General features: G+C 42.8%; 3 protein-coding genes across 12 annotated transcripts; 2 read left to right on the forward strand and 1 right to left on the reverse strand.

Moving 5' to 3' along the window:
- The first annotated feature begins 10672 nt into the window (after positions 1-10672).
- On the forward strand, positions 10673-17488 carry SLC46A2 (solute carrier family 46 member 2). Of its 2 annotated transcripts, XM_005155050.2 has the most exons (4): positions 10673-11954; positions 13641-13724; positions 15327-15483; positions 16669-17488. In XM_005155050.2, exons 1-4 carry the CDS (start codon positions 10919-10921, stop codon positions 16724-16726), a joined length of 1335 nt encoding a protein of 444 aa, XP_005155107.1. In that variant the 5' UTR covers positions 10673-10918; the 3' UTR covers positions 16727-17488. The 2 variants fall into 2 exon arrangements, with proteins under 2 accessions (XP_005155107.1, XP_030910265.1); XM_031054405.1 differs by lacking the exon at positions 13641-13724.
- Positions 17489-22860: 5372 nt separating this feature from the next.
- SNX30 (sorting nexin family member 30) lies at positions 22861-66749 on the reverse strand. The gene is made up of 9 exons (XM_005154858.3): positions 66504-66749; positions 45550-45738; positions 41307-41417; positions 36304-36462; positions 33663-33858; positions 32235-32434; positions 27429-27515; positions 24494-24646; positions 22861-23378 (listed from the first exon to the last, which is right to left on the reverse strand). Exons 1-9 carry the CDS (start codon positions 66663-66665, stop codon positions 23319-23321), a joined length of 1317 nt encoding a protein of 438 aa, XP_005154915.1. The 5' UTR covers positions 66666-66749; the 3' UTR covers positions 22861-23318.
- A 9944-nt stretch (positions 66750-76693) lies between these two features.
- INIP (INTS3 and NABP interacting protein) lies at positions 76694-89980 on the forward strand. 9 transcript variants are annotated; one of them, XM_031054279.1, is made up of 9 exons: positions 76694-76783; positions 77217-77323; positions 77480-77582; positions 78136-78222; positions 80384-80475; positions 81671-81856; positions 84786-84888; positions 87708-87798; positions 89569-89980. In XM_031054279.1, exons 7-9 carry the CDS (start codon positions 84851-84853, stop codon positions 89662-89664), a joined length of 225 nt encoding a protein of 74 aa, XP_030910139.1. In that variant the 5' UTR covers positions 76694-76783; positions 77217-77323; positions 77480-77582; positions 78136-78222; positions 80384-80475; positions 81671-81856; positions 84786-84850; the 3' UTR covers positions 89665-89980. The 9 variants fall into 9 exon arrangements, with proteins under 9 accessions (XP_030910139.1, XP_030910140.1, XP_030910137.1 ...); XM_031054280.1 differs by lacking the exon at positions 77480-77582 and adding an exon at positions 82475-82631; XM_031054277.1 differs by lacking the exon at positions 77480-77582.
- Positions 89981-128184: the final 38204 nt, after the last annotated feature.

Consider the following 128184-nt stretch of genomic DNA (forward strand, 5'->3'; position numbering starts at 1 on the left):
GACTGAGATAGTTGGGCTTATTCAGCCTGGGGAAGAGAAGGCACTGAGGAGGCCTTAGAGCAGCTTCCAGTGCCTAAGGGGGAACTGCAGGAAATCTGGAGAGGGACTCTTTACAAGGGCTTGTAGTGACAGGACAAGGGGGAATGGCTTTATGCTGACAGAGGGGAGATTCTTTACTGTGAGGGTGCTGAGGCCCTGGCACAGGTTGCCCAGAGAAGCTGTGGCTGCCCCATCCCCCGCAGTGTTAAAGGCCAGGCTGAACAGAGCTTTCAGCAACCTGGTCTAGTGGAAGGTGTCCCTGCCCATGACAGGGGGTTTGGAACTGGATGAGCTTTAAGGTCCCTTCCAACCCAAACCATTCTGTGCTTCTGTGAACTCATGAGCTTCTCAGGGGGAAATAGATGGGGTGGGGACCCTAGAAAATGTTGCTGTGCTTAACATGCACAGTGCCCTATACTGCCCTATAAGGTCTCCACCTATACAAGCTTCTGGGGTGCACCAGACCTCCCAGGCAGTCCTTGCTGGAAATAATTGCAAACTCTGTTGCCTCAGCAGGCAGATTGGTGGAGGACTGTGGCTGGGGTATACAAAACATTTTGCATGGGGCTGTGCTGCAGTCTTGCTGTGGGAACTGTTGCTGACGGAAGGTGTGTGCAGGGCAGGGGGGAAGAATAGGAAGCTGGAAATACCTCCATGAAGTCAAGGTTTTCATGCTGGGCCGCAGCAGGCAAACCACAGGAATGCATTCTCCCTTGTAGTGTCGCTTATTATAAGAGGTTGTGGCTCAGAGTGGAGCAGTCTGCTTATGTACAAATGACCCCAGAAAGCACTTCTTCCTTTTGTAGCATCTGAGAAAGCTGAACTCTCTTGGCCTTACCTTAAAATGAGCATCAAGACCTCAAGCTGCAACTGAAACACAAGAAGCCATGAAAATGCTAGCAAAACCACATGGTTAATGATATAACCCTGGTGAAGCAGCACCCACACAAGGCTTCAAGTGTTGCAAATAGATAATCAGCAATTAGAAAGAAGAGCTCATGCCTCTGCAAAGCATCATCTCCATGGGGGAAGGTGGAGTTTCCTGATACACAGTGGCAATTGACTTCCTGGGCAGCTTCATCACCCCTGCAGATGCATTGTGTGGAGGAGGCTGAAAGTATTCAGCCCTACTTAATTGAGGTGAAAGAAGGAAGGTGGTAAAGTAGGGCTCTTGCTCACTCCCTGGTAAGGCTTGTTTGCTTCTAGGAGCATAGCTTTGGTGTACAGCAGTGGTCTAAATTGGATCTATTACACAGTATTACCCTTTCCCAATCCCTGCCATCTCCTCACCCTCTGGTGTTCCATTCTGGTGCTCTCTGCACCCAAACATGGCTGATTCTGGGCAGCAACACTGTATGGCTCCCATGAGCACAGGTATCTCACCTGCTCCTGCTGAGCCTCATAGGAAGGAGAAGACCCTTGATCAGACCAAGTCCCAGTCACAGGTCCATGATTGATGGCCACTGCAAGGCTCCATAAGCCCTAACCAGGCTCCCTTCCAGTCTGCTTTCCTCTCCTCAGGTACTTCACTGGATTTGAACCAAGGCCTGTGAAATAAACCATAAGTGGACCACATCCAAACGTACCAAATCACTTAGATACCTAAATACGTCTATTAACCTTGTCCTTTGAGGTCTATGCTGAGCTCAGCTGACCACTGAACTTGTGCTGATGCTCTACAAAATGATGAGGGTATGTTAGTGGGGTTGACTTGAAATGTTGTTGGAGGAGAGCCAGGTGAAACCAAAACCTTCTCTTGGTTGCATTACTCGTGCCAAAAAGGGGCATGATTACAGCTTTTATTTAATGCTGTTTTTGAGGAAAACAGCCAAGCTCCAGCCACAGAGCGCTGCAAAGAAGGCAGACTGAGCTTGTCTGAGATGAAGAGGGCTGTTCTTAAAGAGAAGGTTATTGCAAGTTATGGGACTTGATGTATAAAGAAAGTGAAAAATTCTGGTAGGAATGGAGGGAAAGCAATGCAGATCAGAGTGGAGTGGTATGAACAGTGGAAAACAGAAAGATTAATGGGAAAATCTCGCTGATGGGAATTTTTCATGCAGGGGGCCATTTCCTGAGCATATTCTGAAAATATGCTCAGACAGCATTTGAGCAGGGATGGAAGCTGTATGGCAAAAAGCATATTTAACCAAGCTGTCTGTAAATCTGCTGCCAGGTCCAGGCTATGGTGGTACAGGACAAGATTGAGATCAGCTGTCCTATTTGGCCACTGTTTACTGAGTCAGTCTTCAGCAGAAGGGAGTCAGGAAATAGCTGACTGACATCATTGCTCATGCACCCCATAATTTATTGACATGCAAACTCTTTGAGTTTATAAATTAAAAGATAAGTCAATATAGTCTGTCTAAGCTTTGCAGAATGTTTCCAAGGAATATATTACTCAGATGGTCCAGTATGAAAGGATCAAAACAGCATTTCAGTAAAGCCCAAAAGGGCTTTATTTTTCAAATCCTGTTTAATCTCTTGTTCCTTTCCTGTATAGAAGTATTAAATCAGTGTGGCTTTAAATGTCAGGGAGGTCACTCTCAGTTTGTGCTGTAGGCATCTGCCCTAGGCTGTGCCCTTGCAGAGGGTGCCTGAAAACTCATGGCCAGACATGACTGGTTAGATGGTAGCAGCTCCCACTGGCATCTTGAATGTGACATCCAGCACAAAATCCCAGAAAGTGATAGCCTCTGACCCTTGGAAAGTGGTAATGTGGAAGTCCATCACACGTGGCTATGAGAGGTATGAGCCCACATCACTTGTGTGTGGTTCAAGCTCTGCAGCCCTCATCTAAAGCAGAGCAAGCAAAGCAAGGTCTTCTGGAGGGAAGAGCATTCACTTGACATGGCCCTCAGCTGTGTCCTCTTGCTAACAACAGAGTGCCTCAGGTCCTGCAACCTGAAAGGAAGCTCCTCAGGGGCGAGCAGTCCCTTGGGAGATGACTGCAGCTGGAGTCCTCCTTTCAAGGGCATCATTGGCACTCCACTGGTGACTGAGGTGCACTGTGCAAAGCCATGCTGAAATGGGCAAAGCAGCTGGGAGATGTCCCCCACTGCCCATGCACAGTGTGCAGGAGGTATGAAGTCTCTGAGGAATTCGTCAGGGAGCACAGAGGTTGTAGTGGAAAAAAGCAGTGCTGCTCTCAACAAGTATGGGCAATTCTCAACGACACAACGGGACACAAAAGTGAAGTCTTGGCTCAGCAAAGCTTTGAACAGTGTGTGTGCTGAAATGAAGTGGTGAAATGGAGCAGCAAGAGAGTAGCAAACACCAGTACCAGCAGCTGTCTTGCCACACAGGTCAAAATTTACTATTGTATATTTATCCCTGTTTGTTAGACATTGAAGAACTGTGGCCTGGAAAAAGTTAGCAGCAACAATATTGCTGGAATGCTGCCTGAACTTTCTTTTTCCTTGGTACCTTTTACCAGATACCCCTCTTTAACTACCAAATTTCCTGCAGCTGGAACAGGACCCTTCAGAGAAAGAAGTTTAATGTCTAAATCACAATCATATCTCTTTATACACATACTGGAGTCCTAAGGATACACAAAATCTGCCAAAGTTGTTCATTCACTAGCTACCTGGGAGGGTGCTAGCTAAAATTCTCCTCAGTAACAGAGGGGATGCAGAGACCTGCACTGCCCTGTCTATTCTCCAGAGCCTGGAGCTTTCCCCAGGAGCACCTTGCCTGATGTAGAGCTGTGGGTCTCGGGAGCCCCAAACACAGCTTCCCTGTGTGTAAAGTGGAGGAGACACAACGGCATGGGGTTGCAGAGTCTCAGCAGCCCTTGCTGCTTTGCAGGGAGGGCTCCTCCAGCACCGGGGCTGCAGCTTGCCCACCCAGGCACACCTTTGCTCTCTCATGTGACCCCCACTGATGCCACGTTCCACTGGTATTTTGCAGCAAAGTGGATACAGACATGGTCCCACATAGCCTCCCAGCCACCCTCATGGAGGATGCTGGTGCCTTTCCCTCCTGTCCCAGGGACCTCTCTGCCCTGCCAGCTCCAAATGAGTGTCCCACCCTCAGGCTGCAACCTGGATGATTAGCCAGGTGTGGCTGCAGCACTTGTCAAAAACACAGGGCTGCCCCTGTTACCGTCTGCACCTCGTGATACCAGGTTGCCTCAAGCTCTCCGCTGGCGATGGGGACTTTCTGCAGTGAGCACAGTGAGAGGCACGGTCACACAACCACCGTGGGGAGTGGTCCCTGGAGGAGCTGCCTGGCGCTGAGCAGATGGTGCTCTGTAATCAGGGAGAGGGTTTGAGAGCTTGTTACTGAGTTTCTTGTGGCTTTCACTTCTGAGCTGCAGTGGTTCATAAACATCCTCCAGTGGAAGAGCTGCCACATGCAAATACAGAATGGCAAGGCTCCCAGATGTCACCGGAGTGTGCCGTAGCATCTGCAGCTTTCTGGGTTATGTATGCAGCTTCTTGTGGCTTTTAAACAAAAGACCTAAATGTCTTTAAAAGGATGTTGTGCAAAAAAAAAAAAAAAAAGCTTGGAAATGTTAAATACTCAAGTGACTAAAATCATAGTTAATCTTTCTTGCCAATTTCTGTGCTCAGGACCTAGCCCAGCAGAGTGAGCGGAAAGAGGCTGTGAGGAGCGAGTTGCCATCTAGCAGCATTGAGTGGGGTTGGATGTCACTGAGGCTTACTGCAGGTGGTGGCTTCATTGCTTGCTTTACCTGCCTTCCCAGCATACATTTAGCCATGCAGAGAGCTAACCTGGGATCTGCCAGGTGCAAACAGCTGGATGTTAAGGCAAGAATGCCTCCAGAAGAGCTAAAATTTAGAGAAATATTTTACTTCCCTCCTCTTCAGAGGAAGCACTACACTTTACACGAAGCACAAGGCAGAGTCTCCATTTTTAAGCATTTATGATGCTTTTGATTGTTTCCACATCTCACCCTGGGAAAAAAGGTGTATTTGTCTCTTTTCTCTCCCCTGTCCTCGTGTCCCCTGCCTGCTGCTGTTCCCACCTACATGGAACTACAAACTTACAGAGAGATACTCATTCCCTTTAATTGTACCTGTCAAGGGCTGAGTTGCCTGGCAAAGGTCTATCAGCCTAAAAAACATAGTGCTCCCTTTTCACTTGCTCTTCTTTTCTTCTTCCTCCCCCTTACTCCACAAGGATGGGTGGCTTACTGTCTCTTTTTCCTCCTTTATCTGGCACATTAACCTTTCCAATATTGTCTTTGTCTAGTCTTCCTCTGATTCATGTCCACCCTTAACACACAGTTCCTCTTCAATCTTACAAAGCCCAAGTCAAATTCACTCACACACTCCTACAGATCTTTCGTTCACCCTTGATGCTTTTCACAAATCTATTATTACTTAAATCTGTTTGTAGGCTTTTTGGTACCCATTCACCATTGCCACACAAGTTTCTATACTTACATTACAAATTAAACTGTGAAGTAGACAACAAAAAGTATTTCTAAATAGCTTTGGAGAGCACTTGATGGGGGGCAGGGTTTGGTTTTGAGCTGGTTTTTGTAGATTATTGACTGTAGCTCATCCAGTAGTGAAAATTTTTAATAGTAATATTTTGTTGCAGTTATTTAATTTTTCCAGACTATCCACTTTTGCCTTATTTAACACAGGATTGCTCAAGCTGTAGCTCTAGGACATTTGTTTCATCCCATTTCTCAAGTCCATGGCTGCCTGCACACTCTTGAACTTTGCAATGCCCCCACACCAAACCCATGTAGCATGACAACAATTTAAAAATACATTGATGTTAATGAAAAGGAGGATGTGCACACACAAAATCATTTGGCACAAGGCTTATCTAAGAACTACAGCAGGATTTGTTCTGTGCTAATTGGGCAGACACCAGGTATTGCAGGAAGGTTGTTTTCCTGGTTCCATGCGGAGGATTAATGTTAAGACACACAGTTAAGGCATACTGTCAGCACTATTAATTGCCTAAATTCCTCAAGCGAAGGAAAAATAGAAGCCAGGTCAGCAGAAAGCATGTGTCAAGGATGCTTTTGTCTTTCCAGCAGAGGGAGCAGCCCACAGGAGACTACAACCAGGTAAGCAGAAAACTCTGAAATGGGGAAAACAAACAAAACATTACATCTGTTGGTGGAAAAGTGGCAGCACAGGTTTCTGGTGCTGCCTGGTCAGCCACTGTCTGTCGCAAAGGAAACCGGGCAGCGCTGCTGTTTCCAGCCCTCCCATGCTCCCAGAGCAGGGCAGCCAGCTTCTTCTGGGGGAAGGCTGATGGACCTCCCCTACCCTGGCATGGGGTCACCCTTCCTCATGTGTTTCAGGCCAGCACACCCCATGGTCTCTCCCTGCAGCAGATTCATTCTCAAGCTTTTCTGCAGCCTGCACACTGCCCTGGGTTTTGCTTGTGTGGGGCAACACATGAGGCCTCAAGGCATGGAGGAGTGAGGCACCATATGCTCAGCCTGCTGATGGCTTGGGCTTCCTCATCCTCTCGTGAGCATATGAAAGTAGATGTTCCCATAGGTGATCTCAACATGTCTGGTGGTGCTGCACGTCCTGAATGCCAGACTGCTAGCCCAGGGGTCTCAGTGTATGAAACACTCCCAGCTACATCTGTTAAGGGCATGGTCCTGCATTTTATAACAGCAGTGTCATTCTACAGACACTGACACCAGCTCAGAGTTTCCTAACAGCCTGGAGGTTGCTTTACAGAGCCCCTGAAACAGGGCTGCTGAGGTGGCCTTTTATATACTGGCATAAGCATCTATCAGCAGCAGCTCTGGATCCCACAAGACAACAGCCCTGGACCAGGATGCTACATCCCTTTGGTAGTGCAGCAGCTGCTAGGAGTTGCTCCCCCTGTCCTCTGCACCCAGCTTTCTGTGCCACCTCCACTCTCCCTCTGTCTCCCCCAAGTTCTGCAAGCAGAATGACATGCCTTGTGAAGACAGGGACAATATATAATTAAATGCAGTCAGTGAGGAAGCCAGCCTCCCACACCACAGAGAGAAAGAGCATAGCTTGTCATTACAGTCTGTGGTCATTTCTGATGCAGGCATATTTTCTAAAGGAAAACAGGCCATCACTGAAATAGCTGCTTCTCCACAGTGTTTTCAACAAGCTCTCGCTCTCTCCAGTGCTGTAAGGTGACCACAGCTCCATCTGGGCTCAGAACTAGGCACTTCCCACTCCTCAGTCATGTTGCCCTGCACTGCCACTGCCACAAAGCCTCCATGTGCATCAGGATGATCAGCGTGTACCAAGGAGAAGGAGTATTTACAGAGTTCATTTACCACCTCAGAGGTGAAATGCCTTGCCACCCAGGGACTGTAAATCGTAGATCCCATCAGCAGGTTTAGGCAAGGGGGATGAAGAAGACTTATGCACCCCCGATGGATTGCAATCCTGAGTAGCAAAAGGACCTTTGCAGACAAACAGTCCTGGGGACCAAGCTTCGAAGTGCTGGTACGTGCCAAGGCTGACTGCCCCAGCATACTGACATCCCTACAGCAACCCTATTCAGACAGAAAAAGTGCTAGAACTATCATAAATAGTTAAAAAAAAAAGAAAAAAAACTAATACCACACAGGAATGTATAACATTGCCACAGGGAAACATTAAACACTTTGATTTGGCCAGGCTGACAAATGTACAAGAGCTGCTGAGACACGGAGCTGACCTGGTCTCTGATGGGCCCTAAGGCAAGACAACTCTAGAGAGGAATGCCCTAAAACAGTGTGTTCCTTTTCCAACAGGCTACACGAGTGTAATTTTGCTTTTAGAATAGACTCTGTGACCCAATGCCTGCATTTTTCTTAAATGTCAAGGGCCACTTTCATCAGGCTCTTAAGGTTCTACTGTGTTTATGCATCACCAGCATATTTTAAAGTGGATGTAAATATCCCTATAAATATTAGCAATTTGAGAACTGGGCCTCATGGAAAAGCTGATGCTAGAGAACAGTAATTCTGAAGTCCTTGTGGCATCAAATGAATATGCTATTCATGAAAAGTATTTTGCAGTTGGAAATATCCTGGAGCCTGTGTTAAACTCTTACTTTAGCACTAACTGTTCTGCATTTAATGACATGAAATTCTATCTTTCCACAAAACTAGCTCTAAAAAGCACACTTAATGTGAATGAACACTCAGAATATCCTGGAAACATGTAAGTAACTCACAGGATCACTAATGGCACTCAGCACAGGTCATTAGGTATCTAGGCCTGAATAGCATTAAGCATAAAATCATATCACCTAGTTGTCAGGAGTGTCAGATGAATAAGCCAGGCAGCCTGTGCATGCAACAAAAAGTGGAGGAAAAATATCCCTTATTTAAGAGCTGAGTAGATCTGCAATCTCAGTGCCTGTAATGTACCTCTGTACTCCAAGATAGCCAACATCCCAAACTGAAGCTTGAATGGGACAAAGTCGTGTATCTTTCCCTCTAATGCCTGGTGAATGAGAAAGGGCTCCCTGGGTGAAGAAAAACGTGGCATTTCCTTTGTTTGAGTTTATTGCTTAAACTGGTCATAGGCTGATACTGTGGGGTTTTCATTAAGGCTGTCTGGAATTTCCATCCTCTGGAAATATTCCAGGGTTTGTCCCACTTCTGAATAAAATCTGAAAGAAACTGGACACCTGCAGAAAATCTGGGGAAAAAAAAAAAGATAAAAAAAGCCAACTGTTGGAACACCCCATGTTACTGAATCATAGAACAGTTAGGGTTGGAAAGGACCTTAAGATCATCAAGTTCTAAGCCCCCCTGCCATCACCAGGGACACCTCACACTAAACCATGTCACCCAAGGCTTCATCCAACCTGGCCTTGAACACTGCCAGAGATGGAGCATTCACAACCTCCCTGGGCAACCCATTCCAGTGCCTCACCACCCTCACAGTAAAGAACTCTTTCCTTATAACCAATCTAAACCTCTGCTGTTTAAGTTTCAACCCGTTACCCCTTGTCCTATCACTGCAGTCCCTAATGAAGAGTCCCTCACCAGCATCCCTATAGGTCCCCTTCAAATACTGGAAGGCTGCTTCTCTTCTCCAGGCTGAACAGACCCAACTTTCTCAGCCTGTCTTCATATGGGAGGTGCTCCAGTCCCCTGATCATCCTCGTGGCCCTCCTCTGGACTCGTTCTAACAGTTCCATGTGCTTTTTATGTTGAGGACACCAGAACTGCACACAATACTCCAAGTGAAGTCTCACGAGAGCAGAGTAGAGGGGCAGGATCACCTCCTTTGACCTGCTGGTCACGCTCCTTTTGATGCAGCCCAGGATACGGTTGGCTTTATGGGCTGTGAGCACACACTGAAGCCGGCTCATGTTCATTTTCTCATCGACCAGCATGCCCAAGTCCTTCTCCGCAGGACTGCTCTGAATTTCCTTTTTGTTTCTGGAGTCTTTTAGCCTGACCAAAAACCAAATTCTCTGGTGAAACTGGAATTGTCCAGCAGCAAGTATTTCTAGCAGACTATTCCCCACTCCTTTCCCTGTTACTCATTGGAACTTCTTTTCCTTGCATTGAAATGTAAAAAAAAAAAAAAAAAAAAAAAAAAAAAAAAAAAAAAAATTATTGCACAACTGACCTAAGAATGAAAAAATAAAACTCTTGAGCCATGAGTACACAGGCATTGAGTAAATGTCACCTGAATCAATAGAGAGTGTAACAGATGGAGGCTTTAACATTGTTCTTGCAAATTAATCATTAATTTATTTTTTAAACTAATCATAAATCTTCCTAGAACAGACTGTTATTCTGCCTGTTATGATTTATTAAGCCAGTGCAGAATGAGATCATTACAATTTAAGTTAGCATTTCTGAGGCTGCCAAATATCCCCAAAGTATTTCCTGCAGCTGGGAATGCAAGCATCTTCCTTGGAGCTGGCAGCCTGCTTGCACCATATCCTGTTCCAGTCATACACAAGCACCCGGAGCCGGTTGGGGTGAGTCGCTTCTCTTGCCCTCCCCTGGGCAGCAGCAGTATCAGAGGCCGACTCCCAGGTTGCAAAGCTGCGTGCGGCACCAGCACTGCAGAGAGGCACAGCTGCCGGCCCCAGGGGTGGGTGCTCACGCCTCCAGCCTACAGCTCAGCTCAGATCACTGCGGTGCAGAGGCTGCCGCTGCCTCTGAATAAATTGGGACTTTTCTCCTTTCTCTTGGAAATTCCCACACTGCAAAGGCAAAGGACACAGCAGGCAGAGTGGCAGCTGCGGGAGGCAGGTTACCAAAACCAGGCTTTTTCAGTGTTAGTTTGGTTTTGGTGTAATTTCCTGAGTGAGTTATTGAAACAATGACATAATGGGCAGAGCGCAGCAACAGGGCAGACAGGACCACTTAGGAGCAAAACAGCCAACAACATGTTTGTGTAGAAGAAAGGAAAAAGAGCTTGTGATAAGGGCAATTCACTGATTACCTGAGCAGCCACTTGGAGACAGGTGAAGATGCCAAAAGGTGGGGGGAGGGGGAAAGGAATCCGAACCAAACAAACCCCAAACCACTCCAAATTGCAGCAATTACTTGGTCATTTTCACTTCCTAAATTGGGAGAGAGAAATTCCCCTGGGTCATCTGACCTCTGTTGAAACTACACCAGGAAGAGGAGCAGCAGCAGTTCCTGAGCGCAGGGCGTTCTCCAGCTGTACAAAAGCCTCTTGTCTGTGAGCCGGGGATCAGAGCAGCGCAGGGATGTGCTTGTGCGAGTGTGTGTAGCAAGTCGAGGTGCAGATATCGTGCCTGCCAGATCATCTCTTGCACAACTCTGATCCTGTGCAGCCCAGCTTTTGTTCTTCCCATTGCTGCTCCTCCCTAAGCATGCCTCCAGAGCAGAGCTTCTGAAGAGCCGTTTCCTCCTGCACATCTCCCTAAAAACAGCTCTTCCCAAGAAGAGGAGGTCGCCAGCAGCATGGTGGGGGTGGCCGTGATGAGGACGTGGATTGAGCCCGTGGTCGCAGGTTCCCAAGTGGCCAGCGCCTTCTACGACACAGCGCTGCTGCTGGTGGTGAAGAACTACTACAACCAGACCAACGTCACTGCTCCTTCCCATGCGCTGGAAGATGCTCAGCAAAAGGCTGTCTCTAACTTTTATATCATCTACAACCTTGTCCTGGGCCTGAGCCCACTGGTGTCAGCGTATGGCTTGTCCAAGCTGGGGGACAGGATACATCAGAAGATCCCCATCTGCTTCCCTCTTCTTGGCTACTTGGGTTCCAAAACTCTCCTGCTCCTCCTGATCCTGCTGGGCTGGCCAATAGAGGTGATGTACGGGGCTGCTGCCTTCAATGGGCTGATGGGCGGTTTCACCACGCTCTGGGCAGGTGTCATGGCTCTGGGATCCCTGGGCTCCTCTGAGATCAAAAGGTCCCTTCGGCTCATCATTATTGAGCTGGTGTATGGCCTCTCTGGCTTTCTAGGAAGCATGGCATCTGGCTACCTCTTTGTTGGCTTCAGTGACCGCTATCAACAGGGCACTGTGCTGGTGAGCTGCAGCATCGCTTGTTATGCTTTCTGCCTCCTCTATAGCACTTTTGTCCTGACAGTCCCCAAGCCAGAAGCTTCATGCCCAGCCAAACCCAAGAGTGCAGAGGAGATGGGCAGCCAGCAACCAGCCCACACAAAGAGCAGCAACTCCACTCCAGTATCCCCCTCAAAACTCATCCTCACCATGCTGTTTATGGCAGCAATCCTCTATAACTTTGCTGTGGTTGGTGCGATGAATGTACTCCCACTCTTCTTGCTCAGGGAGCCTTTAAGTTGGAATGCTGTGCAAATTGGACATGGCAATGCTGCTGGGTATGTGATCTTCATCACCAGCTTCCTAGGTGTATTTGTGTTCTCCAAATACCTGAAGGATATAACCATGATCATGATCGGAGTGGTATCCTTCAGTGCTGGCATCCTCATCATGGCCTTCGTTAGGTGGACATTCCTTTTCTACATTGGTGAGTCAAACAACCACTGACACAAGCAAGTGCATCCTGAGAAAAGGGTCATGGTGTTTCAGCATCGGAAGAAGGGCATTTGGTCTGCTTCACTGTGAGTTTCAGAGCAGGGAGCTAGGCAGATTATCACAGGAGCAGCACCCAAGAGGGCTTCAGTATTAGTCCCCTGTTCCCCCTCTTTGTACTCTGACACCAAACACCCTACAATATCCAGAGGAGGCATACACTCCTGCCAAGCTTAGTTTAAGGTTGATTGATTTGTAATTTGTCACTTAGTCATAGCCCAGATCAGAGCAGGAGAACAATGCTCACCCCACAGGGGAGTGGGAATTGTTGCTGACTATTGGTGCTAGTCAGACCACCCCACCGCATTAATCATAGAATAGTTAGGGTTGAAAAGGACATTAAGATCATCTAGTTCCAACCCCCCTGCCATGGGCAGGGACTTCCCACACTAGATCGTATCACCCAAGCACTTGCTTCTTGTGAGATAAAGCTTATGGCTACAACAGAATAAAACTGGCAAAAGTTTCCTATTAAACAAACATCCTAAGATGTGTTTTATTTTTGTTACATAAAGGCATTTATGCCTGATGGGAAACTTAATGGTGAAATATTGGAGCTACTCTAGCAACTAAATACTACAATAACGTAGCGTACAAATCTCAAACTGTGTATAAACATAGGGGACAGCATTCCACAACAAAAGAAAGGCAAGTTTGTATTTAGTAGGTAGCAGCTGCAGTGATGCAGAAAGCAAAATCCAAGAACTGCATCCACTGTGGCAAAGAGAGGGATAATTCATATCTAAAAGTGTATTGAGTGCTCTATGGCCTTGAGGTTTTTCTTCTAGAAACAGAAAAAGGTCTAAGATAAATGGCCTGAAGTGCTTTATCTGTCTGCCCCTACAGGGAATAAGAAATTGAAAATCAAAGTTATTCTAAAGGGAAAGATTGTATTTGTGTACTAAGACAAACAGTGAGCAAAATTTTCTAAGATATTTCGTTCATTTCAGCAATCAGGCTGGGGAAGAAATTATTACAAAAGAAAATTAAAAAAATTTAAAATGTTTTGTTGGTTTTTTTTAATATTTAAAGTCTATCATGAGCACACGCTGCTACACAGTGTGCAGAATGCTTGTTCCCTCCATTGCAGAAACACCTTGGTACACTAGACATGGACCAAGTCTTCACTGAGGCTGGTTTTCCTGACAGGAAGGTAATTCCAGCTCCCTAGAAGTTCCAACACTAGAGGAAGCCTAAAATACTGCAAGCCAGAAGCACCAAAATAGAAAACAGCTGTAGTGTGACAAGTGTTGTTCATGTCAAAGCCATGTAGCATGGGATGCTCTCTCTGCTAGTTAAGACTCAAATCATCAGTGTCTCTGTCTCAAAGGACAGTGCTACATTCCATCTACACTGGGATTTCAGGCTTAGACCGAGAGACTACAGCTGGTTTGGGCAAGGCACCTCTGCTGGTGGGAGCAATAGGTGGCTTACCCAGCATCGCTTGGATAGAGTGAGGACTTACACTCCTACCAAAGATCTGTACTTTTTTCTAGTACTCAAGGAACAAGAAAAAGTGCAGCAAAGGCTCTGCCCAAGCCGTAGACCCAAAAAGCAGTGGTGATTGTGTTGGAGACAAGAAGCAGGTACTGATGATAACCACATGGTCATTGCATTGCAGCACGGGCAGTGATGCTCTTTGCCCTCATCCCTTTACCAACTATCAGATCCATGTTATCCAAGCATATTGAAGGATCATCTTATGGTAAGTGCTTTGGTTGTCTTACCACTCAAAAACTTCAAATCCCTCCATTCAGCCTAAGGTACAAAGAGAGAGGTAAGTTATTGTTGCAATCTGTGTTCTGCGTAATAAAACCAGAACAGTTGGTACCACAAATGGGAAGGGAGGAGCAGAGAAACTTGCAGGACAAGATTGTCACATCTGAACTTCTTGTCCTTAGTTACATCATTTACCCACACAATTTTCAGCACATGTTTCTAAAGATGATTATCAGTGTACAGCTCAAAGGCAGGGAAAACACCAGAGGTACTGCTCAAAAACATAGTACTCCAGGGAAAAACAAGAGAAGCAAGGCATTGCGTTGCAGCACTGTGATACTTACACCATTTATATTTTACTTCTTCCAGCTTTGGAAAGGGTGGATTTCTTTCATCTTTTTTTTTTTTCAGTTATGCTCTCTAAACACATTTTCAAGTGCTTCCTGGAAATCTATTCCTGTCAGACTGTGATTTACCTAACGCAGGATAACTTTTGCATAAAAATCAGCCTTTATTGGTAAACAGGAGCATAAAAAATGCATTAGAAAACAGTAAAATATATGCATTTTACAACACTGTATTGAAGGCTACCATTTTCACCCGAATGAGCTGGATTTATACACAACAGACAGGATTAGCCGTACATTCAAATAAGACCTCAACCTCTGCTGCTCATGTCTCCTCCAAACATTGTTCCCACAGCAATCCTTTTCCCTTGTACCATATGAACACTATACTGCTCTGTCAATAAGTTAATTCCTCACTGTGCTCCATAGCAAACTCACCTACCCACCACACAGGTAGCAGCTCACACCCCAAATTAGTCATAGTTATTAGTCCTGACATTGTTTTTAAGCTCCACCTTGAGCCATGCAGGCTGCATCATATTACAGCAGTAGATCGGCTCTGGAGCTGGGCCATGCAGCAGAGCAGCCTCTGGTAGCAGGGCTGTCCCCTTCAGTGATGGCTGCTGCTGCTGTGCAGCTGCAAAAGGATGCCAGGGCAGCAAGCCCACTGTACAGCACTGACCTTGCTCCCAGCTTGCACATCCCAGCAGGATGGGTTACTTCACCTTCCCCCTTTTGCCACTACAGAAACAGAAGGGTGCATTTCAGCGCAAAAGCTGTTTTAACTAGAATTCACTTTTCTCTGTTCAAATCACACACACCTTCCCATTTCAGGCAATACTGCAACCCAGTGGACCACTATTCTGACTGAATGCAGAAGCAGACTCTGACTGAAATTTCTCCTGTCTCTCCTGTCCTGAACATGCTAGCCCAAAACTACTTTTCCACTTCATAGGGAAAGGAGCACTTACTGCCCAGCTTACTGCTGGTCTTCCAAGCAGTTACCTCTACATGTAGACTGAATAAGCAGACAGTTTGCTGGTTGAATCTTTCATCTTTCAGCCTAAAAGAAGGAAAAGGCACTAAATTCTGATCTCAAACAGAAGCAGAGACAAGCTCATGCCATCTGGTGCCTGTGAAGCAATGACCATATGGCTCTCCCACACAGTGGTGATCCAGAATTCATCAAGATGTATGGTGGTATTTTTCTCCCTGTAACAAGCCATGTTCTTGGTTTACAGGTAAAGTGTTTGTCCTGCTGCAGTTATCTTTAGTCACCACAGGAGTAGTGATATCTACAGTCTACAACAAGATCTATCAAAACACACTGAACTGGTACAGCGGCTTCTGTTTCATCTTGTCTTTTCTAGTTGGCTGCCTGACTCTTCTCCCTTTAAGGTAAGGAACAGGAAGGGTTTTGTCCAAAAGGACATGCTGTATTTTCTCAATGTTACCTGATTCTGCATCTAAAGTATATAACACATGTAGGATTTTTTTTTAAGTAAACTTAAAAGGAAAAAGAAAATTGGAAGAAATAAAAATTTGCAGAAATAAGTTGACAAATACCAACGAGATTCAAAGATTGAAACTTGCAAGTGATCTAGCCAATGCTGTTAGTTCTCTTTGTTTAATGTAACATGAATTGCTGTAGGAAGAATATTTAGCAGAGTTTAAGAGCTGATAATCCCAGGGGACAAACCCTTCACATGAATGTAATGCTTGGTATTACAAAAATAGTAATAAGTCAAATGAGGGAATAATCCTACACAAAGTAAAACATTCTTTCAAAAATCCATTACAGTTTTCTTACTCACTGTGGTAGAAAAGAATAATCTGAGTCTCCCTCAGGTGTTTCTTTCAAAGAGAAACCATTACATGGCAAAGGAAGCAGTCATTTCTCTGATACAGTGAATTTGCCCAAACGTGCAGCTACAGAGTAACTGATAGGTGAACTTCAGGAATAGGTATAAGTCTAAAGGCATGGTTAATACATGGTTTTATAAATATATACATATATATATGGTTAATGCATACTGACTTCAGTATTACCACTTAGGAAGAAAAAGCAATGCTACAAGGAAAGGTCCTACACCATCACTTCTGTTTTGTTTGGCTTTCTGGTCTTGTGAGCACATTTGACACCTGGTGGCAGAGGACTTGTGAAGTGGGGAAGGCTACTTCACACTCATCATTTCCCTGCCTCTGCTTTTCTCCTCATACTTTCCAGACGCAAAAGTGACTCCTTCCTTACCACAACCCTGCTGATCTAACAGCAAGTCACTGCTAGCTACTCAACTGCTTTTTAATACAGGCTCCAAACAGAAGTTCACACCATTATCAGCACAAACACATTACTAGGACTTGAAGTCCAAACGATGACAAATGTTGCCAATACCATTACTTGTACACAAGGCTGGCAGATCCTTCAGAGAAATCACATGAGCACTCAGCCAGCTACAGACATCACAGTGAATTTTAAACTAAAGAATTGATGGGAAAAAAAATAATAAAAAAATCAAACAGTAGTTTCAGAAAGCAGTTTTCCAGCTCTCTTGTGATCTGCATTTTCATTGCTCTTTACAGCATCGTGGCCATCAAACAACGTTCAACCACTGGCTCCCTTCAGATTCTGACCAACTGACAGAGGCTGTACCAGCTAAAGCTTCTTTTGGTGTTAATCAATTCTTCTACTTACCAAAATGGAAGACTTGCCAAGCATTAGTCACCACAGTTATCATGATGGGAAGCATCTCAATTTGTGTTTCCATTTCACAGCATGCCACAGGCTCTCAGCCACTGAGCTCACCCAGGACAAAGAAGTTTGCCTTGTTATTTCTGCAGTACATCATCTTACAGAGTACATGCACTGGCTATTGAACACCAGCAGTCTTCACAGCATTTCACTTTTCTGTTAGGCTGGTTAGCAATTATGCAGAGGGTAGAAATGAAAATGGCATTTCTAGATACATCATTCAGTATGGAAGGGGAAAGCAGAGGATCAATTTTTCATTAGTTCCTTCCCCATCTGTTTGTTAGGAAACCTCAGGGCTCTGTGCCTTCAGCTGATGAAGCAGGGGCCCACGTGCCACATGCACAGTTGTCAGCAGGACACACTTGTTCTCCGGCTGCTGCAGAAGATGTGTCAGCCTGGCCAATCAATGTTACACAGATTACTACACACAGAAACACCACTGTAAAAAACATTAAATGTAAAAAGACACTTTTAGTAATTCCCTACAATAAAACACTCTTGAACACCCCTGCTTTCTGGGAAATTGCCACACTGTTCTTGAGCAGTGCTTTAACACATCTCATGCAAGGACACCTATGACTCAAAAGCTGATACCAGCATTTCAACTCACACCACCTGGGTGTACTACTCTTATAACAGGTTAAGAACAGCTAAGTGCAGCACACTACTCCTATGGGCTTTACAGAGATGTAGAGACACTGGTACCAGATAATATTCAGTGTTAATTACCTGTGTTAGAAAAAGAAAATCTTTATACTGAGTTGAAATCCCTACCTATAGGAACCTCATACAATACAGCAATTTGTGTAAGCTGCTGGCAGCTAAATCAAAACATGATTCAAAAGACTGGCATGCTCCAGAGGTATCAGGGCTTAAATGATGTGTCTACTTACATACCAATTGAATTAACAAGGATTAAGTGCCTTCCAAGCTCCTGGACTAAGTAAATGCAAATTAAAAACCCTTCAGTAACTGAAATAATCTGAAAGCGAATCAGGCAGTTCAAGCCAGGGATGCAGCAAGCAGAAGTCAATTACTCATTATGCAACCCCTTATTCTGAGGAAGTCGCTGCCAATCCTGTCCCCCACCCCCCTCCATACACACACTTACAATCTTGCCTTAGCTCCAGCCATCACTTTCAAGTAATACCAGATGTAGCACAGGATCAGCAGTATAACTAGATTTTAAGGGAAGGGTACTTCTGCAGTAAGATAGTGAGCTGCCCAGCAAAGTAAGTACACACGTCACTGCAGTGGTGAAGGCTGCAAAAATGAAATTTTATTCTAGGTAAAGGAGTCATCTTTTAATACATTTACTGGTCCATTCCATTAAGTTAATTGAGGTAAACAAAACAGAGGTTTTTAAAAAAATGTACACACTAATAGAGAATTACAAACAGTTTTACCTCAAAGTGTTTTTCTCCATCAATACTAGTTCCATAGTAAACAATGCACAAAGTATATTTATACAGAGATATATGAAAGGGTATAGAAACATGCCAGCACCAGAAGGCAAGACAACATTTCCTAGCCTGCGAGTCTGAACAAGAGCACAGTTGCCAGATTTGGTCGAGTGCAGGAAACAAAAGCTTCCTTCCCATTTTTACACTGTTTACTAAGCTAATCCACACAGAGACAAGTCTTTTCACAGCTTCCATTGGTTTTCAATGGTATGAATGGTGACACTCTAGTTCCAGTGAGTGGGTTTACACAGGCTGGAAGAGGAAAAGTCTGGGCCATGAGCCAGCACTGGTCATCGTGGTCCCCAGTACTGACACCTTCAACAAGGAGGGGATGAGATCCACCTCCTCCACTCACAGCCATCTCACTTTCACTTGCACAGCCCAACTCTCCTAAGCTCAAGGAGGGACAGAGGGATGCAGGCACAGAGGAAAAAGAGAACATGGATGGTGCTGCTTTATTTTCATGTACTAAAGACAAAAGCCCTTTGGCTGTTTGCTATTGTAAGACTAACCCTCTTCAACTTATCTCCCTGTGCAGTGGGAATGTGGCACTGGCTTCAACCCTGCTGCTCGATCTGAAGGAATGGATTTTTATCCCAGTAGCAGATTTTAAGGAAATGGTTTAGCTTCAAAGCATAGATACCAAGGCCTGCAAAGTAGTCTAGGAGAGTGACTAGCCTTTAATATTTTAGCATGCCACTTAGGTAGGGTGATCTACTTACACCTTTTTGGAAAGTGTATTATTTTCTGCATAAGTACTGTGCCTTAGCCCTGCAACCTTAAAATCAGCCCAGTTCACTCGTACAAGTCAGATGCTCCAGCAAGACTATGAAGTGCTAAGCACAGTTTTAAATTTTGCTTGATTTCATACAGTTGGCTAAACAGCACTCCCAAAACATGCTGCCTGTTAGAATGCAACATTCACACTGCCAGAAGGCAAGTTTATTCTTGCGATCCCCAGTTTTACGTTATATAAAAAAAATTAATAAGATTTGGTAAGTAGTAGCAACTCCCCTTTCTCAAAAAAAAAAAAGACCCAATTTTCCCTATTTATTAGTTGCTGTAGTGAAAGTTAATATGCCAAGGGAAAGACAGCTCTACCTTCAGAATTTAAGAAGGCTGAATGAGTTAATTTAATGTATGCAGTTTTGTTCAGTGGTTTTCAGCACCAAGTTTTTAAACAGAATGCAACATTAATCATAAACAGGAAAATGGTGCAAGTTTTAACAAAAACATCTCCTGCTAAAACATTGAGCACTGGTAGACTGGGAGGGAATTCTTTCGTACCTTACTATCTGCAGGACCAATACCTGAAGAAACATGCATCACAAACTGGCTGTACAGAGCCACTGCTGGAAGACTATTTCATAGTACCTCCACATAACAGCCTCCATCACATGAACTTTGCAGATGCTTCTTCTCTACCACGTATCCCACTACTCTATCCTCAGCACAAGTGCCAGTGTGACAAAAATCCAAGTAGACTTCAGTGAAGAATCCATAGTTTACTCTCTACTACAGTTTACATTGGAAGAGTTTGTGTGTTTAGTTATACACCTATTACCTTTCAATTTTTCAAAGGATACCTGAAAAAGCTATGGTGTTTCAACACCTGTGTTTATTGCAAGAGTCAGAGCCTGATAAGGATACATATGAACAATGCACAGTTCATTACCAAGCATGAAAACAAGATCTCAGTGCCTGCTTCACTGTGCTGGTGACAGCTAAGAAACAAACATCCTAGAAATTGCACAGAAGTAACCAGGACAGGAGTGAATTTATAAGCATCCTCTGAGAGGGAACTTGGTCCAACTATGGATTACGAGTGAAACTGGGCTATTTTAAGGACTGTTGAATGACCCACATTACACAGACTCAGAGAAAAGGTCCAACTACATTTGACATAATTTTAGTGCATGTGTGCATGGTGACCTTAAGTGATTGCACACTTAAGAACTTACTCAAAAGGTGAAGCTCCTTCATTACACTCCTGCTTCCTTTTACCAACAACTTTTACTTTTCACATGCAAAGTTTGGGCCATCTAAAGGAGAGACACCTATCCTGTAAGGATTACAGGATAACTTGTCTGAGTTTTGCTAAGAGTTCAGACCTCAGCTTCCTACCAACAATAGGTTAAGTAAGTGCACTCTTTACAAGTGTCACTCTTTACATCTTACAGGAGTTTCCTGATGTTTTGTGGTTCTCCCATCCAGCACTGCTGCCCCAAAACTCAGTCAGGATCCTCCCTACACAGCCTCTCCCAGTTACCTAGTGAGCCTACAACAGTTCTTCGTAAGAGTATCCTCTATAGCCAAAACACCCACCACTACACTGCAGCAATTCTTGCAAAGAACTCCTCTTTCAAATACTAAGTTTTTACTTTCATTGTAGGGGCTTAAGAAGCTTTGGCACGTAAGAAATCCACATCGACCTGCAGGTACTACAGAGCTACATAATGCAACAGAAAAGTGCAAAGTATGCCTGCCTTTCAACAGCTTAGCCAGAACAGGATTTATTTGAAATCAAAACATGCTTTGGATGAGGACTAGTTTGAAAACCATACTGCAGGATCAGTGGCATTGGATTACAAAAAAAAAGAGACAATCTTCAACAGCTCCAGCCTCAGAAGTTACACATCAATTTGAGCTTCACTTGGTGCTCCCCACTGTCCATTATGCTTCTCATGAACAGCTATGATGTCACATATCACCACCATTTTTTCTACTCATCTTTCACTTTTTTTTTTAAAGGTGAATGGAAGACTTGTCTAAATATTAGTTCAAATTACATTTTGCTTCATTCCCAGTGATGTTTCAGAATCAACTACAAAATTACATTTACCACAAAGGAACCAGCTCAAAAAGGCATGTTGATCTTTGTGGGAAACAGGGAAGACTGTAACCCTGAAGGTCAGACTGTTAAAACAGTACAGAACTGCTTTTTTTTAGAATAGGAAGATTGAGGAAAACACCTGTTTTTACTGCTTCAAGATGTTCCTCTTAAGAACTTCCTTGCACAAGAGTAGTTTGTCATTCTGGACCTAACAGTAACTTAAAGGAGAGTTCTCATTTACAGCAAGTAAGTATATATTGACAAACTGTAAGCTTAAACCAGCAAGCATAGTTTAATATCACACAGTTGTCAATGAAGGCTAAGTCAAAAAGGAAGACCACTTAAAATGTCTTAAACTTGACTTTTGTGCCAACAGCATCTCATTAGCCTGAGAGCTACCACATTGCTGTAATACCTCATCTTGAGAGTTGCTATAAATCCATCAAGCTGAGCAGGGGAACTTCAGTTTTACTTGGTGTTTATGAAGGCATAAAGTCCAAATAGACCAGTACCTGGTAGGTTGTCAGAAGAGAACACAGCAGTTGTACATACTCAACTACCGCTATACTCTTCACAAGAATGTTGCCAGAGTTCAACTTATCACTCGAGGCTAGTAGTAAGCACTCAAGAGTTATTTATTCCCCCAAAATCCAAGTATTACATTGATATGAGCCCCAAGCTGCCTTACTTAGGATGGTTAAAAAGGATTTATCTACATGCTGTTAAATCAAGACTCTGGGAATCATGGCAGCATTCCAAAGGTCATTAACAAAAAGCAAGCATTTACTTGAGGTTGGACTGCAAGAGAAAGAGGAAAAAAAAAAAAAGGGTCTTGCAGAAGCAGTTACATTTCTAAAGGTCAATAAAAACTATTAAGAAAATAGATCTGTACCAAAAGTAGTTTTAAAAGACTTGCCATGTGGTTCAATAGACAAATATGAGCACTCTGTATCTAATAGGGTACCTATCTACCTCCACCAACCTGTTTAAGGCAAGTTTCACAGTCATGCATGGAGGAAGCAAGCATTTGACACTTTTTTGCTTCTGGGAGGAAAAAAAAAAAAAAAAGGGAACAACAAAAACCCAAAGCAACCACCAAACCAAAATAAAAAAAAACCAAACCAAACAAACAAAAAACCCCCCACAAACAAAACAAAAACAACAACAACAAAAAAAAAGGCCTGGGGAGAGAAGCAAAATTTACCTTTACTATAGCAGGCACCTTAAGTGACCAAGCCCAAAGTGGCTCTAGTTCAGGAAAAAACAAAACAAAAAAGAAACTAAACACACAAAAAGCCTCCACACCCCAAACATTTAAAGCACGGGCCAAGAGAATTCTACCATACAACCTCCAGTGCTAGCTTTAGAGAAAATACACTAAAGATTTGTTCTTTCTTCCACCATTGCCATAAGCCTTGAAAGGCAGCTGTTCAATACTCCCACAGCTAGGCCGATTCTGATCCCCAAGTCCATCACAAGTACACTTCAGCCAACTGACATTACTTCATAAGCACCAAGGTAAACAAAGATACTCAGAATAAACCAACAGCATGCCACACCCACAAAAAAACACAGTTCATGCTTGCATCACAGCAGGTGGTGTTGGTATGTTCTGTCCTGGACCAGCCCAACTCCCACACATTAAAGTCTCCAGAAACTTTTGGATCCAGAAGGATCATATAGGTGGTAACAAAACAGAAAATACTCATTTCCAGCCTTTCCCTGTCCATCAAAAAAAAAAAAAAAAAGGGATAAGGACTGGTTTGGGAGTAGTGTATCACAGGAATAATTATTATGTTGTGGGATTTTTATAAGCAAACTAAACAGAATAGTAATAAAGATGTCCTTTGGCACCTTGCAGTAGTATTTTCATCTTTTCAGTGTTCTATTCATCAGTTCCTTCCAGACTAGAGAGGTAAGTTTTATCAAGATCCCCATGGGCTTTCACTGTGAACCCCCAATCACTCCATAGGATAAAGAAGGAACCATTCAAGATAACTTAAAAAGATGAAAAATACCCCAGTTTAAACAGAAAGTGAGGAAAAAAATTAAACTAATTTCCAAAGCATCTGTTCCAGCTTAAGTGCAGCTGGCATTTCAGTTGACAAAAGGAGTCCTTCATACAGTTCCAGTATGTCTAGTGGTACTGAGTATAGAAGTGCTAGACTGTCCATGGAGGTGGTACTTATTTGGTCTCTGGCTTGTCTTGCAATAGTGGTATAACTGACTCCCACGCCGTAAGGCACTGAAGAAAGAAAGAAAGATTTAAAAATGGGTTATACATAAGTTCCTGTAATTTTTCACCAACCCTTCCAGACCAACAGAATGAAAGTTCAAGAAAGGCTAGCTATATCTTCATATGTTAATACAGAAGGAAAAGAAGTAAACCAATCTCAAACAGCAAGAAAGCATTCAGAAAGAACAGGTGCAGGTTCCAAACGAGAAAAACAAATCTAAGCTTTCCAAAGTCAACAGCTGGTCCAAGCCATTAAAAATCATCAGAATACCCACAATTTCCTAATATCAATCTATACTCTTTTAAACTGAAGAACATCACAGCTTTCAGCTAGGCAGACAAATTGTTTCTAGTACAAATTCACATCTTTGTGGTAAGACAGAAAAGTTTGTAAAGCACATACGGAAGAAAGCAATAGGCAAGAAGTTCAAGTATGTCACAATGCATAAGACTAGAAGGATTTAATATATCAATAGATCACTGGGCAGCACTGATATAGCAGGAAGGAAAACTAGGTTATCAGCATATGCAGTCAAATGTCAAAGCTCTTTCACTTAAAATAGTCTGACACTGAATCTCAGGCACACATGCACCAACTGAAAAAGTGCAGAGGCGCCTGACTAGGTATTTCCAGGACTCGCATACAAGGGACAAAACCATGCACAAAGTGACGGAGATTAGAACCATTTATGCATACCAGGTGTAATCTACAAATGGGTCCATGGATATACATTAACCCATGTACTTTGGATCCAAAAGGCAGAATCAAGAGATTTTCTAGTCTGGTATTATTACTAGAATATGCAATTTTGGTCTTTTCTGTCACCAGTACTGCTGCTCAGTAATTTGTTCAATGCAAGAATGAAGGCACCCAGGATGAAATGCTGTTACAGGCCTGCTTTGCAGGAAACTGCTAGCCTCACACTTGAGCATGACAAGCAACTCAGTAACTGATTACAGTAAGCTGCTGACAAAGAGCAGCTTCCACAGAACTAGAGAACTCATTTACATGTCCAAGATTCTTTTCTTCAAGACAGTGCAAATATTTCCTGAACAATTATCACCATCCTCTCAGAAGAATTTGAACTATTCTTAGTCCTTTGCCAATGCTAAGTGTCACATACCTTCTCGTAGTACTGGATGTTTTTATCTGCCATCCCCATGAGTAGCTGCCTAAAGTCTTGTCTTTTGTTGTTCTGCCATCTCTCCATATCTGCTTTCAGGTCGGCATTGAAACACTCCACTCTATCTTGACATTTCTCAACATCTGTGGGTACCTGCAGCAAAGAAAAAAAAAAAAAAGATTGAAACTGACATTGAGAATTCTAGGCTGCTGAATTATCTCAAATCTCACTGGGCAAAACTACAGAGGAAAGGGTAAATTAACAGTCCACAAGTTACCCTGAATTAAGTCAGTTATGACTGTAAGGAGAAAAGCCCCAGTTCCGTATTAGTGAGACTAGATTGCCTAATTTGTTCTCTGTTGTTTGAGGTAGGCAGTTGTGCCTGTCCGTTTCTAAGCTAGATATGAAGGCAGACTGAGAAAGAGTTTTCAAGAAGCACATAAAGAGGAAAACCATTTGGTGTAAGTGCTGGGCGCCTAGGCTGAGTTTCTAGCTCTCAAATGAATAGCTTGGCTACAGATCCAGTGCAAGTCTTCTCTCCTATTTCCCATTTACATTGCACTAGGCATTTTCCAATTTACACTATCAAATTGTTGTAGAAACAACAAACATCTAGGTTTCTCCAATGAGCTGAATAAGAAACCTCAGTGTTCTCTCTCAGCTGTAGTACACAAACAGCAGTGATCAGCTATGGCAGAATAAAATTCCTAAGTCTCGAGTTTCCACTTTTAACCTTACAGCCTGCCTGAAAACGATAAAATAAAATCAAAAGGCAAAGGATTTTGATTGTGGATGGGCTCATGGGCCTTTGGGCTCAACAGTGGACACACAATCAGTGTAAGAAATCTTGAAGGCCAGCCTATTGCAAGCCTAGGTAGAGATTTAAACAGATTATGACAGTAGTCACTAGCCCAAGACAGATGCACTTTTGGCCAAAGAAACTCGTGTTCTTTGCTTGTGTTTTAACTAGCATCATGTATATTACCAGGACAATTTAAAAATGTTTCTTCAAGAAGAAAAGCCATAAGCACCTTTCTTGCCCTTCTCACTGTGCTGCATAGTCCACACAGACAGGAAAAGCCTGTAAGGACATGCAGACTAAGCCCATAGTCTCAGAAAAGGAAACCCCGGTAGTCTAGCACCAACCAATATGAGGAATGAACTTCTGCTCTAGAAGCTGTGACTTGCACAGAAGCAAAAGTAGAATGAAGAACATTTTGCAGATGTTTGTAGTGGCTCCTCTGATACACTCTGATACTTTCAGGGAGCTCCCTTTTTCTCTAAGGGCCATGAAGGAAAGAAGGAAGAGGATGAACAGACTATGTAAGAAGCTTTTCATGTGTAATAGCATTGGAAGTTACAGGTGTAATACTACCTTGCATTTTGGCAAGGTACACATTTTAGGCAGAAACATATCAACTCTGGTTCTTCTCCAGATGTGGATTACAGCCAGTCACTGAAGTATTGCACTAACTCAGAGAAGGTCCTGCATCTCTTCTTGTTCAATAAAGCTGTGCTGAGACACAGGAAGCACCTGCTTTGTATTCATGGGATTTGAGTACCACTTGATTCACACAACCAGATCTACACTACAGGTAGCTTGGGGGTTCAGTAGCTACAGAATTCCCCTACTCTCTCTGAGCACTATATTTATGGCTATGGAATCCACTCTGCTGCAATTACAGATACGAAGCTCTCTCACAGGCTTCAGACAAGAACTACAAAGCCATTGGCTGGAACATTTAGAAGATACTTTTTTCAAGCCAAGTATGCCTTGCATCAGATTTATAAGTACTCTGCTATCTTAAAGGGAAAGGATAGACTTTCAAAAGTCATGAAGCCTGGAAGCAAAACCACACAATTAAGTTAGTTTGCAAGTGTTCTGCTTCTTCTGTCAAGATCTGAAACCACAACAAAAACATTATTAAAAAATAATAAATAAATAAAATCTTTCCCAGAGCCAGCTCTCCACCAGCTCAGGCTGAGAGTGCTGTACAAAAATTTAGAGATACAGGGACAACCCAGTGATCAGCAAATGGGTCACATATGCTCTAATCAAAGAGCAACAGCAATGAACTCCAGCTAAGTCTCCATAGGCATCACAAAAGCAGTGTCTGCACATGCACCAGTGCAATTCATGAATGTAAATACCTTTCTTCACAAAACAGTAGCTTCCCAGCACAGAATTTGCAACTCAGTAGCTTAAACAAAATTTTAAGGTAATTAACAGTTTTTAAGCACTTTATATCTCGTTTAAGGTTAATGAAAACTGAAGGGGAAGCAAAGATCCTCAAGCAAATGAAGGAACATAACCTGCTGTCATTGTTGGTTAGAGCTGCATTGAAATAAGGTGGGGCTCTTGCACACTGCTTCGTGCAGAAAGCAGGTGGCAGCACAAGCACACCAGTTTACAGCTTTGCTTCTACATGAAGTCCAGCTAAAAACTGTCATCCAGTAACATCTGCTGTATCTGTTCAGCATCAGACAGGAAGAGCTCCTGAGAAGGGACAAAATATGGAGTCTTCCACAGTCAAAACAGGTATCCTACAATACAGCTCAGCAGTGCCAGGGGTGGCACCTTAACTAACTGACATACTGCTAAATCACCACGGAACATTCTACCACTGCTTCGGTCCAGGTCACTGAACACTCCAACTGGTTCCTGGCTGTTATACCTGTGTTACACAGCTCAGAGACATCCTGCTCTGCATGGTGGAAGATCAGTTGTACAGAAGTTGCTAGACAGGTTATGTATGTTCATACCCAGGTCTTAATTTCACACTAGATGCCAACAACAAGCATCTATTCTGCCAAAAATTGCTTATCCTGAAAAAACGCTACTAAAGCCAGACGAAGCAAGTTCTGTTTCTCCATTCTTCTCATAGAGTAATGTAAGTGCAAGCTGTTTTTCAAGTCTTCATTTTAAAGTGCTAACCTTTGGGCGTTCCTCTTTTTTCAAGGCTACAGCTTCCAGTTTTGCTTCATACTCCGCTTGAACTTGGTCTCTCTTCTTCAACACATTCTAAGAGCAAGAGAAAAAGACAGCTGTGACAGGGATGCTCTCATTCCTTCCCTCCCCACCCTGCAAGAAATTGCAAAGCTTAAGTGCTAATTCAGACTAATGTCAGACTTCCATAGTTCTGTTGCCCTATTTTACAGTATTTATGGAGTACCTTTAAAACCCAAAGGGCACTTGCTCTCCAACAGCTGGGGGGTCAGATAAAACTCAACTTTTGGACAAGCAGGAAGCATGCACGATAAAAGCTGCCATATAACCATGAACATAACCCTAAGTAAATTCAGCTAATCAGTTGAATTATAATTAGCATGGAAAGGAAATAAACAAAAGCATCAAAGCTGTTGAGGACTAGTGCAAAGCTTCTGATATGCTCAAGCAGCTGACATTGTGGGCCACAGGACAGGAAGACCACCACAGAATGTATTACATCTCCCTTTTCACTTGCAAAGGACTTCTCAAAGTCCTTTATAGCAAGCTATTACATCCTTGTGTTAGAACAAAAGAAAGCTTTGCTTTTAGACCAGTTGGGAGTGGGGGAGGTTGGTTGTTGGTTTAGTTAATAATAATTATGAAAAGCAAAGTCTACATGAAAGACACTTAACTACCTACATGAATTTCCTAAGCAATAAACAGTTTATTGATTATATTTTCAGAACAGAACACAAAATATGCTACACTTCCACAAGCCAAGATCCCCACACTAAGGTTATGATATAGTCTTACAATTTAAAGATAAGCACAGAAATTAGTCTTTAAGAATTTACTACTAAAAAAATTAGCAGTTGTGTCAACAAGAGTGGGCAACTTCAGTCCTCATAAGGAAACAACTATTAAATTCTTGATAACTCCACTGATGCAAAGTCATTATTAAAAATGCTTAGATTAAAATTACTCAACACCTGCTGCTGAGGCACCTGTAAACATGAACTTGTCTTGCAGCCAACCTAGTCACTTCATACTTTGAGCCTTTCCTTTTGCCACCCAGATGCAATTATCCCATTAGGGCAACAGGAAGTAAGTAATCATTGTAGGTTTCAGACAAGTCTAGTAAAGCAGGACTAACATGCACTGCTGCTTACAGGAGTATCTGTTTAAGAGTATTTCTCAGAGCTCTAAGAGCCAATCTAGCCAAGATCTTTTTCCTAATTAAAGATATACAAAACCGGCATCTACTAGCCACCACCTTCCCCCTCCTCCTTCTTAAGCCAAGAGATGGTCACCAGTGCAGTTGCTCTGGAGATAGCAGACACTGCAATCAGTATCCTTACAAGCGTCAGTCCATGATAAATGGGAATGGCTGCCCATTCACAAAGCTGCTACTGGTTTAGGGAAGGAAAAAAAAAGGGGTAGGCAAAACTGAAAAATTCTCCTTCAACAGTTTAACCCTCCCTTTTGTCCCCAGAGGGATACAAGCAAGCACACCACTGGTCATGTTTGCCTGAAAACACACAACGTTCCTGTTATTTTTTGAATCTAAGCAACTATGTGGAATAGACTTTAGGTGATTGAGGTTACCAATGCAACAAAACCCTGAGGGATTTAGCAGGTATTTCTACTTCGTACAGCCTCTTGACCTTGAGTCAACTGGAATTTCTTCCCAGAAAAATAACCATCTCCAGCAACTGCACTCAGTCTTTAAGAGCCTGGAGACAGTGCAATAAGCTGGAGTGGCCAATGATTAACACAACAGTTATCAGCAGGCTAGATTCAAAAGGCTATTTCTCCTTAAGTGCTCAAGTCCATCCACTGTGGACCATTAACAGTACGCTTCTGAATATAGCCTTAAGTATCTACTAATGGCTGACCTGTAAGTGACAGAAAAATACTGCTTTCCCTTTGTGAAAGGTGGTGTTTCCTCTGATACCTCCAGGTAATCTCTTCTCAGCTGTAGATGCTAAAGCTTAGCATCCCTCTGAAAAGCTCCGTACCAAGTACCTCCAGGCTTAACACAGCCCATGCAAAACTTCTGCCAGTTAATGCCTCAGAGAGAAAAACAAATTTGACAAATAATTGGTAAAAAGTTGGAATAAATCAACACCGAGCAGAAAACACACACACATTTCAGATTTTTGGGGGACAGAACTAAACCACTGGTTTCTGCACAAGTACGGCAATTTGCTTTCAGTGAGGCCGGTCCTTCTCCATTTTGTATTTACTTGAAACATTTTACCTTGGCCCATATCTCTGAAGGAGCTTCAGGAGTTTGCCATCAGCTTCCTTTCTCAAACTGCAGTCCTATGCCATTTGCACACCACAGAGCTTCCTGCTATGACTAGCCCTCACAGAAAAATCCTTACTGTACTCCTTTACATACAGTTAGCTATTTATCTGCTGCTTGCTTTAAACATGCATTAAAAGTCTTGTCCAAGCACACAGCTGGGGATTGCATCACCTGATAAGCCTTTCTGGCAATGTTAAGCATTTAGAGTTCATATAACACTTTAATATCAGCACTGAATTATGTACAATGGAGCTCACCCTCTGCACTTGTCTCCCTGGGGAACACCAGTATAACAAAGAATGTGGTACCACACATTTGCTGACAAAGGCCCCACTGCAGCAGGGTTCTAGAAGTCCCTTGGCCATCTCACATATGGCCCATGTTTTAGACAATATCATCCTTAGACAATACCAACACACATTTAACTGGAGCTCACAATGCCAGCTTCTCCCCATTTCTGTAAATCTTTCAAATTAACCCCAAAATGGGGCTTCTCTGGAGTCAGTCTATATTTGTTTCAACCAGAAGTTGGTTCTTTGTCCAAGGGAAGTGCCTGTGTGCAGTTCTTTTGGGCTGTCCCCCTCAGGTGTAACAGTGCTCCTGAAGACACTAAGGTAGTCAGATTCATCACCAAAATAGTGGCAGTTCTTACTCAGAGACATTCACTCAGACAGAGACTGCTCTAGAGATCCAAGTTCCCATACCTATACCTATACCTAGGGTACACCATGCAACAGAGAAAACTATCAAGGTTGCACTGAACTTCTGGTGCCTAAAAAGACTTGCCTTCTATGAAATATCCTTTCCAAAAAGCTGTGCCCTGAAAGACCAAAACACTTCAATTTCACAAGCAGTCCCCTTAGCAGCTGATGAACAGGACTGCAATGCTAGTGAAGAGGACAGCCCTTTCAGCAGAAAGCCTCCTGTACTCCAAGAGTAGCCTTCTTTACAGTTACTCACTTCTATGTCAGGGAAGACAGTTCTGTAGCTGCTTACTGCAACAGACTGATATTTTCTAGAATAAGAAAATTGCACTTAGCATAACTCAAGATATTTCACTTTTCACATTTGGAAGGGAAGGAAAATAGGAAGAGTCTGCCTTGGCTAGCAATAGCTTTTATTCTTAACTTTCAGACACAGTAAAGCTAATGAAATGCCCAAGCAAGACATTAAGGGAGCATAACCCTTATCTGCTATTAACTGCTACTTCACAAGTACAACCCCTATTTTCTATATCCAGCCTGTTAGAGAGCATCAACACGATGAGTGTGTTCAATCTATGACCAGAGTAACTGACATGAGTGAATCCTTTAGCACACTAGAAAGTCAAATCAACATCTAAAAATTAAGCTAAAAAGCAACAGTTTCTTCAGCTGAAGAGTACTTCAGGCAGCTAAACACCACTTTAATGCCACAGAGAGGCAATAAATACTTGCAGCTACACTACCTGTTGGCTTGGAGACTGCACTTAGTGTCTCTGCTATCATCTGACACTAGGGCTTTTAGAATGGGACTATCCCTGTGGTAAATGGTGTTCAGCTGTCTGAAGTACCTCTTCAAATGAATAGACTGTTGCTTTTTAGCTTAAAAATATTCTTCCCCTACTACATTTGTGAAAAGCACCTCTCAACTCAGCTTGCCACTTTGGATGCCATCTCCAGTAGGCTGCAGTATTTGCAGCATCAAAGCCAGATGTTCTGAGCTAAAAGCTTTAACCATTAGCCTTATGCTCTGTTTAAGTACACATATGATGACCAGTCCTACAGAATAAGGCTAAGTATGAACACCCTGGATCAAGGCTTCCGGCTACAGCTCAGTTGTTCCAGCAATACTTGGGTGTTAATAGTCCTGTAAAGATAATACACCTTATTTATGCTGGGGCAATACCATGACTACAAAAGTAAAGAGTATATTCAGGGAATTAGAGCAAAACTTCCGCACAAATACTTAAGACAGAAGATGGGAGCCATACAACCAGGCATCTGAAGGTGGGAAAAGAAATATGCAAGTAAGTGTTTCAATTCTCAGTTTACAAAGTACAGGATAATTGAGAGATGACTACCATGTTCAGCCTGTAGATATACAACAGGCTATCAGATCTCTAAAGGAGTTCATATCATGACCTTTTAACAGCTGTTCCAAGGGGAAAGTCCTCAGAAGGATTTTTCTGTCAGTTTCCTAAAGGAGGACTGCTAATACATACTGAACTATGGTCTGTGTGCAGCCTAGCATTACTGATCTTAGCTTAACTGAATAGCAGAGCAGACAAATAATGCTACATGCATTATAATTCTATGGTGCATTATCTATCATGCAACACCCTGCTACTAAATGTGCCTGGTTTTATTTTGATTATTAAAACATCCTCCTAATGAATGTATTCTTTACTCCCCCCCTTTTTCTACCATCAACCTTTCTCACTGCTAGAAAGGATGAACTTGCTTATATAACATTCAGTGCAAACACAACCACTGTGTCTTTTGCCACGGGGCTCCCTTTACCTTCATCGACTCCGAGTACAATATATATTCCCTCAGTACAGGCAGGAAGTCTTCAGTCATGTCTTCACTAAGTTCTTCAAGAGCTGTGCAGCAATTCCCAATACAGGCAGACACCCCTTCCAGTGGCTCTGATAGCTCAACCTCCAGTCCTCCCCAGGTTGAATAAACAGGCCCATATTCTCGTAGTTCCACCAAGTATTCTGCAAGAGGCAGATGGAAAAGTAGATTAGCAGAGCAAAAGTGAGGCACAAGGATCTGCAAACACTCACACCATACAGCAAGCTTAGCAAACCTTAACTCCCCAAGGAGTCTTGTGTTGCACAACCATCGTAACAGACAAGAGTTCTATGGCTGCAGAGTTGACAGGTTGCCCTGGGTTCAGCAGTAGCAGTCATATTTTCTCCTCCTTGGTAGCTGGTGCAGCACTGTGTTTTGACTTTCGGCCTGGGAATGCTGCTGATAGCACCTATGTTTTTAGTTACTGCTCAAATGTTTGGTTTGTCCAAGGACTTTCTGAACCTCATGCTCTGCCAGGGAGGAGGGGAGGCTGGGAGGAAGGAGAGACAGGACACCTGACCCAGGCTAGCCAAAGAGGTATTCCATACCATACCACGTCATGCCCAGGATGTAGCCAAGAGTTACCCCAAAGGGCTGGTGCTCTGGGGGTAGGAGGAGGTATTGGTCGGTGCTCGGTCGGGCAGGGTGGGGTGAGTTATGGGTTGATGGGTGTTGAGGTGTTGTATTCTCTTCACTTGTTATTTTCTTTATCATTATTATTATTATTGGTAGTAGCAGTAGTGATTTGTGTTATACCTTAGTTATTAAACTGTTCTTATCTCAACCCATGGGAGCTACATTCTTTAGATTCTCCCCCCCCAGCTCTCCAGGAGTTGAGGAAGAAAGGGAGGGAGTGAGTGAACGAGCTGTGTGGCTGGGTTTAAATCATGACACAGCTCCAAGCTGTCTCCAGCTTAACTGACCATTCCTTCAAGCTTCCAATACAAAAGACACTTGCATCTGTGCAATAGCCAAAGTACATTTTCTTTTAAATACACACAAAACTTGACTTTGCTAAGACACATCTGTAAAGGTTATCTGAGTCTAGGAATTCCATCTGTACTCCTCCATATGGAATCTACAGGTTCTTCCCCTTCCGAAAGTTTTTCCAAAAATAACTCTAGTAAGAAAGTAGGTTGGTATAACATCAAAAGCGTTTTTCAAAGGTACATGGAGAGCTGTGCTAAGACAAGATACCATGTTAGGATTTGTGCCTGTTTTAAATCTGGAAAAGACATTAAATTTTGCTCTGTATGTGGCTCATTACAGGCCAGAAGCACAGACATTAGCTGACTCAGTCCTGCCATCAACCAGAGCAAGATACACAGCACTGAGACTGAAGCATTATGATAGAGCACCTTGTATCCTTACCCAACTGTTCTTTAATAATCCGCTGTGCTATTCTGTCAATGGTACCAAGCTTTAGAGAGAATGTGTCTAGATACTCCCCAATGGCTGCAAACTCCAGTGGTCGACTTCTTAATTTGTAGCCTCCTGTTACATATTTGACAGACTCCCCCATCTTTGACAGCAACGCCATTCCTTGTTTTTTGTAGGCATTAAGATCCTAGGAAGTTCAAACCAAACAGATTAGAAGTATTTTTCTTGCATGTTGAAGAATAATACAGTGAAGGACATTTCCCAGTCACAATCAAATCTTTTGAAGGCAAGACATTACATGTCACATGTAGCCTTGGATAAAACCTTACTTTGTACAAGTTGCACAGTTGAGCACAGTTTCAAGTCTCCCTCTAGATGGAGATAAGCTATCCAGGTGAAAGGTATAAAATGCATTATAAATAAGTGGTCCACCTTTCCACATGGCCAGATTTTCCCATGTTCCTGTACTGTCACAAAGGAAGTACCAACATTAACAGCTGTTTCCATGGAGTTCACACCATTCACTCACACATACTTTAAAGTCATAGCTCACTATACCAGTATTATGCAAATGCACCAGCTTGCTCTGATGACTTAGCTACATATTGCATGCCTATTTCATCAGCAGTCTCCTCACACCACTTGTGGGGCCAGATAGGAGGCAGGAGAAGATTGTACCCAGAAAAAAAGTACACCACCAGGCAGATGAGCACAGCTTTTCTGCAAGACAGACTACAGTTCGTGCTGGTCACATGTAGCCATGTTGCCTGCACAGAAAGCTTAAACTTCGTTGCCAACCCTTTAAACACTTGCATAAAATCATTCAGTCAACCTATGTTAGCAAGGCTGTATACCTAAAGTCTTCGAGGGATTTCATCTTGGGATCAAGGAAAAAAAAGAAAAAAAAACGAAATAAGTGTTTTTAGTAAAAATGCTGTCCTTTTTGCATTTCACTCCTTCCAGCAGGGGTCACTATTCAACACCTCAAAGACCTTTCAATTAGGTTGGTTATCCTTTGCAGCCCGAGGAAGGTTTTCAAACCAACCAGACCTGTAGAGGTCAAGAATCAAGGCACAGTATCACAGACTAGACTAAAAGCTTAAATGTTCTTTAAAAAAAGTACAAATGCCATGTTCAAAACATGTACTATGGTATTCTTTTCAAGTATTTATACGTAAGTCAAACATAGAATCATAGAAGAGTTACGGTTGGAAAGGACCATAAGATCATCTAGTTTCAACCCTCCTGCCTTGAGCAAGGATGCCTCACACATAAGCATGATTAGAAGAACCTGACATCTCAACAGCTACTATAATTTTGAATTATGTTTGCATTTAAATGCAGTAGTTCCTTGATTCTTGCCTTCCACCTTTCCTAAGCATTACCTGCAAGCAGGCATCAGAAAAAAATCCTTTAACCCACACAGCATTCTGGTGTGTTACTGGTCCAAACAGAAAACTTGAAAAAAGGTTGGTTTCTCTTTTTCAACCAGAAGGTGGTCTCACTACTTTATGCACTATCTGAATTCTGAAGTCCTAGCACACTGAACTGACACCTCACTGCTGCAACACAGTGCAGCAAGTTCCAACATTAAAAAGCCAGAAAGGCACATGTCCTTTTCCTTCAGCCTTCGTGGGTGTTCTGTGTTCTGAAGGTGAACCCTAGACAGAGCTGAGAATAAAGACCTTATCATTAATTTTACAGGGGTGTGAGGAAACAACTAGCCAGCTATGAAAGTTGCATCATGCTTTGACAGCTAAAAAGCAGAACAAAGCTATCTGACATTTAACTGTCAAGGTACTAAAATTCTGTATTTCTGGCTTGTTTCAGTGCTTAAGTTCACCACAGAGGGGAAATAAAAGGGAACTGAAGACTGAGCCTCACATTACCAGCATGAAGAGCACAAACTCACACTGAGTTCAAATTGTCACATTTGAGTAAAGTAGCTTAATGTGACATTGGAAAGATGTGCTTTTACAGCTCTCCTCACTTATCAATCAAACCCCAGCATGACTGTAGGTCCTTCTAGTCTTATTTAAAATGCAGATCAAAAGACACCCAAAGAAAATTGCACCATTGCTGGATGAGTCACGCAGAAGATGAGCATTATGTTATTGACTGAGAACAAACAAGAATGAGGTGTTCATGCTTAGTTTTGAGAGCAACAAGTGCAAACAGTACAGAAACACAGACAAGAAAAAAAGTCTTTTTCCTTTTTAAGGAAATTTGCAAACTTTTGTGCAAGAGGCATTTCTCCTTCTCCTTCCCCACTTCCCTCCTCCTAAAAAGACAATTTTACGAAGTCCACAGTTTTCTAAATTCTGAACCTCTCTTGTATCAGAGGAGTATGTTCTACACACAAGAATACAAAACAAGCAGGTCTGGAGAACTGAATCTGTACATCTGCAGATCACATCTGCATTCAAGCAAAGGGGACCCCCATAGAGCTGTCATGCAGAGGCATCTATCACATACACTATTCAGGGTCCCCAACAACTCTGATGTTTTAGGGGAAGTTCAGACCTGACATGTAATTTCATTAATACTTTTATACCTTCATTTCAAAAGAGACTGTAAAGGTGCCTGTCCTGATTCCCTTGTCAATGACTGTGTTTGAAAATTACTGGCTTACCTTGGCTGTGAGAAACACATTGAAGTGCTCATTGAAAGAAAGCACTGGGTGATCAGTTATTCTCTTCAAGAATTTGTCTAATGCTTTTCTCCTTGTTTCCACAAACTCTTCAGAAAAGCGATCGACAACACCCTTAACCACAAATTTCTCAGGAAGAGGCTGTCAGGGACAAGGAAAACACACAAGATTCAAAAGACAAAAAACTTGTTTCTGCTATTTGGAAATACACAAAGCAGTCAAACTCCAGTCTTAACAGGAACTGAAATGTTAGCTAACAGGAACCATAATATCAAATGGTCTGGCCTAATGCTAGCAATTCTACTAAATGGCTTCAACCAAGAGCCACACCAGTGAAGCCCACATAGTACTCCTACTAAGTACTTCTAGCACAGTTTAGGCTGTTCCTCCCTACTGCTATCCATATTCAAGCTCCAGCTCTGAAGGAGATGCCAGCAGAGCTGCACATTATTCACTACACAAATGCACACCCCTCAGTGCTGAAGCAAGGCTACTCAATACAGAAACACTCAAAACTTAGGAATTCTATTTATTCTTTTCCCCAGTTCTGAACAATTTAGAGCTCCTGGGACAGGGCCCTTCTGCAGAGGGCTGACAGTGATAGCACCACACTGTGCAAAGACAGACAGGCAGGCTTGATATGGCAAGTGGTGCAAGCTGGACCCTTCCTGAAGCACTTGCACACTTCATCATCTATCATAGCCAACATTCCTGAGCATGTCTGTGCAAGTGACAAAGTTCTGCCGACATAACTACTCTTTCATCTTACTCCTCTTTTGACCCCACCAGTTAATTCTTGCAGTTCTGCTTAACATGTAAGCCAAGTCTACCTCCAGACTTACTAGTTCTGCAGTCCTCATCTTACACTTTGACTCCAGACTTCAAATTACCTCTTCAGATGGAAAATAGCTATAAGCTTCAGCATGGTTAGGCTCAGCTTTACCACTAGATCTGATTTTGTTTAGCATTAGACAGCATGAGTTTTAAGATTAGTATCAGTTTTAAAATTGTGCTTTGCATTTTACTTTTGTGAAACAGTGCCCAGATAAATAATCTGCTTACTCTTAAACTAGCAACAACAGCCTTTTTCACCCAATTCAGGAATCAGGGTTCTTCACTGCAAAGTCTGTCACCTGAAATCTGTGGCAAAAATAATTCAAAGACTGAAAAAAAAAACCATTTTATATGCATATGCCTTTCCCACTGTACCCTATCTGATGTGGGATGTACATGAAGATTGAAGCTCCTAGAAAAACCACAGCTAGCAGGACTTAGCTGCAACACAGCTACATTCAGACCACTATATTTAGTGCTTACAATTTAAGACTTACATTATTATGCTTAGCAGAATAAGATATTCATTCTAGTTAGACCAGTTCTAAGTACACTCTAATTAGACTTCCTTAGAAGAATAATGCTTAGTGCAGTAGCCTTCAGGGAGGAAGAAACTTTCTTCCATGCTTTGTAAACTTTGGCTGGGAATGTACACTTGAAGAAGTCACAGAATCACAGAATCCCGAGGGTTGGAAGGGACCTCAAAAGATCATCTAGTCCAACCCCCCTGCAAGAGCAGGGTAACCTAGAGTACATCACACAGAAACTTGTCCAGGCGGCTCTTGAATAATTCCAACGTAGGAGACTCCACAACCTCCCTGGGCAACCTGTTCCAGTGCTCTGTCACTCTTACAGTAAAGAAGTTCTTCCTGATGTTCATGTGGAACCTCCTATGCTCCAGTTTACACCCATTCCTCCTTGTCCTATCACTGGATATCACTGAAAAAAGCCTAGCTCCATCATCCTGACACCCACCCTTTACATATTTGTAAACACTGATGAGGTCACCCCTCAGTCTCCTCCAAGCTAAAGAGACCCAGCTCCCTCAGCCTCTCCTCATAAGGGAGGTGTTCCACTCCTTTAATCATCCTTGTAGCCACTTGTCCTTGTAGTCCTTGTGCTGGACTCTTTCAAACAATTCCCTGTCCTTCTTGAACTGAGGGGCCCAGAACTGGATGCAATATTCCAGATGCAGCCTCACCAAGGCAGAGTAGAGGGGGAGGAGAACCTCTCTTGCCCTACTAACCACACCCTTCCTAATGCACCCTAGGATGCCATTGGTCTTCTTGGCCACAAGGGCACATTGCTGGCTCATGGTCATCCTCCTGTCCACCAGGACCCCCAGGTCCCTTTCCCCTTCACTCCTTTCCAGCAGGTCAACCCCCAACCTGTACTGGTACATGGGGTTGTTCTTCCCCAGATGCAGGACTCTACACTTGCCCTTGTTGAATTTCATCAAGTTTCTCCCTGCCCAACTCTCCAGCCTGTCCAGGTCTCGCTGAATGGCAGCACAGCCTTCTGGTGTGTCAGCCACTCCTCCCAGTTTAGTGTCATCAGTGAACTTGCTGAGGGTACACTCAGTTCCCTCATCCAGGTCATTGATGAAAATATTAAACAGCACTGGTCCCAGCACCGACCCCTGAGGGACTCCACTAGTCACAGACCTCCAGCTAGATTCTGCCCCATTGACCACAACTCTCTGCCTTCTTCCTTTTAACCAGTTCTTGATCCACCTCACTACCTGATCGGCAAGCCCACACTTTCTTAGCTTATCTATGAGAATGCTGTGGGAGACAGTATTAAATGCCTTACTGAAATCAAGAAAAACCACATCTACCGCTCTACCATCATTCCTCCACCTAGTCACTTCCTCATAGAAGGCTATAAGGTTGGTCAAACATGACTTCCCCTTCATAAAACCATGTTGGCTGTTCTTAATAACCCCCTCATCCTTGATATGCCTAGAGATGGAGTCAAGAATAAGTTGTTCCATCACCTTTCCAGGGACAGAGGTAAGGCTGACCGGTCTATAATTACCCTATAAGTCACTAGTGTAGCATCATATGTAGGAAGGACAAGGTGGAAGATTAAAAAACCCTAGTTCAAACAAACACATGCAAACTGGCACTGAAGAGTGACTTAAGTTTGAGTATTTGAGACCCGCAGAAGGGTTTGCCTCTATTAAAGAGGTTTTTGCCATTTAACCTGGTTTTAGCTATAGAAGTACAGTCTTCTACTTTTTAGGCCTTTGGAGGTCCATCCCAAGCAGTCAATACACACAGCTAGCAACAAAGAACCTGCTTTAAATGTGTGTTACTTATCTACTTTATAGTCTTCCAGCTTAATAGTCTATTTTTTCCTGAGGCAACTTGTGAGCAGAGTTCACTGCTGTCAGAAATGGTTTCCAGTAGCCAAACATTGTCATCCAATGACAAGATTCATGGCCCTCTTAGGCTTATGTTTCTCATCTAGAGAGAGATCTGAGTGCATTTTTACTGTTGTTTGAAAGAATAAACTAGAGTAAGTCTCAAGTAATTTAAAATTCATAAAAGTAAAAACCTGTAACCAAAGAGACAAGAAGGAACCTGTATTCAGTTAGTTTGATGTCCTAAGTGTAGGACTTATCATGACTCACTGCATTGAGAAGACACATTATTTGTTACAGATTTTAGGCGGTCATTACACCAACTACCTTTAGTTTGTATTCCCCATCTACTTCTAGCCAATAAAATACTTCAAAGATTCAGCAATCTCCCTGCCATACCACTGCAAGGAGGAGATTAATAGGAGATTCTGTAACTGCCAACTTGTGCATAGAAGATAAAAGAAGGCAGTGCATACTTATGCTTCCAGATTTTCTAGAAGGGAGGCACTTAAGAGATTGCCTTGCTCTGATCCAGTTTCATGTCCAGCATTGGAGATACTTGTGCCAAATTTGCCATTCTGTCCACAACAAATTCCAGTTTGATGCCCTGGCTGTGACTCACCTCCTTCTACTAGACTTTTATTTATTGCCTTTTAGCCTTCAGGCAGGAGTGGCAGCCTGTTAGTATGTATACTTAGGAATCTGCAGCTTAACCTCAATGGTTCCAGCTGTTCACAGAACAGACAGGGAGAAAAGAAGGTCTGGACAGCTAACACATAAATCTCATATCCCCTCCTTACCCCCTAAGCTCATTGTCTCTCCTCTTCTCCCTATCCTTCAGGAAATATATTTGCTCCCAGCTCATGGTGTCACATGTTTTTGTGAATTATTTTTTATCTTTGAGAGACTGAGCTATTATTCCACTTAGAGGCAAGTCCCAGAGTAATTAAGGACTTAAATAGCTCTCTACTCTGAATGGCATAACTGAATACTTCTCACACAGCACAGTCCTTGCTGCGAGAGGGAGAGAGCAGAGAGCTTGCCCATCTGGGTTTGGGGGAAAGTGTAAGGTATGCTAGCAGCATTGTTATTTCCTGACAATTCATCTCCTACAGGCCTTTTTGAATTTCTTCATTTAAAAGAGCTGACAGTGGTGATCTTCTACAGCATGAAAAGCAGGCTGCTGAAGATCAGTATCAACCTTCTATGACATAAGGTAGTCAGACTGCCAGCTTCAGCAACAAGCAGGGGTGCAGCAATCTAGCTAATAAGATTAACTAAATTTCTGCCTACTGAAGATATCCAACAGCTAGCCAGAAGCTAACATTTGCAAGTCTGTGCTATTAAATGTTAGCACAAATAGTTTTAAAAATACTCTTTAAAACCAACTCAAAAGCCCATCTTGAAAACTGAGACTAGGACCTGAAGTACCTGTGTGGCTTTTCATAAGTCTCAGATACCCAGAAATCTAGGCATAATAACTGTGCAAGCAGATAAGAATGTTCCATTTTTTGCCACAACAAATGTCATCACTGTGCACACTGTGCTAAAGGAGGCTGCCAAAGTTCACCTCTCAGGTGTGCCACCCAAGTCTAAGCTTTTTCAGTGAAGAATGGGGAAGCTCTTCCCACTTCATTAGAAACAAATGAATTACTGTATTTAAATCTAAATACTAGAAGATAACTGAGTACTGTGTTTAGACCTGAAGCGAGACATCATCAAAATATCACCCCTGGAAGAGAGATACAGAACTGCCCTTAATATCATATTCTTGCTTACTACCTACGGGAATGAGATGCGTTGGCTGTGACTCTTCCAGCTTGTTTCTCAACCAGTCAAAGTCTTGGTACCGCCGGCGGACAGAATACTCCGGCAAATCAAACTCTGCTCGTGTGGTCTGGAAAAGAACAACAGGATAAACTTAGCGTGCAACAAAACCTCTTGCTTCAGAGCTTAGCTGCAAACGTACAGCCATCACTGGCAAGGGCAAGGCCAGACAAGCTTTGCATAGGGACTCAATGCCCTAAGTACTGTTTGTAGCCACCATGAGAGAAAGATCCTCTGGCTTTTCGAGCAGTGCGAAGCCAGCAATAAGAAAAATGATTATTTGGAGCTGATCTGCTCCTCAAAATCTATTTGCACTTCATTACATGTTCTGCTCAGATAAACTTTATGGGAAGAGTCTGTAGAGAGGAGAGTACTGTGCACCATGTTAATCCCTTGGCAGTTACAAACTTGTGGGGAAGACTGTATGAAATCTTCATTGCAAGGATGTGACTACTTCAGCTACCAAGAATTAAACACAAAGATATTTAATGACTTGTTTATTCTATGATACGTATTAACCACAGGTGATAAAACGTTTCACCACTGCCCCATATTTCCAAAGTGACAGGCTTATTACACTCCTTTGAGGCTGAAAGTTGAGATCATAAGCCATTACTATGCTTGCCATAGACTGGTTTTGTTCTAGTTTTGGAGGAAGAAATAAGCTTATTTACATCAAGTTTGTGCATGCCTGATTAGAGATATCAGTACATTAACTTAAATTTTTAAAGTTTTAATTCCACAGGGCAAGCAGTTAAACCTGACATTTAAAGTTTGAGATGGAACATAAGCATGCACAGAAACTGCTGGCAAATGTTTTATCCATTCCTCAAACAGTCCATAGCCTGGCTGCATGAGGCTGCCCACAGAGCACATAGAGCAGCTGCCTAAAAGCTCTAATGAAACTGAGCCAATGAAGAGTCTCTGCTAAGGAGACTGTTGTTGTGATAGCCTTGATTGGCAGGTAAATGGCCCTTATTATATCCCACTGAGAAGCACAGATCACACAGAGACCTTCTTCATACTTAACCCAGAGCTACACTTAGTTACTTACAGCACCAAGACCATCTTGCAATGAAGGCGATGCTGCTGAGCCAGCACACGGTATGTAGAGCTCGGCATCAAATCCACTGTGTTCTGGGGAATGTACCAGCTTTCCTAGCTCTGAACTGGCACTGAGTCCAGCACTAAGTTTCTTTGCTACTCCCAGCCACTACAATCACCTGCTAAATTCCAGCAGAGATTTTGTATTTACTTTCAGACTGAGAGCAACAGCCACATATTTGGAGAAAGCCAAATAACAGCCTTTAAGTGCAATCCACCTCTTCACTCCCTCTCTGGGTGGTTCCAGCTCTTTAGTTACTGCACATTACTCCCACCAATCTCCCCACTGGGGATCCTGTATAGGTTCTATGCCAGAAACTTCTTTTTCGGGGGCTGCCAGCAAGCTTAACACACTGTCAACACAACAGTAGCCCTAGTATACTATAAACAGCATGCTAATGTGTTATTACCTGTTAAGTGGTGTGGTTTCTAGAAAAGGAAGACATAAAGAGACATAAAAGAAAAAATTCAAGTACACCTCCTCCTTTGACCTGCTAGCTATGGCAAGAGATACATGTGTTAGTCCACAGACTATCCAATGGAGCAGTTGTGTTTGTAGATGAGGGACTACCAACACCTAGATACTCAGTGCAGATTTGTACTTTACGCAGCTATACCTCAGAGTAACACCAGCTTATTTAACATGTTAAGAATGCCGCACTATAAATGAAACTTCTGAGGCTTCATATGAACCATTTTCAGTTGTTTTGATTAGGGTACTGAATGGCATTATGCTAGAACAACATAATTCACAGCCTGAGGCATACTGCAAGTTCTCTCCTCCCCGCCCCCTGTTATAGTGAAGAACCTTTCTAAAGAAAGAAAAAACGCACATCACAAAAACACGACTGTGGTCCGGTTACATTGCTCCCTACAGTGGTGTTTAGTCACAGCCACAAGCATACATCACAGCACTAGCAATTACATTTCCCTCTTCCACCTATTGATGCTGCTTTTCACAGCAGTGAAGTCTTCAGCGTAAATCATTCTAGGATCTAAGTTTATCCAAACCTTTAAGGTTTCAGTAGCATTCCTCAGTGAAGAAAAAGCAGTCATTCCTGTCTCCTCATGCAGAGCCAAAGAGACCCTTTCAGCCTCCTAAAGGTTTCAAATCCCTGTCACACAAGGCTATAAGGGAGGTGGTAGGAAGGTATGGCTTTACAATGAGTGGTGAGGGAGCTCCTTACAGCAAGCAAGGTCTGTTACAGAACCCTCACCTACAGTCTGGAGATGCAAGCATCACCACTCATCCTCACTGCTGTCTAGGATTACTGCTGCACAGCTTTTTTGCTACATTTAATTATTGCTTTCAGCTGCAGTGGCTGATTGGGCAATTAGCTTGGCACCAAAGAGGCCTTGTTTGTATGGCAAGAATGAGTCAGACCATTAATACTGTTAGCCTTCTAAACAGCCTTTTTTTTCTTTTTTTTTTATTTAACAACTGGCACTAGACCTGCTGACCCCACAGGTTAGCCAGGAGTTTAAGAAAATAATAACAGAAGTGAGGCTCTCATGGTGCCTGCTAATGATAAATTATACACTGCCTCACAACAATACTGTAATACTGTGATATCACAGACTTATGTGCTATAGTGGGATCTCTAATATCACAGACTTATGTGCTATGGTGGGATCTCTAAACAAGTATTATCAGGCAGGTAGATATGCAAAAGATATAAGTACAGGATGAGGGGATTTTTTTACTGTTGGGTAATAAATCTGATCTAAATACAGTAAATACCCCCTCTCTAGAGATCTGCTTTAAAAAGTGAACCCTTATACGATTCACAGATTTCCAAGCATAGGAACATTATTAGGGTATCAGTGTGTAAAATATTTTATTGTAACAGATTAATTGGGTCTCAAATTAAGGGAAAAGTCATTTCAGCCAATTTGACTGTGAAAAGTTCAATTGTATTTCATGCCTCCTATTCCTTCTGATTGTGTAACAGCTGAAGGCTGAGTTGCTATCAGTAGAAAAGTTTCCTCCAACACTTCTTAGCATTTTCTAGTATTCAAGATAAAACACTTCTTTCAAGGTTAAGACACTTAGAGCAACAAAGAACAACAGGCCTATGTTAAGTGTGCAGTAAGAGGTAGGTTCAATTTTAGGGAAATCATTTTCTCCAAAGTAGAACTTTGAAAAATTCCCCCCCCCCCCCCCCCCCCCCACCAAAATGTCTATCTGTGGTTTGTAAAACTTTCCTTGTCTCAGAGGAAAAACATTCTCTCCAGTATACAGTGCCACTCAAGTAGGCTAGAGGCATGTTGAACTATTGGGACAAGTGGATGAAGCATATTCGTAGTAAAGTTAGTGAACTCTTTTTGCCTTTTTAACTACAAATGCCCAAAATAGGTGTCAATGTCACCTCAGAGATGATGTTGATGAGAACGAGCTAGTTAACAGAAATTAATGTTCCAGCTGTGAGAATGGACTTTTCAGATTACTTTTCCTACTAGTGTAATGAAATTGCATTAATGAATGAACTACAACACATGCTGAAAAAAATATGCTAATTTCTTTGGGTAGACAGTACCATTCTTAGGCTACTTAGTTTTAGCAGCAGCTGTACAGCCTTCTGTACCAACAACTGCAAAGAAACTAGTTTACAGTTTAGGATCAAGATTATGATTTAGGTAAGTGGCAGATAGAGGAAGCATGGTAAACACTTAAAACAAGAAGCTTAAAGCATTTCAGAGAAGGGTAGACACAAAATGTGAGATGATTAACAATGAATCAACAAGGCACATTTCCCTTGAAGGGAGGTAACTCAAACCAGTTGAGTGTCAGATTACTTTATATGAACTTACAAGTTAATGAAAGAAACTGGCCTTGCAAGTTTACAAATAGTTCTGTTTAAAAGTCAGAGACAAAAATCTAAGTCAACACATTAAAAGTTTTGCATAGCTTCATATATTGAAGCAGTTAACATTTCTGCTGTGGCAAATCATAGCTGCAATGCATTCACAAGGCACTAAAAGACACTCAGTTCTTGTCCTTAACACAAAGACACACAGTGCAAGGGACATCTAGAAAATGTCCTAGAAACACTGTCCCAGAGAATAAAGTACTAGAAAAGTGGAATGTTGCTTTGTACCTTTGTTGTAACCCTGTATGTGATATATGTCTCCATGGTGCACACATGTTTTTTGGGATCATCAACAGTAACAAAGAGGTCTCTAGTTTCTGCATCCAAGTCATCATCCAGCTGCAGTCTGTTGAGGAGAGATGATGAGGAGGCTGGGCTAGAAGTGTCCACAGGTGTACCATTGGGTAGACTGAGATCCTGTACCAGAGAGAAATAAACAGCAGGTTTTTAATAAATGAACTGATTCACAGTAAAGCACAGTATTTTCAAAGATGCCACAGACAAGCTTCACTGATATTTCTTTATCAGGGCTATCTATTTCAGCACCTCCAAGGATCACCATTTTCTGGGACACCTGGTCAATCCCCTAAGGTTTGGGGTTTGAGTATTAGATTGTTCGTCTCTTCCTCAAATATAGAGAAAGCACATTATCACCATACCTCCTCGGCACAAACTAGTTTCTACTCATGACAAAGTAGAAGCATTGCTGAACCAACAGTTCCTAGTGAGACTGAACAAACTTAAGACTCTGAAAACAAAACAGCTAGGCAAATCAAGAGACCTACTTATCAGATAGGCTTCAGGCAAAGTTATCTGGAATGCAGCCTTCACTGCTGGACACTCCTATAGTAGTGGAAGAAGGATAATCACCTCGTCAAAGGCTTCCCATTCAGTCTATCAACTTTGAAACTTGTTGAGAGAAGTCAGACTTAATTGTCATCACTCCACTACAGGACAGTCACAGATCGTACACTCCAGCATCAGTGTGTATGAATATCTCCCTTTTGGAATCCTAAGGCTAACTGAAACACTGTTTTGTTTGGAGAGGTGCTCATTCCCACCCTTCCAAGTCCAAGATTGTCATTCAGTGCCTAAGGAAGACAGAGGCTAAAAGAACCAGCAAGTGGCTATTTTAGGAAGAGACACACAAGGGTTTGGAAAGTCTAATTCTTTGAAACTGACTCAGCAGAAGGGGAAAAAAAAACAAAAAGAAAGAAAAAATTAGAAAGCAAACAACAAATCAAACGTTTTATAGCCAACTTGGTACATTCCCACACCTTCCAGTCTCACACTTTGATCTATACCAACTACTCAACACAGCTAGTGATTACTCCACTTTGCATAAATGTATAAACATTTATACATGTTCTCTGATGCCATAGCAGAGGGAGCTGACAGCATGTGACAAGGTGTACAGCATGTAGGAACATCTGACAACGGTATTAGAAAGTCCCAAGATCCATGACTCTTGTCATAGAAGAGTTTTGTGTGTTTGTTTAACTAGTAGCACAAGAATATATTTATCCACAGTTTCCCTTGTAAGGACAAAAGTTCCTCTGCCAGACAAAGAAACATCACTACAGCTAAGTAGCATGTTAGTTTGAAGTGGCTTAGTTTTGGAATTTCTGCATAGCCCCAACTTCACATGGTCTTTAAATAGCTAGATGACATGTGTAATCTTAGCAAAACAATCCTGTTGAGGTTAAGATCCTCTTTGTCCATCAGTGCTCCTTATGCAGTTGTAGTTTTTGTTCCAGCTGGACATGGGTAGACCCTGTCTTCAAAGGAAGTCCTTTGTGCACAGGTTAAGAATTACAGGTGAGAGCTTCAAGTTAAAGCTACTCTGCCTTTGACAATGGTTAAGAACAAGGTTAAGTTCCTACAGTCTTCATCACAGGTGCATCATGTGAGTACTGGGATTTCATGGACAGCCCCGTTGCAATCCTGCAGAACTGTGGTAGTACTGCTGTTCACTTTGAAGACTGCCTTACAAAGCAGGGAGAATAACAAGTGTTTAGCCTAGGCATTTTGGGAAAGCTATGATCTAAACTAATATCTACTAACAGAGAGGTCAGATGCATTCTCTCAGCTAATGCTCAGAAGTGGCTGCCAACAGATGAGAGATTTCAGATTTAAATGGCAAGTGAGCAAGACATAGAAGGTAGGCACTCAAATGTTCTCTTCAGAGGGCAAAGAAGCAGGATGGGAATGGCACAGCTTGCCAGCTCACACATGAGTAAGACAGCTTGAAATACAAAAGCACCTGGCTCAGACTCAACATATCAGAAGCATGTACAACAGGAAGAAGCAATGCTACAATAACTCAGCAGATAAGGAGTTCTGTTGGAGTTACACAAACAGAATAGCAGAAGACAGGATAAGATTAGCAACAGGAGATGGCTTCAGAAAATCTGCAGTTCAGGTAGACAGGAGGATTTGCCTGAGCAGAGTAAAAAGCAAAGCAAACCCTGGGATGCTGCAGAAGCTGTAGACAAATCTGTTCCTGTTTCCAAAAGGAAAAGAGAGATCATCATTTCCCATGTGCAATAAGCATTAGTATAAGACAAGTTGTGCCAGAAATGCAGCCAAATTCTGAGCTTCCAGTATGGAAATAAATTAGCTTGCAGGAACAGTTTAAGCCTGGTTGCACAGAAGATCTGAAAAACTTGTAACAAAACCTTACAAAAGAGATTTTAAAGAATATGATGGAAACTGCTTAAAATATGAAAACTCTGTATCATCTGGAGGAAGCAAAGATGGAACTTGCAGCCACCAGCATAAAGTTAGCTGCTTTCCTCACCAACTCAGATGGTAGATTAACAGTATCATACTAGCATGTCTTGCACTCTTTAAAAAAGGCAGAGATTTATGAAGGCTGGAATCCACTTCAATCTGTTTGAGTGTGTTCTAGCAGAGGTTTGTGAAGGCTGAAATCCAATCTATCTGAGTGTGTTCTAGCAGTCATGGGTCCTGTGGAATTCCTGTGGAATGTTTCAGCCCTTAAAACAAAGGCTATAACAGCTTTGCCTCATTTGAGCCTTGGATATAATACCCCAAACCTAGATCAAGTGAAGCTCCTGGACAAACTCAGGCTAGGCACAGGAGGGCTGCTAGTAGGGGTGGGAGGGAAGGACAGAGGATGTGCACATTGAAAGTGCTACTGTGCTATACTGTCTCAGTTGTGATGGCAGAACCCTTACTGGCATTGTGCCTTGCTACTTATCTTGTTTTGAGTAGCTGAAGGCCAAGTTAGAAGTTAACTGTGTGTCCTTCTTAATGGGTGGAGGCTCCTACCTAGCTGCACAAGGAACAATGCTTATGACCACTGTACCTTCATTTAGCAGCAGGCAGAATCCATTTGCTGAAGTCTTTGCTACTGCTAGAAAAAGGCAGGCTTTGAAGTGTCACAGCAGATGGCCTAGCAATTGTAGTTGTTTCAGGCTGTAATCCTTTCAGCAGAGCACCTCCTAATCATGTTAACTGGCCCTGTCTTTCTTCTATGGGACTTGGGGGATTTTTTGCAGTGGTGAAGCAAGACTGCATTATCTTAATCTATCCTGCTTTTACCATAGAAAGAGGAGTATGTCCTGCAGAGCCTAGCAGGAAGGAGAACTATAGGCATCTGCATTTCTACCTGTTAGTATAGCTACATACCCACAAGCATGTGAAGTACTAACTAGTATTACTTGTGTTATATAAGAGCCTGACTTCAGTGCCAGAGATTCATGCATCAGCTTCACCTTTAGCACGTCTAGCATCTTCTCATCCACTGTCATTAAGCACCTATCTGCATTATCAGATACCAGCACAGTCCAACTTCCAGCACGTACTATCGCTCACAAAGCTCTTCACACAAGAAAAAAACCCGTTTGTCACAGCCTCTGTTTCTCTCAGAACATGCCGTGAACCTGAGCAGTCCCACAGCAGGGAGGAGGGGAGGCTGCTTCTGGCAGCCAGGCAGGTAGAACAGAGGACAAGTTCTGTCAAGACATTCTTCGAGCCTTAGAGAGTACCCATGAAGACTTCCTCAAGTTTCACAGCTATTTCTAAACAAAAGAGCAAAAAACCTTAGCCTCTGTCCCTCACCTCTTCAGGCCAGCCTCAAAGCTCTGTCACCAGCTCATGAAGCAGGACAGGTGAATTTCTAGCACAGTCAGTATCAAAACCCATAGCAGAAGCAATGCAACATTCAGACCTCCAGGTTCATGATCTACTGGTTAAATACTAGGCTTCTGTGCACAGCTGTACAATCACCTATAGACAGACTCCATGCATTCCTATCGGTTTTGCAGGATTCCTCAAGACATCCAAATTTATGGGTACATGAGATCAGATGACTCGATCAGCACATGTCTGGTATTTTACAGCACAGGGCAGCTACGAACTAACTCCCTATGTTGGAAATGCGTAAGCCCTGCCAACTATGCGGGCTGCTATCTGGTGAGGAAGCAGCTTCACATTCTTTTGTTGTATTAGGAAGTACGAGCACCTTGACAAGTTAGCTTACCCAGAAACAGATACTAAATCTATCAAGAAGTTCACTTCATTCCAGTTTAAAATCCATCTGAATTTTATGAACTAGAAGTCTACATGTGAGATGCAAAATGAGTTAGGAAGTTTCCAGCTGATGTCACCTTCTCACTCCTTCAATCTCTCAGGAGATTTTCCAAGGCTTTGGATTTGTGGAGCAGCTTGGATTCACATAAAGTAAAATCTCAGAAGCCTGGCATTCAGTCTTCTGGATAGCCACCTCCCCGAGTGCTTTCACAGCACAGAAAGCATCCAGGATTCAACCCTTTAAAGCTAAAAACTTCTAAAAATTCTGCAGGCATTGGTTTATTGTCAAGTGATGATCAGGCAATCTCCTGCTGAGTTACATGCAGCTAGACAATACTTCAGCTTCTACAATCAGAATGTTTTCACCTATCCTGCCTTAGCAAGCATACAGCTTAACCAGGCAGTTTTGATGTCTAAGCAGTAGTCCAGGCAGTGGAAGAGGTGGTTCAGCTGAGACTCACAGGCACAGATAAACTCGTTTCTGTGAAGGATCAGCCTGAAACCACCTGGTGTTGCAAGCACAAAGCTCTCATTCAACAAGTATTAGGTGACAGTAGGAGACATTAAGCAATACTGCTGTTCAGAGGCAAGTGAAGCACTTAACCCCACATATCCGTGCCTACCTCGAGGACCTTACAGCCAGGCCCACACCCCTACAGCCTCACTGCTTCCCTTCTGAAATTCAGAGTGTTGTACTACTCCCCTTGAGCTTCAAGGCATTCTGTTGCTTTCTGCCATCCATTTCCCAGAGAGACACAACCACAGATACAGTCATGTTGAGGGGACAATGATTCCACACAATGATTGCAGTTGACTTTTGGAGCAGCCTTACCTTTGTACCATCAGTACCCAACAATAAGCCACAACAGTACTGCTGCTGTGGTGACTAGGAAACTAAAGGGGTTTAGATTTAAATATTCCCAAAAACACTATGAAAGTTTGCATTAATTCTGCTTTCAAAGACCTGCTCGTAGCACCTCTCAGCTCATCCCAGCAGGTTTTGAAAGCAAGTTTTTTTGTTTATAGAGCTGTCACTGGCCTGTACACAGGTCAGCTCTGTGTATGCACAGAAAGTACCTTTGCATCCTCCAGTCCATCTAGAACAGTTCATCTGTCACTGACAGCACAGTATCCTACGAGAAGATCTCACTGAGCATCTGTATATTGAAATCCCAGTCTGCACAAAACAGTAATCCAAGACCAGCTGCAGAGAAATACCTACATTTCTCTTCATATGGAGAACAAGGGAAGAAAAGGTATTTGCTTCCCCTCATTATATGTTTAGTATTATTCTCTGTCAGGTATCAGCATCATACTTTGCTAATAGAGGTCAACTTTGCTCTTCTACACATATTTGAGACTTATGTGAGATGCTGCATGTCCTTTTCTCTTGCACATGTTTTTGGGCAGCTACTGTAAGTAAGTGAAGTGGGGATCCAGGCTGCAGAGAAGGGAGAATGCTCTGAACACAGAAGGGAAGACAGGCTGAGAATGCAGTTTCGCTCTACAAGATTTAAAAACAAACAAACAAACAAACAAACAAAAAAAAACAACATAAAACCAAAACACCACACATAAACAAAAACCCCACAGTTAAGCTCCAAACCCCTTAATTACTCCCAGGAGGAAGTACCATGTTTCTACATTGATCCACAAACAAGACAGTGCTAAGTTGTAGTTCAACAACTACAAGAATCAACTTCTAAGGAAGGACCTACCCTCCTGGGAAAGGGTAAGTAATCACATGTACACCAGCTCCTGACATCTATCTCCATTAATGGGAAAGAATATAGTATGCGTAGGCGTACTCATAGGGAACAAGATTATACCTCAAAAGAGGAGAGTGTTTTCCGCTATATTAATCATCTCAAATCAGACTGCAAGGTTGAGGTTATTTTAAGAGCCATATGGACCAAGCCCGAAGAAGTTTTTGCTCTTACCTAGAAATATGCCAGCAGTGGAAGGATAGTGGTGGTGGGTACTGAGGACCCAGTACTGTCCAGATCTTTTATTTCCCAGACATGGAGAGTATTATGCAGCAAGCCTGTGGGCCCTGCAGTGCTGGGCAGAAAGCCCTCAACTCTAATGGGACATGCATACCACTCCTAGCCCAAGCCACACCTCTGAAATTCCAGTAGTACCACTGGTATTCTGCACATCTAACCAAAAAGCCTCTAGATAAAGACTGGATCAGTTTGCTCTCCGGATATTTTAAACAGGTGTCAGAGTACAGCATACTGCCAAACTACAGGTTTGATGACTTTGTTCTGGTGTTCATCACAAACTAGCATTCCTGCTCTGTAGGTCAGAGTTGTCTGGAGATAGACTCCTCAGTATCCCTGAAAAAAAGTAAAAATTTCAGATACAGCAGCTGATTTAAGAGCATGAGGTTTAGTACTGCTCAAGACCTAACCTAACTTACACTTTTGCTTATAAAGGTATCATACTTGGAACAGTGTTTCTTTGCACTTTGGCTGGACACAGAAATACTGGAACAAGCTTCAAAAAGACTCTATATGACACAAGAACTTTCCAAGCCTTCTCATACAGGTCATGGCATTCCCATCTCTTTCCTGAGGCTAACAGCCAAGTTTCATAGGATGGATTATTTTACACTGTGGTTTGTTTTCCCGTAAGTCATCGTAGTTAAGCCAACCAGAGCAAGAATGTGGGCACAGAAGCGTTTCCTGCAAACAGGATTTTCAGGAAGAGCAATAAGCCATCTCCTACCTCTGTTGCTGAAGTCTTTGAGGACTCAGCTACAATACTGCTCACTTTCAGCCTTCCTGTGTATGGGGATAGAGGGGGGTGTCACTATAAGATGTCAAGACCACATAAGACCATCTGTTCATACAGTCTGGCTATATGTCTGTCTTCTCACAAAGTCCTTAAGAGGGTAGCCTCTTTTTGTAGTCTGGAATAGGAACTGTCACACTAAAGCTAGATGTGGTTCAGACTGCACTCTAAAAAATAAGGCTCATGAGAGGCATCTCACGATGTTTAATCTGATGTAATAAACAGTAATCAACCATTCTACTGTGCTATATTGTACCCAAAAGGTCAAAAGGCTTTTTTGCACTGTTTTGCACAGGAACATCACGTAACCCATTTTAATATGCTAAAGAGCACCTCATTAATGAAAAAGCCTTAACACACCCAGTATTTTGTTTAAAGCTCTATTTTCAGAACACGAGCTGTGACCTTCTAACTAGCAAAGCAGCAGCCAGGATTCAGACCATGAGCAGGAAAACTTGAATCGAGTATATGACTAGAAGTCATTCCCAATCCAAGAAGCCAGATTTACATCTGATTATAGATGGAACGGTTTAAGCTTCTTCAAACTCAGCTGCTTTCTCCTAGAGACATACAGCTTTGTGTTACAGCTCTGCAGAAATACTGAGCAACAGTTTTTTCTTGTTCACTCTCTAGAAAAGGGTTTAGCTGCATCACTTATCGAGGTATCCAGTATCATCACAGTGCCTATTTGGCTGAGATGATTTTGAAAGCAAACTGTAATTTTTAAATGTGAACAGATGTAAAATAATGGGGAGAAGCAGAGAGTAGAAACAAGAAGTAAACAAAGACAGAGAGCTGGAAAACACTGCAGTATCCTGGTTTCATTTAAACAAGCAAGAATATACTTCCATGCTGCACTACAATGTGGGTTTCCTTGTGCTCACTGTTTCAAATGAGTTGCATTAGCATTTCCCCACACAAGATCAGTGGAAGTTCCATGACAGCCAGTCAGACTGACAAAACATCACTGTGCAAGTAAGGCAGAGATGTTCAAAGGGAAAAACTCATGTCTTCATCTCAAAGCCTGGAAAAGCTGCAGCAGTGTGCTTTTGGAGGAGCTCTCCAGGTCAGTTTACTCAGGTGCAATTTAGTAGGTAGCCCTCCATCATATTTGCTGACAAACAAGAGATTTTCAGGTAGAAAGATATTTGTTCCCAGAGAGGTAAAATAACCAAAGTAAGAAAAACAAACAGAACAAAACAACAAAAAACTCCACACACTATGACCACTTCAGTCCCTCGCTTTAAGGAGCAAGTGAGGAAAAGCAGCCATGCAGTATTTCCTCATAGCTATAGAGATGGAAGGAAGAAACAAGACATAAGATGTATAGACTAATACATTTAGATGATCCTAGACAGCCACTGTGGCACAATACATATTTGGCACACATAGCTTCAAGTGCAGTATCATGGCTTGACTTCACGAATGAAGATTTCGGAAGGGCTTTACCCACACTTACTACAAGTGCACTGATGACTAAAAAAGCCGATGTGGGATAGGCAAATCCGGTTGCAAAAAGCACAGTGAAAGGTCTCCTTGGGTGGTATAGGCGTGGCGCAATTCTTTCTACCCTGTAGTTCTGCATGTGTTCTCAAAGGAGACAATGGCATTAGGTATAGTGTATCTCCAAGTCTCCCAATTGGAGGAGAAGGCAGATGGTAGTCAATACAGCCAAGGCTGAGGTATTGTTTCAGGGAGTCCTTATCTCTTCTTTGGGGCATTTATCTTGCAGCAATCGGTGGCAAGCTCACCGTAAAGCACAATCTTAGGGAGGCAGTGATCCTTCATCCTAGAGACCTGCCCTGCCCAGCACAGCTGCAATTTCAGCAATAAGGCCTCAATACTGGTGACCCCTTCCTGTTTAAGGACAGTAACATTTGACACAGTCAGTCCAATGGATGTTTAGACTTGTACAGAGGCAGCACTGATTGAAGCATTCAAGGAGTCACAGGTGATGGCAGTGGATAACCAATGATTCAGACCCATATAAAAGAGCAGACAGCACAATGGCTCTAATCTTTGTATTTTTCTTCATGTGTTTATTGCACCAGACTCTTTTATGGAGTTTTCTGAAGGCTCTATATGCCTTTGCTATTCTGTTGTCTATCTCTTTGTCAATTGTGGCATCCAAGGAAAGAATGCTTCCCAGATAGCTGAACTGACTTAAGCTCTGACTCGCCAATGGTAATGTGGGGATGATGATAATCTTCCTGTGATGCAGGTTGGGAGAGAACTACTGTCTTCTTCAAGCTGACCTCCAGCCCAAAAAGGCTCAGCCACTTCCACAAGGCAAGATGTTAAATGCTGCAGAACTGCTTCTGTGTGGGCAACAAGGGCAGCATCATCAGCAAAAAGCAGTTCACGTAGAAGATGATTAAAGGTCTTACTGTGGGCCTTCAGTCACCTTAGACTGAATAGGCTTTCATCGGTGCGATATTGAATATAAATGCCATTTTGTTCATCAAGGTCTACCATAGCCCTTTGGAGAATCACGGTGAAAAAGACTGTGAATTAAGTTGGTGCGAGAACTCAACCTTGTTTCATACCATTGGCTACTGGGAAGGGCTCAGAGAGTGCATTGCCATATCTGGCTTGGCTTTGCTGATCCTCATGTAACAGAATAATAATTTTGAGGAGCTTCGGGGGACAACCTAATTGTTCCAAGATGAGCCACAGGCCTTTTCTACTCACAGTGTCAAAAGCTTTGGTGAGGGCAACGAAAGTTACATAGAGCCCCTTATTCTGTTCTCTACACTTTTCTTGTAGTTGTCTGAGAACAAATATACTGACCCAGAAAAAAGCTTATCAGGAGACTGAAAATCAGCATGCAAATCCTGAAGAGACCAAGCTGACCACTGGTAATAAACAGTACTGATTACATTTTCATAGGGATTTTCTTTGCAATAACCCCAAACACAGCTTTGCCTTGGCAGCATTCAAGATTTCCCCTTGCAATTTGCCTTATTCTAGCATCTGAGCCTTGGGTGACATGATTTAGTGTGAGGTGTCCCTGCCCATGGCAGGCAGGTGGAAACTTGATGATCTTAAGGTCCTTTCCAACCCTAACTATTCTATGATCTAAAAAGCTACAGCAAAGGCGATAGTACTATGCAGGTAAGCATGGGTTTGAGTATTGTTTGGGTAGTTTATCACTTAACCATTGCGACATGTCAGCACTTTCACCACTAAGCTAGTCACAAGTAACTGTTGCTAGCACCATCCACAACACTGAGGGGGAAGAGGCTTCTCTGGCTTTGAGCAATACCTGCACTGCAGTATGCTCCTTCTCAAGGAACACCACATCATTCAAGCTCACTGGTAAAGTGAGGCCAACCAGGAAGACAAAGAGGCTCTTCAGAAAGATACAGCACGATTGCTTCCATTGAAGCAATGTTAAGGCAACAGTTTCCCATAAGGACAGGGCATTGAAACAATGTAGTAACGGCTTCTCCCATAAATGCAACAGAGAAGCTTCACCTCTTGCTACTATTTTGTCCTTGAGAGGCTAATAGCTGCTTTCAGATAGACAGCATTAGGTGGTTTAAAAAAAAAAAGCTTGCCTTTTCAGACTTAAATTCAGCTTGAAGCTGAAGCATAGACTAAATAAGAATCAGGTCTAAAGTATGTGCTTCAATGTGGTAAGCTATCTACCATTAATAACACTACAGACCACTGAAATTGTTATTTTCCAAGACAGGCAGAGAGGTTGTTAGTAGGGTGTCTGCTCCTTAATTTGAGGGTATCATCTAGAAGCAAGAAAATCCAGCCACTATTTGGGTTTTGCTCATTTTCCTGCAGTGAAGAGTACCACACATTTTTATGATGTCTTTGCTCCCATATACTAGTACTGCTCTCTTCAGACTAAGATACATAAACCCACAAACCTGAGTACAACAGAAGCCCATCTTCAGGGGTTAGAGACACCATCAATTTCATTTCCACAGTAACTCCTCACCTGCTGCTCATTGCTTTGTAAAACCTCTGATAGTGCTGCTCTCTGAAGGAATTTATGCTTTGAAGACCACTCTCAATACAGCTCTTGGCTGAACTCTTTCCTTGCTGTTGCACATCTTGGTTTTTTATTATTGCCTTTATTTTTGGAACAATTTCAGCTAGTTCCACTAACCTATGTCACCTACATGCTTATTCAGACAGAATGCTTCATGATTTCTGAACTACCTGGTTGATAATCAGTAGTTTTGCCATTATAGCATCACCTACAGCTGAAAGCAACACTTCTTTCCACCCCCTGCCCTCCCAATTCAGAAAATAAAACATGCCCCATAAATTCATCTGTCAATAACTCATCTAAATTGGGCTGGCATTGGAAATGCTAGCTCATTAAAAGAGTCACTACATTTGTTTCCCATCTTCATTTGGTCATTACACTGTTTCTAGCAGCTACCTCGCTGTCAGTGAACATTACCTGGAAGAGAAACAGATTCCCCATGGTATTTTGATGTTTTACTAAGCATAAATTGTTAATAAGAGCAAATTCACACAGCTTCTACTTCAGCGTCACAGCTGTCACCACCTCCAAGGCAGCATTTTCTGCCACCATTTCGTTGCAGCAGTGGGAGTAGTTTTCCCCAGACATAAAAGTACGGAATCTCAGCTGCACAACATCCTGGGCTCACAAACGCAAGTCAGCCGCAGCTAAAAAGTTCAGCATTTAACATCTTGCTCAAGGTCAGCAGAGTACAAGCCTCAGTGAAGTTACTTCTGATAATTACACAAGATCAAATGTTGTTTTTAACTGCTGTACTGCCTTCTGCATACTGAAGGAACACACAAGTTACAATCTCAGAGTTGCAGTTTAGGTGTTTCAAGTAGATTTTTATGTAGCAGCACCTAGTTAAGTCTCACATAAAAGCTTCTGTCTTGTCTCCTGGCTTACTTTACAGGCACCTAGTTAAGTCTCCCATAAAAGCTTGTCTTGTCTCCTGGCTTACTTTACAGAAACCAGTCTCTCCACTCAGATAATGAAGAGACTGGTTAATGTGACAGCCAGATGATCTGTTCGAGAAACCATGAGAGTAGTCCACAGTGCTAGAAGACACTGGAACAGTAGTTTGCACATCAGCCTAGGAACTAATGTCTCCCAGATCACAGTGTGTTAGTAGGAAATCCTCCATCTTTATCCTCTGTCCCTCTTATTAATAATTACAGGTAGGTACTGCCCAAGGCTTATCACAAACCCCTGAGGCACTAACAGGAGAATGATGTGCTCACAGAGCTTTAAAAAAAAAAAAAAAAAAAAGAGGTTCTTAATCTGGTTATTCCTTTCTCCCCATGAAGAAGCTCAGAGAACATCCAGCATCTCGGCTAGGCTTGAAGCATTCCAGCACAGGCAGTCCAGTGGATTCTTTCCGACCACCAAGCATAACTTTTTCCACCATGGCTGACAAGTTACTGCCAAGACTAACCCTTCTGAAAATCCGCTGAAGAACCAAGCTCTTCCACATACATTCTGAATATCTGGTTTTAACACTGTCTCATTAAGCATGAGGCAATCCTGCTGAAAAGATTATGAAAGCTTGAACACCACTTGAACACCAATCCCAACCTCCAAGTATACCACTCCCTCCATTATGCTGAAATAAGAACCACAGGTAATAATATTGTAGAAGCTGTGTTCAGTTTTACCAGATGGGAAGATTAAAAGAAAGCTAACGGTACTAAGACAGTTATGTTGATGCATGTGTTTGTCCCAAATAAAATGTTAACTGTCATTCATCTTGTTCAGAAGAGATGGGAACTGCCAATTCCAGAGAAACTCACTGTACTGGGAAGTTGCAGATCAAAGAGACCAGGTTTAGACATAAAAAAAACTGGTTCTACGACAGTACTAGAGCACCTACATTGTAAGATACCATTACAGAAATAGGATTTTGTTGGTAAGCATGCTTTAAATGAAGGTGAGCTCAACCATAGAATCATAGAACAGTTAGGGTTGGAAAGGACCTTAAGATCATCTAATTCCAATCCCCCTGCCATAGTCAGGGACAACTCACACTAAACCATATCACCCAAGGCTTCATCCAACCTGGCCTTGAACACTGCCAGGGATGGAGCATTCACAACCTCCCTGGGCAACCCATTCCAGTACCTCACCACATTAATGTGATGTTGTATGTGCTTCTACAACAAACCCTAGAGTGACTCACAAGCAGAAAGGAGAAAAGTGCTCTCTTCAATGAGATAGCATAGTATTAACCTATACGAGTGATATGAGTTTCAAAGATAAATTTGCTAGAGAAAGCAGTTCTAGTTACCAGAATTACAGAAGAGGAAATGGATTCAGCCAGCAGCTTTCTTGTGGGTAGAGCACTGATGGCAAACTGAAAGCCATGCTAGGTTCGAGTCCATTCTCTTAATTAGGAGACTACAAAAGAGCTGTTCATGTGTGCACACATACACAGTGCAACAGAAGAGACAGCACTTCCGTTAAACAAGACAACAACTAAGCTCAGCCGTCCAGAGGTGACGGTCCACTAATGAAACACGTAGCAGACTGCTTGTAACCAAAAGCAGTACCATGGTTCAGTAATTTAATGTATCTACCACGCAACATAACCTTGCCATTCAGTGCAGCCACTGGGAGAAAGACAATCACAGATTTCAAAAAAGCCAGGATAACAGCTTCATAAATGAGTGAATTCTGAAACAGTTAAAGAAGCAGGTCAAGCAAACTAGCAATGCTCCTGTCCTATGCGGAAAGCAATATTCCTGTGTCCTTCAAGCACTTCTGCAGGCAAAGACAGGGGATTACTGGAAAAAGCTTCATGTTAACAGGTTCTTATGGGCAGCCTGAATTACAGTTTTTGCTGGAGGTGACATCAATCTGAAGGTTTCTGAAGGGCATTGATGACAACTGCCTGGCACAGGTGACTGATAGGCTAATGAGGGAAAATGCTCTGCTGAATATTAGTCTTACAAAGAAGGAAGAACTGGTCGGAGATGTGAAGTCAGGGTCTGCCTCGGCCACAGAAGCATGAGCTTCTGGGAGCTCAGGATCCCAAGAGGAACCAGCAAAGCAAAGAGTGGGATTGCAACCCCAGACTTCCAGGGAACAGACTTTGGCCTGTTCAGGGATCTGCTAGGAGAAGCATCCAGGAAAAACAGTTGACTTTTAAGGAACACCTCTCCCATGTCAAAACTGGTGCATCCCAATAAGCAGAAAAATCAAGAAAAGGTGGCTAGAGAACCTGCATGCATGAACACAGAGCTCCTGCCTAACTCACAAAACAAAGCATAAGAAAATGAAGCAGCAGGCACAGTTGACCCAGAAGGAATACAGAGACACTGTCTGAGCATGCAGAGATGGATTCAGTGGTATGGAGCCCAGTCTGGCAAAGGATGACAACAGCTACAAAAAAGGTTTCTACAGAAACATCATCAGCAAAATACAGAGCAAGGAAAATGCAGGTATGACGGGGCAGATGATATGATGACAAAGGACACATGTAAAACAGAGGTACTTGGTGCTTTCTTAGCCTCGGTGTTTATTGAGATGACTAGCATTCAGGGATTGCAGGCCCCTGAGCCCAGTGAGAAAGTCAGGAAAAGGCAAACTTGCCATCAGTGAGGGAAGACCAGGTTAGGGAGCATTTCAATAAACTGGGCTGACATAAACCCATGATGAGACAGAGTTGCAAGTGCTGAGGGAGCTGGATGTTACTGTAATGCCACTTTCAACTATCTTGTCCTTACTATGGCAACAAAGGGAGATTCTCAAGGATTAGAAGAAACTAAGTGTCACTCCTGTCTTCAAGAAGGGGGATGCAGGGAACTACAGACAGGTCTGCCTTACCTCAATCCCTGGAAAGGTGATCAAGCAAATATTGTAAACTATTTCCAAAGGCACAAAAGACACGGTGATGAGAAGTCACCATGGACTTCGGGGAAGTCATGCTTAACCAACACCTGCTACGAAGAGATGACTCGCTGCTGGGCTCAAAGGGTTGTGATCCCACAGAAGCCAACTGGAAGGCAGTCACTAGTGGAGTACAGCAGCAGACATTAAGAGGGCCACAACTTTTTAACACCTTCATTAATGACCTAAATGATGGGATAGGCTACATCCTCAAAAACTGTGCTGAGGGTACAGAACTGGGCAGAATACTTGATACATCAGATGGTTGAGCTGCCATTCAGAGGGACCTCAACAGGCTGGAGAAATAGGCTGACAGTACCTCATGAAACTCAACCTGAGAAAATGCAAAGTCCTGCACTCAGCAGGAATAACTCCATGTAGCCACAGCATGTGCTGGGGACAGAAGGAAAAGAAACTCAAAAAAAACCCCACCAACCACAAAAAAAATCCACACCACACACCAGATACTGGCTGAAAGCTGATCATGAGCAAAGAATATGCCTCACAGCAAAGGAGATCAACAGCCTAGAAAGAAGAATGCTCAGGGAAGGTTTATATGGATAAATACTTAATGGAATGGTCTACAGAAGGTGGTGACTTACTCTTTTCAGTGGATCCAACAACAGAACAAATTGAAATATTGGAAGCCTCACTTACATGTGAGAAAGTAATTTTATTTTGCAGGTGACAGGATGCAGGAACAGGTTGCCCAGAGAGATATTCAAAAGCTTCACAGCACCCTGGGCAGCCTGCTCTAGCTAGCCCTGCTCTGAGCCAAAGGCTTGAACTAGAAGATATCCAGAGATGCCTTCCAACTTCAACTTCTCTGCGATTGTCAGTTGTGTTCCTGTAGATTGGAACCAAGATCTACCCATCCAGATTGACATTGCTTCACAAGTTCATCAACTTCAGTCCCTGACTTTCTGTAGCCCTCAGTCTCTCGCAAGATTGAGAATTTACCTCCAGCTTGCTTTAAAAGCAATACATGGTGTTGGTCCAACGGTTCTCATGTAGTCACAGAAGAGGTTTGTAGAAGTTCAGGCAGATCTATTTTAAGCTTTCGTATTATACTGCAAACTGGTTTCATCTGTGGGTGGATGAAGTTAAGAGCAATAATTATAAACTAGGAACCAAGGAGGCTGGAAGTAGCTCTCCAGACTCTTGGTATATTTTTTGTTGGAGAGCTGCCAGGCTCCCTTCCAGAATATAAGTGCTAGGTATCAGCACTCCAGCAAACACAACAAGTATAAATACTTGATCAAGTGCTAATTCAGGCCTAGGGGCGCACCAGGGTTGTAGTTTGGAAGCAGATGAGCAAGCACGCAAGCAATGGTTTTCAGCTGGTAATCAGAAGTTTGCAGTAGGTGTTTTAACATCCATCTCCATGAATTAGCAAATTCAAGCTATGTATTTATTGCAAGCCTGGTATTTAATAAGCTCTGCTTGATATACTATGTACAAAACAGCCTTGGAGCTCACCTTCAGCTGTCTAGTGTTAATAGAGCCAAATACAAGGCATGCGCATCTTCAAAGAAGAAAAGTTGAACAGGTTATTGGTAGCTGGCCATAAGGAGGTCATCAGAGATGTCTGAAAAAAAAAAGGCAGTCTGAGCCTAGGACAGGTGGAATATAAAAGCTTTTGGAGTGCCAGGGAAGAAACCAGTACTCAGTCAGAACCCTATCAGTTTGCCTTGCTGTTTCAAGGCAAATCATATCAAGAACAGCCAACTTCATCCTATTAAGAAGACACTCTCACAAGTCTAGAGGGTCTACAAGGATCACAACTGACAGAGGACAGCCTGAGTAAGCCATACAGAATACTTTCACAGAATCACAGAATCACACAATCCCAAGGGCTGGAAGAGACCTCAAAAGATCATTTAGTCCAACCCCCCTGCAAGAGCAAGGTAACCTAGAGTACATCACACAGGAACTTGTCCAGACAGGCCTTGAATAACTCCAACGTAGGAGACTCCACAACCCCCCTGGGCAACCTGTTCTAGTGCTCTGTTTCTTCCTAATTCTGCACAGCCTGGCACTTCCAACACTACTAGCAGTGCGCTATTAAATCTGCACAGCCTCAGTGAGGCTGCATCCTGAGTCTTAGCATAATTACACAACCATTTAGGTATAATCACATAGCAGAATACCATCTACTTCTCACCTCTGTTCTGAACCCAGAAAAGCATTAATAACACCTTTTTGCTTCAGTGTCAAAGTGCTTGTCCTCCTGCACACAGGAGATTCACTATCAAAAGTGACAAGTGAACTGGAGTCAAGCAGTCACATGCAAGCAGAAGTTTATGGTTTTGTTTGGGTTTTTTTTCTAAAGGGGGAAAAAAGGAAAGAAGGTCTCACTGACACTTCCCCATTTGTCTTACCCTCTTCTGCAGAGGATCTGTGCTGAAAAGCAGATCTCAGTTGGCTTGTAGGCCTTTCCAAAGCTCTGTAAGAGCACAAGAACACTTTTTAAATAGTTAACTCTGCAATGGACCTGGTCATGTATCCTGAGGGATTGTTTCCTCCTGCATGTTTCCCTCTCAACAAATAGATATATGTATTTAACAGGGGGAAAAAAAGGGGGGGGCTATTGCTTAGGTTCAGCTTTAGCTGTCTCCTTATTTGGAGGCTAGCAGGGCAAAGCCTCCAAATAAGCTCATAAAAGCTGATGGTGGTCAGGTATCAGGGCAAACAATGCTTAATGCAATTAGACTTGAGGGGAACAGAAAGATTATTATAGAAAGATCTGGCCAGTACAAAAATGCTTCAGAGACATTAATCTACAACTCAAGTGTTTCATGTTTGCTGCAGAATCGCTGTGAAAGCCAAGTACTTAGCCAGAAATGTCCATTTCATTTAATACATCAGGAGTCAAGGTTTCCTGGCTCTTAAAAGTGTTCTCTCCATGTCAGGATGAGGACACTATTTCAGACAATGAAAGCTCTGCATCGCTTTTCGTAAGATTCAGAAAACTTGAAACTAGCCTGCTTAGAACCAGGGAAGCTATAGAAACTAGCACAGGTTTTCCTTCTCTTTCCCATGACCTACTGCTCTAGTAGTATTAGCCACTGCTCTTAAACAGCAACCAAAGGTTCATGAGACTTCAAAGGTAGTCGGAGTCTAAGATACTAGATTATTCCCACATTTGTATCAAAACCCAACAGGAGACACGTAGGCAGTGTTCCTGATTCAGGATAAATTAGTGTTCTTACTGAGTAGCTCCAAAAAGGCAAAGAAAACAGGCCTTAAAGAAAGCAAATCAGTGATGCCCAAGGTTCAACCACTGGAGGCTGCACATCTATGGCAGTGGAAATTGAAGCACTGCTTTATGGGAAGCTCCCTTACTACGACACTTTCTCCCCTCGGAGCATTGCTACATTTATCTTGCAGCAGTGTTTAGGAAATATTTGCTTAGAGCAGGTAAGAAACACTGAGAAAAAGAAAATTATCCGCTTCATGGCAATGGGTCAGACATTGCCACAATTCCTCTGCCAGAGAAATGTCTTAGTACAGGCCAGGTTATGGACAGTGGTCCTTACAGAAGTGTAATGGCTCAGAGGCACTCTGAAGCTTTGGAGACTTTGTCCCAAACTTCTACAGTGCTAATCTTCACCAGACTCTCCAGAAACACTCTTGGAAAGGCCAACGGAGCAGATGAGCAGAGTTCCTATTCAAGAATCAATAAGGAACAGCTGTAGAGCTTTAAGCCCAAGTCAGGCTTGAATACTGACCTCCTGTTACCCAGCTATTGGAGCTATCCGCACATTGTCAGTCGATTAGTGAGACAGCCTTTCAAAACGTTAATGACCCTCCACCAGAGCTTAAGACCAGGAGACATACTAAACAACTTAAAAGACAGGTTTACCTATTCACCTCCACTTACCATACTCACTCTCTAGAGTACACAGTACACAGTGCAAGAGCTTAAAGTTTACTATTGCCTTAAAGTTAGGAACACCGGTTCTTCCTAAACTGGGAAAGAAGTCATATAACTTTTTTTTTCTTGCCAGTGCATCAGGTATTATTAAGCAGAAGGGACATCCCTCACACAGTAGAGCTGTTGGACTCCTTCCACCAGAAGAATCAGACATCTGGCTTTTTCTGCTAATTCAGCTAGAAGGAAAAAAAACCATAATAATAATAAAAAAAGAATGCTTCTCTCTTCCTACTGGAAATCCTTTTATTCTGCAAGGCTCATTACCCTAGTGCCATTTCCAGGTCAAACACAAAACTGCTCTCAAGTCTAAAAATTGCTTACATCAGCCCCTTTTTGATCTTCCCTTTAGAGTATTTCTCTGATGCAAAGTGCCAGAACAGGACAGTCCTAGAACGGGTTACAGACCTGTGCTGCTTGTAGAAAAACTGGGCAAAAACTTTTTCATCAATGAGAAGTTGGCTGACCACAGCCTGAGGCTAGAGTTATTTGTGCTTCAAGATTACTAGGGATATTGATACACTTCTCAGGCACCTCGAAGAAGTAAAGCAGAGAAGAGCTTGCTTGAGCTCCAGAAGCAAAAAAGCTCATTAGTACAGCTAAGGAAAGAAGTTATAGGGTGTGAACTATTCTTTGGAACAGAGCTTTTTACTAGCTACACAGCAATGTGGATGGACAGTGCTAACAGAGTACAGTACCACCACCACACAAGGACCCACAAAAAGCAACTCCTATTGCTGAAGGTTGGTCAGATAGAAACCTCATTACAAGAGTAAATCCAATCTATCACAGACAAAAGACTCTACAATTCCTACCCCCACCTTAATCACGTAATTCCATGTTTCATAGGGCCATCAACATTCATCAACAAGATGAAGGCATATGTTCACAAAGGGAAGGTAAGCCTGGCTTCTTACTTGTACAACAGTGGGCAAATGTTTGAGGAGGGGGTCCTCGACCTGGGCAGGAACAAGTGCTGAATCTGTGCAGCACAGCTGACACATGGAAGAGGCCTGACGACCCTGTCTCACTTCCCTAGAACATGGGAGATACATGCCAGACACTGATGGGCAGCCCCAGCATTTTAAGAGACTAGCATATCTTCCCAGAAGAAGCTCCACACTGCCCAGGACAACTGCCATAGAAAGCACCTCTTGCTACTAGCGGCTCTGTAGCACCTTGTTCACACACGAGCTGCCCCAGAACAGCTTACTACAAAGCTTCAAGCAGATCTCGTCCCTTGCAGCCCTTGCTCCCAGGAAATCCGACCTTAAGACACTTCAGGAACTCTGCCCACAGAGATATCAAGTCCTTGCAAGTGTAGTTAACGTATCAGCAGTGCCGTGCTGCTACTGCTGTTTTCACATTGTGGAATTATCACATCCAAGGCCCACACACAGGCAAAGCACTTTACGAAGCCTGTTAGTGTCCCGCAGACACATGCCAGAGCTAGGGAAGGGAAAGCCGTCACAGATGTTCCTGCAACAGCATCCTTTCCGTCTTACACTGCTGTGAAGAAGCGAACAGGAGCTCCGCTACGGAGAGGACAATCACAGGCAAGGTAACGGCAAGCCCGGCAGTAAGGAAACAACAGGAGCCCCAAGGCTCCTGTTAGAGCTACAGGAAGGAGACTGTGAAGGAGTTGCAGCAATTCCTGAAGCGTTCAGACCCATCTGTAACGGGTACGAGCCACGGGAAGATACAATCAGTAAAATCCTGCCTCACGCAACCACTGTGATGACAGTGGGAGCACCAGTATTCCAGTTGGTCCCTCGCGGACACGGACACTGTGCCTGCAGTCCCCACGCCGGGTGTCTTCGCCCCCCCCCGATTAGCCCCAGGCTCTTGCAATGGATGTCAGCAGCGCCCAGGGCTTCACTTCCCTGTGGGGTGAGGGGGATGCATCCGAGGAAGGGGCTGTGCTAGGGACACAAACACACACACGACCCTCCTCCCTATGCTCCCTGCAAGGGCAGACACACCTCCCAAAGCCGCGCCCCCCCCCCCTCCGGCCCATACCTTGTCGGCGATGCTTCGCGGTAGGAGCAGGTCGGGGCTAGGGGTAAGCGCCGGCCCCATCTCCTCGCTGCTAGACGTGGCCAGGGGATGCGGCATCTCCCGCAGAGACTTGGGCCCGGAGGACGGGAGAGGCTTGGGGGCGCCCGCCGCGCCGCCCGACATCACGCTGGGACCGGACAGCGACCTCGGGAAAAGGGACCAGAGGCCGAGGCGGTTCGGCGAGAACCTTCGGGGCCGCGGCCGGACCCTACCCGCCACCACCGCACTACGAGGCGGAGGTGGAGGAGGCGGAGCGAAAACAGCGCCTACCCGCGGTGCCGCGCCCGCCCCTTTAACCAGGCACCATCCGCACCACCTGCCCCCCCGCCCCTCTCCGGCTGCTGGTCCCGCCCGCTCCGGCCTCGGCCCCGGCTCCCGCCACAGCCCGTACACCGAGTGGCGAGCGGAAGGCGCGGGACTGCCCCCGCGCGGCGGCAGCGGGCGGGGCTGCGCCGGGCGCAGGCCTCCGGCAGGCCGCGGAGGGACGGAACCGGCAGCGGGAGTGGGGCGGAGACGGCAGCGGGGCGGCTCGTGCCAGCCGCCGCTCGGGCCCGGCAGGGCCGCTCCCTGTCGCCGAGCGGGGGAGCCCCCGCACCCCGCCGTGACCGCAGCCCTGCGCTCGGGTGGCCCTGGCTGTGGTTCCCGCTGCGGCGCTCACGCCGGTGTGAACAGCGGTGAAAACGCAGAAGAGCAAACCAGCTCCTCGGCTGCTCCGGGCTCGGGTCTCCGGCTTCAAACTGTTCCCGTGTGTGGAGGGAAACTCGGCAGAGGGGTCTCCGCGCCGGTCGCGGTGTGGGCAAGAGGGTGGCTATCATGTTTGAGAAAGTGAATTTTGAACAAGATGCACCGAAAAGTTTTATTCTGACCCTGTGCAGAAACAAGATTTGTATTTTTCCAGACAATCTTAAATTTAGGCTCTTGTGATCTGCTGAAAGATTATACCGAGTCCTGCAGAAATAATCCATGCAATTTGCCTGATGACATGTACCAGCTACAAAGATAAAGTGATTTATCCACAGTAACAGTTAAAAAGTGTTTATGACTTCTGAATTATTAAGAAACAGAAAAATAACAGTCTAGTTTAAGATACCCCCTGAGCCGACACAGCAGCTACATTTGGCTGGCAAATTCCTCTTTGCAAACAGTTGAGCACTGATCAGATGTAGCAGTCACATACCACTGGGTAGGAGATGGGTCACTATGAGGCTGTCACAATCCCTTCTGGCTCTCTATAAGAACATGAAGATATGCATACGGGTACATGATCAAAAAAGAACTCAATGCTGTACACATTTTTGCTCATGTTCTACTTGTCCTGGGCAGGTATGGTCCACTGGAATTGGAAGGGCAGCGCCACTACCTACCTACCTACCCACCCCCAGCTAGAAAGCTTTACATGCACAGGCCCAGGTGCTACATGGCAAGACAGGCACAGGCCTTTCATTTGAAAACGAAATGCCATTTACCACAGGAAAATACTATGAGAAAAACACTACTTACTATAAATAACAAGATAATTATGTTTGAACTCTGGTGACAACCTAAAACCTTAGCCAAGTCCTAGGCCCCAGTGAGAGAGAGGCTGTGAAATATGCCTTGTTCACTGCACTTAAGAAACCACCTATTTATCCTTCAGGAAAAGTTAACAGTGAAAATGAGGCAGCATAAATACATACGCCCCAGCATTCTTTTAGACTACGCAAATCTGAAATGGAAACTATTGTGACAAAGCAGCTTTGCGTACCTGCTGCACTGCTCAGGAACCAGCTCCCTTCAGCTTTGTGCAAGCATGTATCCTGAAGCTGATGACTTAACCAAGAGTTCTTCCTATCTTTTCCCTGGAACATCCTCACCCAACCGTAATTCCAGCTCAGGCCTTTCTCCAAAGCAAGCTTGTCAGGGATGTTTACACCAACACCATCAACACTTGGAAACCTGGGGACATTCTAGCTCTGTGCAGGTACAAATGACCTGTGCATTAAAACTCCTGGGCTGGTGGGCAGCAAGCTGAGCGTTGTCTGCTGCATCCTTGCAACAAAGGCAACCGACAGTACCCAAGCTGCCTGAAAGGGAGGGGTTAATCACTCTACCTGGCAGTCATTAGACCCTATCAGAAATACTGCATCCAGCTGTGCACCCCTTAATACAACAAAGACACTGACAAACTGGAGAAGGTTCATAGGAGGGCACTGAAATAGTTGGCTGAAGCACTTGCCCTGCAAGCAGAACCTGCAGGGCCGAGGCTCTTCCAGCCTAGAGCATAGTTTCAAGGGCACTCAATTGCAACCCCCATCACCCCACAGGGAGGTGATGGAAGGGATTGAGCTGGGCTCTTCACAGCAGTTCACAGCAGCAGGACAAGAGACAAAGGGCATAAACTGAAACAGGAAATTCCTGATGGATGTTAGGAAGAACTCCCCCCTGAGGACAGCTAAGCAGTGGAACAGGTTGTGGAGAGAGGTTGTACAATCTCTACCCTCAGGAGATTTTCAGGACAATCTGATCTGATCTCATCTCTGACTTTCCTTTAAGCAAGAGATTGGACCAGACACCTCCCTATGTCCCTTCCAGCCTGATTGATTCAGATAATGTTTGTTGCTATGGAAGTCGTATGTATGTCTAGTTTCTGAAGTGATGTGAGGCAACTTGTCAATCTCCCTGTATATAAGGATGAAGTTCCAAGCTGACTGACTGGTCTGGCTCCCTGTGAATATATTACCTATGTCCAGGCAAAATATGTCTCCTTGTTTACTAACCGTATTTATCTGTGTTACCTAGATGTTTTCTACTTGGTGCTAAATCATGTGTTCCTTACTCTTTTCGTATGATACAATCTACTTAGGAACATTTTCAAATAACTAGCTAGATCAGTATAAATAAAATACAGGAATATCTGCGCACCTGTAAAGTCAAACAAACTGAAACCTGGTTGGAAAAAGCTCAGAAGACATTAGTAGGACTTCTACGCAGGAAAATACACAAACCTGGTGATTATTATGGTGTTACTCCTAAATTCTATGATAATTATGTATAAATTTAAGAATTCTAACACCATAGCATAATATAAAGTCAAGATAGGTAACTGTTGAGTAGGTCTCTTTCCTGTGTTGATCCCTAGGTCGCTAAATATAAATGTTCACTGCAACTCATTTCTGATAATGACATGCATTTTCTGAAACCAAATGGTCAGGATTGGGGTATCTGTGAATCTCTTAAGGACTAAAGATAGATGCCTACCTAACTCTCACTGCAGTGAGTACTGAGTCTGTAAATACCTGTATAGGCAGCAATCCAGGTTTAACAGTGATACATACCTTCAGCAGCAGACACAAACTATGGTACTAAGAACAACAACAAAGTCAGGCTGGATGGGGCTTTGAGTAACTTGGTCTAGTGGAAGATGTCCCTGCCCATGGCAGTAGGCTTGGAACTAGATGAGCTTTAAGGTCCCTTCCAATCCAAGCCATTTTAGATTTGATTCTATGAGAAGAGTTTAAAAATCATAACTAATACCTCAACATATATAAAAATTACCTTAAACTTGTAACCTAAAATATCTGTACAAATGTATGGCCTTTTTTTTGCTCTCTTCTCTGCAAGTTCATATCACAGACTGAAGTGGGTTTTTGGCTTCCCCTTCAGCCATGAGAGAACACCACTTCTATTTGTTTTTAACATGGAAGATGACAATTTTATGTACTTAATTTCAACAGCTGGAACTTCAGAATTACAGAAGATAAGACTGAGGGTTTTTTAAGACTTGCATTTGAAAAATTACAAGAAAATTCTTGCACCTTGATTAGAACTAGTCACACACTATTAACAGAGGCTACAAACAGCTCCAGATTTTTTGTGCATGAAGCAAAACAGAAAAAGGTACGCTGTATAGCATACTTCTTGTAGGATGTTTTTTCCATACACAAACAGAAATGCATCAGCATCATGGGTCATCTGGCTCCAGCAGCAGGCACAAGAATGTACAGCTAAACACTGAGAAAGCAGCATCTCATTTTCTAACTGTAGCAGCACTGAAAAACAGAAACGTCTTAAATTTTGCTAACATCACTATTCATGCATATATTTAAGCTAATGGACAAGCTTTTGCTCCATCAGAGGCCTTCAAAGATGTCAAGTCTGATGGAGAAGCAAAAAAGGGGATTGTGTGAAGATAGGGCACTTGTGATAGAAAGTAGAAGTCTGTGCTAAATGTCTATAAAATAAAAAATTAGGCCAGTTATGAACAACTATAATTATGGGTAGAGTATCTTAAGGCAATTGGACATAAAGAAGTAAACCACCTAAAATATTTAAAGACTCTATAAAACATTTTAATTTGGTTGGTTGGATGGTTGATTTGGTTTCGTTTTTGTTGGGGTTTTTTTCTTTTTTGGTGACAGGCACAATAAATACAGAAATAAAAGGGAGTGTTTAGAATGGATCCATCTGAATAGCACTGCCAGTTGTAAACAATAGCAGCGTTCTGGAAAATCTGGTCTTGTACCAAGGAGACACCCTGCACAGCCCACTTTCCTCTTAGAGGAGGAAAAAAAGAGTAAATTACTATTTCACTTCAGCTTTGTCAACTGCAAGCAGCTTATAGTGAACTGCCCATGATCTTTCTGAAATATTACAGTTTATGATCATTCAGTATCATACCCAGTCTAATTCAGCTTTTATTTATTTAATGAGATAGCTCCATCTACACCAAGATGATGAGAACAGCCAGCCTGAAAATCAGCACTTCTTTGGCTCAAGAAGCAGCATGGCCAGGTCAGTGAGGCAATGTTCAAGAAGAACCTTCTTTTTAAAACTGAAGATTTTGTAATGACATTCCAATAGACATGCTATAAATGATGTATTTTGCATTTTTTTTATTCTATTATGATGAACAAGGGAAAATGGAAGTATTCTGATACACAAAAGATTAGCCTTCATTACTTTCAAAGGCAACATCCCTTCCTGTTTCTGCAACCCAAAGAGGAAATTTACTGATACGAAATTCATCCCAAAGCCAAAGGATCATTTGACTTCAGGCAGGATGTGTATTCATAGAGATGCTCAAAAATTACTACAAATATCAATTTTCATCACACTTGTACAGAACTGTAGAATTAATGAGTCCCAACCAACCTTTCTGTAGCCAAGCTGCCTTGCTGATGATTGTCCTCCTTGCCCTGCTGCTTCTTCCTTTTCTACCTTTCTCACTTGATCCCCAGCCAAAGACCACACTTAATTATTCTTATCAGTGTTAGCTGTGTCAAATAACAGCCCATCAGCTAAACCTGTCTGTCTCAAACTGCAGCTTTTCAGAATCACTTACATCCTCAGACCCAGCATGACAATGTAAAGAAATGTATCAGGTAGGATTATTAGCTTAGGCACTGCACCACTTTTCACTCGCAGTGCTTCTCAAGATAATAAGCATGATGTCTAGGTAAAATGGACTGAAAATCATCCAAGAGAGAGTAATTACAAGGGGGAGCTGTGAGTGCTGAGAAAGCACATATGGCAGTTCTTCAGTCACAATGAGAAATAACAAAAATGGAAAAGAGAAAACAACAACAGCAAAAAACCAAACCAAACAAACAAAAAAACCCCAAACCCCAAAACCACACCAAAACAAAACATCAGAAGGAGGGGACCTGCTCAACCAGCACCTTCAGGCAAATAGTTGAAAATAATGGTCATACGTGGGAAAAGCAGCAATGCTTCCCCTACACAGTATTAATTAACACAGCTTTAAAGCAAACAGAAGACTCCCTGAGATTGTCAGATGTTTGCTGGTTGCTCAGGTGCTGGTCTGGGTTTTCATTAACACACACAAACAGAGAGAGCCTGGTTTTACCAGGCAAACAATCTACCTAACCAAGTTCTAAATCTGTATGTTACAAGTCTCTAGACATAAATTTGTTCAGTTTTACAAATGTAACACTTAGTGAGGCTTTGAAAAGTAAAAATGCATGGATAGAGAGCATATTTGGTTAGCAGAACATATCTCACTGAATTTGATTCAACTATAAATACTGGTTGGACTCTTAATACATTCTGTACACTCTCAAAAATGTGACTTCTTGTCGTGGTTTAAAACCCAGATGCACAGCTCGTGCACTCCTCCCCTTGCTCCCCCAACTCCCGGAGAGTTGGGAAGGAGAACCAAAGAATGTAGCTCCCACGGGTTGAGATAAAAACAGTTTAATAACTAAGGTATAACATAAATCACTACTGCTACTACCAATAATAATAATAATGGTAAAGGAAATAACAAGTTAAGAGAATACAACACCTCACCAGCCACCGACCCATAACTCATCCCACCCTGCCCAACCGAGCACCGACCGATACCTCCTCCATCCCCCAGCGCCCTCACCCTTCTGGATAACTCTCAGTTACATCCTGAGCATGATGTGCTATGGTATGGAATGCCTCTTTGGCTAGCCTGGGTCAGGTGTCCTGTCTCTCCTTCCTCCCAGCCTCCCCTCCTCCCTGGCAGAGCATGAGGTTCAGAAAGTCCTTGGACAAACCAAACATTTGAGCAGTAACTCAAAACATCCTTGCTATCAGCAATGTTCCCAGCCCAAAAGTCCAAACACAGTGCTGCACCAGCTACCAATAAGGAGAAAAAATGACTGCTACTGCTGAACCCAGAACATTATCCACACCTTATTCCATACTATTCATGCCATGCTCAGATCCCACATTTTCAATCTAGCATCACTGTTAGGTCCACCCCTTGATCATGAGTCCATCTTTATGTTGCATCTCTGCTCTGATGGCTTGAAGTGTCTTGGGCCCAGTGGGCCAAAAATAATTCACCGTCCCCTTCAGCAGTTCTGCAATTTGTTGCTGGGGACTCCATACAGCTGCCTTCCATCACCAATGCTTTCAAAGCACTGGAGGGCCCCAGTGAACCAGACACTCGCCCATACTGTCCCACATGCCCTGCCACTCATGACTGTCCAGCCTTGGGGAAAATCTCCTGGTGCTCCTGTATCCTTGTCTAACCTTAGACAAGACCCACACCTAACTCTGCTTAACTTCTGGGATCAGACAAAATGGTCGTGGGTAGAACACACTCTGTGTGTGTGCAAACATGCTGATCCCCATCACAATCAGCAAGCAGGTCCCAAGGGCACCCAGAAGCCATTAAAACCCTTCAGAACTCTCAAATGATGCTGCAGTACTTGTCACTGGGGCTGATGTAGCTGCCGTGCTTGCCAGCTCTCCCACCACCAACTTCTCCTTTCCTGAGTCCAGATCTTCCTCTTCTGCCTTGCTGGGAAATGCTGCCTGGGCTCTTGCATCCTGCTGGGACTCGGGGGGCGACTTCCAGGGGATGCTCTCGGCTGTCGCAAGGCTGGGCTCGGCTGTGGGACTTGGCTCCTCCGCCGCCTGCTCCCGCTGCTCGGCTACTGCCTCTCTCCGCTCCTCCACCGCCTCCTTCCACTGCTTCGCTACTGCTGCTTGGGCCCCGGGGCCGCTCTCCCAGGCCACTTCGGCTGCCGCCGGCTCCTGGGGCCACTCCTCAGCTCCACGCAGCCTCACAACAATGGAGCCGAGTACAAAGGCAAGGACAGTGAAGAGCAGCGGAACGGCCTGGTACAAGTCCACAGCCACATCCATCCCCCCTGCTACCGGAGCCCCCTGTATTACAAGTCATTGCCGTAAAGTACAGTGAAACAAGAACCTTAACCCAAGCCCCACACTTGATAAACACTACCACAGCAAATACATGCCCAAAGTAACTGACAAGATTCTCAAACTATGAGATCAAGAGAAACAACTTTGAGAGCCAATAAATCAGCACTGTGACGAGTGACTATAAATCTGGTCAGATCTGTTGTTATCTCAAACCCTCATGCCCCATGTTGGGTGCCAAAAAGAACTGTCGTGGTTTAAAACCCCACCTCAGTCTCCCTCTCACCACACACACCCCCTACACCTCCCCTCACTCCCGAAGGGATGGGGAGGAGAACCAAAGGAATGCAACTCCCACGGGTTGAGATAAGAACAGTCCAGTAACTAAGGTACAACACAAATCACGACTGCCACCATCACCAATAATGATAAAGGAAACAACAAGTGAAGAGAATACAACACCTCACCAGCCACTGACCCATAACTCACCCCACCCTGCCCGACCGAGCACCGACCGATACCTCCTCCATCCCCCAGCGCCCTCACCCTTCTGGATAACTCTCAGTTACATCCTGGGTATGACGTGCTATGGTATGGAATACCTCTTTGGTTACCCTGGGTCAGGTGTCCTGTCTCTCCTTCCTCCCAGCCTCCCCTCCTCCCTGGCAGAGCATGAGGTTCAGAAAGTCCTTGGACACACCAAATATTTGAGCAGTAACTCAGAACATCAGTGCTACCAGCATCATTCCCAGCCCGAAAGTCAAAACACAGCACTGCATCAGCTACCAAGGAGAAAAAATGACTGCAGAAAAAAAATCTGCATCATCTATTATAGCTGGCTGCTACAGACAAAAAATTGTTAATTGCCTTCAAAGTTATACATGTATTTGGCTGTCCAAGCTAACAGACTAACGTGACATTTAGCACTGTGTACACTATATGTCTATTCCTACGAATTTAAATTAATTCCATTGTGACTAAAACGACGTTTTTTAATAAGCTCTTTTTTCACTTTATGCCTGGGGAGTGATGAGGTTGTGGACATCTGAGACTTGACTGAGGAAGCAGCAGATGAAATCTTCTGCAGTTTAAAGAAGGTTTAATTAACAGATCCAAGATCTCCCTTGGCATAACGAAGTGTCATTTGCTCAGAAATGTGTGTTGCATACACCACCAAATTGTCAGTAACAGAAAGTTTAATATCCTGCAATAAAAATGTATCCATCTAGAGACACCTTGAACTAACACTTATTAAAAAGAAAAAAAAAATAACCCAACAACCTGATTTTCTGTCCTTATCTTTAAATTTGGTTCTAAATTAAAAAGGTCTTTATTTCATGAAAATCATTCAGTGCCTGGCAAAAACACTGTGTATAAAATTGAAGTATGCAGTGTGGCTCATTTCTTGGCTATTTCAAGCTCAGTGTTGTCCCCCTCCCTGTTTGCAGCCTGTTATTTACTGGTTGCAGCTCTTAATAACTGATTTTACTCTTGTATAAGAAGTTCAGCTGTTAAGGGCCACAATTTAAATCACTACTCAGCTTAATCTGAGTCAAACTGAAGTATTTTAATCTCAAGAACATAAAATAAAAAGGCTCATTCTCCAGGACAGGCCTGATTGCATAAGAAGACAGCCTCCATTACAGACCTCATAGCAGCCTTCCAAAATCTGAAGGGGGCCTACAAGGATGTAGGAAAGGGACTCTCCATCTGGGAGTGTAATGATGGGGCATGGGCTAATGGGTTTACGCTTAAAACAGCGTTAAGTTCAGGTTAGAAATAAGGAAGAATTTCTTTACTGTGAGGGTGCTGAGGCACTTGCACAGGTTGCCCACAGCAGCTGTGGCTGCTCCATCACTGGCAGTGTTCAAGGCCAAACTGAACAGAGCTTTGAGCAACTTGGTCTAGTCGAAGCTGTTCCTGGCATTTCAAAAACAAAAACGTGAGTGCACAACCCCTTCTGGAATTCATGCCAAATGGCTATTCCCACAGAATTAAAATTCTAACTCTGGGGCTATGATGAAAAACTAAATAACCCTTCCCTTCCACTTTTCTTCCTTTTCCCCATTTAACTATGCTGATGCCTGAAGACCCCTTAAGTGTGATCCAGGGGTGATCCTCACACTTAACCCGTGAACCGTTCGCGTACGCCATGCCGACGCCTCTTCCAAGAGCCATATATCAGAAACAGCGACCACCTACGCGGCCTATCTGAACCCTCACCCTACCCCAGCTCCTGCCCTCCGCCTCCGACCCTCCTGCCAAGCCCCGCCCCGCCCCGCCGGACCGCCATGCCGGGCCCCGCCCGTTGCCGCGAGACCAGGGGCGGGTCCTCCTCACCCCCGCTTGAAGCGGATTGGTCATTTCGACCTATCCGTCAAGTGACACAGTTCGCAGGCGCCCGGAACGGAGCCAGGCTGTGAGGAGGGAGAGGTGTCGTCGCGCAATGTGTGCGTCATGCGCATGTGCCGCAAGCTTATTGGCTGAGACGGGGCTGGGCGGGGAAAAACGGGTTGGGAAGGGGTGGGGCGGCATGGCCGCGGTGCCGCCGGGCTGCGGCTAGGGGCGGGTAGGCGGGCAGGAACGGAGCCGGAGCCGTCGGGCAGGTGGGTAGCGGGAGGACAGGGGCCGCATCGGGCCGTGGGGAGGGGGCACAGCGGCAGGGACCGGCCTTTTCAGGCTGGAGGGAGAAGCTGAGCGGGAGTGTTCTCACGCACCGGAGAGAGCAGGTGGGTGGGGGAGTCCATTACCAAGGCGGGGTGTGGGGGGGGGATGGGCAGGGAGTAGAGCTCGGGTACCTCTGCGTCTGGTACCGGCCTGCTCGCGGCGCGGCAGCAGGGGCTAGGGCACAGCGGGGCCTGGCCGCGGTGCGGTTCAGGCCGTTCTGAGCGGTGTCACGGCTCTGCATTAGCGCCGCTGTTGAATTAGTTCTTTGCTGTGCCGTCGTGGCTCCTCAGGGGCACGCCGTCCCGGGGTGTAACTGTTACCCTGGTCTCCCGTTGAAATCCGACCGAGGCTTCCGATTGCCGTTTCCCGCAGGACTCGGTGCTCCCATCCCTGCCCTCCACCCGGCTGAGCTGGAGCCCTTGGCGCTGCGCTTCATAGCCAGGCACCTTAATGGAAGCAGAAGTTGATGGTGGCCCGAGGTGATGTATGGCTGAGGAGCGGGCATCCCTCTTTGTATCGCAGCCACAGCTGTGAAGATGGTGGCCTTCAGCAGGCTATGTAGCTGGGATGTAAATTATCTTTCCTCAAATAATCAATTTGGTTGTTTTTTCTTTTTTTTCGGTTTTTTTTTTCAGTTGGATCTTAAACTGAGGGCTTTAGCATTTAAGGAGTATAATGCGTTAGTGTGATTCTTAAGTGTAGTCTGACATACTTTGACAGAAGTGCTGTCGGGAAAAGGTGTGTATAACTAGAATGACTCTAAAGGTTATTCTTCAGTTACTAAAATATATTAAAAAGAAATAAAATTTGATCATAGAATAATAGAATGGTTTGGGTTGGAAGAGAACTTTAAGCTCATCCAGTTCCAAACCTCCTGCCATGGTCAAGGGCACCTCCCACTAGACCAGGTTGCTCAAGACCATGCTCAACCTGGCCTTGAACACTGCTGGGAATGAGGCAGCCACAGCTTCTCTGGGCAACCTGTTTTAGTATTTCACCACGCTCACAGTAAAGAACTGCTTCCTTATAGCAACTTAAATTAGCCCTGCTTCAGTTTAAAGCCATCCTATCACTACATGTCCCTGGTAGAAATTGATCATAGTGCTTCATATTTGAAACAAAAAATTCCTGTCAGAACAATTTAAGTAGTATGTATGTATTTTAAGCATTATGCAGTATGTGTTTGGCTTATATTTTGCAACAGTTGCTGCATATCTGAACTCTATAACAGAATGAAATGCAAGCTTTTCTTTTAAAGGAATATGTTCATCTTATTGTGCCTGTTTTGCAGATATTTGTGGTGTTAAAAGAGTTGAACTGCAGCTGAATAAAACAAGGACTGAAAATTAAAGGATGGCAGCAAATCCATCAGGACAAGGTAGGTTTTAATCTAAGTATTCCTGGGGAAAGGCTTAAGCAAGATGCCAGTGAAGTCACCAAAACTGTAAGTTTTAGAAGGAGCAAAAAAGGGAAGAGACGAAAGAAGGTAGAGCTGAAAGTAGTTCAGTGTGAGCAAGCCGCCTGGGAGAAGGCATACATATTAAAAATCCACTTATGGCTGGGGAGGTCTGTTACTGTGCATTCCGTCATGCTCAGATTGTGAAGTACCTATTGTGCCTGTGGTTGTTGCCTGAAGCATATTTTAGACACAGTGCTTAGCACTGAATGCGACTTGTGCCTCTTGTGCTCAGCATCAGGAGCAACCAAAAATCTGATATACTCCACGTCATGAGAACAGCAAGACCCAGGCAGCAATTCCCCATCAAAAATAGATTGCGACTGTCCCGGTTTAGGAAGAAAAGACAGATAATATCATAATGCTAACTCCTATGAGATGCTTCATTGCACGATGGCACATCTGAACTGCACCCATAAAATCATTCAAGATGTGGAAGTGGTCCATCTGTCTGAGACAAGTGCATTAGAGGGAGCTGAGGGTGTTGGAGGTCACTCGATGAATTAAAGGAGGGTCTTAAATCGCCCTCTAGAGGGCTTTTTGGAAATCTTAGTGGAACTGAGCATTGGCTGCTGAAGAGCTGAGGAGAAACAAGCCTATTAGGTATGGCTCTTCACTAGCTGGTTATGAGAAATGATTTTAGAATTCAGTTTCCCAGCAATCAGAACATTCTTCACACGCATCTGTGTGTGAGTATCCATACCCAGAAAGCAGTCCTGCAAGGCTGCATGTAATTAATTCGGAAATCCTGATACTTTGAAGGGGTACCAGATCACTTCTGTGGTTATCTCTCCCAGTGACCCTCTGCTTTCAAAATAAATACAGAGGAAATGTGTTAATCTAAAACACAGATACTTGACAAAAGAAGATAGGTGTTTTGAACACTTACTGAGCTTTTGTAAAATGTTGAGAGAGGTATCACAGATTGCAGGGAGTGCACTTCAATCTCTGAGAAGTTTTTGGTATGTAACGATACATCTTGCTTTATTCTGTGAATATTAAGTCAGCATCACTGCAAGGGATACAGTGGTGTCATATAGAGTCACAAGCTACTTATTAAATACATGAATTTTCTGAGAAGTAGAATGAGATTTCCGTGCCAGAATGTCTTTGCTTCCTTCCATACTCCAGAGGCTTTTAATGTAATAGAGCCTTGCAACCTGCTTATATACTTTGAGAGACTCTTTAGAGACTCACTAAAGGAACTGTGTTAATATGAAAATTATTTGCACTAAGCAGGCAAGAAACACCATCAAGTTTAATTAGCCAAATGAGCTGATAAATAATACACTTAGGAAAATTACAGGTAAATATGAGCAACTGTTCAAGGCCTCTGTGTCTTTCTCTTGGCCAGATGCATACCTGAAGTCAAAATAATTGAGACAAAATACTGCATTTTCAGTTTGCTGCATGGCACATGTATTGGTACTGTTCAAGCAATTTGTTCTCATTTTCCTCTTCTTGGACAAAAGAAGTAGGGGTTTACTGAAACACTTACTGAAAGTGTTACAAACGGTAACACCTACTCAGACTGCAAGGATGAATTAAGCATTAGCCTTCAGGTAGACTGTGTTTGTAATTTTTTGTACTGAGGTGTTTCTTTCCTTTTAATCAGAATGGGGTATTTTCCTAGAAGTTAATTAAGTTCTCTGTTAGTTGCAGATTTGGAATACAAAGGTTAATATTTTGAGGACTGGACTTTTTAATTCATTGGCCTCTTAGGAAAGTACTCTTTTGATTAGAATTTCAAAGATGAGAACTTATATGAGTGTAGCAACACCAAATAGAATTGAATGAAAGCCTTACTTCAAACCATTAGTACCACATGGAACTGATTGCACCAATTGCATGAGACTCATTACAGCATTTAAAAGAAATAGAGAAGTTTTTAGTGTGCTGCATATTGTCTACAACATGAGCTCATAGACCAGAGTGGTACATCTTGGTGGTGGGGGAAATCAGCTTTTAAATTACAGAAATTACTTTCAGGTTCTTGGTAATACACTGCTTCTGCAGCAATACTTCACAGTACTTACACAACATGCATTAATAAGGCTGCTCTTATGCTTTTGCTTGTGCACAGCAAGGCTACAGCATACCTTACGTGCTACTAAATTAAAGACTTCGACAAGGTCTGCTTCTATCCTGGTGGTTGTTTATCCTTTTGGCCTAAAGGTATGTGAGTGCATTCATGTTACACAGTCTGAGCAGCTAGATTTAGTATTCTGTTTACGGAGCGTGTTAAAAGGGAAGATTGTGCTGTTCTGCCTTGCATTATGTCATCATCTGCAAACTTTGCTGCTCTGCATCCAGGTCTGATTTGTGTGCAAGCATAGTACTTGAGGACTTTAGCATACCTGTTCTCTGGAGAACTCTGTGAACATAAAGCAGTCATTAAGTTATGTTCAGTTGTGCATGTAGCTGTTTTCTGGAAGGCAAACAAAATATATTAATATACATTTTGGTAATTTGAGTTAATTTACTAAATTACTAGTATGCCTTTTGTTTTGCTGTAACACAATGTATATGAAAGCCTATCTGAATGTCAACTGTTACTAAATTGTATTGATGTGTAGCAGACAATTAGGTGAATTTTGTGATGCCAGTAGTCATAAGCAGAAGAGAAAATCAAAATATAGTTCATCCTTTTCACAACCTTTGTGTGTTTAATAGGTCTTTAGATTCTGTTTTTTAAGAGGTTGCTGCCTCATCATTTATGAAAGCAGGCACTTCAATAAAGAAATTACTGTGAAAATGCTTTCTGAATTGAGCAGGCAGAGCAGTGCAATGACAGTACTTTTTAAAGTACAGAGTTTAGAGCAGACATTCAGCTTTGAAACAGTTTGTCCCAAATAGAAATGTATCTTGAATACACAGTGACGGAGGGCTCTTTTGTGCTGTTACACATCTGTGGACAAATGATAAATGCATATTAGAAAAAAGTTACATATACTGTGAATTTGAAGCAATCAGCAGATTAGGAAAAAAATTACAAGATGAAAAGCGAGTAGGTAAAAGTAATGCTGTTTCTTGCCGTTCAGAGTTAGCTGGTAGAACTGACATACATATCAAAGAGGTAGGGTAGTAGGAGTAGGTGTTAGGATTAGGTTAAAGAATGAAGTTTGCTGTGGGCTCTTAAAGCTACCAGATCACTCATCAAGGCTTCAGCTTTCTCTGGTTTTCTTTCACATGCAAAACTTCTGTGCAAGTAAACTTCTAGCTCCTGCACAGAGCATGTAATACAGTTCATGATGTCAGAAATAAAGGTGTCGGAAAGAACAGGTTTAAATTTTAATCTGCTACTTTAGAGAGTAATCTGAAGATCCAGGTGCTCAGTTTGACATCTGACACTGCCATTAATCTGTTTTAGCTGCCTTGAACGGGTCAGTTTCTGTTGAACCTCTTGTGTCTGCAAGGCAGAGAAGAATATTAGTGAACTGCGGTATTCGTGAACTGTTTGAACTCAAAATAGTACTGCAACTTGGCCAAGTTAAGTTTGAACTTGAAGCTTTATTAAGAAGCTGCTATGTTTGAAAATCTACGCTTCCTTTCACAGGTGAGAATCCAGTCTATTCTAAGGATGGCTTTTTTGTTTCATATCTGCATTTTTAGTACTAGAAAGCAGAACAAACGTATCAAATCTACAGATGGAAAATTACTTTCATTATAACTGAAAACAAAAAGAGAACTTCTGTAGCTCTTTCAAGTTGATCTTTAATGAAGCACTTTGGGGTCCTGAGCAGGGAAGAATATAAATGGAAGTCTTGAATATGTATTGTCAGATATGATGAATTATTTTGTAAGGATGACAGTTTTTTCTCTCTTAAAAATGGGTTTCTCATATCCCACCCCCTCCATTGTTAACTCTTACATGAGCATGTTTTATTTACATTATAAGAGTTTAAAATACCTGTAGGAATTTCACATGGCTCAGCTGAGGTGCACTAACATGTATGTGTTGGGTGTCCTCCTCTATTTTCTCAAGTAGGCTTTTTTTGTACTTAGCATTCCTTTAAATAAATCACTTTTCAGTACAGCAGGTTGCTGATGGGCACTGTCTGAATTCTAAAGTGCTACTTAAAAAAGAAAAAAAAAGGGCAGGAAAAAACATTTAATAGGGGGATGAGAAAAGGAATTAAAAATACTTGTGGTTTTTTTTTCTGAATTTCTCTAGAGTTTCTGCCATAAGATACTATAGCAAGACTCGTACTAAAATAGAAGACAGTGATAATCTTGCACTGTTCCTGATTTCAGTTTAAAATCAGCATTTAAAATACTATTCTTACACATCTCAAGCCCTTCTGAATCACACCATCTGCTCCATAATAAATGTAAGCATATTTAGTCTTTATATTTATTTAAGAGCAACTTATATTAAAAAGTGGTCTCCTTTTTCTTGCCTCAGTAACCATATAGTCTGAATTTGGCATGTATTTAGATGTATGCATTTCAGGATAGATAAGCACTAGCAGAAGGCTTCTGAATAATATATTAAATATTAAGCTTTTGGCTGAAAACTGTGTAGAATGAGCATATTTAGCTCAGACCCTGTTAGAGGCATTTCAGTCATCATATTACATCACTGTCTCCAGAATTTACAAGACAGTAAAGTCTGGGCTAGCTGTGTCTCAGGCATGTTAAGTCTTACCCTGTTAGCAAGATTTCTCAGCCTTTGTATCTCTTAGAGCACACATTCAGCTGGGTTTTAATGTTTGAATGTCATTGCAAGGGTGTTAATGAAAAGTGTATAATACCTGACGAGCAGAGAAATATTGAAGACCTGAATCAGTACACTTACAGAACAGAGAGGTGTTTTTTTGTAGGAAAGAGAGATTAACAGATGGGAAAAGAGCATTTCATTAAGTTCAACTTAAAAATCTGTTAACAGATGCAAAGGTGATAATGGATGATCTTGCACAAAACCACAGTAAAATGTAATCAAATTGGTCTGCTCTTTTTTGAGAATGCCAATACACTGGCTCAGGAATGCATATGTTAGTCATAGTAAATGGAAGAGGTGAGGGGCTTATAGCAAGGCAGCAAGGATACAAATTATTGTTTAGAGTTGATGGTTTCTAGCGGATAATGGTCTTCTTCATTGAGCCATATGAAAGGAATGTTGGATTGTGTCATTGAGCAGCAGCAGATCTCTCGAAGGGAATGAACTTTGAGTGCAGCTGCTGAAAATAAATTTGAAATCATGTTACTTGACATGCTAATGCACCCCTTAAGAGATACAGTGTCTGGCTTTCCTAACAGCTTGAAGGCTACCATTTTTTGGTGGTGTTATTAAAACAGTACTCCAGGCAAGGGCACAACACGCAGCAGTTCCCAGCACGAATGACTTTGACATTTTGTATGGAGGAAATAAAGGCAATCACTTGACTTTTACATCTCTTATGGCAGTGTAGTGGCTTCATATTTATAGGGTAGCAGCACCATTATAGATGAAAAGAAGTGTATATTCTTGACATGAAGAGTGTCCTTTTTGGTGTAGAGGTTTGCAAGAGTTAGCCCTGTAGCTGTTGTCCTCAGTTGTGTTGTACTGGCATACTGGGCAACATCAGGGACTTGTGGATCTTGTCTATCAAGATCCGGTGTCTACAGCAAGATCCTTTACCATAGAAGAGTCTTGTGTCCGTACAGCAGGTTTGCTACATTTTTATTTAGAAGGCAACTTCGAAAAAGCACAAATGGCAGCTATTCTAGGCATTTTCTAAATTACCTCAGTCACTTTACTTCCTGTACTTCTTGACTTCTTTAGTATGCCTGATCCCTTTGGGAGAATGATGTACAAAGCAAATAAAGGTTGCGCTCTTGTATTGTGTCCAGACAGTCAAATTTTGCTTCTCTATTCCAGCACTGTGGTCATACTCCACTGTTGTCATACTCAGAATGAGGGTAGTGTGTGTATATAAGGACATCAGTATACTAAAACTGAAACCTTTCTGCATAGATTGAATAAAAGGTGGTAATTTTTTTTGCATAAGCATATGTAAGATAGTATCATTCTTACTATTATGTATGTAAAACTTGTATTATAGCTTGAGTTCCCTGGCATGAGGAATCAGGCCTTGTGCATATATTACTCCACTATTATCATTTAGTTGTATGCTCAGTGATTGCATTTTAAATCTAGAACTGGGTAAGTTTACTTTTTTTGAAAGGCAAGTATTTGATAACAAATGTTGTTTATAGCTCCAGAGCTGTCTTGGGATAGGGTAAGATCTAACCTGAGATAGAAACTTATATTTTAAAATGTATTAATACGTATGATAGCTTAAGGAAGCTAATTTATATTGTAAAATGAGAAAAGGAAAAATGAAACCTATTTATTAATAGCCTTTCAGATGGGTGCAAAGCTTTGAAGATGAGAGTATTCATCTTAATGTCATATTGAATAGAGACTTGTAATTTCACAAGGTTAGAGTTGAGATGTAGAAATCATGTAAATCTCTCTAATATTTTTCTGTCATTCCCACCAGGTTTCCAGAATAAAAATAGGGTTGCAATCCTGGCAGAACTAGACAAGGAGAAGAGAAAGTTACTTATGCAAAACCAGTCTTCCACAAATCACCCTGGAGCCAGGTATTTTATGTTCTTAGACATATTTGAAAATCACTTATTACATCAAAAGAAGAGAGAAAAAAAAATCAAGTGAGCTGTTAGCTTACATAAATACTTATCAGAAGTGTTTTCTGACCATCCTCAATAACTTTGCACTTCAGCAGCATACTAGTACTTAAAATTGTTTACAGACCCTGAATTTTGGTTTCCATCATTTCCATTTGAGAAGGACAGAAGCAGATATGTTCACTAAACTGTATTAAAGTCTACCTTAAAGAAAAATAAGGAGCAGGCACTGAGAAAGCTTGTAATTATTAAGCTGGAATGCCCTAAGGAATGGAAGTAGCAGACCATTAGGTTCAGGGTACTGTGTGTTTAGAAAGAACGGTTAGGAAGTGAGTTATCCATGAAACCACCTCTGTGCAAGACAAAGCCATTTTATGTTGCTGCAGATCTGGTAAAAAATACCATGTTGTAAGGATGATTTTGCACCATAAAGTGTAATAAACTAGCGTAAGAGCTGCCACTGGGGTTTCCCCCATCTAAGAGAAAAAAGATTAGATTTTGGTCATAAATCAGTAACCATAAAATCTCACACTGGTTTATATGGAGAAATTGAGATACTTGAACTTTTGGGTTAGCATGAAGTGAGCACAGGGCCATATTTTAGATTCAGTGTGTTCCATGAAGTATCTGTACAAGAGTCACAGTCTGAGTGCTGCCTCTATTTGTTTTTCAAGGAGTTCTAGGTCACCTTTAATTCATTCAGACTGTCAAAAAGCTTACAGAATATTTGAAAATGCAGGGGTTAGATCTCTGAGTATCTCTGTATACAGTTACTATACAAGCAAAATAATTGCTGAGAGAGGAGAATAGGAATATTGTACTGCGCTGCTGAATGGACTCAGTCAGAGACCAGTATGATCAGACAAAAGCCATTTATTGCAAAGCATTAACTCCTTATATGCTATTGCTTACACACACCTACAGCAATTGGGCATATCATGATTGGATACATGTCTTGAAGACCCTTAGTGACTAACATACAATTGATTAAGCACAGGTGAGAGAACTCGACCTGGAAAGCTTGCCAACAGTCACAGTTCTCATAACTTGGTGAATTCCAGCTTCTTCCTATCTTTCTTGCTTAAGCTTCCTTGGGCCTCTCATGGCCTTGCTGTATCTTTCGGAGTTATTCAGACTTTATGTACCAAATATCCATTCTCCTGTGAAAACACTGTCTCCACCTTACTGCTACCTACAAATCCTGACTCCAGGCAACAGTGTTTCAATGCTCCATTGCAAGTGTGGCAGAGTTTCATGGAGTGCTTGTTTGCTTTATTTTTTCTTTATGGAAAAATAACACTGTGTGCTCATGAGCAAATTGGAATTTACTAATTTTGAAAGTAGGGATGGGAGGGAACCTACAAAGCTGCAGTCAAACTCTCTGCTTTGGCATGATGGGCTGATCTGTCATTTTTGAGCAGCTGACAATCTCTGACAGGGATGTTTGCTAAAGGTTTGGGACCACGGAGTTGTCAGAAAAGAGACCACAGAAACACTACAGACTTGGCAAAAAAGTGCTTGATGTACCTATAGCACAATAGTGGCATGGCTAGCCTGAGGGTAAATGATTGATTTCTGGCCTTGACATACGGGAAGCTTTTGTCCAAGAACAGAAGGCCTGTCTTTAGAAGTGTCAGCTTATAATGAAGCCTTAAGATTATCTGCAGAAATATACTGAAAAATTAGAGGGTACAGAATTAAATGCAAAACAATACCTTCAAAATAACTGAAAACATTATGTTTTAAATAAATGGAGTAGTACTTTTTTTTCCAGCAGTGAAGTTTAACTTAACATTTGTCTTAAAATCTGTTCAGAGGATTGTCACTTAGCTTTCATTATGTATTTAGGCATAGATTTGCTAAAGGTTTTTTCATAAGCGTGGCTGCTCTTGAAAAATAAAGTACTAAATTAGCTTTTGAAATTAAGCTGATAAGAAGGGTCAGTTTTGATGAGTTTGCTTGGTTCTTTTGTTGTCCTTTAGTACCTTTGTCTCTTACTGAGGAAGAGAGATGCTTTCAGCACTCAGTCTTTAGAGCCAGTTGCAGTAGTTGTGAATTGCCTCACAATACAGCTTTAATGGCAGTCCTTATTGATTTCTATCTGGAGGATGGCTGATCATGTTACTTACATAGACCTGGGGAGCAAAAAAAGTCTGCTTTTTATTTCTTCTTTTTTTGGTTACAAGGTGGACAAATCTTGAGGTATAAAAACCAGGAAAAACTATTTAAAATTTGGATTTGAAACCTAATATATGCTGCACTTAGATAAGCAAAATAATTTTAGGAATTCTAATTTTAGAAAGCTCCTTTAACATAAGCAGTGATCTGCTGCCCACCTGCTGAAAAGCTGGTCTTAGGTTGAAGACTGCAGAGCTCTTGCTAGTCCTTCTGTTTATCACAGTTTAGAACAGCCACTGAGTGAGTAATGGTGAAAACAGAAAGCTGTTGTTTTAAAAATGCTGACATTGTCTAATGTTGTGCCCTAGTGGTTCCACTGACTTCCATGAGTGAAATCTACAGCAGGCTTCAGGACTGTGAGTCTCCTGGGTTTAGTTTAGCATCAGGTATTTATGCTAAGTCAAATGATACTACGGCCACTCCATTTTCCTTTTCTCTTCTATGTTAACAAATAGTAATTCCAAACAATAGTTAACATTTGTCCAGCTGTGAGTCACATAAATTGTGAGCTGTGGAAGTCTTGAAATCTATAGCTAAAATGGCAAGAACGTACTTTTTTTGTGGTGTTTATCATACCACCCTGTTCCTTTTTGCAGCATTGCACTTGCAAGATCACCTCTGAACAAGGATTTCCGTGATCATGCTGAGCAACAGCACATCGCAGCACAACAGAAGGCTGCACTGCAGGTAAGCTGGTGCAGTCAGGTAGAGTTTAACTTGGCTCTGTTTTAGATCCCTTCTGTGCCTAGAGAGAATGAAAAGTCCCTTTCAGAGGGTAGGTTTCATACATTTCTGTATTTGTCACAAATGAAGTTTTTTCTTCTGTTATGAAAACTTAAATCTACCAGCTCATTATCCCTTGATATGAGTGTAGCCTACAATGTCATCACAGATGTCCTATGCATCTTGGTAAAGAGTCAGTTTCACCATACTTCTCAATGTCTTGTGAAGAATAGGGTGAACTAGCCTCACAGCTTTCCTTGGTTGAATCTGAGTAGATGCCAGGTAAATACAGCTACAAGTGATGGGGTGAAAGATTTGGAAAACTTACTTGTACATTTACGGGCCTCTATTTGCTGCTGTTTTGCTGATGTCAGATGAGGTTGATTTTTTTTTTTTTTTTTTTTTGTGTTGAAGTTGGAAATTGAGCAGGAATGCCAGTACGTGGCCTCCTGCCTTCCTGGCACTCCACAGAGCATGATTCAGCAGAGGGCACAGGAATACGAAAAAACATTCAGATGCAACTAGCAACCCTGTTCACTTATCCTTATGCCTTCTTGTGTTTCCGTTTCCTAGTAAAGGCCCCAGATTGCTTCTCCTAAATGAACAGGAGCAGAAGTGAGCTCTGGTTGGTGTCCTGTGTTGATCATATAACACTGTAAGCTGGAAGGATCCTCTGTAGGTTGCTGGTCCAGTCTCCTGCTCAAAGTATGACTCACACTAGTGCTGTATCACATTGTTGAAGGCATGGTCCAATCAAGTTTTGAAGTTTTTCAGGCATGGACTTCTTGCAGCCTTTCTTGGCTCTGAAGCTGGCTCTGTTTTCACTGTATCCTGTCCCTGGATATCTGAAAACAGCTTAAGATCTCCCCTCAGCTTTCTCCTCTTACAAGAAGCTCAGGTCTCTCATCATCCCGTGGACACTGAGAGCTCCAGCCCTGCCCTCTGCTGTCTCTTTGGGTCTCTGTTGGACTTGCTGCACTTTGTGCCTCAAACTGAACACAGTATTGCAAATGCAGCTTCATGGATAGCTTCCCTGGGCCTGCTGGCTGTGCTGTTGCTGATGCATCCCACTGTGCTGCTAGCTTGTAGTGTGTGAGGGCACACTGCTGGCTGAGACTAAACCTGATACCCACTAGGGCTTTTCCCTAATGGTGTAAGTTAGGAAGATGCAGGCAGTCTAACTTACCCCCAGTTTTCGAACTGGGAACGTCTGTATAGGATTTTGCAAAGGTTGTCCAGAGCCGTAAGCAACAGCTGACTTTCTCAGATGAAAGAGCATATATAAATTGTGTGCAGAATGCTGGTGTCTCATGTATAGGAGTGCATCTGCTCACATGTAATTTGTACATGCAGCCTCAGGATGTGTAATACTACTGATGCACACTTTTGGCAGTCATATGTAGCATCTGTCACAAACCAAGACCTGTAAGCTGGATAGATGAGAGTGAAAACATGGGGTCTAGGCCCAGGACAGCAACCAAAGAGCTCATTTACCACTCTGCCTTCCTTCATGGGATTTGCTGAAAAAGGAGCAGCTGAGAACCGTCAAGTTAATTTCCTTGATTGGCACTGTTCAGGCGGGGCTGAGCTAAAATTGCTGGGTTTGAACTTTACTATTAGAGTTGAGGACCAGACTGGGAGAGATAAATAATCGATACTGCAGAAACTGGGAAGTCTTAAGTTACATCAGTGCTGCAAGGAGTTATGCATTAACAACTGTTTTTCTCTTTCCAGCACGCACATGCACATTCCTCAGGATACTTCATAACTCAAGACTCTGCATTTGGAAATCTTATTCTTCCAGTCTTACCTCGACTTGAGGCAGAATGAGGAATCATGTTTCTCAGAACTTCAAGGGTCTGGTTTTGGCCATACCAGGAACTGCCTGACCTTTAATTTCTTTACTTATCTTAAAACCTATTTTTTTCTGGATTTCTGCGGTTGCCTTTTGGGAATGTCAGCCCTAGTGATGAAAAAGCAATGTTGTTGAACAGTGATTTTTATCCTGTATTTCTGTTCCTATGTCAGGTCAAAATCAGACTTAAGACTTCCTTGATGCGTGAAGTGCATAGGAATTGCTCTTCCCTATTTCTGTGCTTCCTTTAAATAAATTTAAAACCAGAGTCATCAAGAGATGCACAACCTATCAGCATTTGTTGTTTTTTTTTGTTGTGTACAGGTACTATATTTGACTTTAATGAAAGACAAAATTTACTTTGTCCATCAAAAGAGACATGAATTTACCAAATATGCATCATTTTTTTCCTTGTTTTTTTGGGGGGGAGGGTTGTGTTTTGGGGGTTTTTTATTTTTTATTTCTTACTTTATATCTGAATGCAGGGACATTGCTAGTGTACTGTTTGCTATTGTAGTATCGCCTAGCTGCATCTTATTTTGTTTTGTGAAATACGAAAATTAGTTCAAATGGGGAAAAAATAATTGTATCAAACACTCTTAACAGACAAAAGTCTTCTAAGTTGTCTGGATATTTCAGATGCAAAGCATTGTCTGCAATGACAATTCAGTTTAAAAAGTCTTTTTTTTCTAGTTATGACTTTTTCAGTACTTGGTGTGTTTAATTTTTTTGGGAGGTGTGGTTTGGTTTTTAATGTTTTTATCTGTGGTAACAAATTCCAGCTCCTTGCTGAAAGAAAATCTGTTTCTCAAGATAAATTATTTTGGAACTGTTATGCTACCATGATAAAGCAACTTGAAGTGAAAAATAGTCCTTATGTATTTTTCTATCTCCATGGCTTGACTAATACAATTATACACTGATTGCTTTACCTATGGAGGCAAGTTTCAGAAAACAAAAAAGAACAAGAGAACTTAAGTGAGACCCAGAAATCAGAAAATGTCAGTTAAACTGGTGCCCACTCGAAGTGGCTCTGTCCTTGCGGAAAGGTAGCTGTCCTGTGAAGTTGCCAGGGTTGCAGTCTACAGATTTCTTTAGTGACATTTACGGTATCCTGTTATGTCATCTGCAGTGGATTGCCTGAACCCAGTAAACACTACAGAACTATGAATACCTTTGTTAGTTCCATTATTCTTGGCAAGGGCCAAGAGATGGGTGCAGATATGAGGAAAATGCTGCCTCTTCCGTATACCTCAGCTGATTACGGAGCCTTGCAGAATCTGTAGCATACTGGGACATATTCAAAAAGGAGAATTTTCTGGTGAAGGCCAAGGTAGAGCTTAAAGTTGTGCAACTGTAACATGAACTACTTATGTCATACACTTTTTTGGTGAGTTGTAGGAACAATGATGGTTTTTGTGGGTAGTGGAGAAAGGAGTATTGTCACTTCTGTTTTCAGTGGTGGTGTCTGTGTAGCTTCTACTTTTTAATTACCAACAGTCACTTCACCATGAAGCTGTTCTGACTGCTCATCATTCTGCAGTGTGAGCTGAGTATCTTAGATGCTGTGAAGAAAAGGGTCTGCAAACCTGTGAGGCAGCTGTGAATCAGTCCAAGCTTGGAAACATACAAAGGCAAAAAGGGTAAAGTAGATACAGCAGGAAGTTTGTATTTTAGATTTCAGTTGAATTTAAAAAGCAGGTTGGGCATTTTAATATTAAAGGAGCTTTTTGTGTTCCTGGAGAAAAGTGGCAGAAGAATACCTACTTTCTCTAGAAACAGACTTTCTGTGCTAACCAATTGAGCTACAGAATCCCTGCATGTTGTTCCATGGTTGCATTTGATCCAGGCAATGAAACAGTAAAGATCTTTCTCCCTTAGAAAGCTACAGTTGCTCCACTAGAGGAGTTAAACTTGCTGGCTGTGTTGTTTGCATCTTTAGTATCAAAAGATCTCATTTGGAAATCCAGGGCCTGGGCTCAAAGGTGGAGGTATTTGAAAGGGGAAAAATTGATGCAGCTGGTATAATATTTTGAAGTTATAATACCTCAAATTATTCTGTGTAATCATGAGGGGCTTGGGGATATATGTAGATATAATTAACTGTCAAAGATACAAATGTTGTATATGGAAGCTGCTATCTTAGAAACTACAGACTAGCAATTAGTGTCAGATGCATCAATTTGTCTTGCCACTCACACAATTTCTTTTCCACTATTAATCAGTATTAAACCCCTTCATCTATCCCTGTACAGTTATTTCATAAAAATCTTTTCTCCTGTTGGAATTGCATGTTCAAATTCAAGTCATTATTGGTTACAGTATACCTAATCCAGGAAGTGTCTGGGGTGTCTTGCCTGTGGCAGTAACCATGAACTTAATCATGTAAAAGTAGAATGATTGTAATCTAGTGCTGACCTATGTACCTAAAAGTATCTTAACACATACAATCACTCCAGTAATTTTATTTCGTTTGCTGTGGTAGCACTTGGCCTTTCCACTCAATGCAGGTGGCTGGGTAGGGTTCATATCAGAGATGGATAGTCGGTTGAGAGAGCAGGTCACAGTGCTGAGTAGGTCTTGCACTAAACAGATGAGATAGATGGGAGGTGGGCTAACACAAGTGAGGTCAGACTTTCTTAGTGATGGCAGAGTCTTAATCTGTCAAGAGCAGATGAAGTAAAGAAGTTGAAGTTCTTGAAGCAATAAAAGAACTGAACCACAGCTTCTTAGCTATATGCATTTTTTTTTTTCTCCAGCTAGGTAAGTTTTATCTTTACCCTTATTTTCCAGAGTCACTCACCATCTGCCTACCATAATAGGGTCTGGAAAATGCTCAGTTTTAGTTGAAGAAGCCTTGCTGGTAGAACCACATGCAGTTTCCTACTACTGCAGGGGTGTAGTCTCTTTTTTTTTCTTGGTATTTTCACTCTATTGGTCTCTGAGAAGCTTTGATATGAAACTAATTAGTGGTACCTGACATTGTATTTGCACCTTATGCCAAAACACCCCATGAAGTTTAGTATTGGAAAGAAATTGCACCCACTGATGTCACTTGCCAGAAACTTCCTAGTCACTTTGATGTGTTCAATCAGTTAAAATAGCTAAATGCTACTTCTGCCTCCAGGTGCACTAAGCACAGGGCAAGCCAACTGTAATTTGCAAGTCCTGTGAAGGCAGTTGGATACCACTGTTCGTCTAAGGAGTTCTGTATGAGTTAGAGACTTTGAATGGCTCTAGTCTTACATTAGACCACCAGTGTCACTTCAAGGCTGAAGGTCATTTATTGTCTTGCTGCACAGCAGAGAGGGCAGTGCTCTGGCCCTAAGCTTGTAGAAATGCATGAAGAGGCCAGGCTTTTCATATCCTCTTTAAAAGAAGAGGAAGTTGGTAATTATCAAGCAGGTAACAGGGAGCATGAGCCTGAAGTGGTGGAAGAAAATGCAGACAAGTATGTTTCAGGGTGCCCAACTTTTTATGGATTGATGTATTTGATTGCAGTGTTTCAGGAGCAAAGCACAAGGGCTGAAGGAGGGTAAGCCTAGAATAGTGTGGCATGCAGTCACAGATGTGAGCAGGCAGTGACTATCTCAATGCATGCTCTTAAACATTATGATAGTAAAAATAGGACTTGGTGTATTTACCAGAAGCATTGTTAAGAACACCTGTCTTTTGCACATCATGTGCTTTCGTTTTGTGTCTGCTAAGGTGTATATTCAAAATCAGGAGGATGCTGGAGAAAGTGGTGGAACGATTCCTGTTGGTCAGAATTATGTCATTGATCAGTCCTGTCAAACCAGCAAACATAGCAAGTTTTCTTGAAGGACAGGGTCAGCGCACTGCTGTGGTCTTCTGCTGAAAATTGAGCTGATTCCTGTGTCCTGCAGATCAGACAGTAACCAAAATACATGTGAATCCTGAGGGAAAATCTAAGAGAAGGCAGGTCACTGTGGGTACACAGACACCTCTGAAGGAGGAATTGGAGAGAGGGAAGCATTGTCTGCACCCAGTTGGAAGAGTCTTCCCATCCAGAGCTTTACATGCCTGATTTATGTTTCTCTAACACATGGATAATCCAACAGCACCTGCTAGGTACACCCTTGTGGCTGGCAAGTCTGGTAATCTGTTCTGAATTGCTTTTGGAGGCTGCAGGCTATCTTTATTGGGCTAAAATGTACTGTATTGAGTTTTCTGTAATGAACAGTACCTTTGAACACTAGTCAGCAAAGTGGGATACTCATGCTATTGGGTTAAAAGCTTGCTCCACTAAGTTTCTGCATTTGTTGGAACCATAGAGTTTGCCCCAGGCTTTTTACAAGGACACTAGCCTCTCCTTGTTTCCTGGATCTTGCTCTTGAAAGAAACAATGAAGTGAAATAATTCCCTGGGGAAATGATTTTTACACTCCTTTTTGAATACAGTTTTTCTTCAGAGAGGAAGAAAGCAGGTTAAGCACTACTAAACCAGATAAAACATGATTAGTGCAGAAAAATTATACTTAACTACTGGTGAGGAAATGGCTCTTCTCAGTTAGAGAGCCTCTGCTAAGTTCATTCAGGCATTGAATTATGAAAGATGGTGGCACAGTTCTCAACCAGTTCTTATTAAGGCCTCTAATCTGGATACTGTAGTATTAGTCATGCTACTTTTGGCACACAGGTTTTGTAGATGGTGTCCCATTTATAGTAATATCCCACATGCTTCTTTGTATCTTATTCCAATAATAAACTGAGAGACAGGGTTTCAGAGACATCTGCCAGTGTGATGTCCTGATCCACACATGGGGCTTTTAACGCGTGCTGCGGTATGTCAGAAGAGAGTACACTGCCAGCATCACTCAGCAGAGCTTTCTCATGATGCAGTCTGTTCACGTACATTAAGGGTAGCAGGTGATATTCAGCCACCTAAGAGTGAAAAGTCTCAAATCTAATAAATGATTGTTTATCCTAAGCCCCAGCTCAGGAATATTCACCAGGTCTTGCCTCAACACATAGCTGGAGACACCTTATTATAGCAGTTGAGCCCTAAAGCAGAAGGGAAATGTGTCCTTACTCCTGTGATTATTACTTTTCAGCCTTTCCATAGTAAAGTGGTCTGTGATTCTAGCTGGCCTGTTTAATATACCCTTTTACTCTGCTGGAATTATTTTTAGCATTTTCTTTAACACTTTCTGGGGTAACACCCATCAGTGCTACCATTTCATCCTCTGCCACACACAGTGATCGCTCAGTTATGTTCTTCCGTCCTTCCTTATGTCATGTCTTCTTCAACTCCATTTCTTCCTTCCCATCAGCCTCATTTCCTTGCAATATTCTTTACCTCAGCTATCTTGTTATACCACAGCAAATGTACTTTGATGAGGCTCCATTTCAGTCCTAAAGATGTAATTACATGTCTTGACAGAGGCAAGCAAGACTGGAATCAAGAACTTACTTTTTGGGAACTCTGAGTGCATTCGGCTACAGAAGGATTCATGACACTATTGGGTAGTTCAGCATCACCCTAATGTACCCAGATTCATTGATGAGGAAATTGTCTTTTGCAGTACTTGAGCAGTTCTGTTGCTGGAGAGTGGCATTTGATTGCCTAAAGCTTGGTAAGCCCAGTCAAAAGAAATGTGGGCCGATTCTGGCCTGAGCCCAATCCTGGTGAGGGATGCTGCCTTGGTGAACTTTAGGTTAGGTAATCACTAGCATCACCTGATAAAGCTCACATCAGCCCATGTTTGTCCAGAGGTCTGTGGGGTTAAGGTAAGTGGATGTAAGCCTTCCCACCCTCATCCACAGGGAACATGTGCAGCCCTCATGGGGACAACCTGCCTCATTCCCAGGCTCTGATGCAGTGGCATACAATTTGCACAGCACTCACAAGGAACTGATTATTGCTACTGGATTGTAAGGGTCAGAAAAAGGGGATGAAAGAGGTGGGTGGTGATTGGATGAAGGTTTCCCTTGTGGGCCAGGGAGCTGCAGGGTGTGATGCCACTGCTGTTCCACAACATGAGTTTGCGTTGTGTATGTAGGAGCACCTTCGTCTTATTAGCCCCAGAGAGTTCTCAGTCCCTGTTTGTTCCCCACAGACAGCCTCAAACTCCAGTGCTCTGCCAGCAAGAGGAAATGTCACCTTAAATGCAAGATGATACGTAGAGCTGAGTGAGGAATACTTCCCCCTTTCCAAGAAAGCTCTTGAGAGACTTCAAAATAGCCTTACTCTGTGCTGGTTCTTCTCAGGCCATCTGAGGAGGCAACAAGAAATGCCAGAGGAAGAAGTTCATTACTCAGGAGCAGTCTATGCCACTCCATCCAGGCCTGGAGTATAGCATAGGAGATTCATGCTCACAAAGACAGTGTGCTCAGTCTCCTCTGATGGAGCTCCTTCTCATTGGATAAAAGGTGAAATAATCCTTGTAACATGAACCTGACCCAGCGTTTTCCACAGGCCAGGTGAGAGCCTGAACCACAAGGTAACTAGGCCAGTTTTATTCCAAGCCAGTGAATATTCATCTAAACAGGATTAGTTCCAAAGAGGGAAGTTGGGAAAGTTAGGTCAGGAAAATATCTATCCCATGCTAGTGAGTATTTTTATGCATGGCCAAAGCATTAATGCCTTCTGAAATGAGGTGAGGAGGCTACATCTCTCAGTAATTCATACCCAAATAGAATTAATACAAGACTTTCCTAGCACCCACAGAACACAGGTCTCCATCAGATGCCAATTCATTGCCTCCCACTTCTGCAGTGTGTGTTTAGTATGCATTGTGCATTTTGAAGGATATGCCATTACAGATCTCTTTCTAGCTTTTAATAGTTACAGAAGTGAAAGCCAATGCCTGGTCTCCTTCCCCCTCCCCAACTGTTTTTCTTTCAGGTAAGCGATTTCCTATAATATTGGTTTCCAGTGGCAGAAAGAAATACACCTATGGGAATTCCTAACACATACACTATAGGGTAAATTATATAGCTGTCTACCTGACAGCAAAATTGATTTCAGAAATATTCACATAAATAATATTTACAGTGAGTTGCAAAATACACCTTACGGTACCCCTCATAAATATGACAGCTTTTCAAACTGAGACCATTTTCACAAGGAACAAAGCAAACCACTCAAACATTGCTGTGGTTCTTACCAATCTGACACATAATGCATTATTTACTAGCAAATCTTAGCTTCCCTGCATCTCATAATGTGGATATTTTGCTCAATGGGTGGGGATTGTGTTTTTATTTCCTGTATAGTCAATGTCTGATTTGGAAATGAAAAGAATTCAGAACTCAGATGAGGGAGCAATCATGCTTTGTTCACTTGGGGATTCCAGCTGCAGGTAAATTAGTTGAAGGATTTTACTCTCATTAGCAGTCGGATGATGATGAATTATGCCGTGGTGCTCTGCTGTATTCTGACATGACAGGGGAAATGTAGGAACATCTCATTGTGCAGTACAGCACTTCTTGCAATGCAAGTGTTTGTTCCAAGTGCAGAGCACCCCTTTGACGTCATTCTGTCCGCAGGTTTGTGAAAGAACATTGTGAAGCAGTAGCTGTTGTTTTTCTCTCTAAATAGAAACATAACTGAGTCATAGAAAGGGCAAGTGCCTTGCTGAGCTCATCTAACTATGTGTTGGCAGAGTACAAGTGACAAGCCAAACGTCCATATACCAACAGCCCACTAACTGACTTCTCTTTAGTATGTACTGAGGATGCCATCTCATCTCATCATGAGCCAATATGATGTCTCATGATGACAGTACAATCTGTTTTACCAGATTGTACCCATTCTCTTGGCCTAGGTGATCCTAGTGGGTAAGGTACCTTAAAAAAAAAAAGAACACCTCTCCCCAGTACCCTCATTACTGTGTGTTCCCCCATCTTGCATTGTAGAAACATGTGCATGTTTTTACAGTTGATAGGTTCTCTAATGTCTATGGCAAGATTAGATTTTAGTCATGCTTTTTAGATTAATTGTAAAGCAGAACACATACAGTGCTGTACAAATATATACACTTACATCACTGTAGTAGTGATGTATTCAGTTAACACATGTAACTGCTGTTTATCAGATAGACACCTTCAAGTTTCTCTCCCCACTGCTCTCTCATCACAAATAGCCCTAGAGCACATTTGAACAGCAGGATAAACCACCTCAAACAGCTTGTATTTATTATTTTCTCTTTTTGCTTATCTTTTTTCCCCAATATTTTTAATATCCTTTTCTGAGGATCAATCATCTGCACTTAAACACAACGCAGATAAAAAAGTAGCAAAAAGAATTCCACTGGAAGATTGCTGAGAGTGTTTCTCTAGGAGATGCAAGTCTACAAGATCAGGAGTAAAAGGAAGGTAAAAGCCTCTAAAGATGGCAATTTTTTTTCATTTTTCAAGAAATTGTTTTGAAGTGGTTCTGGCTCTGAGTATCAATAAGTGAACCACCTTACAGCTGACCTGAGATACTGGTTTCTAAAGAAGCTTAGCATTACCCTCACTTCCCCAAGAGGAGTCCCAGACTGTTCTTTGAGTCACAGTCAAATTATTCATGGCCGGGTGTGAAGGCAGGAGGCACTTCAGCTGCTCACAGCATGTACCCCTGCTACCCTCTGTCCTTTAACATCCTGTTGAAAAAGCCCCCTGAGCTGAACAGCATTTACAAGCAGCAACAGCAGCACCATGTGCTCTGTCTCCTGGAGATGTAATTCCACACTGCTGCTTCATGCAGCACTGGGGAATAAATTCCCCAGTATGAGTTGTAGGGCATGTTTCTATTCAAAACACTGGAACCTATCCCAGGGAAAAATAAGTCCTGTGGTGATGTATGGCAGTTTCCTCAGACCAGTCTACAGAGCTCTGAATCGTGTCAAAACCAGACCAAGAGCCCCACTGTTGAGTGTTGGCATCTGGCATGAAGGCAAGTGCACACAGTGCAGCTGAAATTCAAAATGGCTTAAGGCAAAAATGTACATTTTTCCTTCCCAAGTGCAGTGCTTTCCTTGCTCCTCAGCCTATCCACGTATGATCTAAATGTGCTTCCTCTGAAACCTTCACAAACACAGACCTGTGCAGGTCTTCTCTGTCTTCATCACACATACAGTTGGTCAGGATTTGCCACGGAACATCAGAACCATGTACGGTGTGGAGTGTACTTTGCTGTCACTAGCTGTCCCAGTCTAGCGCAGGGGAGGGAAAGAGGGCTGCATTTGCGTTTATTCATTGGGTTATTACCTGCTGCCGCCCCAGTCTCTGGTTTCGGCTTGGTCCGTAGCAGTCAACAGGCTGAAGTCCCAGTCCTGTAGAATGCTGACCCCTGGAGGTACCATGAGGCACAGCAGCTGGCTGTACTGCTTTGGGGACAATAACTCCAATGTCAAAGCTCTCCGTATGGACAATAGGCGTCTTACATCCAGCTCTTGGAGCACATTCAGATCAGTCGATAAGCAATTATGAAATAGCACACTGTTTCAGAGCTCAGAAAGGCTCAGAAGAAAGCCCGACAGCTAAAGACCCCCAACATCAGGGCTGAAATAGCCTGTGGGTGAAGATGCTTCCAGAGCACATGTCAACTGTTAAGACCTCTCAGAAATTGACTCCAGCTATTCCAACAGCTCCCTAGGACCATCACTACGGAAAGAAAGTCCTACTTCTCACTGTGATTTAGCTTGAAGACTCTAAGATGGTGATTCTTCATGTGTTTGTTATAGAGAAGTATGGCAAATAGGACAAGCAGTGTTGAAACTAAAAATCCTATTACAGCATAATTATTTGTATATAGAAGTCTAAGGCAGGCAAGGGATATTTCTTGATTTTATTAAAGCAAGCTAATATCAAAAGTACAAAGCATTTCAGGTGCAAAAGACAATGTTATTGGCATGGGAGAAGTGAATCTTCTTCAGAAATGTGTAAAAAACCCATGTGCTTGTCCTGTCATTTGTCTTCCTCACAACTGCTATACCTAGACACAATAACTAATCAGGTGACACCTAGAAACTAGGCAAGTTTTCATGTGGTGTGATATACATTTGTGCCTCAGGCTGGCCTCCCTTTAGTATTGCAGCAGACTGCAGTAACCCCTGTTTTTACAGAGGTCACTGTTAGATCCCAATAAGGTCTGTAACAGACTGGTGAGAAACAGAAAATAAACAAGTGCCTGATGAGAAAGGCTGCAACGCCTTGACATGGACTTCATGTTACGGGATCACAGGATAGTGTCTGACTTGGCAGCCAAGTGTGACTTGGAAGCCAATTACATTTCTTCTGAAAATTGGTATGGCTGCGCTGTCATTGAGATATGCACTGTCACCCTGACTTGTACAGATAAGAAAGAATAGGTATGGCTAAAGTCAGTCAAGGTGCTCCAGGGTCCCATCAGGCCATAAAAATGACACTGCCTTAATTGGGAAGATACCAGTCACAAGGCCATAATGGGAGGTGGGTCAAACATTCATGATCCACAGTGACTCCTGGCAGGGAAATCCAGGTAGCAATGTCCCTGTGTGGCAGAGGTGGGAAATTTAGGACTTGATTGGTTTGCTCAAAGGGGAGAAGAGTGCAAAGGTGCCCACGGTAGCCTCAGGACAAGGGAATGTTCTTCATCCTTGCAGGAGCAGGGTTGCTGGCAGGAGGGGCTCTGCAGCATCAGCACAGGGCCAGTGCTCATGGGTGCTCAGGAGCCCTGTGAGCACTTCAGTGCTAGGCAGTGGCTGAACAGCAGAGGCTGGCTCTACCCTGGGGCCAGGGCTGGTGGGAAATGCCAGAAAGCAAAACGTGTGGCTCAGGGACATGGTGCACCCAGCAAACCTGCAGGACAGCTTCTTGCACAGCTTTCAGAAGGACTTGGGTCTTAAAAGTGGTGTCTTGAGCTGCATCTTGCTCTGCTTCTTTCCAGTAAATCTTTGCTTCTGACATGCTGGGATTGCTTCTGACAAGCAAGAGCCTGCCTCTGAAGCTGATGCCAGGTTCAGCACACAGGTTTGTCATCTCTTGTTTGTCCTCTGTTTTAGTCTTTGCTCAGATGTGACTTACAGCTGGTCAGTAGCTGTTCCTGGGCTATATGAACACCTGTTTGTAAGTTTAGGTGTATTCTTCATAAAAAAAAAAAAAAAAACCCAGGTGACGGAGTAGGGAAGGAAGAAGGAGGAGTGACATCTTGCTGCAAACTCTGACCCCAGCTTCACTCAGCTTTGGTGTTGCACCAAAATGCTGCAGACATAACAGATTTTCCCTGGGGGGACACTGCTCCACCTACTCTGCTGTATTTGGATGAACAGCAGAGAAATCAACATGGCATCACTCAACTTCACGATGAATCCTCTGCTCATGTAAGTAACAATCCTGCCCCTCACACCTAATATCCCAGGCATCACAGCTTTGTCTTTTAGTATCTGCAAGTTCAAAACTGAGGTGTTCTCCTATAACAGCATAAAGGGTAGGCAAGTGACCCCTAGGAAAAAACACCACTTTGAAAAGCAGACATGAGCTGGCCCCTCACCTTGTAAACATTTAAAATAGACGGCATACAATTCTGGAGACACCATTCAAAAGTCGTAGTGTTCCCACCAGTCTCTGTTAGTGCCTTCCTCCACTCTTGTCCCCAGAAGCCTCCTCCCCAGCACACAGCTGCTCTCCCTGCTCATGGGCAGCTGCATCCCAGTGATGCAGATGGTAACCCTATAAAGCAGAAAGCACTGGAGCGGACCAACAGACCCTGCTGTGGTTAAGGAAGGTGCTCAGCAGGCTTTGAGCCAACTCCGTGGCTAGAGGCTATTTTGCAGCAGCACAGCCAGACTGTAGGAAATGGGGTGAGGTCCTGTCCTCCCTACACAGAGCAAAGAGGATCTCTGCAGGATGAAGGTCATGGGTAAGGTTTTGGTAGCAAAGCAAGAGACCTTCACAGGGCAGGGTTATGAGTTAATCTTCCAAACAGAGCAGAAATCCATTCCATGGACTTGTACCCAACCAGCTGGGCCTCACCCTGAGCTGCTCCCAACAAACACCAACAAGTTGGGAGCAAGTTTTAAAAAGCTTTATGCAAAATCCCCAAAATAAAAAGCTCCAGAGCCGTTCCCAGCTGCATGCTTCTTTCACACCAGCAGCAGAAGGTGGCAGAAAGAACCCAAAAGCACAGAAAATACTCCAGAACTGTCTGTAGGACTTACTTCTTCAAGTAAGGACTTGCACAACAACTTGTTCTGGAGCTACCAGCACAAGTGTGACCAGGGCTGGCAGATATGGGATAGATTCCTCCAAGCTCCTGAGAGAACAACGACTGGTATGGTTTCCTCTGGGGTTGTGCTTTAACTAGGTATGAGAAACTCTATTGTGAGAACACCCACTGTGACTCAACCTTACTTTCTTGCTCCATCAAGTCATGACTTGATCATATGTCTCCTCACTGTTTTACCCCAGAAAGACTCCATTTTCCCACAGACTTCACCACTGAGCTCAGCAACAGCCACCTCATCCACTTAAATGTATTTACATCAAGCCCCTTCAGGTAGGTCCTGGAGTGTCTTGGCAGGACCGTAAGGAATTGATGGTTCACCCAGGGACTGGCCATGCTGGAGCTGTCCTGAGGATGACTAGAGGCCCTCAGCCACCAGGCAGGGATCTTCTCTGCAGCTGAGGGTCTTCCTTCATCCCGTTCCCTTGGCATTGCTGGGAAAGGCTGCTCTGCCCCCCTCCGTTCACTCCTGGAACCCCTGGGAAGGGCACCACTGGAAATGACCTATGATCCTCTGCTCTGCTTCCTGCATCTGCACCTCTTTCTTAATGCCATCTGCTGTCTCTCTGCTCTTGGTTGATTGTCTGTTCACCTGCCTCTTTTCCCACAGTTGTCCAGTTGCTTTCTCACCCCAACATTAGCACCAGTAATGACAGCTCTTGTTTCTGTGTCAGGGAACAGATTTTTCAGGGAGGTGTGAAGTTCCAGGCAAGGTTTTCCTTTGGAGCAGAAAAACATTCAACAATTAGCATGTCATAATTGACAGTGACTCTGCAGATGCTCCCACACCTGGGTGAGGGAGGACTTGAGGCTGGGAGGTATTTCCATTTCCTGGCCTGAGTGTCCTTCCAAGCCGTGTTGCAATCATCCCTGGGCCACCACGACAATTACAGACTTCCAGTCCAGCAAAATGGACTACAGCCTTACTACCCAAAGCATTCAGCTCCCTTAAGCTGCCCCACACAAGATATCAGATGGGCAAAGAGACAACAAATGAAGTGATAAAAAGCACAGTGCATGAGATTTCTCAAAAAGTAAATGTTAACATCTTAAACTATTGTTATTTTCCCTTCTCATTCATCTTCAAGTCCATAGAAAACACATGGTGTATTAAAAAAAACCCATGGGTGCTCAAATACAAGGTTCTTTGGACTCTTGCCTCTGTGCAGGTGTACTTCTGCATGGCCTGGCTCAACACTGCAGTATGTGGCATTTGGGGGTTTGTTTTGTATTTTCAGGAGAGCTTAGTGACCTACCAAATATTATTGAGCAGATAAGATCTGAAATCAATGTTCTGAGTTACCAAAAGTCTGCCAAAGAATGGAACAGTTTACTTAACTAAATTAATTTCTTACATCGACTTCAGAAAAAACATTTTCTTGGGGAAAAATTGAAACATCACTTAATATCAACTTAAATCAAGTGGACTGAATGCATCATGCCAGATGCTCAGCTGGCTCCATGCCCTCATAAATTCAACATGTCCACCTCATGAGGAGGACCACATTTCAAAGTGAAGACACACACACACACATACTCTGATTCTACTTAGCTGTCTATTCTGCACAACAGGAATGGGTGCCTCCCCCCCCTCCAGCACACAAGATTGTAGGAGGACATTGTATTAACAATCCATCTTGATGGCAGAGAACGTTAAAACTAAACCAACTATCTCCTATAAGCGCACAGCCCCTCCCTGATAAGGAGAGAGGCATGGGTGTCTCCTTTCACCCATGCAGGTGGGGGTCATTCTTCCCTGTACCTAAAGGAACTAGCAATTATGAGCACCCAACCTGACACACTGTGGAAAAGCCTTAAAGGCCTCAAAATCATAAGCCCTAAAGTCTTATCATGTTAGTCACTCAGCTAGGCAGTATTTTGATAATCTTGGGCATATTTCTGTAACCTGCCAGCGTATTAGCCCCATATCCTAGATGTCTTTGGTCTGGGGTGAATGGTGAAGGAATGCAAAACAAAATCCCTGCAATTAACAGCAAATTCTGAATGACCCGCAATCATATCTACCTTAGAACGCAGAATAAAGAATAATGCTGTGCCAGCATGACCTCCATGTCTCACAAAAACTAATAAAGCCAGGATTTGCTGAGTGTTCTGATTTTACAATATGAGAGGTATATTAGAGGAGTGCAAGAAACACCCACAGAATAACATGTGCATGGCTGGAAGTCTGCAGGACCTAGTTTCTCAACAGGGCAGAGCACAGCCAGCATGTGAGACATGGCTGGAAACACAAAACTCATGGTCTAGCTCTTCAGTGCACCACAGGTGCTTCTGTGGTGGAGGCTGCTAAACCCCATCTACCTGGAATTTGAGTCTTTGGGCATACAACAGATGATACCTGCTTTGGCTGGAAATGGGGTCATGCCGCTGATGTGAAGGGGATGTTTCTTCTTTGCAGCTTTTGATTATTTGTTAATAGCCTAAAAGGATAAGTACCACTCTTCACACATCTTGACCTTCTTTTTGACTACATGATTCTTGAGTACTGTCTCTTCCAGGACTCCCAGAGGAGTTGCATTTATCAGCCTTGCAGATGAGGGGTGTCACAAGTGGTTGAGACATACCCTATTCACCCACATTGTGACCTTTGGCAAGTCATATTCACACCTCTTTAGGCCTTGTCTTTTTGCCTTTGGGTAGGAATTGCTTCATGAGGGAACTGCCTTCTTCAGATAAAACTAATAAGATACTGGTCTCATTAGACCATATTAACTGCTGTTGAAATACGGATACTTATATGTTGAGCCAAAGAAGTCAAATGAGTCAAATATTGTTGGATTTGAGGAGCTGCCATATAAAGAGAAAAAAATGACCATCAAGGCTGAAGAAGTTTGACTGATAGGCAAATATACCTTGTGACAAACATTGACAGTTAAACGCCACATGTTCTTCCCCAATTATCCAAGTAGTTTGTGTAACAGTTCAGTTCGTGATGGTTCCACACTTTACAAAGGTGATGCTGCTTTTATTTCAGAACAAACACTGCTTAATAAGTGAGAAAAAAGACACTAAATCATCAAAACACAAAGACATCAGACAAAGGGAGAAAACATACTATGAGACAAAATGAAGACCAACTCTTCTTCATAAAAGCACACAGTAACATTTTTTCTTCTTTTCATTCACTTCCTGTCATTATTTTAAAAAGCCCCAGATAATGCACAGTAGTCTGATGCACTGTGAGCATTTTCTCTGTGGTATCAGGGCCACTGCAGGAGAACCAGACCAGGACAACAGACAGAGTAACTCCAAGTCACTCTGAGTTGTATGCTTACCAATCATGATGATTCACTTAGGTCTTGTATATAGAATTTTCAGTCATTTTCAAAACATGGAAAAGGAACTATCCTCCCACTTGGGACATTGGCCATAAGCTAAATGCTTTCCCTGGTATTTATTGACTCTTACAAACAACATACACATGGGCAGAGGAGTGCTGTTTAGCTACAGCCACTGCTCGTAACACCTTGACACTGCTGGGGGAACAGGGAGAAGCTTGCAGTCATTGAGAGAAACCACAGCAGTCCTTATGACCATGCCTTAAAGCAACCTCTCCTACTGCTCTGTATGTTCCTTCTGCTAATATATGGAACTAGCTGTTCATTTTGCAGAGGTCTGAACCCATGCAAGTTCTCACCTCCCCTGCAATGCCAGGTTTCCCTATGGCACATGGGCAGAGAAGGAAGGTTCAATCTTCCGTAGGAAACTCTTCACTCTGTATTGCTACAGGGTTAGCATTTGAGCCCACCCCAGAATATTCCTGACCCACCAAGCATAACTGCATCAACTGAACAAAGAAATTAAGGACAAGAAACTCCTAGAGATTAGAGGAACAGCCACTGGCTTTTGTACCTCCTGTCTGTGACTAAGGAAACCTCACCATGACTGTTTTTACTTCCCAGTATGGGAACTGCAGGACTGCAGCAGATCAGCACCTCTGAAGAACAGGTTCCTTGATTAGTTACTGAGTGAAGAGTTCTGATTATCTGGGTACACTCAGGTTTCAATATGGCTTGTGTCAGAGCAGCTGCTTCTGCTCCTTTCAAAGATAAATAAACCCTCCCCCAGCCCTTCTGCTTTTCCTCAGTCTTAACTGATGATTTGCTCTGGAGGACTCAGAATGGTATTTTTTTCACTGCCCATGAAACAGACGAAAATGACAAATGACATTTTTCCTCTGGAGCAATGCACACCCTGTTCAGGCAGAAGGTTCTATTTCCATCACATGAGGTGCTCTGGAAGTCCTGAACATCCTCTGACTCCTCCAGCAAAGGCTGCCAACACCTCCCAGGATCAGGCTCTTGGAAAAACATCATGTCAATGGGAAACGATGTCCATAGCCTGTGAGGGTTGCAGGTAGCAGCCTTTCCTAGCAGGTGTTACCCCTGCTAAAGCTGATGCTACTCTGTGTTTCAATACCCAGCATGTTACTTTCTTTAAACTAAATAACACTGTGAAAAGCATTTAAGAGACAGAGGCAATACTACAGTTTACAACACAGGCATGCTACAAATCAAATTAGTATATACATATATTTAAGACAATTCAAGCAATTTGGGGGAGGGATAAGCCATCTTTCAAAAAGAAAGAGTTCAATTGTGTACCTATTGGACAGAAGCTCTAATTTCAAAATGTTATACAGTTCTAGAAAAATCAATGACTGCATAGCACAGTGGGCTTGATAAACCTTATCAATCCTCTCACAGCCCTGCAACCCACTGGGGAAAACAGAAAGAGACATATTTTTCCATTAGAATAGAAGCAGATTGTACTTCATCAAATTCTGTTTTAGGTCTTCCAGGTTTTGGGTTTTGTGACTTAAAGGTTTGCCACATCTCCAGCTGAAATGAAGCTTTTCTCTCAAAAGAAAGTGGACAGAGCTGTACCTGTATAAGTTTAACGAAATTAATTTTACAACTGACTGTTGATTTTTGAAAATTACATTATTTGGATGCCAGTCTTGAGACACCTCAGAGTGCTTCCATTTTCAAAAGATGCTGAGCATTTGACTGCTGAATGTCTCAAAACCACAACAGCCCCAAACTACTGATTTTTAAGTCTTCACCATTTACAGGTGACTGACTGAAAATGCTGTCTTTTGGGGATACTGCAATTAATTTCATCTGTTTGGGTTTTATTTGGTAAAGCCAATAGGAGTTTCTAGCAGCTGTACCTAGAGATCCAGTGTAAATGATCAGGTATTGAAAAATACATATATTTCCAATACATCCAACAAGCACAGAAAATGGTGAACCATCAAAAAACATGGTTCACAGGAGAGTAACTTTTGTATAGTAGGTCTGAAAGAAAGCATAGCCACTTCTGCTTCAAGAGTTCTTGGTCCCAAAACTTAGTGTCCTTCTCCTAGCTATGCCTGCTAAGGAGGAAAATCCATGGTATATGCATTGCTGCCTCTAAGGAGGACAAAGGACTCCACCACCTCTTTGCTTAGGAGACACGGGAGTGGTGGAGACCTCTGCCCCCCTGCTTTTTAGTACAAGACTGTAGTCATTCCCAAAATGAAAACGTAAGGTCCTGTCTTTCCACTTGTTGCTCCTGTTTGAAAGCAGCTCACCCTAAAGCTCCAGGGCAAAGCCCTTTCTTGGGATGCTGGCTGGTGAGAGCAGAGGACAGAGTTACTGGTAGAAGCTAAGACAGACAAACTTCCTGGAAGACAAAGTGAAGGAGTTAAATTTCCACAGTGCTCCAGTCTGAGTTCCTTTGCCAGCCTGGGGACAACACCCATGAGGGAGCAGAGCCCTATCCTCTTCTCCTTGTACCAGACGCTCCCCACACCTTTGAACCCCTCCCAGGCCATCAGGTAGAAGGGTGACTTGGCCTCCATCTGTGTCAGGGCTGTTGCATGTACATGTCCATGTAGAGGAGACAGTATGGGCAGAGCTTGTGCCCTTTTGAGAGCTCATGGTAGATCCAGCTGTAAAATCTCTGTTTGCATTCAACCTGGTTTTTTGCTTCATGCTATCCATTCTGGCAAAATCCACCCTGTTCTGGGAGTCTCTGGGCAAACCAGTGTCACCAAACATTAACTCCACGTGCTCCCATAAAGTTCACATCTCCAGGTAATGACTGTTGTATTTCATCACCATGGGCAGCAGGGCTTGGGGCTGTCATCTCCTCCACTTCTTCCTCATGAGAAAGGGAGAAGCTTTGTGAGATCACGCACCAGACATCCCAGCATTGCTCATGATGTTAAGCTTCTCCTTTGAGCCTCTGGCAGAAATGCTGAAGGTGTTGTTGGTGATGGAACAGCCAGCACCAGGATTCCTGAGGATCCTGTTCAAGTCTCATCAGATAATGTGGAAGGATGTGGCTAAGAAGTCAGACCCATCAGTTTTCCTTTGTTGAGCTTCGTTGCTCCGATCTGGAACAGGAGGAGGGGGAAACATATGTCAAAGTGCTTATGGGAAGGAAATGTATAGCAGGTGGGGAAGGCATGTTTAGGGCTTGTCCATGCTCTACCTGAAGGAACCTGCAGCAGGTTCCACCCTTCCCCAGACTTCCCCAGAACTTCCCCAGAAGTTTGTTTCTGGGCAGCCTTAAGAGTTTTGGGAAGAGACTACATGTTTACCTAAGCAAAAGAGATGGAATGAAACCCTGTGGTGCAAGGATTTTCAGACAGACCAGATGCATTTCTCTAGCCAATGCATTTCTCTAGCCAGCACCACTTCTGCACAAGCTGTAAAAATCCAGATTCAGAAGAAAGGAGCTAAATTTCTGGCTTCGGTGAAGTGAATGAGGGTTTCAGTCACACTGAGGTGTGACTGTGTGCAAATGTGTGAGCTACCACTTGGGCATAATACTCTGCTTCTGCAGTAACCTGTTATATATGGAATCTTTTCAAGTAAAGGAGAAAAGAGAAGCAGTAGCAGTTTCTTCTTTTGGCCATGAGATGTCAGTATTGCAGTCAGGGTGCCAGTCAGCTTTAACTTGCCAGTACCTTAGAATAACCTAACTTGGTTGTAAAACTTGGTTGTAAAAATGTGTGTGCAGTTTTCCCCTTCGGCGCTCAGCCACAGTCCTTATTTTTCATTTGTGCACTGATTTTGCTGTGAGCTTATTTTTGGAGAAAAATCCTGAAATGCCCTGAATTGCATTGGCTCTCTCTGGGAGCAGAAATGCAAACAGTATATCCTTAGGGTAAGAGCAGGAAATCTTGTCCCATGGGGCACGAGGCCAAGGCTGTGTACAAATCTTATCTATACGAAAATCTTTAATATCATCCTGGTTTTCCAAGCTACTGGCTCCACCATAAAGGCAACGGGTGTGAGTTAGAGAAAGTTACAGCTTTATTAACAGAAAAAGGTCCAAGACAAAACTTGGAAGCTCCCCACGACCACAAGAACTTAAAGAAGGCTGAAACCCCATTTCTTTCCAAACATGATAACTTCATTTGATCAGGGAGACTGGCTGCCACCACTGAAAAATCAGTATTTTACTCTTTTCTGACCTTAGTGACGTCCATGTAATTTCTGAGTCCTTTAGTTAGGCACCAGTATCTCAACGCATTGAGAACATAGAGGGTAGCCTTGATGGTGTTCAGGTTCACAGCACTGATACTCAGGTACTTGAGGTCATCACCAAAATTAAACACAAGAACCTTGCTGAGCTTAGTTGAATATGCTAGAAAACAAACCAAAATTGGGATGAAATAGCTTGTCCTAGTGACATGCTGCCATTCCTGGCTATGAGAAACATAGTGTTTTGCACAAAATGTGAGGAATTTAAGGAAGATGAAACACAGCTCTTCCCTGATGATTTCCCATTACTTTGTTCACTGAAAATTCAGATGCAGCAGAAGGAGCACCAACACAAAGTCACCTTAATGTCGCCACAAAGCTAAAAATGTACTGCCACACGTGGCACAAAATGTAGGGCCTGCAATAGAGAAGGAGTAACACAGTGTCTTTTACCTTGCTGCAGAAACAGTGGGTCAATGACAAAGGCAAAGGTTTTTCCTTTGTTAACTCAGGAGCAAGGGAAATATTTGTCTACCACCTATACGACCTGAATCTGTGCTGCCAGGGTGAGACACCACCACCAATGTCTGCTGCACTGGATGCAAGCTGCACTGGCAGTGCTAACCAAGTAGGATTTTCCAGTCATACTCACCTCTACTCCCTGTTAGGCACAACAGAATCAGGCCCTGTTGCTTCAATAGGCCAAAGGCAGGTGCATCTTGATGGATACCATGAGTTAAGTGGACATGCGGTGTGCATTTCTTAAATGGAGAGCTTCAGTCCAACAGGCAGTCACTGAAAGTAGAAGATTGATGGAGAACCTTTTTATAGATGTTCAGACACTTAATATTCTTTATGAAAGAGTAATATATTTTTATGATGCCACTATAATTTTATTATATCTACTATAAGTCTACTTCTTACAGCGCTTCAGCTAATGGATTCAGCAGTCCAATGCATGTTAGCTGTGAAATAGCTGTGAAAGGTTGTCCTGAACATCCATGCACTGAGTTAGTGATCCCCATGATGACCATCTCACTGCTGCAAGAAAACAGAAAAGGTGGTACTCTCCAGGGAGATGTTGGATTTCTCCTGCTGACCTTCCATTCCGCAGTCTTAGCAGATTGTTACTGCAGCCCCAGAGGTGTAACTCTGCACACTAGAAAGAGGTGATTTAAAAAGAGGTTTTTATTCTTGAAGCTTTTGCTGCTAATACAGTATATAAAAGGTAAAGGGATTGCACAAATCCAACTGAAGAACCCACTGCAAGCAAAACAAACTCACACTGCTGGCTCACCCAAGGACTTCTGAGAGCACCAAGAGCACTTTGGGAAAGAGCCTACTAAAACCAAGAGCCTAACCATACAGTTGTCTTGAAAGACACAACAGCACCAGCCTCACTTAAGTTCTCACACTGCAATTAATCCTACAGGTTTTAATTCTGAGAGGCCTTTGTGTGAAAATTATGATGGCCATTTCTTAAATCACAGGATCACTTGGATGATCTATTGAACCACAAGAAAACACGGAGACTAAAATGGATTGTGGCTTTCCAAGTCAGGGTTTATCATGGAAATTGAGTTATAATTCCTGGATTCTCCAAATTCCAGGTTTTCAAAATGGGCATCTGGTTTGAGCTGACTTCTGATAGCTGACAGTGCAAACAGTAACAGCATTTTATCAGTGCTACTTCAGCTCTGAACTGGGATAGTGAGTCAAGTGCTGCATGAGAACAGGATCCACAGACAGCTGTCCAGGGATGTTTCACATCTTAAGCACAGTGATCCTCACTAAAGACTGTATCCCTTCTTCCTTTTCTTCTCACTAGGCACTTTGCCCTCAGAAACTACTGTCCTGGGTTCAGCAGTAGCAGTCATTTTTTCTCCTTCTTGGTAGCTGGTGCAGTGCTGTGTTTTGACTTTCGGGCTGGGAATGGTTGCTGATAGCAAGTATGTTTTGAGTTACTGCTCAAATGTTTGATTTGTCCAAGGACTTTCTGAGTCTCATGCTCTGCCAGGGAGGAGGGGAGGCCGGGAGGAAGGAGAGACAGGACACCTGACCCAGGCTAGCCAAAGAGGTATTCCACACCATAGCACGTCATACCCAGGATGTAACCGGGAGAAACCCGGAAGGGTGAGGGCGCTGGGGGTTGGAGGAGGTATTGGTCGGCGCTCAGTCGGGCATGGGGGGGTGAATTATGGGTCAGTGGCTGGTGAGGTGTTGTATTCTCTTCACTTGTTATTTCCTTTATCATCATTATTATTAGTAGTAGTGATTTGTGTTATACCTTAGTTATTAAACTGCTCTTATCCCAACCTGTGGGAGCTACATTCTTTGGATTCTCCTTCCTAACTCTCCGGGAGTTGGGGGAGCAAGGGGGGGAGTACACGAGTTGTGTGGAGTGGTTTAAACCACAACACTACAAAAATTGGAATGAGTTGCTCCAAAAGAATGTGTAGCCAGGTAAGAAAGTGAGGGCATCTGTGAGCAGTGCACTGTGACAGGTTTAATACTTGCAGCAAAGGAGTCTTAGCGTAACAATATAAAAATGAAATGAAACTATGGCAGACATTTATCAGCTACCATCTGTAAGGGTGTTGTATCATCAGAAGGCTGGAACAAGAACTACCCAATTTCCACTCCTGCAGGAAACAGATAAACCTTGCTTCTTTTTTATTTATTTATGTTTAAATCAGCATAATGGAGATTTGATTTGTTTAGTCCATGAGACTGCAGTTTAACCCTTTCATTCTCAGCAATGTGAACTTGTTCTGAAGAAGGCTGGGATCTTGCTTCAAAAGCACACCATCGCACAAGCTCTGTTTAAAGATGAGGGCACTCCCATGCTGCCTTCCTCGCTGACTTCTGTGGCTGCAAATCAAACCACAAAGCTCTTGGCCTGACATCGCTTGTCAGCAGCCAGGCGATGCTCTAGGAATTTCAAATTGTTTCTGAACACCTCGTGGAGTGCTCGATGGAGGTGTTGGGACACTGCCAGAGACATTTACAAAACCTGCACCCTTGCCAGGAGTTCCCACTTAGACCTGTCAGATGGAATTTGGAAAAGCATTAGGCAGCCAGGAACACACACCCTATATCCAGAAGGGCTTTGTTGGTGCTCCGGGTTATAATCACATCAGCACTTACATGTTCTGGATCAAGTCTCATGAGACAGCCTTTTTATGTGTGCAGCTCCTAAGCTGCTTGTGAAAGCACACAAGTCTTGACTCAGTACTGCTGTCAGTACGCTGAGAGTAACTTACAAACGTAGAGGAGATCTTGCACCTAAGTTGTAAGGCCTTTTTCCCCCACCTCTAACATGCCTTTTGCCTTCCTCTTCCTGGAGGTCACTGGGGGCTTATTTTGAAACAACACTTCGGGGAATTCAGGCTGGGTGTTAGAATGCACAGCACTTGAACAGTGCAGTAATAATGATGGCTCTTTTGAAAAAGTCATCTCTGTGCTCAGTTCACCTGGTGGCACACTGCAAAATCACACACAAAAAGGCCGTCTGCACAGGCACAGCCCTTCTTGCCAAACTTCTGTCATGGAGGTGATACGTCATACAGGAAAAAACACATTTGTCATTGCTTGCCAAAACATGCACACACCCTACATCAATGCAGACAACCGTGCATGCAGCTCGGATGGTTTGCAGGTGCTCCACACCAGAACTTTTAAGTTGAAATGCACATGGTAAATGTCCGTAGACACATGCTGCTCTGCTCCATGCTCGTTGCACTGTGTGTGTGCTTGGCGAGGGAAGAAGAGGCGCATTGCCAGACAAGCTAGTAAGATGCCATAAAACCTGCCGAGGGCTCAGGCTGGTTACATCTCTGTGTTCTTCCCCTAAAGCAAAGGCCACTCTGCACACAGCACTTGTTTACACTGCAAATGAGCAATCGCTGCCTCAGTGGCACTCCATTAGAAAAGCTGGGGGTTGTATTCATCTTCCCTCTATGCAAAATACTAATCCCCTCACCAATCTACCCTAAACAAAGAAAATGAAGACCCCTGCCATATCTGGAGGTTCCTAAGATCCACACATTCTACTCATCTTTAACTGAGTAAAGACTCATTTCTGTGCTAGCCCATGTGTGATAATGCTGACATTAATACAGGCTCATGGCATATACCACTGTTGTCTAGAAAGAGGAGGCTTTTAGATGCTGTTTTTAGGCTCCTGGGGCTCCAGTCCTAAATGACACAGATAACGTGGAGAGGCACCCCTACATGAGCAGATGGCATTGCAGAAGTGTCTGGCTTTGCAGGATAGCTAGTGCTTGTCTGCTCAACAGTTTCCTCAGGGAACCCACTGCACACGAGAACATCTGGTTGTGCTGCACCTCCAAAAGTTTTCTGAGCGTCCCTCACCAAGACACACAGGAATGTCCTTCAAAATGCTAATGAATGGCATCATCTTGTATTACCAGGTTAATGGCTCCATGGCAAGCAGCATCCTATCTCCTCAACATTCAATGCCTCTGCTTACGTTTCCCTCAGTGTACATTTGAAGCAGTTTTTCTCTCCAGTCCTGTTCTGTTTGCCATTTTGCATGGGACAAGAATAACTAAAAATGTTGTACTTGCAAGTATACAAGGAGATCTGAGGTGAATAATCTACATGAAGGATTTTGTCTTGAAGCTCTTCCAGATGTTGTTTCCTCACATCTTTCAGTAGACACTAAGAATGCTCATGCACTGCTGGTCTTGTATGTGTATTCTCTCCCTGGTAGCCATGGAAATTTGGCCCTTAGAACAAAGTGTCCATATAAAAATGGGCATAGCCATCTTAGACATAGCCATCGTATACATAGCCATCTTAAATTTTTAATTTTTTTCAATTAAAATTATTCAATGCTATCAATAGTGAAAGTCATAACACAGTAAGCCGTTATGCTACACTACAAAGAAATCTTATTGATCTTTCCAGGCATAGGTGCCAATTTCCACTTGTCTTTGGTGTACATTGCAAAGCAAATTACCAATGAGTTAGAGACCCCACTTTGCCATCCCCAAAACCTATCTGAAGATGCAATGTGTCATAATGTCTCTAAGCCCAAGCAACCTCCTCATCAGTTGCAGTCATAATATTCTAAAGCAATGTGTTGAGCAGTGTTCAGCTGTAGTCAGCATCAGTCAGGAAGCTCTATAACGTTTGCGAGGTTATCCTGGGGAAGCACTCCAGATTACCTGAGCCTGAGCTGTTTGCCTAACTACCCAGAAGGCCTGAACCCTCCAAGACCGCACACAACATGTGTATGCTGCTGCTGGTAATCTCTGGCTATGAGAGAAGGAGCAGAAGACATGCAGCCATCCACAGGCTGTGCAGCAATGTGGTTCTCAAAGTGGCAATCTGGGTAAAATCCGTGTACAAAGGGAAAAGTGAAAGCAGCTCAGTCACCAGAAATCTAACTATTTGTTTAGCTGAACTTGCATGAGCCATTAAACACCACAACCAAACTTCCTTTTAGACCAAATAAAAGAACATTAATTTCACCCCATGTGAAGACAGCTTTATCCAAGCTACAGAGTTTAATCCAACAAGTTTACTTTGCATTTGCAACAGACAGCAAAAGCATTGGTAGCCCCCAGCCACTGCCTGACCATATCTCACTTCTCTGCCCCTTCATCCAAAGGCTGCCATTTTTTCTTTTTGCTTGTCACTGGGACCATGGCAGGACCTTTCACATGATGCCTTTTACATGCTGTTGTGTTGAGCAACAACACACGGTCCCAGCACCAGCACCAGGCAGCCTTTAGGGGATTTATTTACTGGAATTTGCAGGTGATGGAAATGCAGTCCCAGAATGCCTGGTGAAAATCATGGTCCTCTGTGTACCTCACCAATGATGTATAGAGCTCACACAGCTCTTACTGTCCTGCACTGATGTCCTAACATCAACACAAATAGACTGCTGGTGCCTAGATGGTAGTTCCCCAAAGGACTTGGCTTTTTCTTTTTTCTCTCATGTTCCTTTGGCAGAGACACTCCAATGTTCTCCAACACAGTTATCATGTCATGAACACAGCCAGTGAAATTGTGTTGGGGCTCTCAGTGGATTTTTTCCATTCCAGGTGTTTCATTTTCATAATATAGAGGCTTTCTTAGCTTTAGTTTTCTGTTTTTTTTTTTTAATTTTAAAACCTCTTGAATAGACAGAAGTTAGACTTTACAAGCAACTGTCTTAAAGGATGCATATCCTTGGAGGCATGATTACTTTTATTCTAGATGAACATTAAAACAGAACTATGTGAAGAGCAGACCATAGTGTGGAAATTCTAAGTGCAAAATAAATAGTTTCAAGGCAAACTGTTCCTTGGAATTGATGTAACCAGAGGAGATTTGGGAAAATTACTTTAATCCAAAAAGGATCTCAAGATGTAGGCTTTCATTTCTACCTAAGTGAGATTAAATGACTACATGCAAGTCAAGCTTGCTTGTAAGTACATTCCTGAGCACAGAAGGACTTATTTAAGCAATTGCTTTAATGTTTTCCTGAAATACAGCCCCAGAAATTAAAGAGGGTATGACAGCAACTATTTCTTGGTGAGCCTATTTGTACTCTGCTAATCGAAATGCGTCACAGGTTCATGGGACCTTCTCAGATAATGTTGACACTGAAAAGTGAGAGAGAGCTGTGCTTTTTTGTATACAATATGCTTCAAATTGCCAAGTAAATTGTTTTCACTTGATTAAAGAAAGCAGTCAACTTTGCAGAAAACAGTTTATTAAATACACAAGACTTGGTTGCTACACCTAATTACAGACAAAACGAAGAAAGCATGCACTTATCACAGACATAGATGACTATCTATCTCGATTATTTTAAAATGGCCTTTAATTCTGTAAGCTTAAGGCTGTACCAATACAAATCTTATAAAATGAAAATAAAAGGTCACACTACAATAGTAGCAAACATTGTACGGACAGTGAAATCAATCTCTAACGCAACAGAACCAGATTTCTCAGAGGTTATCACAAGGGAATAAAAATGGAGCTGAAGTGCCATAAAGATCAGGACATCTGAAATCTGCAGATCAGTAAAAGTGAATGTCATACTTCAATTAGCACACAACCGAATCATTCTTTTCAAAGCCTAATTATCTGACAACTGAGAAAGGGATGAAACTCAAACACCTTTAAAAAAAAAACAAAAACCCAACCAGAAAAGACCTCTGGTTGTACCATCTTCTTACTGAGGGCACTTTTGTACTCTGAAAGTACACTAAAAGAGCATTTTTCAAGGAGGCATCTTACTGAAGTGTGGCAGACAGCAGTAAAACATGCCCTTGTTTATTCTAATTAAAGAAGAGTGGTGTGTCTTGCAATAGGGAAAAAGCCCTCAACAAACCAACATAACACAACCATAGTTCTCAACTGGTACAGGTGACAGACAACTCTGTTGATTTCTTCACCTGTGAAGAACTTCACCTTGTATGAAATTTGTTTCTTAAAAGGACACCTCAGAAATAGCAACACGGCATCCACAGAGGTCAAAACCAATCCATCCAGCAAGTAAAAAGATTACCAGCCCTGGAAACCCAGCTGGGGATCTGGGGCTCACTGTAGGTTATGAAATCTTTTCTAATTTACAACAGCAAAGCCTTTTCGCTTGTTTTTCTCAGGTTTCTGTGCAACTCCAGAAAGAAAGTAATTCAAGAACAACGGGGTTGAATGAGGTCTGAAAATGGACTATAGCTGACAAGTTTGCTCACGTTTTCAGAAAAAGATCCAGTGGTATCTCCCTTACCGTCAGATATTCCAAATTTGCAGAGCTTAATGCATTAAAACCCATTAGAATGTTACTTCTCCCTAATGCAGGGGCAAAAGTTCTGTGTAAGGAGGTGTCCTGCATGCAGGAAACTACATTTTGAGTGGAAGATGTGTGGTGCTGTTTATGTCAAGATCTCTGCCTTAAACAGCTGATTACATCCAAGGCTTGCAAAGGGGTCTAAAAAAAGCTAAGTAAGTCCCCAAATTCGACTGGGTTTTTGACAGATAATTCTCTCCTGGCTCTTTTCAGCAGCACAGCCTAAGATACAGTATTTCTAAAACAGAACAAAAAATAGAGAGAAAGCTTGTCCTCCAATATAATGCACCTCACACAAAACACAATGACAAGGGCAATTACAGGACTGACAAGTACACTAAAGGCATCACAGTAACTGGAAGGTGGTATCTAAATTGTCCAGTTTGTATCTTGAAACCAGTGAACCATAGTGAAAAGCAAGCAAAAGCCACTGAAGCCACAGGCAGCAAGCTAAATCCTGATGTCCAGTCTACACCTATAAAACTGTAACTGCATTTCCAGAGTGCAAACTGCTAAATAAAGGATATTGATCCCTTTCTTGATTTAAATCTAAGCTGAAGACAATGCAGCTCTATCTAGATTCACTATGGAAGAGAATAAGATGGGGTAACAAACCAGCTGCTGCGCTTCAGGAATATGATCCTTTTTCTTTCTTTTAAGTTGGACCAACACATAAAATAAGCATGAAGACCAATTGGTAAGACAATTAGTGGAACTGGTGGGACCATGGAGGCTCAGATCTGGCTATAAATGGAAGAAATGCATAAAATAAGACCATGTACCACTGCTTATTACGTATTTAAAATATTTAATGTCAGACAAGCAAAACAATGGAGAAACACATTGCAACTGATCTCAGCCGGCATCTGCTCTGGCAAAACAAGCCCAAGAAGCTACCAATTTTTAATGGACAATAAAAGGACCTAGCATTTCTGAAGGGAAACCCATTCCCTCCAAGATATGGGAACAGGGATCACTCTAGACCAGTACATGTAAGGATGAATTTAATGCACTCTTTATTTTCCCAATCATACAGTTTTTCTGGTGACTTGGTATTCTGATTTGAAAAGCCTTTTCAAGATATGTAACAGGCTCTCAGCACTCAGTAAAGATGTAAAACTGATGGTTAGCCTTTTCTCTTCCACACAAAATACAGAAGACCAGCCTAGATTCATTGGATGATGCCTGGTGGCTGGGAAATGAACTACACAGATGAACATCTCACATTTCCCTCCTGCCTGTTTCTGTTGTATGATTAGTGTGGTACAATTTCAGCCCATCAAAATCTCATCAAAATCAAAATGAATGTGTATGCTGTGCGTGTTCACTATACTGCCAGATTCTAAGCAGAGGGTGCAACAGGAACTGAAAATGCAATGTCAGAATTTTGATAAACAAGGCTTGTCTGCCATGAAAGCAGTTGGAAAGAGCAAGACCAAAAATCTTGGGCTTGAATTTCATCCAAGTCTCATTTGGCAGCAATGAGTGGCTTCTGTGGAGGCAGAACAGGGACTGGAATCCACCACTTGACTAGGCTAACACTTGTTTACAAGAGCAGGCTCACAAGTATTACGAGAGCTAACAATTTCTGATGGTAATCAGAGGGTTGCTTTCATTAAATGGCATTTTAGCATGCTCTGCAATGACAGCCCTGGCTAATCACTAGATGCCTTACCAACAAGAACATTTGGGTACTGTGTGTTCTCTCATTCACAGTTGGCAGACTGCTGCTGCAGGAGGCGTAGCTGGGGAAGATGGCTTCTTTTCAGCACTACTACAGGTTTTTTACTCAAATGACATTTAATGAGAAGACACTTTAAAGAAAGACGAAGAGTTCAAGATTTTTTTCTTTCTTCTTTTTTTTTTTTTAAGCTTCAAGCTGGTAAGTGATCATCTGTGCAGAACAAGATATTAGAAGTTTGGCACCTCCTGTCTACCACAACATATTGATTCCTTCTACAGAAGGCACTGAATACTCGGTTAAAAGAGGAAATTAACAGCAGAATGAAGAGTATTACCATGACACACAAAATACCCTCTAACTGGCACAGCTTCATAGTACAGTTTTCATTTACCTACAATGGTGGTGATTATAGCAGCAATGATTAGCATTTTTACAAGTACCACAGAAACATACAAATATCAGAACATCTTGAAAACGTGCAAAATTTCAACAGCAACATCACTGAATTACACAATGCATAGAATTATCATTATTAATATTATTACTGGCATTTTATTTGGCAAGACAGTGAATCTTTTTATTATAAAATGAAACAAAAGCATTAACAAAAAACTACTTTTTTACAAACTGTTCTTAAAAAGGTTGAGTTGCCGTTAAAGTCAGTGACTGGAAGTTAGCCTTAGCAAGAGGTTTAACTCTGAGAATGAATTGGTCACTTAAGCAAATTCACATTTTTAGATGGAAATTTGGTTCTGTTAAAGCAAAATACATTTTTCAACCACTTTTTGGGAAGAAACACTGCTAATCAATTTACAAAATGGGAGAAAATACATTCATGTTAAAAGATCAGAAAGATTAAACATTGCATGCAATGAGAGATAAAAGTCTTACTTTAGCTGTTTCTCCCTAGCGCTGCTCGCTATGAGACCAAGGGTTGTCACAGGAAGAATGTTTTTCAAAGGTAGAGTTAAAGCCAGCAGATAACTAAAACAAACGGAAAAGATTTTCTAATTCCAGTGTAAAAGAAAGTAAGATATTAAAGGATAAGGATTATGCTTGCCTTCTTTAAAAAAAAAAAAAAAAAGACAAAAACTTCCATTATGATTGCAGGGCTTTTCCACTGCCTTTCCACTACCTTCACAACACTTAGATAGTCTGCCACTTCTTTTACTTCTAGTCTTGAATATTTGGTCTTCCCTAACGAGTCTCAATATGACCCTGAGGTAGATGGGTCACATGGACAAAAACAAGCACTAACAATGCAACTGTGTCCAAGCAATGTCCTTCCCTGGACAATTCAGACCCATTTGTTCCAAAGGGGATAGTCATGTGCTTACAGCTTAGCCTGCTCACAGCCTGAGCTGGGTGGAAGCAGGCAGTACAGCCATGCACTTTCCACAGTGCTCTGCAGAACTGGCACCAAATCCTCTCCAGCAGCAGCACCACCCAGCTAGCAGGCAAAGCCATAAACAGGTGCAAGATCAGGTTCTCACCTCTTCTTCCCCTGACATCTTTCTAATCCCATTAAGAGGTTTCATGTCACATTTTGTCTGTGCAGCATTGAATGCTCTGGGTATTTCTGCAACTGCATTTCACATCCATGCACCCAGCCTTGTGCAGAAGCACCCAGTCTGGCAAGACACTTACAGACAGAGCTCTCACAGAAGGCAAAGCTTGCAAGATCTCAACTACAAGCACATTGCAGAAAACAAAGTTCCCACAAATTGATTTACACTGCAGTCATCATTCACTGTACCTTCAGCCTCAGAGCCACTAGAAGATTTGTCTTCATAGAATCATAGAATGATTTGGGTTCCAAACACCTTGCTATGAGTCTTCCTTCACAGAAGTTATCAAGATCAGTTTGAAGCCAGTTACTGTTGCCTCACCTTAATTACGTGCATTCTAATGCAAAGTATAGATACTACTGAAGATACAGAGGCTCAAGTGTGTCTCCTGCTTTAGCTTGTTTTCAGGCTGGAAATGTGACAAAGGTTAAAAGTATTAATGTGTGATAGTAGAAGAAAAGGAGGAATTCCAGCAGAGACAGTGTAGGGTAAACCAGTCTTAAGGCTACATGCGATTCAGGTTAGTTGAGACATGCTATAATGGTAAGGAGGGCAGTCTTGGCAAGATTACAGCCTTCAGAAAGTAGATCAATTTGGAATGTTAAAAAGTTAGTTTTGATCACAAAAATGACAGCTGAACTGGCAAAGATGATATCTGTAAAATTAATTTAAAGAGTATAGTTTTCTAGCATAAGAATAATACAGTATAATTGTCCAAAACTGAATTCTTTTTCCCTCACTTGGCTGTTTCATTTTTTTTTTTTTTACATGTATGGGCTGTATAAAACAGTAGTAACCAAAAAACTGCAAAGGCAAATTGCCAAAGCATTGTGAAAGAGCTTAACAGTTCTTCTCATTCCCATGAAACACTATCCCACTGAATTTCAATGATAGCATCTACTTCAACAGTTTTTATGAACACTGTGAATGAAACCTCTATTAACTACAAAAGGTCAAATCAAAATTTGAAAAGGTATTCCTTTTTTCAGAATCTAGTGACTGCTGCATAATGAATGCTGACTACAAGAATAAAAGATCATGCAAAAGCATTCTGATCCCTTTGAAACAGTAACTCCAATTCTAATGCACAGACAATTCATTTAATGGCATTTGTAAAATAAAGCAAATAGAATTTTGTCTGTATTACCAACTAACAATAACTAATTCAGTGAGAGAACAGAGGAAATAATTCCTTGCTTGAGACAGAGACTCTGCAGTCTGTGTTAAAAATGATCAGTTCATGTAACAAGCAAATTTTGTGCCAAAGTGATTTTTTCTCCCAACAGATAAGGAAGTAAAGCTCTAGACATCATCACTGCTTTGAACTTGTTCCAGTGAATGGCTAGTGTTAAAACTGTTCAACAAGCTCACAGGTGTCTCTAGGCTGTGGACTTTATCTTTCCATTAGTACTGCTGTAAATGCCTCTCTGCTGCTCTCAGGAAGGGTCAGGGTGCTGGAAGACAGCTTCAGTAGAGCTTTATAGAGCCTCAGACAGGGAGTGAGGAGGGATGGGCTGGCAGCTGGTTCACATAAGTGGAGCTGGAAGCACTGCAACCATGCAACTTGGTGGGTGGCTTGGAGAAACCCAACTTGTCCTCAGAAGGGCCACTCTATCACCAGCTGAAGTTACATTGCTGTGGAAGAGGTGGAGTTGTGATGCTTGTGGTGGTACTTGGCTTTCCAAAACCCTTGAGGAGATACAGTGTAGACTCACATGTCCATCATACGGTGTCCATGGGAAAAGTATCATCATTTAGTTGTGCTTAGGGCCTTCCCCTTTCTTGGCTTTCAGATGCATGGCTGATAGAGTTGTTCTTGACAAGGTATCCCCACGGTCTCAGTTTTTGGAGAGAGCTATAGTGACACTCAAGCTGGCTCTGCAGAGAGCGAACAGATGTGCTGGGAAACACCATCTGATGTGGTATTGTCCCCAGCCATCAAGGCACATCTCAGCACATGGAGACCATCATCAGAAAGTACAGTTCAATTTTCTTGGCTAGGAATATATCCATACTTTTTGCCTTTTCTCCACACTCCTCCTCAGCACTGAGAGTGCAGATTCAGTACACATATGAATGCACAGAAATAAAATACATCTTCTCTCTTAAGAACAAGGACAGCAAATCAGTCATCTCTTCACACTAATGTTTAGCAAAGTACACTCGTCAAGAAATGCAGACCCACTTCCCACTACATTTCATAGTGAACATCTGAGCTCTCTACCCTAACCCAGAGGCATGAACTGTCTCATTTCAGGCAAATCAAATGTGTTTCTGTGTCCTGTAAGTTCTTCTCCTTCCCACACATTCACACTGCCTCTGGGAGTTCAGGGAGTCAGGGGGGTCATGATGTCCTGTTGGTCGCACCACTTGAGATGAACTGATTTCCATGATGGAGTGAACCCATAAGTTATGTACTGTTGAGGACCAGTCATCTCAGTCCTATTTTAAAAATTTCAGTGGAAGACCAAACAGTGCACAGATGTGGGCCTGGTCCTCTACACAGCAGTGGATTTCATCTAATTTCACTATTTGGAAGATTTATCACAAAGAGTAGAAAAGAACAGAGAAGGAGAGTGCTTTCAGAAGGAAAGATGCGAGCCTCCAAAGTGCTCACATGCAGTATCTCACAAACCCCGCATTCCCAACACGAGGCAGTCCACCCTGAGCGCATTATCCCCAAAGCACAAGGTCACTTGCTAGGAAGGAGGGAGCTCTCAGCCAAGAGCCACTCTGCGCAAAGTGGTCTCCTTGCCCCATGGTGCAGACACCAGGAGAGGGAAATATTAGAGGGTCAGGGACAGTGAGAGGACAGGGATATTGGGGATGGGGAAGACCAGCCAGTCAATCACAGTCACTTGCAGCTTATTGTCAGAAGGAATGATCAACCCATGCACCACATGTGCTCATCAGGTCAGTCAGTGCACTTATGGGATGTACTTACACAGGGTGACAAGAAAGGGGAAATATGAGGGAGGAAACCTAGTGCAACAGGAATCTCAGTTTACTTTAAGGCTGTTTCAGTCCTTAGGGCAGCTCAGGCTCTGGAGTGACAGAACACCTGCTCTTAGGCTCACAGAATCATTAGGTTGGGAAAAAACTGTATGATCATATAGTCCAACCAATAACCTAAGGGTGCCAATTCCTGATCCCCATCATCCACCCCACATTGCTTGCACAAACAGCAGAACAAGATCCGGTCACAAACATCTGTTGCTTGCATCTCATTCTCTACACAGCTTTCTAAGAGGGCAACTGCGCTGTAGACTGAATACCAGTTAACAGCAGCTTCTAAAAAAAAACCCACAAAAACAGTTTGAAAAAGTTGTTATTCTTCATAAAGAAAAATGTTCAACAGGGACACTGTTAGATTGTCCTATATGTCCTATGTGATGTATATATGTCAATACCTGGATGCCGCTAACACAGAATTATTGCACTATGCAAATGACCAAGGTATGTGCTGTTATTTTAGATATCCCTTGTAATTTAGTTTACATAGTTCACAATAGTATTTCATTCTCCTGCACTTAAAAATACATTTAGTTGCATAAATATATGTTTGAATAGGCAGTTTGCAACAGCTGGGTATCAGAGACTTCAGTTCCAACTACCTGCATGAATACATGTGCATTGTGCAAACCCACAATATCATGCATGAGTGACTAATACAATACAGCTGAAGCTGCCAAAGTGCTCACAGCTCTGCCCAGCTAAATGTGCTATCACATGAACAGATACAAGTGCATGTACTATGCACACAGCATCCAGATCCATCCAGTAACATCCATGTATTATCCCCATGTCTGACTCTTGGTTTGGTGTCATGAGAAGGCCACGTGGGAAAGCCTGCACTGCCATTGGTGCAGACTGTGTGCAGGCCTGTGCTTTGGCACTCTGCCTCTTTCTTAAGTTCAAGGCCAAATTTTATTCTTGGTAGCACTGAACCAATTTCCCAAAAGCTGGTAAATGGTTCTGGAGGCAACCAATTCATCTGCAAACGATTCAGAAGGGTCTCAGTCTGCCTTACCCTTTTGATGGGTTAAAAGGCTGCAGGAGTTGAACCAGGCTAATGTCTCTGCCATACTGGCTCTTTTCTGCTGAGCAGAAATGCAGCAGAAGTTGAAATGTAAGAAAAAGTAAGTTGAAATTCGCTGAAGAGGTGTAACACCAGATCAAAGAAAAGAGAGTGGCAAGGGAAAAGGAAGGGAAAAAGAAAGGAGAAAAGTGAGCCCCATTTTGGAGCCAGCTACACTCATCTTGCAGAAATCACAGCCCTACTGTGAGGCAAAAAATCAGCTTTCATATCAGAGCACAGTATAGTCAGGAGCACCTGCAGTGCCACACTGTAAGCCACCTTACCCATCCAACAGCTTATGGACTGAGATAGATGGGAACAGTATGGTGTTTTGCCAGCTGCCCTTTTGACTTCATGGGAAAAGGTTTTCCATGTCAAGAGCCATGGTAGAAGACCCTGATCCTTTGCTGCAGGCAGAGAGGAAAGCTTGTAAGATTCGTCCCTACTAGCCGTTGGCCACACTGCCATGTCCCTGCCATGAAGTGAAAGGGGCACACCACCAAGCTTGCAACTTGCTGGTGGAGTAGGTCTGACATCATCAGCCAGAGTACTGGGAGACAGCTACTGAGTTGTCACCTGTGAGCTGAGCTGCAGACACTGGGATATCTACTCTCCTCCCAGCATGAGGCAAAATCATGAGAGTGATTTGAATCAGAAGTCTCCCCCTCAGTGGGTTAACAACCATCCATGTCAGAATTTGCCAGGCAATCTGTCATCAGCACCAACTGGAAGCTGAAGTTACTAGAGATGCCACAAAGCAGAACAAAATAATCCCTATAAAATGGGGGCTGTCAGAGTAAGATCACATACTCCACAGCTTATCCCCCAACCAGACAAGAAAAAGTTGCTGATGTGCCCTGCTAAGCTAAGAGTACCACAGACATTGGCTCACACATTTCATGGGCTGTACGTTAGCATGTACCATCCTAATACCGTGTTAAACAACTCAGACAGTATGTGGAGTCACAAAGTCATGGGAAATGCTTTTGACCTCCCAGCTCAAAACCCAAGAGTGCCTGTCTTCCTTCTGGGTCACTGTGAGCATTTTTGGCTCCTACCAATGAAGCCAATATCTGTGTTGGGGCTCAATTACAGCACTGATGTGAAGCAGCACTTCAGAGACCCACTTGCAGCATGGCACACCTGCAGCCAGTGATACACTTCCTCAGAGACAAGACAAATTGAGGAATTATCACACTAACTAGCCCACACACAATAGCCCACTCTGAAGCAACACACCTAAGGCATACCTGCACAAGATGTGAACCATTGCCAGGCTCCGAACCTGGTAATAGTGTGAGAAACAATCTGGTTATAAGGTCTAGTTTCCAGCTTTGTGGGCCTTGCAAAGAGACACAAAACAGCCGTGCCTTGCCATGGCTACTTTCCCCTACAAGCTCAAGGCAGCTTTTCCCAGCAAAGAGGGATGGTTGGGCAGGGTGGAGAGGTGGAAAGCAGACATCTCTGCTTAACAAAGGCCAGCTGGTATCCAGCATCATGTTGCACACAGGAAAGGCAAGGTATGAAAGTAGGTCAGGTTGTGCAATAGCTGCCACTATGAAGTACCAACAGGGGGGAAACAGAGAACAGATTTTTTTCTAGAGGGTGGCTCAATGGAGCTGCTTCACCTGGCATGTCTGGGGAGCTCCTTCACATGGGATCCTCCACGCTCCAGCTCATACCAAGAGCAGCTGTGTGAGTCCTCCATGGGAAACAGTAGAGAAAGACCACAGAGATCAGCACCAGCCTTGCAAAACTCTTTTTATTTTTTAACTGTATCTGCCATGAAAAGGCAGTGCTTTATAAACAGCAATGTCTGGCCTCACCTGGAAGCTGAGCAGACATCTTGCTGAGTGCATCTAAAGTCTTTTTGTGCCTCCTTCTCCTTCACCTACACATCAGATTTGCCATGGCACTGAAAATCAAGGACACAACTTCCACTCACTTCAGCAGTGTCATAATTTGGTCTCAAGCCCAAAACAAAGTCACAAATGCATGGCTCTGCACTATGAATGACTGCCTGTGCCCACCTATCCACTGCCTAGTCCTGAGATACAGTGGCCAGGAACTCAGAGGCTGTAGATATGGTGTTTACACTGCTGTGTCACACAAGGTCCTGGGACAGCCAGCACACAGGAAACCCAGCCTTTGTACTAGCCTTACTATGTGTGGAACACAGAGATCCCAGCCAGGCTTTGTCACATGAAGGAAGCTGCAGGGAAGACAGATATTTATTATAGTGGAAATCTCTGCTAAGATCTTCCAGTGACACATCTGCTACCTACTCCATCCCAAAAAACAGACCTTCAGTAAGGCTTAAGTGAGGTGCAGGACACCTTCCTTGCATACAGGAATATTTCATCCTAGCAACACAGAAAACAGGTCTTAAATGGTACCAGGAGAGTTATTTTTCATTGTCCACTACCTTTGTTTCACCTTTTCTTTGGAAATAGTGATGATTCAAGTCACTGCACAGCTGAAGATCTAAAGAATATGAAAGACAAGCAGGAATGTGAAGGAATAAAGACAAACATGCATAAAGAAACACAGCAGGTAAAGAAATAAAAAAACCCCTCAGTAACTGTTAGAACTAACACCCATGGAAAGCTGAGTCTTTCACTGACTTCACTGGGCATTAGATCACTCCAGCTGACTTGCCTAAAGCCTCGTCAGGGCTCTAGGATATCCTAGTGGAACATAAACTAAGCTGAATTACTTGAGAAGTACCATACATAATCTTAAAGGTCAAAAATTACAATTGTTCACTGAAATACTGAATTGTTAGCATTTTCTCCATACTTGGAGAAGAGCAAATACATTGCAAAGTCAAATGCTGGAACAGTAGCACTCGCTATTTCAAGGCTTTAGGGACCAAGTTCTGCCTTCAGATTCACATGCACATTTTCCATGGTCTATAATGGAAATAGATTATGTGTGGCTGACTTAGATTTGTTTTCCAGCACATAAACTATCCAGATTTTTCATTTTCAGTGGTAAATATGAAATTATAATTACATTTTCTATGCTGTTTTTGTGGGCTTCAGATGCTGGCTTAAGAAGTATTTACTGCATTTTTTTCTGTACAGTTTGGGATAAGATTGTGGATTTTTCTGCACTGTTGCATTCCCCAGAATATGAAAGAGTGCTGCTATAAGTCATTAAATTTTACATTATGTATGCACACAGTGACAAAGTACTAACAACCCATGCTTAAACAGTTAAAATTATGTGTATGACAGTGATTTTGCCATTATACTTCCGCATATTATTGAAAACAATACTTTTTAGTCTAAAGACCAGCAACATTTTGACCACAGAAAATCATCAACAAAAACAAAAGTTAAAAATAGCCTTTAGCTGACTTCAGGCTTTTTTTCCCATCTAGCATAAATAAGCCTCAGGAAGCAAAATGAAAACCAGACAAAAATGTAAATGGTTTCATGAACTTACATGGATGTATCTCTTATTTCTTGGTCTTGCTGATCAAGAATAAGCCAGCAGGTAAGAAGCAGCAGCCAGTGTTAAGTTTTGTCTCCTCCACTCTGGGGAGTCATGTTAAAATAAGAAGTTCAAAAAATGTTTTAAAATAGAATTGCTGTGTAAGCCTCCCTGGGGTTTTACACTCACTGATGTGTGCATGTTA

Source organism: Melopsittacus undulatus, chromosome Z, assembly GCF_012275295.1.
Source record: "Melopsittacus undulatus isolate bMelUnd1 chromosome Z, bMelUnd1.mat.Z, whole genome shotgun sequence".
Lineage (NCBI taxonomy): Eukaryota > Metazoa > Chordata > Aves > Psittaciformes > Psittaculidae > Melopsittacus > Melopsittacus undulatus.

Bases quoted from the DNA above. Each gene is read 5' to 3' on its own strand.
- SLC46A2 (XM_005155050.2), top strand. From the start codon at position 10,919: ATGGTGGGGGTGGCCGTGATGAGGACGTGGATTGAGCCCGTGGTCGCA. The intron at 11,955-13,640 runs GTGAGTCAAACA...ATTGCATTGCAG, and splicing joins GACATTCCTTTTCTACATTG to CACGGGCAGTGATGCTCTTT. The intron at 15,484-16,668 runs GTAAGGAACAGG...TGCTCTTTACAG, and splicing joins CTGACTCTTCTCCCTTTAAG to CATCGTGGCCATCAAACAAC.
- INIP (XM_031054275.1), top strand. From the start codon at position 78,198: ATGGCAGCAAATCCATCAGGACAAG. The intron at 78,223-84,785 runs GTAGGTTTTAAT...CATTCCCACCAG, and splicing joins AGCAAATCCATCAGGACAAG to GTTTCCAGAATAAAAATAGG. The intron at 84,889-87,707 runs GTATTTTATGTT...TCCTTTTTGCAG, and splicing joins ACAAATCACCCTGGAGCCAG to CATTGCACTTGCAAGATCAC.
- SNX30 (XM_005154858.3), bottom strand. From the start codon at position 66,665: ATGTCGGGCGGCGCGGCGGGCGCCCCCAAGCCTCTCCCGTCCTCCGGG. The intron at 41,418-45,549 runs GTACAAAGCAAC...GTTCTTTTCCAG, and splicing joins CATACAGGGTTACAACAAAG to ACCACACGAGCAGAGTTTGA. The intron at 23,379-24,493 runs GTATGTGACACT...TTCTTTCTTCAG, and splicing joins ACATCCAGTACTACGAGAAG to TGCCTTACGGCGTGGGAGTC.